At 39.8% G+C, this 144,179-nt stretch overlaps 2 protein-coding genes across 4 annotated transcripts in view; both read left to right on the top strand.

The window, feature by feature from the left end:
• The window catches only part of ctc1 (CTS telomere maintenance complex component 1), an 80,813-nt gene extending 40,276 nt beyond the window's left edge, over positions 1 to 40,537 (top strand). The window contains exons 11-24 of the mRNA XM_072565206.1: positions 1 to 18; positions 1,249 to 1,363; positions 8,685 to 9,363; positions 14,582 to 14,671; positions 14,894 to 15,037; positions 15,995 to 16,089; positions 16,707 to 16,816; positions 17,317 to 17,482; positions 18,656 to 18,733; positions 21,461 to 21,614; positions 22,451 to 22,515; positions 25,776 to 25,941; positions 29,109 to 29,238; positions 40,039 to 40,537. The exon at positions 1 to 18 is cut by the window's left edge and continues 118 nt beyond it. Coding sequence (XP_072421307.1) covers positions 1 to 18; positions 1,249 to 1,363; positions 8,685 to 9,363; positions 14,582 to 14,671; positions 14,894 to 15,037; positions 15,995 to 16,089; positions 16,707 to 16,816; positions 17,317 to 17,482; positions 18,656 to 18,733; positions 21,461 to 21,614; positions 22,451 to 22,515; positions 25,776 to 25,941; positions 29,109 to 29,238; positions 40,039 to 40,184 — 2,156 coding nt within the window. The 3' untranslated portion in view covers positions 40,185 to 40,537. The remainder of the gene's footprint in view (positions 19 to 1,248; positions 1,364 to 8,684; positions 9,364 to 14,581; positions 14,672 to 14,893; positions 15,038 to 15,994; positions 16,090 to 16,706; positions 16,817 to 17,316; positions 17,483 to 18,655; positions 18,734 to 21,460; positions 21,615 to 22,450; positions 22,516 to 25,775; positions 25,942 to 29,108; positions 29,239 to 40,038) is intronic.
• Positions 40,538 to 45,133: 4,596 nt separating this feature from the next.
• On the top strand, positions 45,134 to 138,017 carry chd2 (chromodomain helicase DNA binding protein 2). Of its 3 annotated transcripts, XM_072565203.1 has the most exons (40): positions 45,134 to 45,831; positions 46,071 to 46,336; positions 71,473 to 71,695; positions 74,071 to 74,157; positions 76,358 to 76,416; positions 77,401 to 77,571; positions 80,172 to 80,306; positions 81,342 to 81,475; positions 82,069 to 82,294; positions 84,521 to 84,621; positions 86,811 to 86,855; positions 88,829 to 89,010; positions 92,382 to 92,506; positions 94,976 to 95,192; positions 96,392 to 96,481; positions 96,859 to 97,049; positions 97,731 to 97,919; positions 101,384 to 101,546; positions 102,968 to 103,120; positions 104,459 to 104,530; positions 107,510 to 107,659; positions 109,979 to 110,127; positions 113,038 to 113,134; positions 114,374 to 114,466; positions 114,615 to 114,788; positions 117,369 to 117,547; positions 117,835 to 117,876; positions 118,842 to 118,984; positions 120,278 to 120,416; positions 121,492 to 121,642; positions 122,698 to 122,820; positions 124,296 to 124,427; positions 125,638 to 125,775; positions 126,852 to 126,896; positions 129,139 to 129,270; positions 130,965 to 131,143; positions 131,950 to 132,046; positions 133,368 to 133,578; positions 134,546 to 134,789; positions 136,616 to 138,017. In XM_072565203.1, exons 1-40 carry the CDS (start codon positions 45,823 to 45,825, stop codon positions 136,938 to 136,940), a joined length of 5,781 nt encoding a protein of 1,926 aa, XP_072421304.1. In that variant the 5' UTR covers positions 45,134 to 45,822; the 3' UTR covers positions 136,941 to 138,017. The 3 variants fall into 3 exon arrangements, with proteins under 3 accessions (XP_072421304.1, XP_072421306.1, XP_072421305.1); XM_072565205.1 differs by lacking the exon at positions 74,071 to 74,157 and having other exon boundaries at positions 45,135 to 45,831; XM_072565204.1 differs by lacking the exon at positions 126,852 to 126,896 and having other exon boundaries at positions 45,135 to 45,831.
• The last annotated feature ends 6,162 nt before the right edge of the window (positions 138,018 to 144,179 follow it).

Below are 144,179 nucleotides of genomic sequence, written 5' to 3'. Positions count from 1 at the left end.
GTGACACCTCATATTTGGGTAAGAACTTTGCAATTACAGTCCGGTTTTATTTATTGGAATGCACTGGGGAGTCATTTTTTAAAAAATTGTTACACTGAAATATCTCTAATTTCTTTTATTTTGGAAAAATACTGAATATTCAACCTGCATGCTCCAAGTGTCAAAAGTGGGAAAACGGGAGTTGAGATTTACTGTTTGATCAAATATGATTGTCTTGAGGATATCAGCAGTTTGCAAACAACAAGATATCCCTATTCAGATCATTCCTTCATATGGGACACTGAGAGTCATACAGATGTACAGTTCGGAAACAGACCCTTTGGTCCAACTCATCCGTGCCGACCAGATATCCAAATCTAATCTAGTCCCATTTGCCAGCACTTAGTCTATATTCCTCTAAATCTTTCCTATTCATATACCCTTCCAGGTCCTTTTTAAATGTTGGTATTGTACCAGTCTCCTCCACTTCCTCTGGCAGCTCATACCATGCACGCACCACCTTCGGTGTGAAGAAATTGCCCCTTCGGTCCCTTTTTTTAAAAAATCTTTCCTCTCTCACCCCAAACCTATGCCCTCCATATCTGGACTCTCCCAAACCCAGGGAAGAGCTCTTGTCTATTTACCCTATCCATGCCCCTCATGATTTTCTAAACCAACAATGTCTGTACAGGTTTAGACTACACAGATTCAACTTAATAGACTGAATATTTCTGAAGGAAACACTCAAGCAAAAAAAAAACCTATAGCATGAAGGTAATGGTAAAGTCACAAACTGCTTTCTCATTAGAGAGGTGATTGGTGGTGATTTAACATGAGCATCACCACACCTCAAGTGAGGGAAGAAGTTGATAAGGAGAGTCCTTCTTGGTAACCTCATCCCTTTTAGGAACTGAACTTGCATCACTCTGCATTGCAAACCAACTGTTGAGCCAACTGAGCTGATCAATATCCTATGTTATAATTAATAAGCAAATCAATCCATATGTCTCATATATTCTTACATCTACAATAAAATAACAAGAATCCAACCCTATATAACATAAATTAGAAATATGTACATGAAATAACAGTAGAGACATATGGAAATACAGCAAATCTGTCAATGTTAAGAAAAAGAACAGTTGGAAATTTCATTAGAGTGACGGCTTCTTTCCCATGCTCAAAATTATTTCTGTAATGTTGGTGTTGTCTGTATTATCCGCCTTCACTTTCTGCTCAGCAGGAGAGTTTCTGTTTTTTTCATTTCAGACTGTTTGGTGCAGCTGCAGAAATACCAACTGGTTATAGAACGATTCATTCATAGTGAGTTCCCTTCATCAAAACAACTTGATGATCCAAGGTTTATCAAAGAGAAACACACCAGGTAAGTGTGTTGTGAAGTGCTTTAGAAAAGTTCAGAAAATTAATGTCAATTTTAAAGCTCCTAGTCTATTATAGAGATGATTTTAAATTCCCTGTATTCATGAGTTATACTGCACTGTAACCATCAAGAATAGAAATGGACTGAGTAGGAAAACCTGTCAAGAACTCTATGGTTATGAAGTTTGCAATTTATCAAACATTGGTGGTTGAACAATTATTTATATCTTTATTTTAATCTATATGCATTACCAAGGAGTGAACAAGGGGAGATGTACTACTGGTTCTTACAGACCAATACCTTCCTGAAAGTGTGAAGTCAGGCTGAGGTACAGTCTGGATTGTATCTTCTGAAAATATTTATGCTATTAAAATGAGTTGGAGTTTCTCTTTGATATTGTCCTGCTCTGTATAGAATACATTACCTGGGCAACTGTGGGTAAAATTTTGAATATGTTCAATGTTAGAACAAACTGTCTTGAAAGTATTGAGATTAAAGCTACTGTAAATAAGTAATTAGGCAGTGTGCGTAGTGTCCAGAGATCATTACACCAGGCCCATATCCATTTCCTTTCAGGATTGTGGAGCCAATTCTGAACTTAAAGATCTTAGCATGTGTAGGGAGAGTGCTTAGATCTTGTTGGAATTTGATATGCTCCCTTCACATGCTGAAAGATCTTTAACTCAGAATTGGGCTTCGTGGTCCTGACTTCCAGAAGGAGTGTAAACAAGGGAGCCTACTCCTGATTCTTCCCCAGCAATCCCTAATGATTGATTGATTAATTTTTAAAAAAATCTGTTTGGATGAATCCAGACTCCATCCCACTGCCTTGCCCCTGTCTTTATATCTTTGTATTTTCCTCTACTTCAAATATTTATTTACTTTGCCCTAAAAAGTGAAATAGTATTTGCCTTAGCACATCCTTTGCAAAAGAAATGTTGAACTCCATTTTGCATTGGTAACAATTTGTCACTGATTTCCGATAGAAAATATTTTCCTATCAAACTACAACTTGAATGATGTCTCTATTAATTCATGCCTAGCCTTCATCTGTGCAAGGAGAAATAGACTCAGTCTCTCATCTCCATCTTTGTAACTTGTTTCCCAACTATCGTGTTACCTTGGTGAATCTAAAGTTTACATTCTGTGTTTAATGTCAAGCCTTGAGAAATAACCCATTCATAATATTCAACTGAATGTATTGTTATGGTACTTATAAGACTATCAGTCTTTGAAATAAACGGTGCTAAATGAGTCACAATGAGTAAGTGCCATCTACCAAGTACAGTCTTAACAATTTTGCTATCCAATACATAAGGAATGTGGTAATGAATTAGTTTCTAAAGAGCAATCTGCTCAAATGTGAATATATTGATGTTGTCTCAACACTTTGATACATAACTGCTATTGGGGATCAAGTCAGTAAAAGCCGCTAGTAGTATGCTGCATGCTATTGCAGTGGAAACAAATTGTGAAGAATTTGACTCTGCTATAGTTAATCATTCTACTCTGTTGGAAAAGTCAGTTTTTGATTAAATATGAGAAAAATGTCAATTAATTAGAAAACCTGTTATTGTGAAAACAATTCCATAAAGCTTAAAGATGATGTAAATATTGTCATATGAGATGTTTTACAACTATTGAAGTATCTTGGTGTTTCCAAACACTGGTCTACCTCTTGAGTGTGATGTGCCCAATTTTGCAAAAACCAGCCCCTGCTACTACAAAAATACTGTTAATCCCTTTCTAAATTTCATCTGTATTCATTTCAAATAATTCTTTTTAAATGATATCTGTGACAATGTATGTCTTGATAATTACCATTTAAGGAAGTGTGGATTTGATTTCATGTGTTTGTGTCGCTTTAAATTCTTCATGAAAATCAAAATCATAGATTTAAAAAATAAATTTAGCATTTTGTGATGTGATACAAAACATCTCTTTGCAGCAGTACCCATCCAGGCAAGTGGAGAAGTCCATCAATTTCCTGATGTGATACTTGGAATTTAGTTTATGGCAAGGTGCTGAACCATTCATCAGTATGTTAGTCTGAACAGATCAAGTAGCCATAAAGTTGATTTTGCTTGTTCGGTGCAGTTCATTCCTGGTTAATTGTTTGGGACTTGGCAGTGGAGGTACCGTTGAATTTCAATTGGAAATAACTGAACTTTATCTTATTTCAAAAAACATTTATTTATTATCTGGTTATTGGCTAAATTCTGCTATGGACTGGCATGGACTTCATTGGAAGACTTGTAAATGCTGTAGGATTTTCAGTTGTTTTCCTGGCTTGCTTTAAGGGAGGCAGCTTGGAATAGTTAAGCTGAGATAGAATGGCAAAAAGCTTAATCTCTGTCCTTCATCCACATTGTGTTGAGCATCAGGTTCAGGGACTGCCAAACAAATTAGTACCTGAAATAAAGTAACCATCACTTTGTGTAGGGGCTATGGCAATACATTGCCTGCTTATCCTACACCTCCCTGAAACGTTTTATAAGATTAAACGTAACCAATATTTTGTAGGAAATATCTTCATGTATCTTCATCTGGTGCGGTGTTGGATTGATGTGATGTTGGTATACAATCCTGTTAACCACTTTACCCAGATAAATCATTGTCTTGATTTGTTTTTGTTTCTGGGAGTTAATAGCCTATGTGAACCAAGCTTAATTTCATATCAACATCTTGGGACAAACTAATCACAATCCCCTCCAGGTGAAAATGTCAAAACCATGATAAATACTCTAATTGAGGAGTGAATCAAATCAGATTTTTAATCTGAGTTACTCTGCTGGATAAAATATGATACACTGCATTAAAAAAAAACTAGCCTCCAATTTATCATAAACTACAGCTCTTTTTCCCCCCCCCCCCCCCCGCTATCCCTTGCTGTTCAGTGTTCCATCACCTGATACTTTCCTGTTTCTGTTTTTTTTTCTCCCATGCCACTGATCAGTGGCCTGCAGAGCCTTGCAAAGTTGCCATGTTTTAAGGTCAACACTACCCCACAACTGCCAAAACTGAGAGAATTAGCTTTGATATTGAAACCACTTAATTCAAAACTGCTAGTTGCAGATTGAAATGCTTCAAGTGTAAATTCACTGAGTTGACTAAAGCAGTGAGAAGGCTAATCCATCTGGTCCAAGAAATTTCCAGTTCTGTACCTGTAGTGTTTGCTGTGATCTTGGCTCAGTTTCCAGTTGAGAAGTTAGAATTGTTTAGTACATTTTTGACAATGGGGAAAAAAGAAACAGCCAGTGTTTCAAAATTTAAAAGCCAGAATTATGATGCAGAATGTATTTGGTTATTTTAATGGAGAGTGAAGACTGGATATGATGACCTTGCACTTGGTAACACCATGCATTTATTTAAAGCATGTAGCACTGTAAAACAACCCAAGATGCTTCACAGTAATGTTATCCAACAAAAAAAAACTGAATCAAATCAGTGTTAGGAATAGTGAAAGAGGTAGATTTAAAGGAGCAGAAAGAGAAGTTGAAGTGAATTCCAAAGCTTTATGGCCTCCTAATGTTGAAAATACTACTGCTTTACAGAGAGGTGAAGATACCAGGAGATGTGCATGAGGCCTGAATTAACTGGAAATGTTGGGGCTCAAAGGCAGCAGAGGAAGGAAGGGAAATGCTGTGGAGAGATTTGAATTAAAGGATCAGGATTTTAAAATCTGATGCCTTGGATCAGGAACCTATGTAAGTCAGCATATATAGGAGTTAAATAAGAAGTGTACTTGGTTAGGATGTGGTAAGTGGAGTTTTGAATAATCGTGTATCAATGAAAACTGGAAAACGTTGGATTGGCTAAAGAACTGTGAAATAGTTTGAGTCTGAAGATAACAGAAACAGGGATGGTCAATTCAGCTGCTGATGCATATTGTTATAGAGGTGGTAATTGATAGCTTTTGTGATGATGGAGAGATGATATCCGAAGCTCAGCTCAGTGAACTACAATGCTCAGATTGTAAATAATCTCAGCCTGAGGCCTGGACAGAAAAGCACAAACATTTGGCTACAGAATGAAGGATTGTGTTTTGAATTGAAATTAATGGCTTCAATTTTCTAATTATTTTTTTAAATGTAATAAATTTTAAGCCACATCCAGAACTGAATGTCAGACAAACAGATTGACAATATAAAACAATAGAAGGGCAGCTCAGTGGTTAGCACTGCTGCTTCCCAGCGCTAGGCACCCGGGTTCGATTCCAGCCTCTGTTGACTGTCTGTCTGTCTGTCTGTCTGTCGTGTTTGCACATTCTCCCCATATCTGCGTGGGTTTCCTCCGGGTGCTCCGGTTTTCTCCCACAATTCAAAGATGTGCAGGTTAGGTGAATTGGCCATGCTAAATTGCCTATAGTGTTAGTTGCATTAGTCAAAAGAGTACGTATGGGAATGTGTCTTGGTGGGATACTCTTCAGAGGGGGTCGGTATGGATTGCTGGGCTGAAGGGCCTGTTTCCATACTGTAGGTAATCTAATCTAAAAGGTCAAATGAGGTGATAGTGAGGTAGAGCTAGTTATCATCTATATTCAGAAACATATTTGTATCACAACTTCTACGGCTGTGTTTTCGGAAGATTGCTCTCGGGGAGACCTTGCTCAGTGTGGAAATTTTTGAGGTTTCATGAGTTATGGGTGAGGGATGTGGAGCAAAGCTATTGTATGAGATTCTCTCCGTACGACTGTTTAGGGAAGCGTGTAATTGGGTGACAGCAGTCCCTCTCAACTGGGCAGTAAAGAAAGTTTGAAAGAGGATAGTTAGTGTGTTTTCAGCCTGATATATTTGACTATGTAAGATGAGGAAAATAATACAAAATCATTGTGATTTCAATTAGGGCTGTTAGTACTGTGGCAGGGGAAAAACCTGATTGGAGAGAGACTATTGTGATGCTCCTTGTCAGAGCCAGTGCATGGGGAGATGGCCTTTTGAAGAAAGTAGAAAGGCAGCTTCTTTGGAATTGTGTAGTCTGTGAACAAGTTACTGCAAAGTCGCTCTTTCATTTTGAGGGATTTCTTCATTTGTTTGTGGAAATGTTGCAGGGTTTAGAATTTTGTGAGCACCAGATGAACTAACATCTATGCTTCTTGTCCTCCACTGCTAATCTGATCCTGCTAAACTGTTGTCCATAATGCTTCCCTTTATTAACTAGATGCTGTGGAATGGAGTTGAATGGAAAAATCCTAAATACTGGAAACAAAAAAATGTACATTTCTGTAATCCCAAAGAGTAGTACAGCGAATTAAGTACTTAGAATATGCTGTTGTAATGTAATGCATCAGAATAGATTTGTGCACACGAAGCTCCCACAAATGACACTTACTACCTGTTTTCATGAAAGTGCTGGAAGTATTCACTTGGTCTGTTCTCAGAAAGGAGGCAGGTGGTATTTAGGTGACCCAGTTTTCAAGCTGAACTGACAGAGTTCACTTCTCGTGGGTGGAGAAATTGGCCTCAACATGCATACATAGGTTGAGAATTATAGAAACAGACCATTCAGCCTATTGAGTCCACACTCCCCTTCCAAACAACAACCCATCCAGACTCTATCCCTGTAACCCTGCATTTCCCAAGGCTAGTTCACCTGGCCAACACATCTCTAAACATTATGAGCAATTTAGCTTGACTAATCCATCCAATCTGCACATTTTTGGATTGTGGGATGAGCACACATGCATACATGGGGAGAATGTGCAAACTCCACAGTCACCTGAGAGTGAATTGAACCCAGATCCCTGGCACTGAGAGGCAAAATAAGTTGAGAATTCAATTAAACATGTGCCAAACAAAGTCTACAAAAGGCCAGCTGCCTTAAAAGGTAGCCTTTACTCAGTTTACAAAAATTAATCTCTGCCAAGCATAATTAGAGTTGAGATATGTTTACACCTGAGTCATTAGTTATGTTGTGTGTAAGGTAGTTGCCATTGAGCTCACAATCGGGCAAAGTATTGATTTTCCCTAAGTAGGTAAAGACTGATATCTGCCAAATAATCCATCAACATTCACCACCATGAAGAATTATTGTTTATCAGATGCTTCGTTGGCACCCACATCCTGCAGAATAAAATACAAAGAAAAACTTGCATATATAGTACCTTTTCATAACCTATTGACATCCTGCGCGTTTTATAGTTAATAAATGTTTAAAACGTGCTGTTGTAACGCGACAGCTCCGAGAAACAACAAAGTAATAATAGCAGAATTATCTTTTTGTGGTGTTGAGGGACGCAGGGATAACTTGCCCTACTGCTATTTTTAAACAGTGCATTTTAGGAGAGGAAGCAGGACTCTTTTTTTACTGTTTTAGAAAAACAATTATTAATATTTGCTTGTGTAATTCTCTAATTATGTTGCAAATGCATGCGTGAATACTAGATTACGTGAGTTTAAGACGTGATTTAAAAATCGACTGCAGTCAAGCAGTCGAGGTTTCAAGTGAAGATTAGCAGGATAAAAATTTGAGTTTCATTCATACATACTTTTTCAATACCTAATAATTTATAGAATAACGCATAGGTGTTACATGTCTTGCTGAAAAGCATACTAGTCAAACCGGCTGTTGGCTTAAAACAGATCGTTTGGGTGCGGCTATAACACTTTATGCAAAATTGTAATAAAACAGCATTAAAATGTGGCTTTGCCTGTGCAGATGGAACTGTTCTCTTCACCTCACAAACATGCAAAGTGTACTTGTCCAGGCTTTAGTTTCTCTTCAAAAGGCTCTGCAGTATTTTTCCATTGTCGACGTGGCAGGGGTTGTCTTTTTGTCGGGCATGATGGGAGAGGATTTGGGAAGGGATTGAGCGTCTTGAGCTGAAAACGAATGCGTAATGGTCGTTGGAGGTGAACAGTAAAATTTTGAACTTGAAGCTCGAACTCTAGAGTATTTTTTTCAGTTTAAATCCTTCTTTGAGTGCTTTGTAAACTAACGTAATATACACTCTCGTATAGAGAAATATCTGAGTGCTCTTTCGCTACGTCCGCTTCACAACAAGGACATATTTAGTGGCTATTATCTGCAATGCAACGTCATTTATCAACCCTTGGGGATTTGCTGGGGAATGTGATTGGTCTAAACTGCAAACGTTGGAGGGCGGGGTAGCTCACTGCAGCAGATGTTTTTGTGGTTACAGTAGTGAAACTCTCAGGTTTCGAATACAGCTTCGCTTTTGTTGCTACTCCATTTTAGCCTCAGCCGTGAGCTCTTTTTCAGCACTCAGATTAGAAATTCAAGTCACTTTTTTTTTGAGCGCACTTTTGGGATTTTAAAAAAAATTATATATTTTTTTTAAAAGAAAAATCTGGTGTTTCAACAGGATCTATGTCCAGTTCTGTGCGGCTGACTTGCAAGTGCTCAAGAGACGTGCTGTTTCGACAAGACCAAAACTGCTCATCCCTGCACTGTCGAGCACCTTGTCGACCAGTGCAAGAACTGCAGCTCGCAGCAGCTGCAATGAGGCATGCAAAAACGATGAGCTCAACAGCATCACATCCAATCAGCACCAGGATGGCCCTTCCCTTCCCAAAATGCCTCGGCTGGAGGAAGTTGTGCTGCAAGAAGGCCATGTTGGTGAAAGTAGAAGAACTGTTTGTTCACACCCATTATGGACTGGCGACGAAGCGGTGGGCATCCCGGGCCAGGGAGAGCGGCTGCCGGGCACAGGTACACCCGCTGGGCGTTCGACAGCATGCACCAGCCAAAGGAGAAAGGAAACCCGCAACGTCGGCTGCGTTACCCAGCTCATAGTAGTAACTCACAAAGATGCTTTGATGCTGAGGAACTGTCAATATGGCAGAAACGAAGGCTGTGAGCATACTAATGGCTCTGGAGAGGCTTTCGTGAAGAAAGCTAAGCCGAAGCTGCGCCTGGCTTTCCAGGCGTCTGCAGTCCATATAGGAAGCCCCAGAGAGTGGGAAGATGAATCAAAAATCGAGGGATTGCCAGAGCTGGAAGCAGACCCCTCTCTTTGTTCTGAACACAACAATCGTACACAAGTAAGTACTATTTAATTGAACTCTGTCCTTGAAAACTAGTGCTGCTATGCAGTACAATTCCAGCTCCCTAATTATAGCAGCCATGACTTGAATCTTGTCCTGATATTTGAAATGGGAGTAAATTTGACAAACTTCTGGTCGATTACGAGCCCGATTTAGATAAATACCCCAAATCAAAAATAAACTGCAACATTAACCCTTTAGTTACACTCTTTCCAAATAAGCTGGTTTTTTTTAGTCTGACATGACATATTTATTGTGGCCAAAAATCAAGTCTCTGAAAAGCTAATGATCTTGATCAAACGTCAAATAGCTATGTTATGTTGCACAAGGCTAATAATAAAAGGAATGTTTTTTCCTTTTAAAGCAATGACCTTCAGAACGTAAGTTTACATTATAATTGTGAACGTGTATTGGCCAGGTTGTGATCGATTTTAAGTTGTTTACTGAATGCATGTAAAACCGAAGTGACCCATGACTTATCAAAAAGCTTTCTTTGTTTGGGTGTTGGCTTTGTTAACTCTTTGTGCTGAGGAGGTCATGTGATTAGTTCAATCCTATATGTTTTGCTGTAATAAATTTTCAATCAATATGCAAAATTTTGGGGTGGAGGGCATGTTTTGTAAGCCATCTTGACTACTTTATATAATTTGTACTTCCTTTTATTCCTAAAAAAATTCATGCATGTGAAAATTCAGATTTGCCTTGTAAGATTTTTGTCAAGCTAAAGTTGCTGACTGAAGGTACAGTTAAAAAAAATTCAAAATCATTGACTTCAGAAACTACCCTGAAAAGTTAGAAATTTTATCTACATATTAATTGTTACATTATTTATAAAGAAATTGTGCCTATACAACTCAATTTAACTGAGCAGTAGGTTTACAATTGAATCTCAAGTATATTCAAGCATAATGTTAAAGCGGAAGCCAAATATGTATTGAGGAAAGCAGTTCATTAAAAGTGATGTTTAGCATGTCAGAGTCATTGGTGATTTTTTTTTCAGGTCTGTATTTGTGATTCAGAAATACAAAGTGTTTGTCAATATGCAGTTGATGACCAACGGTGTAAGTGTTGATTGCTTAAGAATTCTCTTCAGAGTTTGAGATATGCTCAGTCAAATCTAAGAGGAATGTGCACTGGACGCAGTCACTTCTGTTGCATTTAGTCGTCTTGTTTTGGAAGAGATGCACAATTTTCACTTGTATTGGTCACTTGTGTTTTCAGGAAAGTTTATGTTCAAAAGATTAACACTCCATTTGCTTGTCGTTTTGGGCTGATTAATTGTCACTGAGTCTGCGAGTTACCTCTCAACTTCACAACTTAGTAAGCAAAGTGTGGGCATTGTTAAATACCAAAAACAGTCATTGTACAACAGTAAAACTGCATTTTTTCCCTCTTGAAACATTGATATTCTGAAACATTGAAATACATTTTCTCGATCTACAGTACAAAAATGTGCACATTTCCATAGATGAATAACTCTACTGCAGCTGTTTAAAACATGTTTTTGATCTGCAGTATTTTGTGAATAGACTAAAATTAAAATTAGTTAAATGCACTAAAGTATTTTGCAATAGCTTGAATTTTATAAATTTAATCGTAGTTCTATGTATCAATAAACTTCAATCATTTTAAATTTTAATTTATGACCATTCTGTTTCAAATTCGAAGCTGTAACAAAGTGCAAGCTAAAATTAAACTTTGGTGCTTATGATCCAGTTTCTTATTTTCTAAAATATAAATTGGGTTTTAGCTATTAATTGTTGAAACACACAGTTTTTCCAGTTTGGAATCTGAATACGTAGATCATGAATATTGTAGCAGGAGTGTTAGGCAAGGCATTTGTTTGATGGCTTTATATCTTTTGAGAGAAATAGTCTCAAATATTTCTTACAATATTTCCCGCCAATTTACGGGTGTCCGGAAGTAGGCACAGTTTAACTTTAGTCTTTATAACGAAGACGACAAGCTTTGAGGGAGCGCCATTTTTCTGCAAATTCATGCCTCCACTTGTATAGGTGTGGGAGGAAAACTACTGTAACATAATGTTGGTTGTTTCACAGAATATTGTAAATATTTATTTTTGCTAGAAATAACATGCATAAAGTTCTGATGTTAATTGTTTTGTCCAATTTGTGTCTTTATTGTTCTTTTTGGGTTCCCTTTGTAAAAGGGTGCAAAATTAACCCTTGCGTTCTCCTGGAAATCGGATGAAAAAACATTCTACTCATAATTTTACACATATGGATGTTGGGGGAAAATTGCATCAAATGAACTTTTTTGTACAAATTGTCCTGGTAAATGATCATTATTAATCACCCAGTACGGTTTTTGAAAGTTAATCTTGAACCAATAGCTTATTTTACTGGAAATACCTGCTGATTTCTTCTTGTTTGAAATGCCCAGCCTGGTGCCATCTTGAGAGATTTGAGGAGAATGGCTGTTGTTAAACTCTGGATATAATGGAGCAATGAGAGTAAGGGGTAACCAATATAAATTTGTTACAGCTTTTGCACATAATCCTGAAAGTATTTTAATACCTGATGATAGGTTTCTAATTTTGGGAACTTGCTCTTGTGTTGGTAATGTCAATATTTAAGAAAACAATGAATTTGGTGCACTGAAAGGCAAGTTTGGTGTTTTTATTTTGATAAATATGGCATCACAACAGACATGCACCATTTCCGAATGAGCTTCCTACTCAACATTTTTTTTTCCATTCTTCAGAAATGCGTCTGAGATTCTCAACTGAAATGAGATCAGAGTTGTTGGCACAAGTACTTTTGCTAACGCGAGTCCCATAACAAATTTTCCTTGAAGTTCAGGTGCTTGTTGTTTCCACTGAGAAGGGAGAAGACTGCTATTTCCACCATGTTAGTGAACATGAACAGTACAATGGCTTTCAACATATTGTCACTTGTTTGTTAGGCTCTGATTTTCTAGTGGCAATGGTGTCTAATTAAGTATAGCTTTTCATATTTAACATACACAGTAATATCACCACATTTTAGAATGATATTCTGTGGGTTAACACTGAGCATTTTAATATTTTAGTAAACGTAACATTTTCAGATAGTTACCTTTATAGCCAATGTGAGTTTTGCAATTGATCTGCAGCATAACAGGTCACAATGTTGTGATGCAAAATTTTGAGCGCCAATGTACTGTTCAAGTAGTCCTTTTCATATGATCTTGGACTATAAATGTCAATTAATTTTAACAAGTTGACACTTAAAAATTAACGAGGACACAATATGAACAAATCTGGTGGTAACATACGTATCTGTTATAGCAAGTGAGTTATTTATGTAGTCAGAGTTCTGACAAGTAGAGAAAAATCCACTGCAGTGTTCTCACTGGCATACATGGTTAATATTTTTGCGTATCAGAATACAGTTCTTGCTCCTGGTACACAATCTAATTGTCGTAACTTTGGCACTTTTAAATGGTGTTCATATGTGAGGGAGTATATTTTTAAGTTTTTTAACTAAGTATGTTGAACAATTTATTTTTTGATTGCCAAAACTAAGTTCCTGCTTAGTGAAAAGGTCAAAACTGTCTCATCTGAATATGTGAGCAGCTAAACAAATATAGGATAGTAGTGAAACCATTATCCAGTGCCAAGTTGTGGCTGTGATGCCTTGGTATCTGTTAATAGTTTTCACCTTGTAAAGATTATCTAGTTTCTTATCAGAAGGTTTCATCTCTCTAGTGCAGAAGTTGCATGTACAATCTACCTTTTAAATGCCTGTATAATTGCCAAATCTGTCTTCAAAGATGTATTGTTTACTTGTGATTTTGTTTTTTAAAAGAAGGTCTTGTCTCATATCTTTAATGGTGGGTTTGCAGGTTCCGTAAGAAAAACCAAAACTGATATTTGGGAAATTGAGAAATTCTTTTATGGAATTGCATAATTTCCAAAATTCTTGACTGGAAAAGATTGAATTTTATGAACTGCACATCCCTCTCCCGATGTTCATTTCTTCTCAAATACAGGAACAGGGTCATCTTTTTACCAATCTTTCTTTCTCAATGGGGTGCTTAATTTCCACGAGCGTTTGTTTTTAAGCCTCATTACTACAGCCACTTGATGTGGTTGTTTCATTTGCAAAAAGTTTGTTTTATGTAAATCTGAGAACAATTAATGCTGCCAATGTAATATTTTAAATCACTTGTGTGATTTTGATTATTTTGGTGATACTCTTGCAGTCTAATAACTATATTTGTAGTGTTGTATTATTCTATCGTCATATAAATGATTTGGCATTTACTCACCACTCCAGTGTTAAAATTCCCTAAAGTCATTGATTTCAGAAGGAGCCAGTCTCAGCAACCATGCTACTGTAGCTGCCGCCACCATCTCTCAAGAAAGTAGTTATTGTCTTTTTGATGTTGCCAAAAGACCTTTCTGTGAAAGGAAATGTTGTTACTATAGAAGTAATAGCAGCTGGCTCATCGTTTCCAGCTTCTGTGGGAAGTGCAATAGTTGTATGAACTGCTGCGTTCTTCATGAGGGATAGATGCAAAACTGAAGTGTAAAAAATAGTGTTACCCATTTCTGTAGATTTGATTCCCACAGCAATCCCAAATAAACTGAATAAATTAAGTTCAAAATAAAAATGGTTCAAGTTGTTTCCACCTAACTTGCATCAGGACCTCTTAGCCTCTTGTCCCGTCCTCAATGACCGTGATTGTCTCCTGTTAAGTAAGGAATGCTCTGATTTTAAAATTCTTGACACTCTTCAAATGCTTCTGTTGGATTACCCAGATACTGCCAGTTTTTTTTCCCTTTTTTCTGTTCTGATTTTCTGGAGCTGCTAACACATGGCTGAACATACAGGTAATAATGGCAGCCAACAATAACGAAGGATCCTAGTTGAACAGCAACAGCACATCTTTGATCCATTGCCAGCAGTTTGAAGAGCTGGCAATATTTCTTAACAAATAAGGCATGAATTGTTCAAATTCATATTTGATCACATTTCAGTGTATTGATCTTTTTGTTTCTTCCTATTATTTGTCTGATATCTGGGAGTCTTTTGCCATTGATAAACTTTTTTGTTTGCATATTGTGTAATATGAAAGAGAAAATTTTCAAATGTTTGTTGCTGAAACCAGACTTCTCGTCTGGATTGATTTGGTTTAATGTTGTAGCTCTTCATTAGTACCCACTCAAGTCTGAATTAGTTATGTGATTATTCTTCCAATGTCACCGCAGGTGCTGTTAAATTTCGTGGGCAAAGCTGTGAAGTGGTACCATCTAATAAACCCAGGGGGAGTGTACAGACTGATTGCATCAAAACAGCTGGTAAGTGAATCTGAAGGTGCTTTCATAAAGAATATTTGAATATGGGAAGCAAAAATTCTAATAATTGGTGATGAGATTATAAAGAAATCACACAAAATATGCAAGAATACATTCATTTATTTCTGAAAAATAGAATCAATGAGGAAATTGATTACGTTTCATTATCATTGAAAACCTTTATTTTAATTTGCAGTATTTACAAGTTTTCCCTTAATTATCTAGGGCACATCTGCTTTTGAACAACGTAACTCTACTACCATTCCAGAAAAGGCTCTGCAAAGTTTGAATTGTCCACTTTTCCTTTCTTTTCAACCTGGCTGGAACTTGCAGTATATTTCTACAGTTTCTTGTTTACACCGGTCCCAGGTAAGACAGCAAATTCAAAACCAAGGAAAATAGTTGGGTTCAATTAATCTTATCATTCAGACATATCAAGGACTTGCAGAATTGATTTCTTGAGCATTAGAAAGTGGGAGCTTTAGGAAGTAGAGGATTTAGTAATTTGTAATGTATAACATTTCTGCATTATAAGAGTGCCGTGGGATCTACCTTGACAGTTGAAGATCACAGTTAACAGAGTCGCACATTCTTACAGCATGGAAACATTTGGTCCAACCCATCCGCACCCAACCAGACATCCCAATCTGACCACGTTCCTTTTGCCAGCACTTGACCCCTATCCCTCTTAAACCCTTCCTATTCATATACCCATCCAGATGACTTTTAAATGTTGTATTTGAACTAGCCTCCACCATTTCCTCTGACAGCTCATTCCAAACATGCACTCACCCAGTGCAGGGAAAAAGTTGTCCCTTTGGTCCCTTTTAAATCTATTCCCTCTCATCTTAAGTCCATACCATCTAGATTTCGACTCTTCCCCAATGTCATCACCACCCTAAGAAAAGACCTTGGTTCTCATCCTATCCACGCCCCCTTGTGATTTTATAAACCTCCAAGGTCACTCCTCAGTCTTGCAATGTCCAGGGAAAGTAGCCTAAGCCTGTTCAGCCTCTTCCTATAGCTCAACCTCTGCAGTCCCAACAACATCCTTTTAAATATTTTTTGCATCCTCTCGAGTTTAACAACATACTTACTTCCTATAGAAGGCAACCTGAATTGTATGCAGTTTTCCAAAAAAATGGACTCCCTTGTAACCAGCTGTTTGAAATAATTAATGTGAAATGAGAGCTGCTGTCCAGTAATGGCATTAAGATTCCATGAGTTGTATTTTGATATCGACTTTCTAGAATAATTGATTCTGTTCTTGTGTCTTTAAAATATAGTTTTAGATCAAATTTTTTTAAACTGATAATTTGATTTCAGCTTTTCAAAAATCTCATCAACCTGTCTGCTTATTTTGAAAACTTGGCTTCAGAAATAACTCATCTTTGCACTATTCAAGAAGTACTTTCTTGCAGGTAAGTACGGAAATATATTTGTATACATTGAGAACTGTCTGTCTCTCTCTTTATCTCAATCAACATCTCCTCCTTTTGAGTATTCTTTTGTCCTCTTCCCTGTGGTGACTGCTTGGTATAGTTCTAAACAAGTTCAAATCCCCAGTATCCAAATAACCTTCCTTTGACGTAAGCCCATTGATGTTTGCAGTCTGAGCTTTTGAACTATGGACCTTTGTAACTCCACCTGTGCCTGGTCTAAACTTTGTATCCTGTTCACTTTGGACAAGGTTACTTGTCAGTAAATGGATTCTAAATCCAAGTCAGTATTTTTTAAAAACAACTTGGTTGATGAGAACAAGCCAGTCCTTTTGGTACTTCTGTTTTAAGATTCATAAACATATTAGAGAGAAGAATTGTATTAGAAACAAATAGGTTTATGCATTGATATGATGGTTTGATGTATTTATGATCTTTTAAATAAATATATGAACTTAATTTTACAGTTTAAACTTTGAAATGTGCAAAAATTCTGTGTAATTCTTTGCCCATTTTAGTTGGGAGAATTCAGCTTTTTTTTTAAAAGCAACCATGTTTTTAACAGCTTAGAATTTTCTAATGCTCTGGTTATTTGCTAGTTTCTCAGCACCACTTGTCTCTTTCACTGGAATCATATTGGAAAGGATCTGCTATAACCCCAATATAAGAGCTAACTTTGCAGCTGTTATAACTGACAAAAATGCACAAGGTAAAGATACAGCAGTATTTCAATTGTATGCTTTGCGTTGTCAAAATTGGGATGTCCAGCAGTTGGTTGAAATGCTGTGATATGCTGGAGGAATGTTGTCTAACAATGATTCAAATCTGTATCCCAGCATGTCTATCTGACTGAAATTCAACATAAGAAATAGAAGCAAGAATAGGCCATTCAACAAAATGATAGCTGATCTACCCAGGCCTCAACTCTTCTGTGCGAAGTCAGCATTAGAATGAGATAAGCGATGAAAGTGCTGAGAATAGGCTTTTATTCCACCTGCAGAAAGGCAGGGTTTACACGAGACTGGGAATTGCTCTCTTGTATATTTTTTTAAAAACTGACAAAGACTGAGGAATAGGTTATTTGTTGAATGAAGAAGCTCTCTTCAATCGTTTCGTGGCATTTTCCCAGAGTTGTTGAATATGACATGTGTTTGCTTATTCCAGCTTCATTTGGATGTGTTTAACTAGTTTGCTCCTTGTTTGTAATAGGTATTTCAGTTCCTGGTGACTGGGGCCTGAAGCTAACTGTTGGTGATGTTCAAAATACTACTATAGTTCTGCACATCTATATAGATTTTATGATGTTATCTTACATCCTTGGAATTCTACCTGGTACTGTGGTGACATTTCATAGTTTGGAGAGAGTAACATCCAGGTTAGTATTCTGTAAGAGTGGGCCATTCTGCTTTCCTCTTATTCAGTTATATAATGATTTGGTCTGCTTGACTCCAATTATTTGCAATAGTCATTTCCCTTGATACCATTATAACAAAAATCTATTCGTTTGTCAGGAATATTCAGTTGTTCTACAGTTTGCAACCTTTTTAATGATTTTTAAAAATTGTTCACAATATGCATCACTGACTAGGCCTGCACTTATTGCCAAACCCTAGTTGCCACTGAGAAAACAGAGTCTGAGATAGGAACACCCACAGTGCAATTAGGAACTGTGTTCCAGGAGTTTTCTTGAGTCACAGATTTTCTTCTATTCTGTGTATGGAAAGTATGCTTCCCGATTGGCCTAGTTTTAATTTTAAGCTTGGCATCCAATCTTGTTAGAAGAATAAATAGTTTATCTGTATCTATCAAATCTTTTTAACACGTAAAACATCTGAATGCCATCACCCCTCAGTCCTTCAAACTCCAAAGAAAACGAGACAAACTTATGCAACTTGTCATAAGTTGTTTTGAGCTCGAGCATTCCATTGGATCTGTTCTGTGCCCAATTGAAAGCCAATAAAGCCCTGCTGAAGTATGATTCCAAAATGCATGTAAAATATCAACTATACAGCTATATTTGCATGCAACTGAGGCGTGTTTTCCTCCCATTTTGTAATCCCCTTCTTTCCCACATTGAAATAATTGCTAATATTCAGTTAGCTTTTTTGATTGCTTTATAATACTCATCGACAAGCTTTTGTGTGTTTGGATTTCAAAATCTATTTGTTCTTTCCAGGCCCTCATTTAGAAAGAACTCAAGTTTATCTTGCTTCAGTCCAAAGTGGATGATGCTATATCTGCTCACATTAAAATTCTGTTTGTCGTAGTTTTGCCACTTATTAATCTGAACTAATTTCATGTAGGACCCTGCAGTTTTATTTCGGGTCTGTCACCCTTCAATTCTCTTTACATGCTGTGTCTGACCTACTAAATGTTCCCAACAGTCAATAATAATAAAGATGGGTTGTGTGATTTTAGTTGTTTTTAAATCTTGGCTAATGTTTAGTTTTTTGTTTGTCCTCCAATCCTATTGCAGTTGTCATTTATAGTTAAGGTAGAGTTCAAGAATTTTAAATATCAATTTATTAATAATAATTTTGCTTTTCAGACATAATAATGTGTACTGCAAATATGTGCCTTCAAGCAGTGTGTCTATGCTTGAGAATCCATCACCAGAGGCTGTCAGGTGTGTATTCTGATTCTCATTTTGCTTCACTTCTCTGAAAACTCAAACTAAAATGGGAGAATCTATATATTCATAGTTGTAATCAACTTTGCATTTCTTTTAGACTTGCTAAGGGAATGATCATACTATACTCTGTTCCTACTTATTGCAAAACCGTATGGTAGTTGATTTTTAAGTTCACAAGATATAGTGATGCGTTGACAAAACGTTAGTTTTTCACAATTTGTTCTGTGACTTGGTATGACATGATGGGTAACAACTCTTCTTTGAACGGATAGAAATATGACCCGTGTTTTCAAAGTTTGGTGACTTGTAAATCCAGCACTGGGATTGTTAAAGATTCAAGTATTTTAAGTTCTTCTAGTTTCTCCTCAAATTATCACAGGTCTATGTTAATGCCTCCCAGCCCAACATGCAAAAGAAAAGTACATTACAATTGAGTGGGCTATACAAGTCATTTGAAAGTCCTGCTGTGCACCATATAAAGCACATGTTGAAAGTGGTGCAACTAATTATCATTGCTGTGTCCAGAGGGACGAAGAAAGATGCCACTTGTGAGGCCAGAGTTACTGTCTGCTTTACAAATGTTAAGCTGTTTAGCTGTGAAATTTTAGCAAATGGGAACTTGGCTCAAGAGACTTTGTGTTTTGCCATTGTGATGGTTGTGAAAAAGGAAGAGAACTGGAAAACAATTTAGGGAAAATTAGAAGATTTGAGAGGAGGAAAATTCAACTTGTGTTTTCTTGAAAAAGAGTCTTGTTTAAAAGTTATTTTAAAATGTAGTTGGCATAACTGACATGAAATGTAAAAATTTACAAACTTATGCATTAACAGTACAAAATTTGTGCAGAGCTTCCTGTGTGACCAGCAGGAACTGCACACTTGGAGGCTGGTACAATTGCATCATTTTAAAAGGCATTTGGATGGGTATATGAATAGGGAGGGATATGGGCCGGGTGCTGGCAGGTGGGACTAGATTGGGTTGGGATATCTGGTCAGCATGGACGGGTTGGACCGAAGGGTCTGTTTCCATGCTGTACATCTCTGACTTGTAGTGAGTTTCTGTTATCCTGTTAAATGAAAATTCAACTGTAATAGTTTGATGCAATGGGGTTTGAAATGGGGGCAAGTAGAATTCTATTTGCATTTTATTTACAAAAAACAAATTTGTATTTGAATCCTGTTTTGATTTTATTCTAAAGTTGATGAAATAAGTAAAGCTTTTGTGAATATGAGAGGTACAGCATCACTAATCTGGGTTACAACAATGAAGTCATGGCACTTGATTAACCAAAACATTGACAAGCTATTGACGTGCTGCTAGTTTGTTTGTTGGGGTGGGGAGGGATGTGAGCGAATGTGGATGTGTATCATAGAATGGAGGCCATTATCCTGTTAAGAGGCAACTTGGAGAGAGTAATGCCTTGCTTCTCTGACCTAGGAATCCGGAAATGAATAAACCTGAGTCTCTTATTTGCTCAGCTATTTGACCTTAAGTGAAACTAAAACGTCTTGGTGGTTTAATGGACAGAGTGAAGCTCTGCTTTTTTTTATATAAAAAACATTTCCCTTCAGCATCTTAAAAATAAAGAGACTGATTTGGATAACAAACCTCATCAATATATATATATATAAAGAAATTGGCCTAGACCTTAACTTTTTCTTATTTTAAATGTAAGTGTAAGGTGTTGCATTCCAGATGCAATTCTATTGGTCAAACTATTAGACTTTAAGCAAAACACAATATACAAAGATGGCTTTATTTAAAAACCTTTAGCCTTGTACTATTAATACACTGCTATACATATACAATCTGTACAATCTATTCACTCTAAGCGCATAGATGCTCAAAAACTCCTATGAATGACGAAGATGAGCAGATCATCAATGTACACCACACAATTGAGTAATCCTGAATTGTTAATATTTGAAATGTGTATTTTTCATATGTTATTTTTACTCTACAGTTAAAATACAAAATAAAAAAAGAATTGGCTTAATTCTAACTTTCGATATAACATCCCATAAACTCGACAACCTTGGCAAAAGCAAATTCCATAAAATAGATTCTCTCACGTGCAATTCTAGCAGCAGGAAGTGAACCCCAGCTTTTATCTGTAATAGAGAGGAACTAGAACTTCCACATCAAGGCACCAGTAACGATGGAAAGCTGAAAGTAAAATTCCTGATTCTGTGGAAGTTTGACCCCAGCCATTGAGGCTGCCTCTATTATTCCAACTTTTTTTAAAAAAAAAACTCAAGCCTCCAGCTGTTTACTTTATTGGCTTTGAGTAGACCTGCTCGGCACCTCTGTCTCACCTTTATTTAGAAAAAAGACAAAATACACCTCTTGAAGTGATAGCATTGTCACACAGCAACTGTAAATACACAAATACAGATTTTGACAATGTGGATGTGTTTTGTTTCATCCTCAGTTCTTGGGAGTTACACATGACATTTCCCTTTTTTGCATTTTGTACTTGTGACATTTTCAGTTTAAGATTATTCAACATCTGCTCTTTTTATTTGACAATGGCAATTTGCCAATTTCCTTAGATTTTATTTTCATGGGATGTGGACATTATTGCTGGACCAGCACTTACTACCCATCTCAAAGTGGCCTTTGAGTAGGAGGTGGTGAGCTACCTTCTTGAACTGCTGCAATCCAATTTCATTGTTCATAAATTTCATAGTTTCAGAAGTGACTGTTTGGCCTTTGTTTTTCAGGTCAGCCAGTGCAGACTTGCCCCTGCTGTATCTTGGAAATTTGATCTCTGTGCAAGGCAATCACCTGCAGGGAATTGTTTGCTGTCATGTGGTTAATATTCACTGGCTGAAACTGCAGTGGGTGTGCAGTCTTTGTTGCAGCATTGTTAAGCAGGTATGTTTTGATTTTAAAATGAGAACTGGTAGGAATGTCAGTTAGACATATATGCATCCACATTGCTACTTGGGTCAGAATATGCTATGGGGGAGAAAATAGGACTGTCTGTATCTTTTTAAGTCAAAAGATATAAATTATCTCATTTATAAAGGATTTCCAGCCAAAATGTTAACTTGTCTTGTACTAGGCAGATCCTATAAACTTTTTAAAAATAATATTCTGTAACATCCACATTGTGGGCTACTATGTGATTCTACATAGATGTCAGTTACAAAATGTCTGAGCTATCTGTTTGGAGATATCTAGATAAAGTGAAAGTATCACTGGGATTTTATTTACAGGGCGTTTTCTGGTATAATGCGACAGTTGCTTTCCTCTGCAACCTCACTGTAGAAAATTGTTATCTCCCCCCCCCCCCCCCCCCCCAAACGGCGTCCACAATTCGTCAATAGAGTTCTAGCCAATTCACATTGAAACGTGTTATACCAGAACAACCTGTACCAGAATGCTCTGGAAATGATCTCATCAGTATAAGAAAATGTGCAATGCTACTTATGGACATATGCAATTACACAAATCACAGATCCAAACTCTTCCACCACAAAGAAAAGAATTAAATAGTTTGGGGCATCAAAATATGAAGTGAAAGTAAAAGCTGTGATTGTGATGGATTTGGATATTTTTATATTTCCTGTGCTTCACTGTGAACCGTAAAGTGTGCAGATGTAACAAATTTGGAAGTAAAAAGAACATTTGCATTTTTCTCAAAAGTGAAGTCTTGTACATAACACTTCCAAAAAATAACTCTAGTAACTTGTGATTTCTGTGCTCAGGGCAAGTGCACAAGAAGTTCTGGGCCATGTCCGTCTGCAGTTGCTATATTTCGTGCTAATGCAAGGTAAGCATCAAGGGTTGGAAATTGGTCATTTCAGGAATCATTTAGCACTTTATTGCAAAGAATTGACAAAGCAAATAAGCAAAGCTGAATGTGTTCTGTCTGGGGCACCGTTATCTGTTCTTATTTTCTGGAAGTCCTAGTACATTTTTCACATTGAAAAATAATCAAAGGCAGAGGAGTAATTCAAAATGTTTCGAATTATACTTATCCTAGTGATCTATGATTTTTAACTAATCAGATATTACTCCAATTGCTATGATGGGATGCGGCAGCTTCCTGGTATTATTGCTCGATTATTAATCCAGAAACTCGGCTAACATTTTAGAGACCTGGGTTCAAATCCTGCCTCGGCAGATAGTGGAATTTGAATTCAGTAGATGTGTTGAATTAAGACCAAAAGTACCCATCTGGTAATGTCTCTTATTTATCTCAATCTTGCCTGGTCTGGCCTCTGTGATTCCAGAGGCAAAACAATGTGTTTGCCTCTCAACTGCCCTCTGAAAATGTATAGCGAGCCACTCATTGTACAAATCAGTATGAAGTCTGCAGCATGCAAACTTGAATGTTTCAAGAAGGAGGCTTGAGGGAACTAATGAAGGCCAATAAATGTTGGCTCAATCAGCAATGTTGAAGCACTGCAAGTGAACTTAAAAAAAATCATTTGAGGTTTGAATAGGTATGCAAATTGTAATGCCTTTTACCACAAAAGATCCAAGCATTCAATTCATTAGCACATTTAGATTTGCTTCTGTGCTTCATACAGTGGACTTGATTTTTTTGAGAGCTATTTCTTAATGGCAGAATTAGTAATATTCACTTCATCCCCTTTCAAACTTGTACTATCCACCTTCTGGATCTTCTTTTTCCACATGGTCTTTCTTTGATTAGGAACTATGTGTCATTTATTTGCACTATGGCATGTGAACAATAATGATACTACTTATCTGAGACAGCTAACTTTTATAGTTTGACATCTTTGATTTGTCAGGAACTAACACAGCTGTAAATACTTAATCTTTAGACTTCTCCTTTGTAATCATGTTGAGTTGTAAAATTTATTATATTACCTTCTGTCCTTTTGCACACCTTGAATTTGTGGAAGACTAGCTGTCTTCCACCAACAATTTTAAAACTCAAACTTGGCATCAGGATTCAATTTTCTCTCATTTACTTTTTTTTAATCCTCCATCTTAATTCGTCGGTGACTTTCACCTATGGCATTGAGCATCACATAGCTTTTCAGAATTTGTGAAGAAACTATCTTTTGATCTAGTTTTGTTCTGCAACTTGTCAATATAAAGCCATTTACGGTAGTTATTTCATTTTAATGCTGACTTTACTAATTAAGTGGGCAAAGAAATGACTGCCCCAAGATAATATTGCAAACACAGTCTCCTCTTTGTCAACTGTTGTCTCCTGTCAGAATCATGCTGTTGAATTGGGTTCCATGCAGCAATAGTGATACTACTTTAATATGTTTCTTCTTAGCAGTGCTAACTTTGACATTTATTGGTGAGTAGCATATTCAATATGTCTGAATGCAAGTATGTACCTGAGGAGGATAAAGCTGCAAATTGGTATAAAATTGTCATTGTTAAAAGTTTGACTGAATTACTGACCAGCTACAGTTTTCAGACTGTTAAAATGAGCTTTTTGCAATGTGAAAATGGCAAAACAAGCCCTTAAACAGCTTTCTGTAATAGGTTTTAATACACTTGCTTGAGCATGTACGTATCTGTTTTGTAGTGACTTAGGAGCCAAGATGTACCAACAAATGGATTGTGCAGGGATCAAATGAAATGAGGATGTTCTTTTGTTTGAATTAAAAGTTCAGATTGTAATTCTGCCTACCTCTGGCCTTGAAGCATCTTAACCTCTCTGCTAGAATACTCATTAACCTTAACTCTCATGGGACCTACCTCCTTATCACTGAGCTACTCTCAATCTGATGTAGTCAGCTGCTGTCGTCTCTCGGCAGCTATGGTTCTTTCTTTTGTTATTTTAAAATTGGTGTGGTCACCCAACTACCTTCAAAACCTATTGCTGACTTTGTCCTCCAACTGTTGCTCAGCTCCAACCTCCTTTCCCTTTCTCTGATTTTGGACTATCCAAACAATTGTAGATCAATGTCTCTATCAACTGAATTTATGCAGCGCCCACAACTGAGTGTGCAATGATCAGTTATCAAGATTAAGGTCTATGTGACAGACCATATGCATGATATCTTTTTGTTTTGGAACTTCGCATTTTGAAATCAGCAGCTATAGTCTTTTCTCTTTTGGCTATTCTTTACTCAAATACTGATATCCTGTAATTTCACTGAGGTAAAAACAAGGACTGCAGATGCTGGAAACCAGAGTCGAGATTAGAATGGTGCTGGAAAAGCACAGCAGGTTCAGGCAGCATCCAAGGAGCAGGTTCACTGATCCATGTCCCAGTGTTGCTGTGGCATTTCCTGAAATGTTCTATATCCACACAGCCAAATCTCACTTAACTCAAGACTTCAGTTTGTGTGGCTGTGTGTAAATGTATTTACGTTCAGGTTTGTGTATGCTGACAAAATACTGCTCCACTAACTAATTTCAATTTGTGACTAAGATGTTCGGTTTACTGTATGACCTACAGTCGTTGATGAGTTAGTTCTTTTATAAACCAGTTGGTAAGATTTAGGCCATCCTAGCAGTTCCCTGTTAAAAACTCTATGCTTGATTCCCCAGTCTTGCCTCAATTAAAATCTTGCTGAAGCTTCACCTGAAAGTGCACAATTCTTGTTGAAGTTTTCCACTGTGAACTGAGTTTCAAACCACACTAATAACTCCTCAGCATAATTCTTTACTCGCCACCTTTGCAATATCACCTCCATTTCCCCCCTTTTTTTTAGCTGGTGTCGTTGGTTTGACAGTTTGCTTTCCCGTGCTGCAACCTTGAAAGTGTATGACTTTAAATTTCTGAAGCAACCAATTAAAATGTGATTTTTGAAAATCCCATTGCAGATCATAAATGAACAAAATCAAGAGAAATTGAAATTGGAATTATGTCGATGTGCAAAACTCTTAACATACCTCTTGAATTTTTTTGCAGGATGTTTCTCCTAAAATAAACTGTTAAGCATTTCCTGTTCTGCCTCCTGCTTTCCTTCTCAAATAAATTATCTTTCTGGGTATAAAGATTTGAATCTGGTAAAGGGCATTTTGGTAACAAAGCAGGCTGTGACTTGAATTTTCGTGACCATCTTATCCTGGAAACTGTTTTTATTGCAGCGCTACTGTCGAGGATGGAACTGCAGTTGCACGAGTGTACTGTAAAGATAAACAGGTTGCAGACCTGCTGGCCCTTGGTCCCATAGATTGGGAAAGACTGCAACATCATATTGGCCCACAGGGGGAGGTGTATTTTCAGTGCCAGGGTCGCACTGGATATGAACTGGTGAGTGAAAGCCTTTTTTTTCCCTTCTAATACTGAATCCTTAATGTGGGACAAGCTTTCAAAGTTTAGTTTTAGAGCAATGTTTGGTTTCTTCAAATTCAGAATTTATGTCCTTTTTCATCGTACATTTTCAAAAATTATACTTAATTATAGTAAACATTTTTATTGCTAAACACCCTTTCTCAAATGGATTCAGTGATGTGATGTAACGTACCATGAAACAAATGCTGATGCTGTTTTGGATAATTCGGTAGCTTGGCCCAAAATAAGATGGATGATTTGCTAATGTTAGTATTTTATGGGAGAGATACCTATCAAGATAAAGGAATTTCCTGTTTTACTTCCAAAACTCTATTCCATAGCAGGCCTCGTAATTAGTGTTGCCACTTTTAGTCCATTTCTCAATGCAAGGTAAACCAGAACAGTTCTAAAATCCTCAGCAAGCTTAATGCATTCGTCACCACCTAAATACATAGCATCTCTTGCTTTCTGAAAATATCTAAATGCAGCATTTCTTTCCAGTTCCTGGTTACATTTTGAAATACTTGTCTAAAAGAATTCCTTTTTCAGTATTCCAGTATGTGTTCTGGTTAAAATGGATTTTTCACAGTCCTGGTGTTTCACCTAATGTTGATCTAATTTATTGCAAAGTAGACAGTTTCTAATAACATGCCATTAATAGGCTTTTTATTAGCCTCAAAAATGTTCATTACTTGTTCTGGGCATCAGTGTGGTGGCTAGAGTTTTAGTTGAGAAGGTTTATCATCGTTAAAGCTGGAACATACATTTTAAAATAATGTGCATTTATTTGCCAAAAGGTGAAGAATTGACCTTGCCTGATACATGCATTGCTGTGGAGTACTCATGTCCACCTTGTACAATTTTCTTACCAGAAACCATCAAGTATTTATTTTGGGAATAAATAGTCCTTAGAAAACTTGTCATCTTGTTCTTCAAAATGGTCCATTATTTTAAGTTAAAATTTTAATGGATGCTATTATTAATTCTTAGAATATAATTACTTTTTTGTATTTCTTGGCCTAATCTGAATGTAGACTTCAGTGTAGTCATTTCATCAACTTTATAATTTTTGTGAACTTTAAACTAGAGCACAGTAGTCAATCTATGTTACAGATTAAAGAAATATATAATTTTAAACCATTTAAACTCTATAAATGCAAAATACTGCAGATGACAGATTTTAAATCAAAACAGACTTGGAGAAATTCAGCCAGTCTGGCAGCATCTGAGAAGAAAAAGTATTAATATATCGAGTACCATTTATTTCTTTCAGGATTAAGTTCTTGCTGTGTTTCACTATTACTTGTTTTTATTTGGGTTAAAATTGCATGCTCTCTTGCCAAAGCTGCAATCACGAATAGTTGATTTTCTGTCAAATATTGGTCTTCTGTGATCGATGGTTCAACTTTGTGATTTTTTTGTTTTAGTCAACCCATAGTTTTATTTCTGTCCATCTTTTTAGTTATTCTTCACATTGCTGACTTGTTCCTCTTCGCATCCCAACCTCTCCATTTCTTTTTTTCTTCACTAATGGTTCCACTTTACAAATAACAGCATAAAACCTCAAGGGTAGCAATCTGCACCGATCACCCAATGCTCAGGTTAAGTGGCTGAGTATTAATCATTTTCATGAACTTGAGTACAGCTATGATATTTTCCTCATCATTTTCTCCAGTGAGGAAGATTTTCTTTATTTCTTACAGCCCTAATCATTTGTTCACCTTTCTTGCCTTCGATTCTATCCTTTTGTCCTTATTCCACTTCATTAACACGCATGGCCTTTCTTCTGGTATTTCAAATGAAATGTATCATTTTCTTTCCTTCACTAAAACTGCTTCAAAGAAAGTATCTTTCTGCTTTTATGCCCGGTGTAGCTTTTCAGTGACCCTGAAATTTGTTGACTTGCCAAAAGAGACTGCAATTCAAAAGCTAATTGGTTTGGCTTTAAAGCACTTTGTTCTGAAGATTTTAAAAGGTATAGAAAGACTATTTTTTTAAGATTTCCAATATCTGAGTTGTCTTCTTTAACAACTCTTTGGTACTTCAAAACTTGATAAAAGAAAATGTTGTCTGATTAACTCTTCAATTTTCATGAATCCTCTGTGACAGACTTCCTTCTTTCTTCCTCTTATCCCATCCATCCTCTATTAATATTAGTTTTGTCGATGCTTTTAAACTTGCCTTTTCCACATTATGGCTTTGCCTTTTTCTTTTAGTAAGATGTGAATCGAGCAAGCCTGTCAGCTCAACAAGCCTCTTTCACAGTTTAATCTGATCATGGCTGATCACTTGAATGTCTTTTATTTACGTTATTCCCATAATCTTTTTATGCCATTGATAATCAGAAATCTATTAATCCTTAAGCATTCTGAAAGATTGAGTAGCATTCACTGCCCACTGGGATACGGAATTCCAAAGATTCTCAAATATTGTAACAATTTCTACTCCTCTCAGTCCTAAATGACACTCCCTACACTTTTAAATTTTGTTCCCTGGTTCTGGACTCCTGGACCAAGGGATAGGTCTGCCTATCTGTTTGTGTTTTCTAGATTTCAATTAGATCACCTATTTCTCTTTTGAAATTCTAGGAAATACAGACCCACTTGGCCCAAACTGTCTTCAAAAGACACTCCTACCATCCTGGAATCAAGTCCATTTTTCCTACATTTTGCTTTCTGTCTGTTCACCAATTGTTAATACTGTTCCTTGTCTTTAATTTTGCTAATGAATCTCTCGTGGTGTTCCTTATCAAAAACTTTCCAAAAATCAGAATGCTACATCCATTGAATTTGCTTTATCGGTTTTTTTAGTAACAATTTAGTCTTGGCCTTGGTGCTCATCCTGTACAATGAGTTTCAAAACTCCTTTTTATTTATTTTCCAACAACAAATAAGTATTTTGCTCTTTTTGGTAATAAGTGACGTGTTCAAGAGGTTTTTTGTGAATCAATGGCTTGAAGTGTGATTAGTCTATAATGATTAAAATTTCAATTTCAGCTGTCTCTTTATCAGCATTAAAGTCATTTGTCCATGAAAGGCATGAACTAATATAAAAATATTTTTGGAAAGTAAAGAATTGCTTGTAATCAGCTATGATATATTCTAGTTCATGAAAGTTTATTTGTTACTTTTTTCTCTAAATTGTAGCATGAAGAGAATACTGAAGATATCCTAATGCAGTACCTTGGAGTTGTATGTACTAGTACCATTGTCTGCAGGTCCATTCAGCTTGCTTTCAGATTTGAATCGAGAAGCAAATCCAAAATAGGACAGAATGGTAAGTTTCCCTGATCTAATTCATCTATTTCTTTGTTGGATACAAAATTGAGGAGATAAAAATACTTGGTGAAACATCTGTTGGTTTGATAAAAGAAACTCATTATGTATCTCAAATACTTGCAGTATTGCTGATGAGTTTTGAGAAGATTTGTAGCTCAGGTTGAGGTTCTGGATGTAGGTTTACTCACTGAGCTGGAAGTTTCATTTTCAGACATTTTGTCACCATGTTACCTGGTATGGTGATGAAATGTCTGAAAGTGAACCTACCAGCTTAGCAAGCAAACCTACATCCAGCATTGCTGATTTTGCATTTTAATTGTTTTCAGTTTACTTGTCCTATTTGGCTGAGTCTAACCTTTCTATTAATTTTGTAAAACTGAAGTTAAAAATGTTAGATTATTTTCTTCTGACTCTGCTGAAGGAGTCTTCCTGTGAAGCTGTTAGCTAACAATGCAAAGATATCTTATGTTAAAATGTATTGTGCAATCAAGTTGCAAAAATGCACCAGGTATTCCCCTTGTTCAAAAATGAGAAATTTAGAGCTTTTCTTTAAATCCACGTCAGTTGATACAATGGGCTATAACTGCCTTAAATGAGCAGAAACATCAGTTGAATATGACTTGCCTGATCATTTTGAGGTGTTAATACAGTTTGCTGACCAACTCAGATTCACACTATGACTCCTGATAAAACATGCTTGGGACATTTAACGAGGGTCCATGTGAATTATTGCACAGCATACCCTGTGTTTTATTTCACAAACCCATCCAGAACTCCATGTAAATGATTTCATTTACATTTTTGTAAATGGATGTAAAGCCCAGAGTTATCAGCCTGTTGCAATTTGTCAATAAATTATATAACAAAAGTTACATTGCAAAGCTTGAAACCTCTTAATCCTAGAATTGGTAATATGTTGAGCATTTCAGATCTTGATTATGCAGTGCACCACTTCAGATTTACTGTTGCTTTCCTTTTTCGTTTATGGATATAATTGAGCTGTAGAAGTTCATTTGCTGTGCAGGTGTTATCTTTCAGCTTCGGAAGAGTCTGTGGCTGTACCAGCTAGGGGGTGTCTCAACTTCTGTGTTCAATCCACAAGAAGTTTTTTTTAAAATCTGATATGTTGCTGTCAAATTCATGTGAATGTGGCAAGGGAGTAGAGAAAAATAAGATTTCTTTCGACGTTTATACGGACTTCTTCAGCAACGCCTTTGATATGGTTCCTCATGATAGATTGGTTAGTAAGGTGAGATCACGAGGACCTGGTGAATGAGCCAATTGGATACAAAATTGACTTGATAGGAGACAGAGATTGGTGGTAGAAGGTTGCTTTTTGGACTGACTGCATTCGACTAGTGGTGTATCATGGATTAGTGCTGTCTGATCAATTGGTTTCTGTCATTTAATATAAATGATTTTGGATGTGAATCTAGGAGGCATGGTTAGTAAGTTTGCAGGTGACACCAATATAGGTGGTGTAGTAGACAGTGAAGGAGATTATCTCTGAGTACAATGGGACCTTGATCAGGTGGGCCAAGGAGTGGCAGTTGGAGATTAATTTAGAAAATTTTGAAATGTTGCAATTTGGTACAACAAACAAGAGCAGGACTTGTACAGTTAATTGGTAGGGTTGTGAGGTGTGTTGCCGAACAAAGGGATGCAGGTGCATAGTTCCTTGAAAGTGGAGTCACAGGTAGACAGGGTGGTGAGGAAGGCATTTGGTGCATTGCCTTCATTGGTCAGAACATTGAGTATAGGTGTTGGGATATCATGTTGCATTCTATAGGTAGGATGTTGTTAAACTTGAGAGGATGGGGAAAAGCTTTACAAGGATATTGTTGGGACTGAAGAGGTTGTGCCGGCTGGGCATTTTCCCTGGAGTGTGGGAGGCTGAGGGGTAACCTTGGATGTTTATAAAATCATGGGGGTGCGTGGATAGGATCAATAGCTAAGGTCTTTTTCTTTGTGGGTTGGGGGGTGGTGGGCATGGGTTTCAGGTGAGAGGGGAAAGATTTAAAAGGGACCACATTTTCCCTACACTAGGTAGGTGCATGTATGGAATGAGCTGTCATTGGAAGTGGTGGAGGCTAGTACAATTAGAGTTTAAAAGGGATCCGGATGGATATATGAATAGGAAATGTTTGGAGGGATATAGCCGAAATACTTGCAAATGGAACATGGTCAGATTGGGATATCTGGTTGGGGATGGGCAGGTCTGTTCCCATGCTGTATGAATGTATGACTGTGTACATCCCTTTATTGATGCCCTCTGAGCCCTGTTACAACATACTTGTTTGTGGACACAGCTTGGCTTTTGATGCTATCTTCATTGAAATGGACAGCTAATATTTAAATTAAGCATGAAGCACGGCTATTTAAGAACAGCGTTAGCAGTGTTTCTTTTAACTTGAAAAAGAAAGATGTCATTGTGGAGATTTTTTAAAAAATCTACCCTTCTGTGGCATGTAAAATCAATTTGGCTTATTATATTGCATCATGCCTTAGGGGAACAACTATGTTTATTTTGGGGGAGATGGCAGTGTTGTGATGTCACGCAATGAGTATTCCAGAACCACAGGCTAATGTTTTGGGGACATGGATTCAAATTTCAGATTTTTTTCAATTTTTGAAAAAAGCTAGCCTAATGGCAACTGTATCATTGTTTAAAAAAAAATCTCATTTACCCATTGCCTTTAGGAAAGTAAATTGGCCATTCCCATATGATTCCAGTCCCACTGCATTGTGGTTGATTCTTAAATGCCCTTTGGGTAATTAGGGATGGACAATACTGTAAATGCTGGCCCAGCCTGTGCTCATGTTCTGTGAACAAATCTCTTCATAGCTTTTTCCCTCCATATATCAGTTCCCAGTCCTATAACATTCTGAAATTGTGTCTTCTTCCAACTCTGACCTCATCTACTTTTTCTCTCCACCATTCTTGAATGTGCCTTGCTTTTATTCCTTCATAAGATGTGAGTATTGCTGGCTAGGCCAACACTTGTCTCCTGTCCCTTGAACTAAGGGGCTTCCTAAAGCATTTCAGAGGGCAGTTTAGAGTCAATAGCAACGCTGTGGGTCCGGAGTTGCACGTAGGTTAGACCAAGATTCCCTAAAGGGAATTAGGAAACAAGACATGTTTTTACTACAACTTGGTGGCCGTTAGGCTAGCTTTTTATTTAAGATTTAATTACATGAGGCAGTTTTCCTTCTCTAAAGAGACATTAGTGAATCAGATGGAGGATTAGAAAAATTGATCATTTCATGATCGCTGTTTCAGCTTCCAGCTGCCATGGTAGGATTTGAACCCATCATGCCTGCAGACCATTAGCCTGGGTCTCCTTACTGGTCTCCTACATAACCATTACGCCATCTTCTTTCCCCAGTGGTCAGTGTCTGAAATGCTGAAATTCCTTCCTTAAATCTCTTCATATCTGCATCCCACTTGTTGAGCTTGCTTTTTAAAATCTACTTCTTTGAGCTTCTCATCCAGTCTCCTTTGGATTTTGCTGTCAAGTTTTGCGAGATCATGGCATGTGATTAGTTTAGGGATGTGTTACTGTGCTAAAGGATCTTGATCAATTGAAATTGGTTTTGTAGATTATATTAAATTAGGTGGATTATGCTACCTGTGAGTCAAGGTTAACACTTTTTGGTTCATGAAGCAGCTTTTGTTGCCATGATAACAAAGCAAGTTTATTCCTGCTGACTAAGTTGTATGAATGGAAATCATATTTTTAGGAATAAGTCCATGTCCACTGACCCAAGAGATAATAATACAATAGAATTACCAGCTGACATGTTAGTATTTGATGTAATATGTAATAGGTTGTACTGTTCAGATTTAGATTTTGGATAGGTTGTAGGAGAATATCACCCAATTAGGTGACTAGGTATTTGTATATCTGGGAAAACTGAGAAAATGGCATTCCATTACTAATCTTGTGTACCATCTTAGCAAGTCAGACGGTGTCCGGAGCAGGTTTCTTTTGATCAACTTATAGGAAGTTTGGCTTGAAAGTCCTCCTTCCGTTCTCTCTTTAAGCTAGTGCTAGAATCTCTGCAGGATTGATCTACTCTTAAGTTATTTTTGTTAATTTCCTAACATTTCAATGCAACATTCTTGTATTTTCTAATTTTTCTTTTCAATGACATTGATTTCAACGGTGTCTCAAACTGTTCTTTTCTTTTATCATATCTAAGTACTTAATGTTCATAGAATAACTCATGAATTTCAGTCACTTTGTAAGCACATGCAATATCTATTTTGTGCATGACCGGCTATAACAAATATTTAAATAACTAATCATCTAAGTGTTGTTTTGAGGTCGTAAACTGGCTCAGATGTGAGGGGATCTCCCTGTTCTTTTTCAGATAGCATTACAGGAATGCTGATGTCTGTTTGAGCCTTGCTTTAATGAGCCATGCATAGGATAAATGCTGCACTCCCTTAAGCCTGCACTCAAGATCCAATTTAAGATTATGCATTCAAATCTTGGAAAGGATCTTGATCTTACAATCTCAGAAACAAGTGTGCTGCAACTGAGCCAAGTTGATATATTGATTTTAATCACTTTCTGTTGGTTCTTGGTCTGGAGAAATAGAACTTTTCTCAATCTCCACTTTTTTTTTCCCTTATAGGACTTATTTTGGATTTTAGCCCCTTGTTGCTGAACTATTAAATATAATATTGTGACATGAGAAATAAGTTCAATCAATTTCTGTTTGATCTTCCACATAGTGATCTTTGTTCAGTTAGTTGACTCTCTCAATTTAATTAATATTGTGCTCACCCTCATGTCATTCTAGTGAATTTATGTATTCCATGGCTACAATATATTTTCCATGATAGAATTATTAAATGCTTTATCTGTAATGTAATATTATTTCCTTTCAATTGTATCTCAAAACCCCAAATTTTATTTTCTAACTGACGCAGTACTTCTACCTGCTGTTCCATTATTTTCAGAACTTGTATCTGGTTTTCTCTGCTATCTTCTCTGTTGATAATCTGCCAATTAAATATATATATTTACACCTTCTCCCTTTCTAAAACATAGTTCAGATTAAACAAATCTGAAGTGCATTTTCCACCTCTCTACCCAGCCTCTTGACTTGTCACTGCACTTGTAATCTCTCCTGTATTCTTCCTGTCAATTCAGTGTGTCAAACCAGTTGTAGATTGGGAGAACAGGGTTCAAGTGGAGATTCCAGGGACTGAAATGGAAAACAAAAAGTCCAACTATTTGTTCATTCTCCTTCACTCTTCCCTTTGCGTCTTAATCATTGTAGTAAATCTCTACTTGAGCATTTATATGCAGTGCATGCACAGCATTTCTGTTAGTTATATTCATGCAGATTCATGTGTGTGTTGTCTCATTTTTATGGAAGGAGAATAAAATACTTCAGAAGGATTTTTATCTGCTTAAATGAACACACTTTGTTCTGGTGGTCTTCTGCATGACCAGATTATAACCCAGCCCTCTTCTGACTACCAGCTTTTTTTGAAAAGTGAATGAAATGAGAACAGACTTACCCTTTGTAGATTCTTTCTTCCTTCTCGTCCTGAAGCAATTGACTTTGTTTTCTATCTGAAGACATTGAGAGCCCTTTGCATGTAGCCATTTTTATAATGAATGGTGGCAGGAAGTTCACCAAATTCTATCCACAAATTATGTATGTGTGCATTTTTCAAAAGAGCCCCCAGAGTATTAACATAGAGAGGGAATGTTGCCAAACTTTATTCCCTACAGTGTGATTGGTGGCATGGCTACTGCTAAAGAGCAGATCAGCACAATAGACTGACAGTCAAAGCCAGAAGGTGTTACCCTATTTCAATTGTGCCACTCTGGGTGTTAACTTTCATTGCTGTGGAGGAGCTGAGTGAAACTTGATAAAATCTTTGTCATTTTGCAACTTGGGTCTGCCATAATGATCAGTTATGACTTCCGTGGGGTTATTTCGCTGTAATAGCTTCTGATTAGTATTCAAGAACTAGGGTTTTTTCCTCTTGCTTTTCTTTTGCGCTTATTGGTGTCTTTTCTATAACCAAAAACAGCAGGGAGAGGATAGAATTTACAACTTCAACTTCCTTTAAGCTGTTCAGCATAATTGTAATAAGAACAGGATGTATAAGACCTCATGTCCAGGCAGTATTCATAGAAGTAAAATCTTACTATAATTAGGTGTGGACATCTGTTTTGCATTGGCTTTTCATATGTTGGTGCTGCTTCAAAATTAGTGATATCTATATTGTGGTTACACTGAGTTGTTTCATCCTCTTTGATGTCAGTTTACCACATACATGTGATATTGCAAATCTTTAGTTCCTGGCGTTCAACATTCTATGTTAAATGTTTTGGGAGTCCAAAACAATGCAAATCCAATTTGTTAACCTAGAGTCTTAATGCAGTGTCTGTATCTGCGGCAAGTATAATAGAAGATTCCTTGCTGACATAAAAGAGAGCGTATGAAGCACTTTCCATTTGAGCATTGTAACTTGTTTATGTCGATTGAGAACAAAGCCAAACACGTAGATTGGATACAATGGATGGACCTCTTTGAAGAGGTCATCTCAAATGCTTGTTGGGCATAGTCAGTTGGCACAGCCTGTATACTTGATGCCATTAGCCTTGATCAACTTCTGTTATGTCATAATGAGTTAGACAGTAAGAAGGGAGAGGACCTTTTTTAAAAAGGTGTGTATGGATTATATGGCATTGGTTGGATATGTTGGTTTTGAGTTAGCATGCTTCATAATGTTGTGCTGTTTTAGAATGGGCTGGTGTGAATAAATGATTTATTTCACCAACTGGTGCAGCCATGCGTGGGATGAAGTGGAGTGATTTATGTTCTCCATGTTATACCACCAAAATAGTGACCACTTCCAAAGTTTTGTGGCCGAGAGTCATGCCAACACATTATCAACTTCAGAAAGGTCTCCGTTTATTTTATGTGAGCATTCCCAGTGAAATGTTTTCTTGGATGTACCTTGACTCTATATTGAACCTTGCCCCTGTAGCATCTTATTAAAAAAATACTCTCAAATTGGGTGAGATCTGCTCCTTTGTTACAAATACCTTGCTACTGAGTGTTCTGATGCTAATATTCCCTTTAATCTCTGCAGTGGTAGTTCATAGAGGTTGAATGTGATCCCTATGGATGGCACTCAAACACAATCAAGTAATTTTAGATCTGGTTCTCACCTTTTTTAGCAAAAAGAAATTGTACTTTTTTTTTCCCCCTATTTTAAATATACTCTGTCTTTCTTTTGTTCATTCTACCTACCTCATTTCGTTTATGCCTGGTTAATTTTAAAAAAAATGTTCTTGAACCCTGTTTTCATTCTTTACTACTTACTCTTTAAATACATTCCATCCTCCAATCACTCGAGATATATACTCTAAATTGCTTCTCTAAAGCATTGGTAAAAGGAACTTGGTAATATTGTAGTATTTTTCAACTTTGCATTGCCATATTTGTTCAAAAAATGAAAGTCCGTTTAAATGAGATATTGATTATTAGTCTGATTTTAGAAGCATAGCACCTCTGAAAAATCTGAGACAGTCTGATTTAATGAGTGGAAATTTCTCTAGCAGTGGTACATTCAGTTCCATTGGTGTAACAATGCTGCATTATAATCCAAAAGCATTCCCTTGTAGGTGTGCACTTTTGAAATGGCTCGGTTAAACCTGTTTTTATTTTAATTAGAATCCATTAGCTATTAGTAATTTATTAAGTTTTTAGAATCACAGCTTAAGTTATTTACTTTGACTCTTTATTACTTGAAAGTGAAGCTTATCTGGTATTTAAGTTTTCTTTTGTTAAACTTTAGAACTCCTATGATGCAGCTAACATATCCACTGTTGAGGGGCAATTGACCATTGTCAAAAATGTAAACCACTACAATGATCCTTTTAACTTGGCGATAATCCACTTATTCCCTTTTTATGAAGTTATTAATTGATGGAAGAGTTAGAGGGGAATAACCAATCTAAAACTCTTTTCACTCTCCAGCTATTTATTCATAACTTTTTACCGTTGCTAATTATTCAATATTTTAAAAAATAAACATTGGTATTTGCCTTTACTACTGCCTGTGATAAAGCATTTCATGTTCTGTAATATTAAGCAGTGCATTCTTACTGTTTTGATTACAAATTAATATTCATTTATTACCACTTTCCAAAAAGATTATTTGAATTCATTATACCAAAACAAAAATCTTAAAAACCTAAACTTAAGCCTCATAATCTTCTCTTCTCCAATGCAACTTGCCCTATTATTTCAAATCTTTCCCTTAATATAGTTTCCTGTCCTTTTCCTATCCTTGTTTCCTGGAAGCTTTTTGGCTTTAATGGCTTTACTTGAGTGGCCAGAACATCTCCGTATTAGCTTTACAACGTAAGTTAATCATTGCTTTAAGTTTCCTTGTCTGTCTTTTTCCTTAAAATAGGAACTTCAGACAAGTGTATGTTTTAGAGCTTTTTTTTAATAAAGAAAGGGAAATTAAACAGGAAATAAAGTAATCTTTTTAGTTGAGGACTTTGTTATGGGAAGGATGAATGAGATGCCAGAGAGCAAAGACCCATCTGAAAGAGCAGCCACCTAGTCTGATTTGCTGTTCTTTTTGCTGTCTCCTTGTGAAGCTAGTGAAAATAACCCATGATTTAAGTAAGAGCATGTTAAAAGATGCACCAGGAAACAGACAGTTAGTTTAAAAGATCATAATTTTAAAATGCCAACAGTAACTGAAGAAACCATAAGAAACGAGCAAGAGTAAATTAATAGTTGACAGCCAGCAACTACTATTCAAAGATGTATTAGTTATGAATTCTGTAAAGGTTGAAGGTGGAAGAGGTTCTTTAAAACATAAATTGGTCGAATTAAGATGAGGAAATGGGTCTAATCAGATGTTTTGCTCAGTATTGATCATATGTCAGATGTAGCTTTTTTTTTAGTCTAATTGACTTACTCTGAATAAGTGCTTGTCTTTGAATCTTGTTGAAATCGCTATAAAGTTGAGATTCAAATAACATCAGTTAGTGAGACAGAATTAAGTACTGTTTCGGGGCAGTCTTTACAATAAGTAGTTATCTTTGATTGTTTTGAATAGATGGGAGTGTAGTCGACAGCTGTGGTTTAAGTACATTTTTGCCCTCTCCAATAGGGAAGCAGCTTTCCAATGATTTCTGATCATCTTTGAAATAAAAATTGTTGGTTCCGTAGGAATTTGTCAAAAGTGCAGTTGACTTGACATTCAGACTGAGAGTTTTCATTTAGTGTTGTTGAGTTTTTAGTTTGATATGATGAAAATGCTGGTCATTTTCTGCATTATGTAGAAGATGGTTTTTCCATTGTAGTCAAGATTTGAAGTAGTTGCAGAGCAAGGTTCTCTACTGAATTATTGATTGTTAAAAGAAAATAAATAGATTAAAGAATCAAAATCATTGAACAAGGGCAGGTGCTGTGAAACCGCAAATACATTTCATGTTCCATCCATATTTTGAGGATCACTTACAGTGTACAGAGCCACTGATTTGGAAGGTGTTGCATTGGAGCATCCAAATGGAGATTGGATTGATGTCTGTGATTTTTCAATTCCTGAGATCCTGATGGTGTTGGGTTGCTAAATGTCTTTGCTTATGGATTATTCCCACATCTATTTAACAATGTTTAGAGAGCAGCATTGTCACAGTCCTCAGAGGTTATTTTCCACATGTATGTGCTTTAATTTGTGGTGGAAAAGCATTCACATGAAGGGAAAATCTTCTGTTATGATTTCTTTCCCTTCATCTAAAGAAACAGCACCACAAAATACATTAGTGAAACGACAGCTGTAATCAGGTTCACCTGTTTTGCAAGTAATAATACTGTGCGAAATGTAACATTGTATGGATTGGTGCTGTCATGTAGCAAAAGGTTTTGTAGGAGTATATAGGACCTATGGTAAATTTTGCATCGTAGTATTCAATAAAAAATTAATTATGTCTAAATTGTGACATTGTTATAGAGCTGTTTAATGTCACTTCAGCAATACTGAATCCAACAAATTTACAGATAATCGAGAATTGATATTTGAAAAGTCCTGGCTTGTTTGGTGAATTTTTGAGCAATTGAGGTCAAAAATGTTAATGTTTTGCAAAAATGTTGCAGTATATGTTTATACTATTTGTATGATGTAGACCTGGTCGAGAGATCCAATGGTTTAGGTTAAAGATGAGTTCAAATTTGATTTGGTTTAGTTTGAATGCTGTTTTCCATTACAGATATATAGTAGATATGTTTGCTTCCGAAATATTTAAGTATGAATAATTGTGGTTTTTTTGTATTTAGAATATTGCAACTTAAGATGTTACATGATTTATTTCACTGTTTTCTGAAATGTGGTTATCTTGAATGGAAATGATTAGTGCACTCATTTGTGTTGCTCTGATATAATTTTGAGTACCATAAAATATGGTAACACTGTGGTAACCGGCAGTTAATGCAAATCCAAAATGGAGATGTAATGTGTTAATTTTACTCTACAAGGTAAGGTGTTCAAAAATATTACAAAACTAAATACTTAACCGACATATCACCCTTTTTGGATAGGCTGATTGCAGACACACAAAAAAAACTTAGGTTCAATCAGAACAGAAAATACCTTTTCGTTTTATACTTCCAAAGAAATGTAGAACTTATCTCTCATGGAGTGCAGGATGAGCTAGACATTGCAGGTAAAGTTTAAGTAAGTGTTGTTCTTCTGCAATGCCAATATCATACCAACACCAAGATTTTCTCTTTCCTAAAAAAGAAACCTTTCAACTGAGGACATTCTCATGTGGAGACCACCAGTATATGACCAAGATGACACCTGCTTTGTCTTTGACTTGTTTGGACATAAAGGAAGTGGATTATCGAAAGCTTTGCCATTTGGCAAATGATAGACTGATCCAATAGTATCGTTATTTAAGTGCATCAACTATGCAACTGTAGAACAAGAAATGATCCCTCAAGTGAATCAAGAGAATTGATGTTGATGTTTACAAAAGCCTTGCAAGCTGTGAAAATAATTGTTGTACTACTGCCTATTGAGAAAAATACCTTTTTATCAAATTGATTTTTAAACTGACTCGTTTAACTATATTCCACTGCAAAGCAATACTTTAAATTATGATTTATATTTTTAAAATAAACTTCATTATATTAAAATAATTAAGAGTAATTCAGCCTGTAAGATACTTGTTTTGGTATAATTATTTGACCTCTTTGTATATAATTCTTTATTTTGAAAATAAATTTATTTTATTTCAGGATAATTGGTTGTGTGCTTTGTTATTGTTGCTTTAAATTACTCTTCCACAAACATTTTCACAAGGGGTACATGAGATTTGTATGGAATAATTTTATAAATGTGCACCTCAACATATCAAGGATAATTGTTGTGATTGGTGGTGAAGGTTTTATCATGTCAGGAAGAGTCATCTTTGACCTAGTATTATTAAAATTGAGTTAATTGTAGCAAAATACTATTTTACTACTTTTTAGTTGTTTTGAATTTTCCCGACATCATCTTTTTTGTTGTCGGTTCCTATTTTAGACTATCTAAAAGCCCCACCCCCACCCCAAAATGTTGATTGTCTCACCACTGTAGAAGGGTACCTTCTCAGGAAATGAAATTTGTCTGAGAGCTATTTGAGAATACTACAGTTTAGAGTTAAGTAAGTCATTAAATGCTGCCATTGAATTGTGTTGGATTAACTTACTATAACAAGCATAATTGTTCCAGACTTCCAGAATTATAATTTTGATTTGCGCTTTGTTTGAATGTGACCTGGATATGTCTGTACTTTTCAAATTTCAATCTTTTGACTAATTCACATTTTTCCCCTCTCCTCAGTAGACAGAATCATAGCGATGTCCAGCACAGAAACAGACCCTTCGGTTCAACTCGTCCATGCCAACCAAATATCCTAAATCTCGTCCCATTTGTCAGCATTTGGCCCATATCCCTCTCTAAACCCTTCCTGTTCCTATCCATCCAGGTGCCTTTTAAATTTTGTAATTGTACCAGCCTCCTCCACCTTGTCTGGCAGCTCATTCCGTACACAGACCACCTCTGCATGAAAAAGTTGCCCCTTAATACCCTTTTAAATCTTTCCCCTCTCATTTTATACCTATGCCTTCTAGTTTTGGACTCTCCCACCCATGGCTATTTATGCTTTCCATGTCCCTCATAATTTTATAAAACTCCTATAAGGTTACCCCTCAGTCTCCAATACTCCTGAGAAATAGCGCCAGCCTATTCAGCCTCTCCCTATACCTCAAACCTTCCAACCCTGGCAGCATCCTTGTAAATCTTTTCTGAACTCTTTCAAGTTTCACAACATCCTTCGTATAGGGAGATCGTAATTGCATGTAGCATTGCAAACTTGGCCTGACCAATGTCCTGTACAGTCGCAGCGTGACTCCCAACTCCTATTCTCTATGCACTGACCAGTAAAGGCAAGCATATCAAATGTTGTCTTCATTATTGTCTTACTGCGATTCCACTTTCAAGGAACTATGAACCTGCACTTCAATGTTTTTGTTCAACAAAACTCTAGGACTCTACATTAAGTGTATAAGTCCTGTCCTGATTTGCCTTTCCAAATGCAGCACCTCATATTTACCGAAACTGAACTCCATCTGCCACTCCTCAGCCCATTTGGCCCATCTGATCAAGATCCCGTTGTCCTCTGAAGTAACCTTCTCTATGACTTCTGACAAATCCTGAAAAGTGCTGAGATCAATGCTAGTAAAAGAAAAACTTGCATTTAAAACAGTCAAGTACCTTTGGCTGTGCTCCTTACTTTGCACTTTCAGGTGTGTACTAATCAGAATAGAAGGGATTTGATTATCCTGTGAATTGTCTTGTTTAGTGGAATACTTGTGAACTTTGGCAGTGTTGTAACCCAAAGTTTCATTGCTCCATAATATGCAGTATGACAACTACTCTCTCCCAAATAGAAGTAGTGTTGGAGAGGCACACTGTCTGTATTTTGGGTGAGACATTGTCATCTTCAGTGGGGGAAAACCATCTGATATTGACCTTGAATTCATGCAAACATCTCAATATTCCATTTTTTTCTTCAGTGTCTTTTAGGATTTTTTGACAGTTTAAGATCTATATCAAGCCACAAATAGTGTATCAGTGAATAAATGGCTTTTTATTGAGATTTGTATATTGTAGCAATGTGACAAAAGTGTAACTAACTGATTTAATGTTTACAACTGAGAAAAGCTGTATAAGTTTTGGACCACCTTAGATCAGATTTGTTTGGGTAAAATATATTGTCATTCATCATGATTGTAGCATATTTGAAATTTTGAGGATTATTGATTTTGAACAAGTTTTCAGCAAATGAGTTCATAGTTTGCAATGTTAATTGTGAAAATATGAAGTAACTATGCAGAAGTGCTGGCTTGCTGCTCAAGTTCTTTCATGTAACAATGAAAAATATTAGCCATGAACGGTTTTTACAGTGATATCAAATAATACTGGCTGGTTGACCACTGAGATATTGCAGAGCAGGATTAGTCAAATTTGTTTTGAAATTCTTCAAAACGTATATAAGCATTATATTACCAGAGACAAAAGAGTGAGGTCCAAACTTTTGTCTATTAATGCCTTAAAAGAGAATCATAGAGATGTACAGCATTGAAATAGACCCTTCGGTTCAATTTGTCCATGCCGACCAAATATCCCAATCCAATTCAGTCCCTTTGTGTGACTACCTTTCACAATATAGGATGTACCAAAGTGTCTTCCAGCCAATTCAGTTCCTTTTCTCAAAGTGGTCTTACTATAGTGGAAAAATGTATAATTGATGCAGAAATTGATAACCTAGCTTGTTGGAGTATTATTCAGTCTTTAAGTTTGGCAATGAGTTGGAAGTTGTCCATGGTAATTGAGGTGCAGGGAAGTTAAATGAATTGGTTGAAGATAGTCAGGTTTTTGTTTTGTAAAACATACAATGTTCAGTACACATATCTTTTTTACTCTAACCAGAGGGAAATTAATTAACTTGCTAGTTCAATTTGATGCAATGTTTACCAACTGGGGTTCTAAATGAATCTGGTGTTGAAGAAAATGTCTTGAGGCTTGTTGTTACCTCCTAAGCAAAGTAATTGTAAATGATACAATGTACATGTTTAGAATCTGTACATGGGAAGAAAATGAAAACATTGTGTCTGCTCAGTCTTGCCTTCTGGATTTCCTTATGTAAATAGCGTTGTTAAAGCATTCAGAAATGGCTTTTGTTCTCACATGGAAATAACTTGTTGCCAGTTGTAGCTTTATACAAAGCTACCTGATCATCCAGAGGAAAATACTTGTCACAGCTAGAACATGTTACTGTTCTCAAACAGTTGAATCTTGGACAATTGTTCACCAACTGCCGCTCTTCATAACCTGGAAGAAGACAGGAAGATGATGATTGATAAAATAGGACACTTGAAAGATAATGAGCATCTGGTGACCCTTTTACCTCTGTGTGAAGAACTGTCCAGAAGATGGAACTTTCATTTGTTTGCAATGTTCAAACTGGGATGAATGGTCCATTGCTATGAAAGTACCATGCCTGTGAACATCAGGAAATGATGCCGTGCAATAGTAATCCTATGTAACTAATAAATGGATAATCAGTCTTTCGACATGTGTTATTACAAGCTGTTTCAATCCAGTTTCATAGTTACAAATGATGGATGAAGAACATTTCTAATCTCTTCACTAGTTGTACTTCAGATGTTGGAAAGACCAAGGATGAGCTGATTAATTTTTACAACCCCTGAACTTAAATTTATTAAGATAGAAGATCCATGTGACATTTGTGATAAGTGATGCAAATGGAAATTTGCAATAGTGGATATCTGTTTTGAGGAATCCACAGTAGTGAGTGGATGGCATTAATTGAATGTTCTGTTCTTGCCTATTTGCTTTTTTAAACTTGGTCTGCATGGGTCACCCAATGGATTTATTCATAAAATGAGTTACCTTGCCCGTAACTAGTTGTGCAGCTTCTTTAAGGGCACATCTTCAGTTGGCATGAAGGAAACTGGATCAGCTGCTTTGTCAATTGCACCTAATGGAATGATGTCAATGTCATTGAGGATGCAACTGCTGCAGATGCATTATTTCTGTTGGCATTTCAATCTGTGGCCATGTTGACTGTTGATTTATTTGTTGCCACACAACGTCTGATCAGTTTGGGTATAATCTTTTGGACCTTTTCCATTTGTAAATCCAAGAGACTACAAGTAATCAGACTTTGTCCCCTGCGTGTTGGAGCATCTATGTTCAAATCATTGGGCTTACAAAATTTCAAGAAAACACTGAAAGATGTGCATTTGGTTTTTTGGGTTGGAGATGCAAGGAACGAATGATGATCTTTTGGAATATATTGCACAAAGAAAAAGAAAATGGAAGCCAACTAAGGCCTAGTGTGAATTATTTCTAGAATATTCTTTGGTAGTGACATGTAGGATATTTAATCATCATTTATGAATAGTTGAAGAAATGACTAAAAATTCAGAAGGAGGAGATTCATGTGATTGACCATCACTAAAAGTGGAGTTCCCATTCTTTCCCCTCCCCCCCCCCCCCCCGTTTTAATTCCATCTCTTACCCCCTCCCCCCAAATATAATGAAGATAATATCCTTGTAAATCCAGTTCCGGCCAGAGAAGGAAGTATTTTTCCATCCATGGAGGCATTTGAATTGTTGAAAGGACGAGGGGAGGGGAAAAAAGGAGACGTGACAAAGAATAGATTTGCTTAGGGAGGGAGGCCAAAGTTGCAAGTGGGCAGGGGAAGTAGACTGTATGTGTTAGATTGGGGAGGGGGGTGGGGTGTTGGGGAGAGCTCCTCTCGGAGCTCAAGGTAGGGGCAACCCTGCTCCATTACCTTTTACGCCCTTGTGTGTTTTTTTTTGTTGTTGTGTGCCAGGGGTGGGTCTTTTCACTTGGTCCATCACCTGAGTCCGGGGAAAATGTTGCAATTATTTCGCAGCGTCGTTGCTGTCAATCAAAGAGAGGGAAGGGAGCCTCAGAGCTGAGAAGAAGCTCTATGGCGGCGGTGGCTGGGTGAGATTCACTGCACTTCCAGTACACCTAATGCAACTTTTCCCCAACTTCACCGCGTTGCTCCAGCCAGACTGCGCCTCGATTCAGTGCAAACTCCCAGCAGAGGTGCCCTTCCAAGCGGGGCTGCGGAGAAACCCCGGCCGCTTTTCCCCTCTTTTTTTTTTGCTCTGTGTGTGTGTGTGTGTTTGTAGAGAGAGAAAAAAAAATCTTTTTTTCCGGCAAGCGGACCGATCCCAGATGTCGTTGTTTTTGAGCTTTGCAGACATGGCGCACCTCCATTTTTGAACGACTTTTTTTGTGTGTTTTTGTTTTTCTCCATCTCCCCAAAACGCGAGAACCACCGATCAAAAGAAACAGGATGAAAAATCGCAGTTTTTAAGACTAATTGTTAGGGTTTTTAAGAGCAGCGGAAGCAGCTTTCGATTTAGCGAAGTTTAGTCGACGGAGCAGTGACTGGAACTCGAACCTCGAGATATATGGAACAGGTATGTTTACAGTCTTTATTGACCTTTTATTTTTATGAAATAAATCTTTTTTAATAGGCAATGTATTTATTTTAAAATTAGGATTGTCTGAGATGACGTAATTAAAATTATGCTGGTGTTCTGAGACGTTTTTTAAGAGGATGGAAACAAAGCTGTGTTGCAAGTCTATTGGGGTTTTTAAAAAAAATATTTAATTGTTCCCCTTTTTTTCTTTTTTTTAAAAATTTGTATTTCTGTAGACCTTGTCGGAGGCCGACAATGGTATTGAGTGTTTGAACAATGTCGATGCTGCGTCAGGGCTTTGCAACTCGACCAGCCAGCAGCTGACTCTGGTGGACTGTCTGCCTTCCACCAACTTTGACAGGGAAAATTTGCACTTAGGAACCCCACATCCACGTGCACCCAAGAACAAAACCGAGCCCCGAACCTTCCTTGATCCCAAAATGATGTCTAACGAGGATAAAAACCCCGAAGACGACGGATCAGACCGCAGCAATGCTTCCAGGTACGAGCTCTCGACTTTCTGTCCCATTTTTTGAGGGGGGCTTTGATCCACATTGTTACTTTAGAATCATTTATTCTCGGCATCTAAAACAATTTTTTACAGTTTTTACCCAATCTTTAATCGATGACCTTGAGATTCCTAAAAAGCCCCACCCTGTTTTTTTCTCTCAGTTTCTCCAACTTATGATATGCCATTTGGGCCTATATTCAGCAATGGAAACACGATGTAAACCTACCGAGACCACTTTTATTGTATATTTTATATTATACCGAATATATTCTTTCCGTTCTTCTTGCTGTAGTAAGATGACCTTGTCATTGCTGTTGCTGCAATGCACCATTTTACTCACAATGCAGACTGGTTTGAGAATTTGAGGATTTGGTGTCCATAGTAAACCCATAGAAGTAAATTGTAGTAAATACACTACAAAAAGTTGTATGAATGAAAAAAAATTCATATTTATAGATAAATTAAGAAGTGCCTGTTGGAAAGTTGCTCCTTGGTCTATATTTTAATCACCACCATGCCATTTCAGTGTATGTCTTAGGATATTTTGTAAATTTTTATCACAATTTGGCAAAAAGTTTACTATGCTTATGTCCCTACCTTCTGTATTGGAATAATATTCTATGTACCATATCCCTGGGTTACTACTTGTATGCTTCTATGTCCTGTATCTCTGAAATGCTTTTGTATTTCTTGAGGATGTTTATTATCTTAAATACACCTTTTAAACTTTATTATAACTGTTTTAATTACTTTGCAATATTCCATTCCCTTCAGATTCTGTATGTGGGTATCTAGATTAATTTCATTGCATTGGATAACATGGTCATGGTGCAAAAATTACAGATATTTCTTGATAGCATTAAACATAGAAACTTTACCTTGGAAGATTCTATAACTTTTAATAATTGTTGAACTTTTAACAGGTCAATGGATGTTGTTGCCTACCAGACAACCTGGCCATAGATGGTCCTTTTAATTGAAAGGTGTTAACCTGGATTTAGAATTTTCTGTTTACTTGTAAATTTGTGGGTGTTATGAAAATTGTCCTTTTAAAAATATGAATTTGCTGGCAGTTAGCTTAGTTAAATTGACAGTATTTGAATTTCATTTGCTTAGACCTATGATTTAAGATTGAAGCATTGTAATATGGTGACATCTTCAAAAGATGTTCCACAGTGGAAATACTTATTGCTTGCTGTTTTTAAAATATGATCATTGACTATTTTCTTTTCTCTGACATCAACATATTTCACTGAAAGTATTTTAAGTTGGATTGCAATAATTTACGTAAGGATGGACTTGGTCAACTGTTTAATAATTTATTTCAAGAACATGTATATAGTACTAGCAATGTTCATTTTTTCCCTTGAAGATGATTTCAGTGAAACTAGTCTCCAACTTTTGGGGTTTGCTCTAGGTACACAGGTGGACCTTTCCATTGACTGGTCACCTGACTTTAAGCTTCAACCTCAGTTATGGTAGGATTGATCTTTGGTATGTTCTAGGGCTGGTTTCACTGGACTAGAACAATTCAGTGATAAACTAAGGCAACTTAGTAGCTTGTTCACAAATGCACCATAGAAACCTAACTACGTTGTGCTGTGGGCTTCTTATGGATGTACTTCTAATGAAGTATGGACAATCTGCCTCAGTCCATTTTAGTTTTTGGGTGTTGGGAATGGCTTTTTTGATGGAAAAAAATTCCTTTGCTATGATTTATCCATCTGTTGTAAAAATATACTAATAATATGGAATTTGGCATGTCACCTGTGGAAGGCTTCAAATTCCATTTGGTATGCTTTGGTGCCTTGAAATATTACCTGACTATATTAATTTCTACTGGCAGTTAATTTGTCTTTGTACTTCTGCTTCACAAAGAAGGAAATATTAAAGTTGTTCCAAATGTTGGTCCATTATGGACAAGACCACCTGTTCATTTCAGTAACAGTCTCTGGTGTCACAGACCTGACCCTTCAAACTCCAATTGTTGCAGTTTTTATCTACTTCTGCCACTCAAACGGCTACCGATGTGAGTTCTTTCTTACAAGGTTTGTTAAAAATGATCTTTTGTAAATAAAGTTACCTACCATACCTTGGGTTCTGGTGTCATTATTACATAGTCTGAGAAAATGATTGATAACACAACACTAGTACATTGTGTCAGGACAAATTGAGATTCACCATCTGTTTGATTAGGGTGAATGATTTGTTGTAGCAAGTTCTGTCATGTTCTAGCAATATTCAAAAACCTATATTTTTGTTACCTGTTTCATGAAAATGATGCTAATACTGCTGTATTTGGTAAGTGTAGAAACGTGCAATCACTTGTGGAATGTTATACTATGTTGCATCACTTATGATTGAAAATCAGCTTGGTCATGACAGTTGAGAGAGACCAATTTGTAAGACTTAAATTTGTGCGTGCATTTTAGAAATTGCTGGTAAGTTTCAATGTTGTTTATCCTTAGATTTTACGATCTTTAATGTTTCTTTAATAAAAAGGAAAGTTCAAATATGCAAAGATCTCATCACTACACAATAGAAAGCAATAGGGTGATTTTTATTTTGCTCAACAATAAAACTCTGGAAACTAAATATCTGTACTAACCTTTGAATATTCATATGCCATTTGAAAAGAATTAGCAGCTTCCAGCTTCTTCACTCCCTGGGGCTTTCATTCTGCACACCAGAGATTTTGTTCACTTGTGAACATGGTTTAATTTTCAGTAGGAAAAAAAGGTGCTTAAAAGTACAAAAAAAACAGCCACCTGTCTTGCAGGTGCACTGCTTGTATGTGCTTTTTGGGTTCCACAATTGAAAGGATAGCCTACCAAAAGCCTAGAGCCATTGACCTAACTTTAGCATTATAGTAATGTGTCACTATATTGGAATAGGGGGTTTCAGTTGTGATCCCTTGAGTAGGTACAGTGGGAAGCATGGCTGTAGTATTGCTCAAGAAACTTGGGTTTGAACCTGGTCTTGCAGAATGCTTTGCAACTAAAGTCATGAAGATTTTCTTTTCAGGATAAAATGTTTTTGCTGAACATGGTGTTCATAAAGTAAGCTGCTTGGTTTTAGAAGCCATTTCAATGCATTCTTCCAAAGTGGATCATGTGTAGGTAAAACTGAGTTGAACTTGTATTACTGGATTGCTAATTTAAATTAAATGCTGAGATTTCATAGTTACATTTTTTAAATTTTTACAATCAGTAGTGTACAAGCATTTTGAGTTGTATGCTGTTGCATGGATGGCACATTCTGAATATGCGGCTATTTATATGGATTTACTGAATGTTAATACTGGAGTTTTGAATGAAGTAGTTAAATGTTAAGTTTGAAATGAATGCTTTGGTTATAAGGACCAGTGCACTGACAATGCCCTGGCTAGCAATGAGCACCTTTGTCCATAAAATATTCGCTGAGGGGCAGATTGAGAATTTGGAAAATAAAATAAATGTTTTTCATGATGATTGCTCTAATATTGTTGTGATTAAAATGATTCTTAGAAAACACATTCTAACTTTGCTCTCAGATTCTGTTTGCAAAAGCAAGTTAAGCTTTTTGTGTTGCACCTGGTATCATCTAAAAATCTCAAGGGAGAATAGAATGTTACATTTTTGTTGTTCAGAATAGTGTTATTTCAGAGAAACTGACTCAAATATAATTGTGTTACACAGTGAGTTACTTTGTCAGCAAGGAAGTGTACTTCACTTGTGTGGTTGATGGTAGATCCTGCATTTGCTCCAAAGAAGTTATGCAGTTGTGTTTCTTGTATTGGAATCTAGTCGGCTATTTGGCAGCCATTTTATGAAGGTAGAAATGACTTGTACAAAGCTTGTTTTCAACATTTCTTTGAAGGATTATTGCTAGTTTTCTATGAGTAAATTAAAGTTGTGGTGCTAACTGAAAGTCTGTATGCATATGTCAGACTATTTTGTGAAAAGTGAAGGCATTTGTATCTTCTTTAGAGAGGAAGGTTAGCTGTTTTTTAAAGCTTTTAGTCAGCTGCAGTCAACTTCAGAGAGACAAAATGGCTCTGCTTTACGCTGCATAACTAGACAGACATACTGCATTGCATAGTGTAGTTAGGAAGTACAGGAAGCTGGTGATGATGTAGCTGAGTTCAGAGGTTGTGCTCTGGAATGTGATTGGTTCTCTGCGTAGTAACAGAGCTGCCTGCAGCAGCGCACTCGACAGCTCTGCCCAAAACTGACGTCACTGATGCCTGTGAAAGCCTCCCTTGTCAGGCAAGCCGCTGTATTTAGCTGTGAGAATTCTTGCTAGGCTTACACATCACAGCAAACAAAAGTGGCTAGGATTAATCAGCTATTTTCCTGTATGACGTGCATTTAAGTATTTTTATAAGTTTTTAAAAATTTAAGTTTAAATTTAGTCCATTCTTGGAGATTCGCATATGCTCAAAATGTGCCAGAATTGATGATCTTGTTTTGCTGTTTATTTTATTGGGATTTTTTTTCAAAAGCGCTTGTGTTTATTTTATCACCTTCCTGGTAAACAAAAATTGCCTTGAAATAAACCCATCCTTCAGTTATGGCCCTTGGCTATTCACTGTTCAGTTCCTATATTGAAATCACTGCCCTTTGTTATTGACTGAAGTGAGCGATCCAGGATTAGTGCAAATTCATCCAGATGTAGTCTTTGATGTAACAGCTCTTTAGGGTAATCAACAGCTGTTTGAGGTCACCGATCTCCTCCTGTGACTATTGTTTGAGTATAGTTTGCTTTAACCCACTCATTGCAAGCAAGATCCAGTTGGTAATCCAGTAAATTAATAATTATTTGAAGGCAGTTTATAAATCTGTTTGCATAAATACTTTTTTTAAAAAAATGATTAGTTGCATTTACCAGTATTCCAAAGTTTGCTTTTGCCTATATTGTGAATCTCTCCTTTTGAAGGTGTTAGTTTTTTTAAGACCTGGTTCCAGTAACTTCAGTCACCTGCTGGCTGATTCAATGTGACTCAACTTAGAGTATTCAACAGTACAGGAAACTGCTGTGCTGACTTATTTACTATTTCTGTACAAACGCTTTCTAGGAGTTGTTGAATTGTGACTCGGGAAGAGGCACTACACGTGACCTAATCATCCAGTGATGCTGAGCAAATTGTATCACCCTTAATGCCACCCTGGGTGAGATGAGCTAATGAATTTAATGTACTTCATAAACAGTCTGTTGAAAACAAAGATATAGAAGAACGGGTCCTTTTGAATAATGTTTCATAGCTGAGTTGGCCAGCTCCATTATCATATGGCACAGATTGGGAATCGAGTCTCTAATTTCTTTTTGGGTCAGTTTCACTGTGTGTGGTATCTTTACCAACTGAGGTCTTGAGGGCACTAGATCTTTCAAACTACTTAATGATGGTGAAACAATATTTCTGGATCCCAAAAGTGAACATATGGAAAAGTTGAAAATTGCAGTAGGTAATCTGTTATTAATTAAAGCATCAGTGTTCTAAGTTTACAATGAAAACCATGTTCAGTCGTTTGCAGTAGAAGTATCCTTTAATTGCAGGAAGTTACTTAAATATATATACATTACTGAGATCCAAACGATTGGAAATAATGAATTAATATATGGAATCTTTGAGTTGTTTGATTTTAGAACTATTTGTGGCTTTGTATGTTGATTATCCAAAACAGTTACATCTCAAAGTGCATTATTTAATCTAATATCTTTTCAGTTTTTCTTGGACAGTGTGAGAACATAGCTTGTCACTGCACTGTGCCATTTCCAGTACTACATCCGGTTCTGAATGGCTAAATAATTAACTAAAGGACAAGGCTCCACAATTACTTCTGGACGGTTCAGTGGTTAGCACTGCTACCTCAGTGCCAGAGACCCAGGTTCGATTCCAGCCTTGGGCGATTGTGTGTGGAGTTTGCACATTCTCCCTATGTCTGTATGGGTTTCCTCTGGGTTCTTTGGTTTTCTCCCACAGTCCAGCGATGTGCAAGCTAGGTGGATTGGCCATGCTAAATTGGCATATAGTGTTCAAAGATGTTTTGGCTTGGTGGGTTAGCTGTGAGAAATGCAGGATTACAGGGATGGGGTAAGGGAGTGGATGGGGTCGGTGTGGACTCGATGGGCTGAATGGCCTGCTTCCACACTGTAGGGATTCTATATAAATATCCTAATCCTCAGTGATAAGAGCCGAGTACCTTGGTGCATAAGATCAGACTGAAGTGTTTGTGAGCATCTTCAGCCGAGAAGTGCTGAGTGGATGATCCATTTCATCTTGTTTAGTGGTCCTCAGCTTCTCACTTACCAGTCTTCAGCTAATTCAGTTCACTGTGTGATATCAAGAACTCTTTGGATGCACCAAATATTATGGACCCTGGCAGCATTTGTGCTGTAACACTGAAGAAGTGCTCTAAAATGTGACTGCTGGATTTTCTTGATGTCCCAGGCTTAACCATCTTCAGCTGTTTCTTTCACGAGTGGGGCAAGGGAAATTGTTCACTGAGAGTGTTCAGTATCATTCATGAACCCGTAGATAATGAAGTATTCCATTTCCATATACAGCAAGTACTGGAACAAAATCTAAGCTTGGATTGGTATGTGTTAACTGTCTTGGTACACAAGTACCAGGAAAAGAGAATCTCTTCAAATAGAGAACTAACTGCATCAAGATGATTGATGATTAATGCCATTACCATCGGTGAGTACACCTCCGTCCGGATCAGTCACATACTCTATATGCATACTCGGGCTTTGAGAGCTGGAGAGAAGATATGAATTCTGTCAGGTAACTTGCATCTTGACTCCTTAGAGTGTCTCTAAAAGCACAATAATAGAGACTGATGGATTTCTCTCCATTTGATTAGAGGAAAGTGGCTCCAACTGAATTTGATACTTCACACAATCAAGGATCTCAAAACCTGCTTGATTGGCACCCATCTATAAGCTGACATTCTCACTCTTTGTCACTGGCAAACCAGCAGCAACGTATGCTAGAAGATACAGCTACTTGCCAGCCTCTTTGGACACCATCTCCTAAATTTGTGACCTCTGTGAAGGGCAAGGGTAGCAGATGCATGAGAGCACTAACAACTGCAGGTTGACCCCAAAGCATATTATATCCTGACTTGCAGCTTTAAGTCACATTTCTGGAACTCCCTCTCCACCGGCGCTGAATATACCTATTTAACATGAACTGAGATGTTAGGAAATTCACCTGCCACGACATTGTCAATTAGCAATTGGCTATCAGTTCTCGCATCCTATTTCTGTGACAAGCTTATACCAAGTCTGGTCCTAGTTGCAACATCACGTCTGCTTGAAAATTATTGTCCTCTATTCCAAATTCAAATTCTTCTGCCCCTCTAACAACTTTCAGCCCTTGCTTGAGGACAGGGCTCTCAAATTCTGGCATGTTGTGAATTTTTTGACACTAGTCATTACACCATGGGTATCTGCAGCTGCCTGAGCCCAAAGGACAACCTCTAAGCCTCTCCACCTTTCCCTTTTTGTCATCTGCAATCATGATGGCAGACACTTAGCTTCTCCAGTCAACCACCTACAACTAAAATTGCATCAAAATTAATGGAATGTTATTTATGTTGTCTAATTTGCATAACCAAAATTGGTAAAAGTTGGGTGGCTTATTGGGGTCCAGTAATGGCCCGAATAATGGCGATGCCATTATAACCTCTGCCACAATGTTTTGGAAAGTAACTGGGAAATTGTTGACAAAGGAACAATACATATATGTTACCTCATCTCTCTACTTAGTCTCAAGCGATGCTAGCGTTTTATTTACTGTCCTTTTTTGTGCAGAGGAGATGATGATAGACCTCAGTAAAGCATTGGCTGGTGCTCAGTACAACTGAGAGGCTTGTTGTTGTTAAGTGGTAACTCAGGATGATGATATTGGTGTAATATAGGAGTCGCTGGTGAGACCAAGAAAGGATGGCAAGTTTCTTTATCTACATGACACTAACGAATGAGCTGGATTTTTACAGATAACTGTGTTTTGTTCCTAAGTTTTCTTTAAAGTGAATTTAAATTCTGCGGTGGCAGTTTCAGAATTTAATGCATATTCTGTTGATTATTAGTTTAGAGCTCATTGTTATGTATATGGTAGCAGGGTTACTAAGCTGGTATGAGTTTAATCAGCACACTAAGGTTGGATCATTCAACGATTGCAAGAAAAGTTTGGTCAATTAGACGTTGGGTTGACTGGTGCCCTTAGTTAAATTGGCTTCGGCTGAATAAACTATATATATTATGTGTTGGTAAAAGGTTTCGAGTAATTTGCAAAATCACAAATTAAGTGGTTTTGTACTCTGGTTACTTAAACAAACACATTCCTTTTAGTCTGCAGGAATGAATCCTTTCAACATATCCTTGTGAGGAGACTTAATTATACTCTTTAATTGTGGACTCAAATGGGAAAGAAAAGGACAGTAATACTTGAGCCTTTATTAAACCGTTTTAACAGCAAATAACTTGACATGCATTGCCTGCACTGCTTACAAATCTGCTTGTTGAAGCAGTAGTAAGAGTTTTTTCTTTTGAAGATGAAACGTAGCCAAAAGCATGTGGAAGTTCAGCTCGCATGAAGTAAATGGTTTGTGGACTAGTGACCAGTTACTGCTGACAGAGCCCTCCTAAGAATTATATAATGGGTTTGTGTGTAACTGAACAGCTTAGGGCTCTGAACAAAATAGTGTAAAAACCTTACGATCTTCATCAGGTCAGAACCTCTCTGTTCTCTGCAGTAAGCCTGAAGAAAACCAATTCATCTTTCCTTTTAACAGATGCTGTAATCTGTAACTTGTGATTCATGAAGTGTGAACCCTGTGCCTCCTCTCCTGCTTCAAGCCAGTGAAAGCTTCCAGAGAAGAGGGACCAATAAGTAGCATTCTTACCAGCACAGGAACCGTCTGAGCAGATCCTGTGAAGAGACGACTGAACTGCTTTCCTAATTGTCCCTCTGCCTTAACACCCATTGTTTATCTGCAGCTAGAGTCTATTTGCATGTAATAAATAGTAAACCTTCAAGTACAGAAACCTGGTCTGTATTTTCTCTCAACCTGGAACTTAAAATCGGGTATGTTTTTAAAAAAAAAACTGGTGGGGAGGCAGCTGCGGAAAAACTTGATGACCCCAGGAATTTTGGGAAAGCAAATCTTAGCAGGACTTATACACTTAATGGAAAGGTCCTAGGGAGTGTTGCTGAACAAAGAGACCTTGGAATGCAGGTTCATAGCTCCTTGAAAGTGGAGTTGCAGGTAGATAGGATAGTGAAGGCGGCGTTTGGTATGCTTTCTTTTATTGGTCAGAGTATTGAGTACAGGAGTTGGGAGGTCATGTTGCGGCTGTACAGGACATTGGTCAGGCCACTGTTGGAATATTGCGTGCAGTTCTGGTCTCTTTCCTATCGGAAAGATGTGAAACTTGAAAGGGTTCAGAAAAGATTTACAAGGATGTTGCCAGGATTGTAGGATCTGAGCTACAGGGAGGGGCTGAGCAGGCTGGGGCTGTTTTCCCTGGAGCATCGGAGACTAAGGGGTGGCCTTATAGAGGTTTACAAAATTGAGGGGCATGGATAGGATAAATAGACAAAGTCTTTTCCCTGGGGTTGGGGAGTCCAGAACTAGAGGGCATAGGTTTAGTGTGAGAGGGGAAAGATATAAAAGAGACCTAAGGGGCAACGTTTTCAAACAGAGGGTGGTACATGTATGGAATGAGCTGCCAGAAGATATGGTGGAGGCTGGTACAATTGCAACATTTAAGAGGCATTTGGATGGTTACATGAATAGGAAGGGTTTGGAGGGATATGGGCCGGGTGCTGACAGGTGGGACTAGATTAGGTTGGGATATCTGGTTGGCCTGGACAGGTTAGACCGAAGGGTCTGTTTCCATGCTGTACATCTCTATGACTCTAATAGTGGGGATTGATGGTACCCCATGTGGCATTGCATTTGACAATGCTAACCTATTTAAAATTACTTGATTACTTGCAATTAACAGGGCCACATTCTTTAAAGACTGAAAGCAGCTGCATGCAATGTGCCTGTCTCCACTAACAAAACAGGTGACTAATATTAGTTTGTCCTGAAAATCTGAGTCAAAAAGATTTCAAAATCAATCGATGAAAGCAAAGCCTAACAGTTAGGTCAGTTGTCATTAACTGGTGTATTTCCATGACCATGCTTTACCAACCAGAGTCCACTCGACAGCCAGTCAGTACTCCACTCTCCTTTAGTAAAAACGTTAGTATTCTAGTGAAATATCTAGATGACTGCAAGACAAAAAGCTTTGACAAAATTTGTTTTTTTTTCCCAGGAATGTTCAAGATATGTATGATTGAAGAGCTAATAAGTAGGGGAAACAAACTATCCAGTAAAAGCTTTTGCTGCCTTTGGGGCAATCCAGTTTTCCCTTGCCTTGGAAAAATTGTTCTGCCTTTAGTAATAATTTACCCCATGGCTGCATACAGTTACCTTATTAGTTACATATTGTTTTGATCTTTAGATTTTGAAAGAATTGCCTTTCCCATCGAACCTTTCTTGACTATAGAATGTCCCAAAGCGCACTCAACCAGCAAAGAACTTTAGGAGGTTAGTCATGGTTATAGTGGTGAAACAAGATATCCAATTTGTCCACAGCCAGAAACATGATACTCTGTTTTTGTGATGTTGATGGATAAACATTGATCATGATACTGGGGAATAAAATAATGCTTGATCTTTTATCACCACTTGGGAATAAAAAGATCTCAATTGGCATTTCATCCTAAATTCATTCATGTTGCACTGGAATGTTGGGGTCGATCTTGTGCTGATGTCCGAGAGTGAGATTTGAATGGGCAACTTTGTGGCTCACTGCAAAAGTACTACCACTGAGCCGCAGCTTGTATTCTTTCAACGTTTTTCATACAATTACTTTGATATGTAATGACTGTACAGGCCACCTTGTAACAAATTTTTTCACAATCACAGGATATCCCAAACCCCTTTTAGCTAATTAACTATTTCTGAAATGTAGTTGGTAGAGCAGATCCCACAAATGGCAAAAGTTTATTAAATTATTTTTCGGGCTATATTCTGTTTTGGTTTAATCTGTGTTAAGACGGTGTTGGAAAGTGGGGACAATAAATGCAAGTGACAGTGAATAAATAAATCGAATATGAATTGAATTAGTTGATGGTATTTCTGCCTCCTTTGGTCAATCAATAATCCCTCAACACTTCAGATACTGTTATGGAGATTTGTGCCTTCACCAGAACAAGGGATGTTTTGGTTGAACACTTCAGCTGAAAGGTGACTGTTCTAACAATGCAACATTTTTCAGTGCCACTTGAAATATCATTGAACATGCTTCAAGCTAATTTTCTCCCTCTTTGCTTCATGGGACTTGTCATTATACCTTAATTGGCATTATTCATGTGGTCATATAGATTAAATTATAGTTCATGTATGGTACGTTCACATAGTCTCTTCCAGTTGAGTACACCCCTAAGTTATTAAAGAGTCTAAAATATGTTTCTCAGACCGAGAAAATGATGGCCACAAGATATTCCTTAGCTATCTAAGGAAAGTCAAAAACAGGTAAAGATTTTGGTTGAAAATCCTGGATCAGAATTTGAGCTTCAACTAAAATACTATCTTGTTTTTCAAAAGCATGTATCTCATCATTCACCGCTCAGCCACACATTTCAAAATATTTGTTATTTTTCCCTCAGGTAGCTGAGTAAAATGTCCAAAGGCACTATTTTATCCCCGGTATCCTGGTCAGTATTTATCCCTCCATTAATATCATAGAACATTTTACCCAGTTGTTTGCAGAGGGTAAACTGGCTGCCATATTGTGGACTTATTGGAATGTAGCAAGCACAAGGAGTTACTGAAATGGAGCAACATGTTGCAGGATTAAATAAGTGAGTAAAGATGTATTGTGTCAAGTTGGAGAAAAAGGTGAAATGGGAATTAAGTAGAGAACTCTTGATTTGGAGCTTCACCAGCATAAGCACATGGCCTGCCCCTCACTGAAGTACGTCACCTCTCTGTCATACTCCATGAAAGACAGTTGTGAAGATTAATCTCCTAAGGTCTGAGAGGGACTGGAATTGTACACTGAGATTCTTTGCCCAGATTTGTTATGAGTTTTAATAAAATGTTCTTGTTGCGCGATCCATCATGTTGCAGTGACGGTATTAGTCTGCAACTTGGTTTAGTCACAACAGAAATTTTGTCCTCTAGAAAAGTATAAAGTCACCATTGTCTTACTAGACCAAAAAACTGCACACTCTGAGAGAAAGGCAAGTGGTGGTGACTTAACCTGATGGCTACCATACCTCTGGTGAGGTGGGGCATTGAGAAGGAGAGTCCTTTATGCTAATCTCAGCTGGTTGTGAGATTGAACCAAGGATTGGTGTCACTCTGAATCACAAACTAGCTATCTAGCCAACTGAACTAACTGGCCCCACTAGACCTTTTTTTTAAAAAGTGATAGCTGCAAGATGTTAATCAGCCATCTGAAAGACAAAGCAAAAAGCAAAGAGTGAACATCGTGGATCAGAACTAATGAGTAACAAAGCATTGCCTTCCTGCCCTTTTGAGAGGATACTTTTTATGGAATCCACCCAAGGAGAGAGATTAATTGACATTTGCTTACCCCAGTCAGTACACTCCTGACCACCTTATTTTGTAACTTTCAGAAATGGATAATGCACTCAATGGGTGAGTGACCATCCTATATTTTAGTTATTGCCATAGTCATGGAGTCAAAACAGCACAAAAAAATTGACATTGCTAACTACTATCTATTCAAGACATAAGCATATAATTTGTAGCTTTGTTCATGATGTTACTAGATGTTAACAGAACAATAAGTGTTCTTTTCACAGACCCATTTTTTTTCAGCTCCTCTTTGCTCTCAAAACGGGTAACTTTCTATTTATTTTGTGGTTGATGTTGACATTGGACATTTCCTTTGTTCTCACCAGTGGTGAATCTCTTCTGGGTTTAAAAGAACAACTCTTCCTACCCCACTGATATTTTTCCAGGTTCAACACCATCCATCCTGTGTCTTTCCATGAGTGCTGCTTATAGATAATTTGTTCTGTTCTGCCACTTCTAACAGGTTTGAATTTAGTCTATGCCAACTCATTTCATTTGTTTAGTTGCGTTACCATAATTGGCCGCTGCTAGTTGTCTGGAGTGAGTGCGGGTGAAACACATTATTGTGTTTCTACTGGAACAAGCGGCGAACTCTGCAGTAGTTCCCATCAGCAAACAGGAAACTTATATTGCATCAGTTTTTAGGTTAGATTTGGGCCTAAATCTCCTGCTGTTTTTACATGACTCTTTTTCCAACCAGAGTAGTTATTCCAGTGTAGATGCTATTGATTAAGCCTGTCTGCTATTGATAATGTCTCTGTATTTAAGTAATTGTATGACCTGTTGTTGAAAATCAGCCTTAGACTTAAATGTTATCAGAATGTGTTTGGTGTTCAAAACTTAGGTTGTGTGAGATTGTATAAGTGGAAAAGTGAATTTATAAGTTATCAGTGTATATTCATTGTGAATTATCTCATTGATTCACTAAGGCCAAGAACATGGATAGGTAAATGTAAGCACTTATGGGAGGGGAACAGGGAATAGAGCATGGACAAGGCATGTCAATACTACTTTCCATGCATAATCTGACTTTGAACTTCATTTACCATGATTAATGTTTCACGTTATATTTCTGTCCAAATTCTCGGATTATCTTGGATGTCTGTTTTCCTTTATACTATTTCATTCTCTTTTCTATCCAGATGCAAAAATATGTAGAACCTTTTTTGTTTTGAAGAGTTGCTTTCACATTTTTATTAATTAAATGAACCGTTTTCTTTAACAGCGAAGTTGGTGTGAGAGTCACAGTACAAATACAGCAGATTATTACAAAGCAACATGCGATTTAATATGGAAGCCAATACAGGAAACCTTGTGGGTTACTTATAGTCTTGATTTATAATGAAGACTTAAGTAATAGAGGATTTGCATCAGGCACCAATCAGGAAAGCATGTACAGTAACTAAAGGGAGCCTTTCATGCGATTAACCAGCCTGCCTTTGTTTACCTTTTATGAACAATTGTGCAGTCGATTTTTTAGTGAAGCGTAAAATGTTTTTAAATGTTTTTGTGTATGCAAATTGGGAAACCTGAGTTAGATGGAAAGATTTCTGCGGATTACGTCAATCATCATGTGTTGTTTAAGAGGGGTCTGAAGAGAGGTCCACAAGAACACACTAATTACTTGAATGCAGCCTTGCAATAATTTTTTTTTTAAACAGTACAGAAAGAGGCCTTTCAGTTCATCATGGTCAGGCCAGCCATCAAGCGTCTTTAGTCTGTTTTCTAGTAGTTGGCCTGTAGCCTTGTATGCGATGGCACTTCACATGATCACTAATGTTTTGCATGTTGCGGTGGTTCCTGCTTTAACCACCCATTGAGGAAGCATTTCAAATACTCAGCACTGTCTGAGTGCAAAAGGTCTTTCCTTGCTTGCCCTCTAAACCTGCTGCCCTTTATCTTAATCTGTTCCCCCGATTATTGATCTCTCTAATGAGAGAGCATGTTTCTTTCCATCTACCCTATCTATGGCCCCTATAATTTTGTACATCTCTGTTAGATATCTCACCCCTCATCTCTCTTGTGCTTTCTCTGCTCTAAGTAATCCCAGCCAAGGTAGTCTCTTCATAAATAAATGCTTCAGCCCAGGCAAGACCCAGGTGAATCTCCTATACATCCCTTCCAATGCAGTCAGATCTTTCCTATAATGTGACTATTTGCAAGGTTGCACTGATGAGTTTTTCTTCTAGATCTAAAGCAATGATCATGTCTCTGTAAAATTTGAGCTTAGAAAGTTTGAAATGCAAACCTTTTGTAAATCACAATGGCCAGCTTTCACACCCAAACATCATATTTGCTTTGGTCCTCAGTTGTCACCTGAGTCTCATACCCTGCCTTGGTACGTTACATCACCCTTTAGCTGATAATTTTGTGTCCTCTTAGAATTTTAATCTTTTTATCCCTCCACTGTTCAGCACCTTGAACTCAATAATAGACTGTTATAATCACTGCCGTCTAACTGTTTTGTTTGATAAAGTTTGTAGGATGAGTTCTGTAAGACTGTCTGTCTTTTTGAATACCTGTCAACGTTGGCTTAATTTTAAGTGACCAGATTTTGTTGCACTTCATTATCTAATGCAATTCGATACCAGTTCTGCCTCTATAAAATGAGGGGAAAAAAATCCGTCTTTACAGCCAAGCAGTCTCATACCAACTTGTGGTAATGTAGAATTTGAAAGCATTTCCTTCATTGTTGACTCAAATTTCATTTGCAGCATAATTCTCATTAGGAATTTTACTCCCCCCTATTTGAGTTAGGACATTGTTTATAGCCCTTTGGCCCCAGTCATAACATAGGCAACTCTTGAGTTGGAAATCCTGAAAACACCTTTTTCTGCATTTATTTAGGCATCAATCCTGGGTTCTGCCTGACTTACAGTAGAGACTGTTGGAGGAGGAATCATTCATTGTATTTTTACATCAAAATACTTGCGCATACTATTCTATGTTTGGATGACCTTTATGTTGCTGCTTCTAGTTTGCATAAGTTACTCTTTACGCATGACAGGGTTGTTTACAAGCTGCTTTGGGTCACCTATTGGTTGAACGTAGTGCTACATGTGTAGATATTTGGTGTTTTATGCTGTGTTGCGTTTCTCTCAAACTTATTTGAACTTGATCCTCCATAATGAATAGAATTTGAATATTTTCTCCTCCATGCTTCAGGAGGCACTGATTTACCCAGTAACCAGACTTAAGCCACAAGTTAGGCTCACATTATGATGTTCACACATTGGCTTCACAACCGAATCCACGTCTAGCAGTGTTTGCTGAACAGTGGTGAGAAATGGGAACCTTTGGATTTCTGTTTTGTAGTCTTTATATCCCTCTGAATTGTGATGCCTGTACCATCAACAGAACGTGGTAGTTTGAACCTGGAATCTCTGATATGTGCAGCTCACTTTAGTATTGGCAATGCCTGATGCGTTGCTTTAGTTTAAATCTTGATACTTCGGCAGTGTATTTTTGTGTTACTGTGATTCCAGCATCGAGTTGGCTCACCTTTCACTGCTGAGGAAGAGCTGCTACTTTGGGCAAATCTGAAGCAAATTGAGAATGGAAAGGGAAGAATGGTGATGGATTTCACATTGTTTGAATATGTCCAAATTATAAATAACTTTGTTGTCTTCTGTCAAGAATGTACTCACTGAAGAATCAGATGTGTGATGGACTTGGGCATCACAACAATGGCATTTTTTTGTTGTCATAATCAATGCTTCAGAGGTTTCCAGGGCATGCTAGATAATGTATGTTTTGTGTGAACAGTAATGGAAATAGGCTGAACCAAATTTCAGCTACAGTTTTATCCCAAAAGAGGTGGTCTGCAGTGCAGCAACTTGTCTTTTAGGGTTTCCTTTTATCATTTTTAGTGATGAGCTTGATGTTTGCTGCAGCACAGCTTCCCATAAGAAAATCTATTTGGGAATTGTGTGATCATCCATTTGGGAATGTGACTTCCCATTTAATCTGAAATTTCTGTAGAGTGGCCACCATGTTGTTGAACCCACTGCCATGATATTATTGAATTCTCATAATGGAGCTCATATGTTTTTTGGTGGAAGCAGCCTATAGCAGATCAAGGATGGGCCACAGGCTGGCAAGGCCAGTTGCTTAGTAGGGTTTGATTTTTGTTTTCCAAGTCGTGCCACCAATTGTTAGGAATGGTGCTCCAAATGGGTGCATGACACTGGCGCTAACCTAACCTCAGATGCGGAAACATTGATTCGGAGACCAACTATTTTGGCACTCAAGAGTCTACTTGCCATCGTCTTGGATGTTTTGGGCAGTTAGACACTATCAACTGACTGAGAGACGTTGGAGACACACAGCTTGGAGCAATTGAGTAGCTTTTCTGAGAAGAAAAATATTTATACTTGCAGCCGTGTCACTGGTGACAGATTGCAGAATTCATGAGCAACGATGTATCTTTGCTTTATGCCACTAATTACTGGAAATATATCAAGCACCTTGCCACTGGCCCAGACTTATCCAATTCTACCATTGTGTTGGTGCAGGATCAAAGATCTCTGTCCTCTTAGCTAATGGACTCTTATCCAGGATTCAAGATGAGTTGTCTCACAACCTCTGAACCCCAGAGAATGGAACAAAAGAATGAAATCACAGTAGCCCCAGAGGACCATCGAGCTGCGTTCTCATTAGCGAGAGATGACTAATGGTGAGTTTAACCTAAGGATCACCAGACCTCAGGCATGGTGCAAGGTTGAGAAGGTATGACCTTTTATGATCTCAGCTAATGCGAGAATTGAACCCCAGCTGTTCAAATTGCACTGTATCATCTACCAGCTGTCTAGCCAACTGAGCTAACCAACGCCTCGCTGAGAGGAAAAAACGCTGGGAATTAATCTTAGTGTTAATCTTTGTAAGAAAAAGCATCACCAAGTGCACTTGTCCTTCCCCAAAATTAGTGCTCGGTCTGATAAAGTTAAGCTCTTGCTGTGTTAACGAAGTAAACAGCATAATTTACAAAACTATATGAGAAAAAGGGCTGGACATTAGGATTCATCGATGCATTGTTGGGCCAAAGGACTGGGAGTTGGAATTATTGAGTTTTTTCAACATCCTATGCATAGTTTGAAACTGGAAATATTAACTCTTTTGATTGGGTACTGAAGTTGTTCTGAAATGGTGGAAGTAGAATGCTATAAAATGGCGATTGGAGTTGGCAAAATACCAAGCTCTATGGAACTTTCTGGAACTGTGTTTGAGTTCCAGTGCTGCCATCTTGTAGTGAAGGAAAGAAACTACTAGAACCACAGCATCCGGCTTATCATTGGATTACATTTATGAAGAAATGAAACCTGATTCTGAACGTTTTCAGTTATCTTAATATAAAAGATTTATTCAGGCAATAAATTATTGTATAATGTTTATATCAATTTCTTTTTGAGAACTTGTAGTTTAATCAATTTTGATGGCTTTTTCTTGGGATAGCGATTAAAATCTGTGTTTCTGAAAGCATCTCGACAGATTGAGTACTTCAAGAGTATTTTTAAATCTTTTTCTTAAAAGCTTTGATCCTTTTTTAAAGCTGGGTTAAGTATTTGCTGCCCCATGCAATGTTGTGCTGTGCTGTGCGTACTCTCATCACCAGTGTTGGCTGAGAGCTGTTATATTTTCTGTTGCGCCTTGCACTGTGAGGACTAAAATCAGGATGTTACTTAAATTTAATGAGATTAATTTCAAATTTATGTTGAAATTCTTAAAGGAATTTTAATATTTCTAAATATTTCCTTTTAGATTGTGAACATTTCTGATATGATTTGTATGTAACGATCCAAAACTCCCCTACAGCAAATGATGCTTTGTGGAAATATCATTTACATTGTGTACATGACTTCATATTTAACCATTTCAGCGATACTGGTGCATCTGTTCAGCTCATTTGGTTTTGAACTTATGGGTCAAAATTGTTCAGATTTGTACTTTTACATTAAGTTAATGGAATCTCTGTCTGATTCTTAAAAAGCACAAAGAAAAATGTCTATTTTAAGTGGCTGTTAACTAATTTTTAATTCATTAGACCGAACTGCTGCTACCTCCCTATACAGTAAAAACTCCTAAGAAGCGGAAACAGAAAAGCTGACTGTCCATCCTGTGGCAGGGCCCAGGGTATTTTAACTAATTGTTCCTAATTTTCATTCATGATTTAGCATTAAGTTGTTTCAAAAAAATCTATTTTGCACTCCTCTATGACTACTTAATTTGCAGGGGATAAAACCTCAAGATTTGGACTTCTGTTCTTCAGATTTATTGATTTTTATTTTTAAAGCTTTTAATTGCATTGATTTGTAGCAAATAATTTATATTTGCGACAATTGTAATGTAATCTCACTGATATTATATTAATGAATAAAATATGATCTGGAGTTATAATTTAGTTTGTCTGATATGTACACACATTATGGGGCCCATCTGGTATAATATTGCAGTTCTCTCCCTGCTACTGTAATTCTGTTTTTTAAAAAATTAACTTGAATATTTTTAATTGGTTTTGGTTCTGATCCTCAAGTATGATGGAAATGAAAGTCACGAGCAAATGGATAAATCCAGATATTAGTAGTGGCCCAAGTTAGTGAAACTGTTTAAAAGAAGTGATCTTTGAACAAATACATACATAATACAAGTGCTCCCAATTATTTCTTGATCTTAAAAGGAGTTAATCACACGAGGGTATAACCCCCTCTGTTCACACTTTGAGATGGGGGTAAAACTGATTTCATTGACCAAACAGGAAAGTTGTCTTTCTTTTAGAAGATGTACATTTTGCCAAGTCAGAAGTAAAGGCCACATGTTGATACATCACCAACACTTGGACAATTAATTTGGCATCACAACTTTGTCTTGTGTAACATGATTATGTAAGTATTTGACATAGATACTTCCACTCTAGTCTGTGCTTCAACATGACAGACACCACATCAGTGTTGTTCAATTAGCATCAATTACCTTTTCCCTTGAGAGGGTTTTTAATCAGTAAATTGACTTGCTGCATCTGAATAGGAGGATTTAGATCCTGTTACTACAATATCCTCTGTGACTTGGAAAAGCAATTTCTGATCACTTCTCATTAAGTTGCATGTCATATGTTTCAGATTTGCTTTATTCACAATGCATCATGCTTTATTTGTCATCCCAAGTGTGTGTGTGTTCCCACTGAAGCTCGCGTCCCTAAACAAGTGACTCAAACCCAAGTCAGTTAATTAAATGGATCTCAACGTCCAGAATTTCACCAGATAATGTAGCATTTTTAAGAGTGCATTTATAAAAACTACCAGTCTCTGCTTCCAATAAGTAATTCTAATCTTAAGCAATAGCTTGCTTCTGCTCCCCAGCTTCAGTTGGAGTTGGCAATTTGCAAGAGAAATTCTTACATGTGGAGTGGTTTATCTGTGCTGAATATATTTTACATAGTTTGGAAGCATAGGTAACGGCATCTTCAGGGCACTGAGCGCTCTGAACTGGCACTTTGAGGGGCCAAACTAGTTTCCCTTGATAGCATGAAAGCACAGTGCTAAAGATGTTGAAACTGAAATAAAAACAGAAATACTGGAAGTCCCTAGTGGACTTGAGAGACCGAAACATTTTCCCTGCCTCCCTTGTCAGTTCTTTTCAACTGTTATGTCAGCAATAGGATCCCACATACAGAAATGATTCACCTTTATTTTGTGGAAGCAATCAAAGAAGGAATGTCGATCACCATACTGAAGGAAGTGCCCGCATTTACTTAATGTGATGCCATGGAACACTCCAATCCATCTAAACTATTGGGTCATATGAGTGAAGTTTGTTTGAAACATTGTTGTTGTTGTTGAGGGCTTAAATTGTCTGTGTGCATATATGTAGTCACTATAGAATTCCTATAGTGTGGAAAGCAGGCCATTTGGCCCATTGAATCTACACCAATCCTCTCGAGCATCTCTCTCTCTGACACTCTCTCTCTCTCTCTCTGACACTCTCTCTCTCTCTCTCTCTCTCTCTCTCTCTCTCTCTCTCTCTCTCTCTCTCTCTCTCTCTCTCTCTTTGACTCTCTCTTTCTCTCCTCTCTCTTTCTCTCTCTCTTACTCTTTCTCTGACTCTCTCTCTTTCTCTCTCTCACTCTCATATATACACACACACACACACACACACACACACACACACACACCCCTGTAACCTTATATTTGCTATGACTAATTCACATAGTCTGCACATCCCTGGACACTATGGACAATGTAGCATGGCCACTCCACTTAACCTGCATATCTTTGGACTGTGGGAGGAAAGCGGAGCACCTGGAGGAAACCCATGTAGACACTGAAAATGTGTGAACTCCACACTGACAGTTGCCGAGGGTGGAATCAAACCCAGATCTCCGGTGCTGTGAGGTAGCAATGCTAACTACTGAGCCACCATGCGCATCTACAATGCACATTGGTGACATCCATAAGTATGGCTGAGGGCGTATGAGTGAACAGGGCAAAGTTCACATCCACACCATGTCTGATGCTACCGAGCCATGCTGACTGCCATGGATGGTGCATGTTTTCATAAATTGTGTGCAGCAAGATCCATGTCATAATTACAAATTGCAACTGTGAAATTGGATTTTCAACACTTCAGGATGAAACTAAAGAGAAATCAACTGAGTGCAGAGCCTGACATCATAATGTATTCGCTTGGAACCACAAACCATTGTCATTTTTCCCATTACCTGTGTGTTTTTGTCTGGTGGGATGACTAGGATCAGTAGGTAGCCCATGGGGTCTTTAGCCCTGCCTAAGTGGTCAACAGATGGAAATATCTAAGCACTATTGGTTTCTGAAGTGGTATGATTTCCCTTCCACAAATGCATCATTACTTTAAAGTTTCATGATAATATAAACCAAGATTATGTGGATTGAGCTCTGACTTATGACCCAAAACCACTATGACCAGCGTCCGTGATAAAGCGATAAAAATAATTGTGCGACTTCACAGTCAGGTTGGTGGCAAGGCACTGATGAGATGTGAAACGGCATGTGCTAACATCCCATTACTGTGTTGGTGACTATAGTATCAAAATTAGTTTCAAACATGCAAAGGATATCGCCTCAGCAACCGAGATAAATCTATACTTTGTGGTTTACGGGTAGATGAAATATCACCAACAAAATGTTTAGGATAATGTGTCCATCGTGGTGTTTTATACTCTGCACGATCCATTTGTCTTCATCTATGTGGAACAGTAAGCACAGGAACTGACCCTTTTGACCTGTTGTGCCTGTACCGACCATGATGCCATTCCAAACTAATCTCATCCACCTGCACATGATCAGTATCCCCCTAATGTCTACCTCTGAAATATTGCTATCATATCAGCTTTTATTACTTTCCCTGGCAGTGAATTCCAGACACCTACCATCCTCTGTCTAAAAGAACTTTCCTCGCACGTCTCATTAAGACTTTAGTCCTCTCACCTTAAAGCTGTGTCCCTTAGTGTTTGACATTATGGTCTTGGTGGGCAGTGGGGTGAGAGAAAGACTCTGACTATCCACCCTATCATACCTCTCATGATATATTTCTATCAGGTCACCCCTCGGCCTCTGATGCTGTAGCGAAAATAATCCAACTTTGTCCCACCTTTCCTTTTATAGGGAATCCACTCCAATCAAGGCGACATGTTGGTAAACCTTTTTTGACATCTTCAAAGCTGCCACATTCTTCCTGTAGCGTGGTGACTGGAATTGCACACAATTTCCAAATGTGGCCTAAGTAAAATCTCCTATACAGCTGCAACATGATTTACCAACATTTTTACTCCATCTGGTAACCGTACTCCACATGCCATGTCTGTTCTTCTGTTCGATCCCACTAGGCATGAATGCTAGAAATTTGCTGCTGCTTGATAGAACATAGAAAAATACAGCGCAGTACAGGCCCTTCGGCCCTCGATGTTGCGCCGACCGAAACCTACCTAACCTACACTAACCCAATAACCTCCATATGCTTATCCAATGCCCGCTTGAATGACCATAAAGAGGGAGAGTCCACCACTGATACTGGCAGGGCATTCCATGAACTCCCAACCCGCTGAGTAAAGAATCTACCCCTAACGTCTGTCCTATACCAACCTCCCCCTTATTGATAGCCTTATTATGCCATTGAGTGATCTGTGCATCTGTTTTCACATTGACCTTTCTGTCTTCTGTCTCCTATGCTATCCTCTGAAATGGGTTAGAACACTATTCAGTTCAGGGGCAGTTAGGGATGAGTAATAAATGCTGGGATTGCAGTGAAGTCCACGTCGCATAAAAGTTTAAATCTTTGCTTTCCTATTTTTCCTACTGCCCCCAACTGGTAATGTTTCACTTGCTTCCTGTTCTTTTCTGCAGGAGGAAGCTATTGACAAAAACAATGCTTTCCAGGGTTCATACATTTTAAAACCAGGTTCTACGTGCTTTTCCATTACCTGGGTGGAAAACGAAAGTAAAGGTCCTCCACTTAACTGTGCATGTGTATATCCCAATCTATCCTTCTATTGGCCTTATTTTTTCAGGCTATTATTTCCATGGTTTTCTTTGTCTCCTAACCCTTATCTCTTTCCCTGTGTCCTTTTCAGCTGCCTCTTGCATGCGTTTTCCATGTGTGTCTCATTACTGAACAAAGAGACCTTGGAGTGCAGTTTCATAGCTCCTTAAAAGTGGAGTTGCAGGTAGACAAGATAGTGAAGAAGGCATTTGGCATGCTTTCCTTTATTGGTCAGAGTATTGAGTACAGGAGTTGGGAGGTCACGTTGCGGCTGTACAGGACGTTGGTCAGGCCACTGTTGGAATATTGTGTGTAATTCTGGTCTCCTCCTTATCGGAAAGATGTGAAACTTGAAAGGGTTCAGAAAAGATTTACAAGGATGTTGCCAGGGTTGGAGGGTTTGAGCTATAGGGAGAGGCTGAACAAGCTTGGGGCTGTTTTCCCTGGAGCGTCGGAGGCTGAGGGGACCTTCTAGAGGTTTACAAAATTATGAGGGGCATGGATAGGTTAAATAGACAAAGTCTTTTCTCTGGGGTGAGGGAGTCCAGAACTAGAGGGCATAGGTTTAGTGTCAGAGGGGAAAGATATAAAAGAGACCCAAGGGGCAACATTTCCACGCAGAGGTTGGCACGTGTATGGAATGAGCTGCCAGAGGATTTGGTGGAGGCTGGTACAATAGCAACATTTGAGAGGTATTTGGATGGGTATATGAATAGGAAGGGTTTGGAGGGATATGGGCCGGATGCTGGCAGGTGGGAGTAGATTGGGTTGGGATATCTGGTCGGCATTGACAGGTTGGACTGAAGGGTCTGTTTCCATGCTGTACATCTCTATGACTCTAAGTTCTTCGCCAGATTCTTTTTATTATTCATTCATGGGATGTGGCTTTGACACCTGTGAGAAAACAATCCTTTCCCTTTCTTAGAAATCTTTTGGCAGTGTGAGAGCTTGGCTTTTCCTGGAAAGTTAACCTCTCAACTCAGTAAAATAAATTATACTTGAAATTAGAGAATAGATGCTCCATTCGCATCAGAGATTTGCCTGGACTTTGAATGATAAAGTTGCAACAAAGGTCGTGTTATCTGGGTAAAATCTGATATTAAATCTTGAAAATTATCTGGAGTGGAAGTATGCATATTTTCGTATAACCCCAGTCAAAAAGGAAATGAAGCTGTAAAGCACTTAAGTACTAGTTAACATGTTGGCGTGATGATATCTGGCACCGTTGGCACCTGATCCATACTATGGATGAACATTTACTCAAGTTGTCACTCTTGGCCTGATTTAAAAAGGTTATGTAGTTTTTGTCGAAGGCCAGTTTGGATTTGGCTGTACCTTCTTTCTTAACGGTGAATGGTTACTTGGCAAAGATTCCTGAGGACCTTAAGCACCTGTGGAATGCTAGATCAGTAATTTCAGAAGCAGAAGAGTCTGAGGTAAAAATAATAGGATGTCCAACAATCTTTGTAGTTGCTATAATTTCGCTGACTAAACATTTGTATCTTTTGATAGAAGACCCCACTTTGCACCACATACTTAGCTTATTCTTTTTCCAGAATTTTTCAACTTGACATCATGATTTATATCACCAATCCTGTAACTTACTTATTAAATTTTGGCTGCAGGAACTGTAGCTGCTTCTTTGCTTATTCCAAATTTGTGTCCCCTGATGTATGATCCTCTCACGATAGGAAGTTGTCTGCCGCCTCAAAAACTGTATATTCTTCAAGACTGCCATAGAATCATCTGAGGATATCTACTGAGCCCAACTTGTTAACCTTCCCTTGAAACAGATTGCAAATGCATTAAGTAGTTATGGTGATTCGATTAAGTTTGGGTTTGACTCTCCATTATTAATGGGTATTTGCCAGGCTTGGGGGAGTTGGTGTAGGGTAGAAGCCAAGACATTTTGTAAATCACGGTATGTGTGGAGTGGCCAGGCTGTGCTCATGTTCTCTTTTTGTTTCTCAGCAACTCTGCTTCAGAAGAATCCAACCACTCTGCCTCAGGATCAGAATCTGGCAGCCAGTCGGAAAGTGAGCAGGGAAGCGAAACCAATAATAGCAGTTCGGAATCCTCGGAATCACAGTCTGAATCAGAAAGTGAATTGGCTGTGTCCAAGTTGCAACAAGCTGCCACAGAGAACAAGGACAAACCACTGAGTAAGAAAGAGAGGATAGCGGATGTTAAAAAGGTACCTTTTTAGACAATAAATGGGAGGCTGTCTCCTTCGTTATCATTCTAGTATAAGAGCTCATAGCATGGTCAGCTCTTCTTCAGAAAGGAAGGATAGAGTGTCTTTGTGTATTATTCATGGAATTTTCTGTGTTGAAAATATCCTAATAAAATTAGGATGTAATGATAAGGTCCTGATAAATTTGTTGAAAATCCCATTTTTTTTCACAGAAATAAAAAGACTGACTTCAGTTTGAAAAATTGTGCTGTCATACATTGCAGAAAGCTTTGGGCAGCCTGCACATAAAACTATAGAAACTTTAATTATAAGGAGCTCTGGGGATATGGAAGAATCTCAGTATTCACTGCCTATTTCGCGTCAAGGTTAGAGTGGTACTGGAAAAGCACAGCAGGTCAGGAGCAGGGAAATCAACGTTTCAGGCAAAAGCCCTTCATCAGGAATGTCTATTTGAGTCAACCACATTACTGTGGTTCTGGACACACATGTTAGGCCAGACCAGGTAAGAAGATTAGTTTCCTTTCCTAAAGCACATTAGTGACCAGGTGGGTTATTCTGCCAATTGACAGTGGATTCATGGCCATGATTAGAATCTTTAATTCCAGATTTTTTTAAAAACTGAATCTGCTATGGTGGGATTTGAACCTGGGCCTTCAGAACATTACCTATGTCTCTGGATTAATAGTCCAACAATAATATCACTCAGCCGTCTGCACTCCCAGTATCTGTGAGCTTTGTCTGTCCAAGTGTTCTTTTCTGCTCGAAGCTGACAGGATATGAACGTGCCAGTTGCTGCAGGCATGATACTTTCAAAGTGCGACCATTTGCGTTGCTGTTACCTTTGGTGTTGTGAATGCTGACCACATTAGCAATTTCTCAAGATGAGCGATATTCAAACTGGAAAGTGGATATACCTGAAATTTGGGAGAGGGCAAGATTGAGTTCCTCCCTGCTCCACAACCAGGAATCCCTGATACAGTTGCCATGGTGAGGCTCTTTAGAAAAGTAACCACGTACTGAACAATTTCAAAATTATCACGTTAAGAGGCAGTGAGCTTTCTGAAGAATGGTTCACTTCCTAAGCAATCTCTGACTTCTCTGAAAGAAAATCCACATCTTTAATACCTCTCTTCCAAAGTTGTCATGGCTTTTCATTGGACTGCAATTACTAAGTGCGTGTTGCACCTCACTTATAGTAAAAACTAGTGAAGATTATATAATTATAAAAATTAATGAAATATACTTAGTGAAAATTTAATGGGATCAGTGTGGGTTAATTCTCTTCATTCTGCAGTGGAAATGGCTTCCTCCATTTGCTAATGTTGAAACAAAGTTTGTGTGACCCAAACCCTGATCATCATCTACTCTGTTCATTTTTGGCATTACTTGCATTTTGATTTTTGGGATCTCGATCGTGCAATAAAAACCTCTGCTACTGAAAGTTGGTCTGAGCAGTCACATGGTGTTTAGATGGGGCTTCGATAGCTGTGAGATGTGCGAATTTTCAAATCGTTTGGCTGTATGACCCAGTACAGATTTCTTTTCACTTGCATTGTGAAGAGAAGCTTCTGCTATTGACCTACACTGCCCTTTTAACACCGTGAGATCAGATTAGTTTGAGGTTTGTTCCAGTCAGAAGGAAGGGTTTGCTAAATACCGTTCAATATTGAATTGTGCCTGAATGATCTCAATGAAGATGGCATATTTTTAGAGCAGGAAACTAATCTGGAAAATACTTTGAGGGGATACTCTTGTTAAATTTCAAGCTGTTGTTTCTCAATTAGTGCTGTGTTAAAGTACCACCACTCGGATTTCAGAGAAATAATAATCGACCTGTGAAATTTATATGCAGTGGTTTTTCCTCCCTCATTTCAGGCTAAATCGTGGTAGTTCTTTCCTGTAATTGTATGCGACACAGTTGCAGATTTTGATCATTCAAGTTTGGGTTCTGTGTAGAGAGGGCAAGTTGTCTGGTATCACAACTTGAATGTAGTGCTGGAGGTGATAATGATTCTCTGAGACATGACCATGGCATTACAACTTATTGGCATGATGGCAATTTTCATATAACTTACTAGTGTTGATATGTTGTTGTGTAAATATTTGACCAATTTCTTAAAGTTATTTGGATCCCAGAAGTACTTCAGTTTGCACAACAGTTGTTGTCTTTTTTTGTTTTCATGGTAGAACTGTTTTACTTGAAAATATAAATAGTTCTAAATAGGGCATCCTCAAACAGTTTTAAAAATCCTATTTTTAAACCGTGATTTTCTTAATATTCTAACTAAGACATGTTTTTAATTTTTCTATTAAACTGTAGTATAATTAAAGTGGTGGGAGGGTACAGGCCTTATGGTGGTCTGTTTATATTGCAGATGTGGGAAGAATATCCAGATGTTTATGGGGTTAGGAGGTCAAACCGCAGCAGACAGGAACCGGCTCGACTTAACGCTGGACCTGAGGTGAGTAATGGAGAAAATTGAGTATTTAAAATTGAGCATTCAGTGACCACCTTCATAATGGCAACATTTAGACATTTCAGAACATTTCTATGAAGGTTTGATACCAGCAGTAGTGGTTGGAATTTTTCGAATCTGTTGTAACAGTTGAAGAGATTGCGTTACATTATTAGTGGAGAATGCAGTCATAAAAGTTTTTCATGTTAAGCCAGCATCTACCACAGTAATGTGCCCTTAAATCAGTGCCCGCATCCTTTATTTTACATCCATTCTTCACAAGGCAGCTAATTGGATTTCTTTCTTCCCTTAGCTGTACTCATTTCCCCGCTATTCCTGTCCTCTCCAGAACACTTGATATAGTTTTCTCCTGTAGCTGGAACTTGATTCGCAGGTGTTGCGTTCTCTCATTTATCTCCCATGTAACCAAGTTCTTTGTGGAACTAGACAAAATGGTCTGACTCCCAGAATCTACAATTTCATTGCCCATCTGCCCCCCTTTCACTCCCCCTGCCCCCCCCCCCCCCCCCCCCCCCCCCCCCCCCCCCCCCCCACCCCAACCACCATTCCTTAGCAGAAGGGAGGGTGGAAGCCCATTGCATCACTTCCTCTGCTATCCTGGTTACAATCCACCTCAAGCACAGGCAGAGATGAAATGTTACACCTCTGGTCTGTGTGATACATTTGGTGTCATGCAATGCTGCTCTTTTAAATGTTACAGTGAGCTCTAATTGGCGTATTGAGATGTACAGGAACCGAAATTGGTTCTTAACCTATCTTGATCGTTCCTCAATCTGGCAGTTCGACATAGTCTCACTGTGGTTTCTCATCTGGAGATCAACTTTGCACCACCAAGTTCACAAGCCTCCTTTTCCTTCCCTTCAGTAGGTGAGACAAGTCATGCTTTGGGTGACCAGTTGTTTGAGAGTCATCAGTGAAACACAAATGGGAAGGGAGTGTAAACCTTTAATGGATAAGGACAGACATTCTATGTTTAGTAATACAGTTCTACTCTGAAGCTGCTGCTTGCTGTGAGATTTATGGGACACTAATAACTTTAATACACTTTGGTAAGTGTCGAATTGCCTTATTGATACAAAGATCTCTGGATCTTATTTGCACAATGCTTGCCTCTTTGTAGTATTCATGTAGCACCTCAGGACATGCCAGAGAGCTTCCAGTCAACCTTTTTTTAAGTGCAGTCTCTCTTATGTAGTTTACTCTTCTGCACAGATCTGCTTCTTTTACAGTCTGCCTTCAACGAAGTAGTTGGCTGAATTCTTAAGTAATTTTCTGAGGGCTGGTCCCATATCAAGTTCACCTGATCTGCCTGAATCCGTGTCTGAAGAGTTTGTTTCCACCAGTTGTGGGGAGATTTGCTTGTTGGTAAAGTTTTATTTTGAAAAGAAAATCTTATCAACTTATGAATGAGAAAGGAACAGACTGCCATAGAACTGAGTTTGGTTCTAAAACATTTTATTTTAGACAGGCTAGAAGGAAAGATAGGTTTGCAGTTAAAATATAGTAGTTTTGCAGATTTATTTAACAGAATTTTGTCAAATTTTAAAGTTGCAACATATGTGGTCTTTGTGCAGTGATTGGTCAAAGGGGGCATGATTGTTGAGGAGCCAGGTTCCTTCTAAGAGACTTTCCCAGTGGGAGGTGAACCGTAGAAGTTCATACATTTATCTTCACTCATAGTTTGGTTTTTTGCTGTTTAATCTCCTCAATCTTCACCTTTGGTACAGTGTCTGACCAGTCATCAGTGGAAGAATGAAAAATGACATTAATCAGGGAATTGCAGAGCGGCTGCCATGACTGTTGTGTCAACAGAGTAGCTTGGACTACGCAGAAACCTGAAATTGGTGGGAAGGTGGGGTGTTGGAATCTGGTTTCAGAGGTGCAGATGAGAGGTGAAAGAGAATGGGAACAGAGTTGAGCAAGAACCAGTAACTTGCAAGAGGTGTGCTACATAGATGGGTAATTTTGACAATGTACTGAGCTTTCAGGAAGTATCCAGTGTATTGTAATTGCTGCCTCCCCTACAAGAATGTCCATTGGAGTAAAGCGTTCACCTGTTTGCTCTGTATCTATGGAGTTTGAGTCTTCAGCTGTGATGTTCAGGGTAAGGGTTGGGAGATTGTACAAAGGAATAGGAGAGGAAGCAGGCTGTAACACTAATGAACAACCATTCCTTTTCATACAGAGCAGTGAAAACTCTGAGAATGAGACTCCAAGGCGACGAGGGAGAAGGAAAGCTGCCAAGTGAGTCTTTCAGATTTCTGCACGCTAATGAGTTTGGGTTGAGTGTGTGATTTAATTGATTGCAGGGATCAAGTATGCTCTCTTATGTTCTCTGTCAGTTCTGTGTTGATTCTGGCAAATGGGGCGCATTTAATTTCAGGTGTTCAGCTGCCTTCAGGCCAAACACAGAATGGGTTTGATGAACATTCGCTAAATGTTATCCCATCACCTAGGCCTGAGGTTGGGATTAGCTGAGATTAAATGTAGCGTAAGGCTCTTTTTCTTTGTATTTGCAATGTCCTAGAAATTAGGTGATGTGATCCCAGCGCAAACATTTGGGATTAGGGATATGCATTTGAGCAAGAGCTGGGATTGTTGTCATCCTGTCCACACAAGATTAAGAATCTTTTTGACTTATCTGAAAGTGTGCAGCGTGTTGCTGTCAGTATTGTAGCATGTAAAGCAGGTAAAGGTAAGTCACTGTTGATTGAGATCTCCTAGGAATCGCAAATCCGTTGTAATATCTTCCAATTTCATGGGGTACCTTGCAAAATCTGATTGTGGTTTCTCATTCACGAGGGCAGTTTTAAAGGGATTCTCTAGGTTGGTGATAATTTGGAACATAAAACTTTACAGAAGTGCACATGACAAAATCATCAAAATCTGGAAAGAGCAAAAATAAAACTGAAATGTTCTCTTTCTAGTATTGAGTATTTGCAGCATTTTCTTTGTTGTCCCTGTTCTTGTTAAAGTCTTTCCTGTTGTGATATTGGCAGTGAAACAAAAAAAAATTGTTGTAAATGTGCATATTAAACCAACCAAAATGCACCACATTAACTGTGTGCAGGTTCCCCCTTCTCCCTGCTGAACTCTATCTCATTGCTTCCATGCTAACTTGGCACAATAGAGTCATTCCTGTTTCTTCATTTTGACTGATGCTGTGTCTTCTTTGCCTTGTGTCTATTCTTACATGTAACTAAATGATTGATTCTGTGTGTGTGTCAGCTGGAAAAGCAGAGTGTCTGAGAATGAGGAAGAGGAGGAGGAGGAGGAGGAGGATGATGATGATGATGAGGGGGAGGAGGAGGAGGAGGAGGAGGAGGAGGAGGAAGCAGCTAGCAGCGCTGAAAGTGAGCCTGAAAGAAAGGTCAGAGCCCGTCGACCAGTTACCAGAAGGTGAGCTGGGTGCAGTGTCTTCTGTATATAAAAAAAACCAAAAGAACTGCAGATGCTGGAAATCAGGAATTGCTGGAAAAGCTCTGCAGGTCTGGCAGCATCTGTGGAGAGAAATCATGATTAATGTTTCTGATCGAGTGACCCTTCCTCAGAACAGATTTTTCTCTGAGTTCTTTCCATAGAAGCTGCCAGACCTGCTGAGATTTTCCAGCAATTTCTGTTTTTGTTGTTGCAGTGTCTTTTGTGCTTGTTGCTGTGAATTCTGCTACAATAACTGTACGTCATTGGACTATTTATATAACCATTGCTTACCAATTTCTGTTGTCTTTGAAAATAACTATTGGAGGCCTTCCTCATATTCCAGATTGTATTTTGCTGACAGTTGACTTGGAAACCTTTTGTACACTGTTAGATGTAAAACCAGTCGTTTTAAAGACATTAAAGTTAATTACCCTCTTCTCATCAGATCCTGGATTTGTATTTCAAACTGAAATCATCATAACTTTAGCGGTCTGTACGTTTACTTTGCTCTTCAAATGGTTATGATTTATCATATTGTGTACTTTCCCTGATACGCTCTCATTTGTTTCCTTATACCCTCTTACTAAGAAACAAAGCTTGATTCAGCTCAGAATTAAGTTGCTCGGTGAAATGTCTAAACACGTTAAATTAGATTGAATGCGGAGAAGTGCCTTTGTTTTCAATTTGTTCTTGGAAAGTGGGCATCACTGTCAAGGTCAATATCTGTAATTATAACTCATAGAATTATAGAATCTCTACAGTGTGGAAGCAGCCCGTTAGGTCTGTATCGAAGAACATCCCATGCAGACCCATTCCCCCACCTCAACTTTATTCCCTGTAACTCTGCATTTCCTGTAACTAATCCACTAAACCTACAGGGTAATGTGGCATGGTTAATCCACCAAACCTGCAACTTCTTGCTCTGGGAGGAAGCCAGAGCACCTGGAGGAAACACACAGACGCGGGAGGAATGTGCAAGCTCCACACAGACAGTTGCTCGTGGGTAGAATTGAATCCGAATCCCTGGCACTGAGTGGTGCTAACCTCTAAGCCACAAAGTAAACATACGTACTGTAATTGGCCTGTGCCAGCTCTTTCGAAGAGCATTCCATTTCATGATAAATCCGCTGTCCTTCCTGCGTGGCCTCACAAATTCTCTTGCAGTTATCAATCCAGTTCCCTTTTATTTTGGGCCAGTCACCTTAAAGCTTCAGTCTTCTGTTCCTCCAACCCTCAGTCACTGGACTAGTATTTCTTTCCTTACTTTGTCAAAATCACAAGATTTTGCATAGCAGTATTAAATTGCCGCGTAAGTTTGTGTTTGAAGAAGATAAGCCCCAATTTTGCTAGTTTACCCATGTAACTGAAGTCCTGCATTTTTTTGACACCATGGTAATAAATCTCCTCCACATTCTGTCTGAAAACCTGATGTCCTTTTTGAAATGTGCCCTCAAAGCAACTATGGCCCATCGAGTTTTCTCAGTGGAAATTTGGTGCAATTTCTTTGCTTTTGCACTCCTGCACTTTTCCAGCAAACTGGCTTTTTACTGGCACCTTATCAACTCAGTTAATGCACTAGCAAAAAATATATACCTCAAGTGCTGCGATGTTTGAGTATTTATCTTATAAATTAAGTATAATCGTGACATGTATACCCCCTGCCTTATGTTTCTGTGAGATACTGTGTTTTTTTAACATTGGTTTTCGGGGGTATTTTGATGTTTTTATGTCGGCTTTTTAAAGGGATGTTGATATCTCGAAGCTTTGCCTGCTCAGGGTTTACTGTGGTTAAGTATACTACTTGATTATCCGGAATATTTGATCAGCCTACACACTCCTGGTCCCATAGATGCCAGTGAATAAAACATTTGCTGTATTTATAAAACTCAGGATTCTGACGTCTTTTTAATAATCTTTTCAACCTGTCCTGCCATTTTCAGTGACTTGGGAATGTACATCCCAGCTTTCTCTAATTATGTAGTATCTTTATTATTATAGTGTGTGCTGGACAATGCTTAAAAAACACTTTCACCAGTAAGTTCTCGTCGAAAGCACATGCCATTTTGATGTGGATTTACAGTGCTGTTCCTCTGCTGTTGCTGGGTCCATGTTGTAGAACTTCTTCCTGAGGACCACTGTAAATGTTGTCATGTTCAAGAAGGTGTTATACCATCACCTTCTGAAGGAAAATTAGAGATGTTAACCTTGCCAGCGATGACCACTTCTCAGGAACAACTTTAAAAGAAAGATGGTCTTTTGCATTAAATTTCTTATGCCATTTGTTTGGCCATTTCAGCACTCTCTGAGACTTCTGAGGTGTGCTACTATCCTTCTTACTGTTTGCTGCACTTGTGAACTTTACCACCTGCAGCTTTTGGAGTTATATCCTGAATACCACACTCCATATTATTAATGTACATCAAAAAGGCATTGGTCCCAAATTGACGAATTGGAAACGCCACTGTGAGATTGCAAACTAAAGAAGAGCAAATTGACCAAGGATTGCATTTACCAGTAGACTGTCAGTATCATTCATTACTTAGGAACCTCTTACCTATTGATGACTGTAAATTTCTTAGACCACCAGCCAGGAACCAAGGTAAAAGGCAGAAGACTCGGAGGGGAAAGAAAAGGAGAAGAGATTCTTCGGATGATGATGACGACGACGACACCCCCAAACGCCAAACCCGCAAATGTGTGACTAAAAATGTGAGGTTAGTGGACTCTGATTTAGTCTAAAAGTCCTTCCAATCACCTTTGAAAATTTCACTATTGACTGACTAAGTCATTGTCAGGTGTCAGTGAGGTAAATAAAAGTTTGCTGGAGATGCTGTTAGTCACTGAGCTTAAAATGAGAAATGTCAATGGCAAGAAAACCCTAATGACATAATCCTTATCATGTTCTAAGTGTCTCCGTGAACCATGCTTACACACTTATATCTGTGGCATTGATATGGTTCTGTAGATTAGTTGCATTTGTGGGTGACATTCATTCCTCTATTATATTATCTGACATAATTCTGACAAATTGCTGTCAGGAGGTTGCTTTTGTAAATTTTCTCATACATATATAGCTCCTTATTCATATCTAATGTTTTGGATATACCTTACCTGGCCATTTCATGTCTGTTGTTTTATTTTTTGGTTGGAATTGGTCACTCATTCCATGTCTATAGTAGATGAGTAACCGGAAATTGTCCAGATGGTCACAGCTAACTAAATGGCAACCACACCTGCTGGAACAGCATCCATCATCCCTTGAGAGAGAAAATTTAGAAAGAAAATAAATGGGAAGTTTTTTTTTAAGTTTACAAAGCTCATGCATAATGAGGAATTTGTTTAAATGATTTCAGCACTATATTCATTTTACTCTTGAGTGGATGCCAGATCTGAACCTCAAAAGGTCTTTGTCACTTTTGGGACACTTCGGGCTTTGCCTTGAATGCACCTTGGTGACGTATCTCATCTTGCTGCTTCTTGAGATTTGTGCCTGGGCAGTTGTTTGCCCCCTCATTTTAGATTTGTTCAGTTCCTAAGCATTCTATTCACCACGCTAGTTTGAGAATAACAATGATTATTCGACTGCCCTCTGCGTTTCACCCCTTCCCCACTTCCTGAAATGAGTGATGAGGGACGATAATCGTGGGAACTGTGCAGCAGCTCTTTTCTGGGCTTAGGAAAGATTGAATTGCAGTCCCAAGGGCTGTGGATGTTGGCTTTTTATAATCTGGCTATCATTGTGTTTTCAGTTATAAAGAAGATGATGATTTTGAGACTGATTCAGATGATCTCATCGAAGTTACAGGCGAACCAGCACGAGAGGAAAATGATGACAGTGAAACCATTGAGAAAGTTATTGACTCCCGGATTTGGAAAAAAGGAGGTGAGATGAATGCAGAATCTGCATTTAATGTAGAGAATGGTGCATCTTTACCTGTTCATTATGCCAACTGGAGTAGACAAGCTCCAGTTTTGAATCACAAGTATCCTTGAATAATAGGTTTCTCATCTTGTGATTTCAGAACTGGTGATTATAGGAACTTTGGACTAAAACTGAAATTTGCTAAGATCTCCACAATATAAAAGTAGGATTTATGTTGTCACTTCAGAAAGTGACAAGATCTCTGCTGGAAATTTGCATATTATGGAAATAAATAACCGGCTATAGAAAGACAGACTACCAGTTTGCATGAGAAATCAATAACAGTTAAGAGTTATGTTCAAATCATTGACTTACTATCAATTCTACAGTATTTATAATACTTAGTATTATAATGCTAAGTATCACTTAGGCCAAAGATAGGCAGGCAATTCGGTTTGTGCAGTTCTATCTTGCTCAGCCCCTCCTATATTCTGTAACTCCACACCACTAGTGCAGGGGTCTGCATCATGACCCGTTTAGTCATTGCGCAATTTGGGGTAGATGGTTATTTTTGAATCATTTTACAACATTCATTTTCCTCCCCCACTTTGCAGTCGTCGGAGCCCCAACTACAGTCTACGCAGTAGAGGCTGATGGAAACCCAGGGGCAGACTTTGATCCAGAGAAGGATGAGAAGGAGGTGCAATACCTCATCAAGTGGAAAGGCTGGTCGTACATCCACAACACCTGGGAGAGTGAAGAGTCATTGAGACAGCAGAAAGTGAAAGGAATGAAGAAATTGGAGAACTTTATCAAAAAGGAGGAAGAAGTAAACCAATGGTAATTGTATGGCTCTCATTAAACCCTACCTGAAGTAGAACTGGTTTCAGTGGAACCACATCCGAGCAGATTAGCTTCCATCTGAGGATGCACAAACTCCAGCAAACAACTTTAACATGCGATTGGAGGCAAATGTTTTTGAATTGCTGCACTGGCTGAACATGTTTTGCTCTTTGGGTCCCAGTTTAAGTTGTATCACCATTGATCAGATGAGAAGTGTCATGGCTCAGAGTCTAGCTTAACTATGAGGTGCTAGATCATAGAATTCCTACAGTGTGGAAGCAGGCTATTCAGCCCATTGAGTTCACAGAGTATCCCACACAGACCCAACTCTCCACTTGATCCTTGTAACCTTGCACTTCCCATGGCTAATCCACCTAACCTACACATCTTCGGACTGTGGGAGGAAACTCACGCAGACACCGGGAGAATGTGTGAATCCCACGCAGACAGTTGCCTGAGGGTGGAATCAAACCTGGGCCACTGTGCTCCGAAGCAGCAGTGCTAACCGCTGAGCCATCGTTCCATGAAAGGCATTCCAAAGATGCAGCCAAAGGTTTGGAAGGACACTATCTGTAACTGTGTAGCTTTCCTTTCAGAATGGGGTGGGCATTGTGTGAAATTTCACAGGCTTGTTTCACTGACATCAGAATGCAGCAGTAACGCTGAGATCTTGTAAATGCATGCTTCAATGGCAGTCAGTTTCTGTTTGGTTAAAGACCAACAGCTAAGATCCAGCCTGTAGGTGGTTGTTTAATTATTAAAGGAGAAACTAACATTCATGGTATAGTTCATGACCATTTATCTGTTTACATGTTCTTGGCAATTAATAGACTTTCAGCTGAGAGGAGCACATAGAAATTGCTGGAGTTGCAGCATCTGTAGCGTTTTGAAGAAAAGTCAAATCAGAATCAAAACATTAACTCTGTTTCTCTGTCTGCACATGCAGCCACATTGCTGAGTTCCTCCAGCATATGTTCTGAATTTGTTTCAGATTTCCAGCATCCACATTATTTTGCTATTAATACGATTGAAAGGTTTGAATACAACATGTTATGACTCAGGTTTGAAGATGGCTTTGTTTCCCCCACTCTCCCCCTCCCCCCTAATCCCTTCTCCCCCCGTTTCTTTCTCCCCCCCCTCCCCTGGTCTCTTTCTCCCCCCTCTCCCCCCCCCCCCCCCCCCCCCCCCCCCCACCCACTTTCCCTGCTCCACTTGTGACAACATCAATTTAAATGTTTAAATACAGACAATTATGCACTTATCCATATTCGGTTTAGATTAAAAAGATCCTTCAATTGGGTTTCTTTAATAAAGGCAAAGATACTGATTATTTTAACAAAGATGTCAAATTGATTAATTCCTCATGCAGTTTATAATATGAACATGTAACCATTTGCCTCCCTTAATAACCTGACTCTCATGCATGTGTATAGTAGTAAAGGAAAACAAGAATTTTGGATAGAAATTGACTTTGGGGAAACGAAATTCCAATACTTAGTTATTGAAGGTGAAAGAGATCGTGTGGAATGTTCAGATGGTGTTGATCTGGCATTTCCCCTCTGAGAGGACATATCACTAGACGCAGTAGTCTCTGGGGACTTTGCAGGTATTATTCAGGAATTATTGGGATGAGCTGCCTCGCTTCTCAAGAGCGCACTGAATCAGTGTTCTTTTATTTCAGAAGCAGGACAGCTGAGCTCGAAAGTTCCTTTCCTTTCGGTTGTCATGAGCTCTATGACAGTCATTAAACCCAGGCTGGTTTCCTCCAAACGAATCAACCAATTAGTTGAAATCATGTGGTCCCAGGAAATGTGTTTACCATCTTTTAAAGAAAAAAGTTCCAGTGTTCAAAGTAACTTCTTTTAAAAAGAAAGAAATAGTCATAGGTATCCACAGAACTTAAAATTTTTCTGCAACATTTCAAAGCTGAAATCCTAAAAAAAAATGACTAAATACAGAGCCTTCATGACTGGCACTTTGTCTAAGGGTAAATAAAGTGTTGATTATTTACCCTTACAGGAGCTGTTTTGCATTGAAAAATTAACTCAATGTCTGTGTACAGTGTCTGTTCTCAAGGTTGGATCAGATTCCACTGACCAGTGAATGAAACAAGAGACAAACAAGGTTACAGCAAAAAGGTTTAGCATTAAAGCAGTGGACTTTCACTAGTGATCCTATTACACCTGGAGGTTGGCTCTCAATTTATTCTGTTCTCAATTTCAGGCTGACCAAAGCATCCCCAGAAGATATAGAGTACTACAACTGTCAGCAAGAAATGGCTTTCGACCTCAATAAGCAATACCAGATCGTAGAGAGGGTAATTGGTAAGGAATGAGCTGGGAATATCAAAGAATAATTAGACACGTCAGTTTGGTTTTTTTTTCCTTTCAATAATCTACAAGGAAATAAGCTTAAAGAAAAAATACACTAATGCACAGTTTGTGCATGGCATCTCAAATTTTCATTAAACATCTGAAAACAAAGTGGTGTTAAAATAATCTGGGTTTTTAATCTTTTAACATAAAAGGAGTCTAGGCTTGGAATTTAGGTTTTAAATTCACCAAGCAAGCTATTCTCTGGAGATGCAATCTGGGCCTGGATTTCACAGTTTATTAATCTGTCAAACTGCAATATAAATTTTCTTGCTGACAAGGTGGAGCCAATGAATAGAGACTGGTGTTAAGTTTCTTGGTGACTTATTAAGTGGAGCAACAGCGCAGAATCCATTCCTGTCTTTTGGAAGTTTGCTGGGGTAGTAGTAGAAGTCTGTCCATTGGCATCAGTGTCTTGGGCAGTAAATGATTAAAGAAGCAGTCATGTTTGCCCCTTGCTTTCACCATCCATTCACTTTTATCAAGGAGAGGATGGGGTTGAATTTAATTGGAACGACTCTGCAGTCACATTGCCTGCTGATGTTCTTCCAAGCTAGTGTGAGGAATGGCCCTCGTGAGGAATTTAGTTTGTGTACTGGAGGGAATAAATGCTCAAGGATCTGAGCCCAACAGGAATTAATCACTTTTAGGAGAAAAGTGGGGGCAAGCAAGGATTCCAGCTCCAAGTTAGTCTTCAGGATGTAAGAGTTGCCAATTGTTCGTATATTGGTGTTAGGTATGTTATATTTAATTCCAGAAAACTGGTTTCTGACATAACTTGTTTCCATTATTGTTTCCAAAGTCAAACTTGAAATTGTTTCATTAAGTTTCTCCTTTCAAATTTTGGTGAAGCTGATTACACAGAGCAATGGGGATATAACTGTTTAAACTGTTTTAATATTAATTTTCTCTTGAGGCTGCTCCACTTAGACTTGGGGAATCATCCTCTCCTGCTGCCTCCCTCTCTCAGCAAAAATGAATCCACAGCTACAGTTGCCAAACCAGTTAGGTCAAAACCCCTATTTTCTGCCAGTTTAGACTGTGCCACACTGCACGTTTCCAAGCCACAATGTGTGGTGGTATTTCTTCAACCTCTTGCTCCCAGTTGTCAGGCAAGACTTAAATGAGATTCCACGCAAAATAGCAATGTACTTTGGCATTGCAGCCAACAGTATACTGCTAGTTTGTGCCATTTATAAAACATTTGTGAAAATATGTACAGCTCTTTGTAAATGGATGTTTGGTAGCACAGAACTTGATTAAAATGAGACTAGAAATTGAAGCTTTCGAACTTCCACTCATGAGCTCTCTGACACAAGAAATAGCCTTGGGGTGCACTTGTTATGTTATATAAAATGGTGTCTGTTTTTCAAGCCTGTTTCCTAGTTCCGAAGAGTGCAAGATTGAAAACTTCAACTTCCAGTTTCCTTTTAACAATGTATCTGTAAATGAGTTGATTTGATTTATTTTAAGTTTTATGCACAATGTTATGTGCAACAATTCTCTGATGATTGTAAGCAGGAAGTACAGATGCATTTGCTATTTTAAACCTCACTCTTAACTGCATACTGTCAGTCATAGAGCAAGGCCATTTAGTCCATTGTTTGTTTTCTGAATAGCCAACTTCCTTGCTGGCTTTTTACAAGAGCTCTCCAGTAACTTCCATTCCTTCTCTTCTCTCTCCATGGACGTGTAAATTTTCCTCTGGCTCAGAGGTAAGGACATTACCACTGGGCCACTCAGCCTGGTAGAGAGCTGGTTTTTGGAGAACTTGAAGCTCTTGGTCACAAGATCCAAAAACAGTTGGGTCATGACTGTTGTCAAACAAGGCAACCTCTTAGCTTTTATATCATTGTTTGTTTGTTTTCTGACTAGTCAACTTCCTTGCAGTCAATATATTCCTCCATGTAGGAATAATTTATGACAGGAACAAATCGTTATTTTGCCATTCCATATCATTTCTTACCCAAAACTACTGCATGAGTTTGAAAAATATTTTAATGTAACAGTTCTAAAAATAACATAGACCCATGATATTACAATTGTCTTCAATTTTTCTGCATTAGTTTGAGTGCCTGTTGAATGAAACTTTTAAGTATATTGAGTCACCCTGTGCTGAACAAAGATTTATTTCTCTCCAGCTATGAAGACCAGTAAGTCATCTTCAAGTCACTCTGAATTTCCATGTAAGTTTTTTTTTAAAACTCCTTGGGTTTAAACTATAACCCACTGGTGTTTCTCTGTCTCAGTTCCCACATTCTTCTCTAATCCTGTGCTTGGTGTGTGGCAAATACCCAGTCTCCGTTCTTTGTGTCTGGTTTATATTGACTTCTGGATTGTTCATTGTACAAAATGATTGGGAAATCCACGACCAATTTTAAAGCAATGACAAGGTATGCTGACAATATAACAAAAGAATTGTAGGTGCTAAAGATCTGAAATAAAAACAGGAATTGCTGACAAAACTCCACAGGTCCACAGAATCTGAAGGGAGAAAGCTAGTTAACATTTTGAGTCTGGTGTCTCCTCTTCAGAACTGTTCCAAAGGAAGATCACTGGACTCAGGAGAATTAACCCTGCTTTTGCCCCAACGAGGCTCCCAGATCAGTTGAGTTCCACCAGTAATTTCTGTTTTTGTTACACTGACAATATGAACAGCTTTAAACTACATGTAGAGTGCGGAGGCCTCTGATAACAGGCAGCAATCTAAATTATTTTATAAGTCAGAACAAATGACGATTCTCAAACAGTGTATGCCTTGTATTACTGGATAATCTGTATTTGGAAACCTCACCAACATTTGGTGGCTTATTTTTGCTTTAGTTATGTACTGACCAAAGTGTGCCAATGCATGTGTCCTTTGCAACAAAGAACAGGTCATTTCATCCATCTAGCTATTCCCTTCTCATTAGTCTGTGTATTGAACTTCACCTTAAAGGCAGCAAAGTAAACTTGTCTCAAATCTCAGGTTAAAGAAGTGTGCAGATTGTGCCAGACAATGCAGTGTCAAACCTTTATGGTGTATTAATATCGAAGCTGAAACGTCATTTTGGTATCTGCCAGGAATGTGATAATTTTAATATTAAAATCAATGTGTTCTTTGCTACTGTTAATGCCCTGGGATCAGTTTGTGGGTGGAATCCAAAGGAGACCACCCAAGACATTGCTGCTTTGCATTATGACATTAACCATGATTCTGTTTCAAGATTCCCTCACCCCTGTGCCCAAATGGTCACAATGCATGTCTGGGCTAGGACCTTGAATGTCAGCAAGCAATATGATTGAGGAAGAAGCAACAGAACTGAAGTTGATTCTATTTTAGTCCACCATCTGTATGGTGGGTGACAAAGATGGCGATTGGCATTGAAATCCTGGCTTATCAGCCTTCGCTCCATACAGTTTGTATTCCATAAAGCCATTGCTGAAGGGTACAACTAAGGCCAGTCTTTACATGCTTCTGCAAACATCTATTTATAAGTTAATAGGTTATAAGCAAGCATGTTTTAATCCCACAACCACAGCTTCAACGTGTGTTTAATTATAAAAGCACAAGTGAATTCCCAGTTCATCCCCACCATCTGTCTAAGAACAATTAATATGGAATTATCACTCGTTAATTTTGCAGACTGGTGTTAAATTTCAGAGTTCCAGGATGGACAGTGAAGTACAAGACTGAACAGCAAATTAAGCTGTTTAACATTTGACCGAAATGAATGCAGTACTTCATATTATAGCAGTTACGTTCCAGGACTTTAGTCCTTAGATCTGTACTGATGCTACAGATGTGAGCTTAGATCCCACTGTGCCAGTTAAAGAATTTGAATTTAGTTTGTAACTTATACAATTAAGTGATCACAAAACTGGCTCAAAGTGTTAAACGACACAAACTCTTTGCTGTTGCCCTTTGGGCACAATAACTTGTTTTCCTTTCCTGACCTTTGTGTGACTCCCATACATACTCGTACAGTTGTCTTTTAGCTTTCCTCCGCCAACAGCTTCACATTGCTCTCAGTTGTTTCCATCCACCTAAGGATGGGCAATAAATGCTGGCCTTACCAGCTACATCCACAACCAGATATTGCTTTTTTGTAAACTTGGTAGACGTTTACAGTAAACTGTATGGTAGCACTGAGGTAATGACTCATATTTGTCCCTATAGCACATTCCAGTCATAAACCATCATCCTCTGGCCAGCCAGACTACCTGTGTAAGTGGATGGGTTTGCCATATGTTGACTGCAGCTGGGAGGATGGAGCTCTTATTTCCAGAAAGTTCCAGGCGTGCATTGATGCTTTCCACAGCCGTCATAATTCCAAAACCATTCCCTCGAAAGACTGCAAGGTGATTGTCATACGCGAAGGTACCACGTTTGTGTTAAATGTGTTTTTTTTAATACATTACACCTAAAAAAAAAAATTTGGTTGGTTTGCAATTGCATGTTACATGTTTACTGTTCAAAACAAGGCGGAAAAGCAAGTGAAATTTGTAATTGATGGAATGTAAGACACGATATTAACCACTATGTTTTAAATTTCTGTTCCAACACCATCTCGAGACATTAATTTTTAAATATGGGTGTCAGAGCCACTGACATTTACCAGTCCTTGAACCAAATGGCACGGTTTTTCACATGAACCCGGAGATGGTGTGTCAGTCTCTTTGACTTGGAATGCAAAAGCTTGCCTTTCCAGCCTTCCTCTTGTTCTCGAACAGCACCTTTTGATTCTTATGATTGTGAAAACAACTTGTCGCAACTCTTGTCCTGTCTCAGTTGAGGTCAGCCCATTAAGTATAAAACAGATGAGCCAGGGACTACTTGCTTTCCATGGTTCCTTTACACAGTAGATGCTCAGCATTGGAAAGAAAGAAAACAAGACCCAGATGAACTTTACCCAGTTTAACATTGCCACTTCATGACATGTATTGTAATGGTCACAAGGAAAGGGTTTGCTGGGGAGGTGAAATAAATGTAAAGCAGGTTAAATTAAAGAGACTTGATATTGCAAATTATCTTGCTCAATTCTGGGATGTTTGTCCATTAATGAATTAATTCATTACCCTATTCTGCTCATAGAAGTGCTTTTTAGGAGCTAATTTGTACATAGCAAGTCTCCAAAGGAGTAATAGATGCATATTTAATGTTAATCAGTGTAGCTGGGGATCTCAGATGCAAAAGCAGAATATTGCAGTTGCTGGGAATACTGTGCATGTTTGACTAAAGGTCACTGACCTTCAAAGCTGACTCTGTTTCTCATTCTACTGATGTTGCCTGGCTTGCTCGGTGTTACCAGCATTGTCCAATCTACTTTTATTCCATATTAGCTGGAGATCTCCATTGGTCTGTTTTCAAAAAGTGTCGTGGGGCCTTTTAACTGATGCCTCTGCTTCACATTCTTGTTGAAATAACAAAGCCTGGCACCTTTGATAGCGCAGCACCCTCTCAGTACTCCATTAGTGTGCCAATGCACATTCATTAAAGTTCCCAGTTAACCCATAACCTTTGTGCCTGAAGGCTGTGAGTGTTACAGACAGTGCTGTCTCTATTATTACAATTTGATAATAATGTACTTGCACGCGATCCATTTGTTGTGCAAAATTGCACTTGTTTTGAGTTAGTATTTCTACACAGTAGTTTATTGTGTCAAGCTTAATATGAATCTGAATGCAACCAGTTTATTTCCACAACTTGTGCTGCTGTAGCAGAATGAAATTGCATGTTGATGGTAAATGGAGGCGGGTATGCATGAAGATGAATCCGCTTTGGGTCTAAATGATTTGAAGGTTCTTCAGTTCCAAAAATTAAAGTGTGACTTGCACTGTTCCTGGTTGTGTTACCATTTGAAAAGCTTACTTCCTTTGTTTCCTGAAGTTCCTGACTTGTTGTACAGGTACCTCAGTTAAGTGCATGCACACTAGAGTCTGCCTTTCAGTAGGTGCAAAATTAATGTATGGTCACTTTGTGCCTACTGAGCCCTATCCTCAATATTCACAGACACTTTTTGTGGTGGGGATTATTGATTAGCTATCGAGCATTGGCTGTATTTAGTTCTGCTTAGTTGAGAAACATTGATAATAAACACCAGCTAAAATCTACTAGTCTAGACTGAGATTCTCTTGGCCACTAGTACTTTCTGGTGCACCACGGCATTTTGTGAATTATTGCTTTATCACCAATAAATTATTTGCTATGTTCTCACAGTAGGTTGTCATCAAAGAAGCAGCCGTTTAAAGGAGGGGCCTTTGCCCATTGTATCTGTGCCTAACCCTTTTAGAGCAATCAAAAACTATTCCCAATATCCTGTTTTATTTGAATAGCTCTCTTTGTCTGGAATCAAATATTTTACTTTTCCTTCAAAGGATTTAATGTTTACTGTTTCATCAGCTGACTGAAGCAAAGTGCTCCATGTAATAATAATTGTAAGAAGCAATTTCTGTTAAGCATATCTTCCACATCTGACAATCTCTAATTGACAGTTCGTCACGAAACACAAAATTTCTCCATTTTCTTTATTAAAGCTACTCATGGTTTTAAAATAAGATAAAGAAATAGGGACAGAATTAGGTTATTTGACCCATTGCGTCTGCTCTGCCATTCAGTCATGGCTGATATATTTCTCAGCCCCATTCTCCTGCCTACTTCCTGTATCCCTTGATCCCTTTACCAATCAAGAACCTATCTGTCTCTGTTTTAAATACGCTCAATGACTTGTTGCCACAGCGGGCTGTGGAGGTCAAGTCCCACAGATTAACTATCTCTAATTGAAGAAATTCTACCTCATGTCAGTTCTAAAGGGACATCCCTTCTGTCTGAGGCTGTTCCTTCCAATCCTCATCTCCTATTAGTGGAAACATCTTCTAAACATCCACTCTGTCCAGGCCTATTAATATTCTGTAAGTTTCAGTGAGATGCTCCCTCATCTTTCAAAACTCCACAGAGTACAGACCCACAGTCCACAACTGACCTTCACTGACCACAGTATCTTTTATTATTTAACAATTTTCTGTGAGGTACTTTGTCAAAGACCTTCTGGAAATCCAAATCAGTCATGTCCCCACTGGTTCTCCTTCATCTGACTTGCTCAATACCTCCTCAAAGAATATCTTCCCTTAGCTTTGAGTATCTACCCAGAGCTTGCTTCTCTCCTGTGCAAATAATTAAGAATGTCAGCGAAAGGTCAAGTTTCATCCACTCCCCTTCTGCCAAACCTACCAGTTGTTTGATAAAGCAGAAGTGTTGACTAATCATACTGACAAATTTCTATCACTTAGTTTACAATAAACCTAAGTAACTCCACTTTTGGACCGCAGATCCAAGTTTCCCTATCCTTAAGGATGCCATGCTTACCATGTGTCATGTCTTAAATCATTTCTTTGCAGTCCCCATATCTTAGTCTGCTTTCCATCCACTCCCTTAGGAGCTGGATGTGCCAATGGCTCACTGAAATAATAGATGCAAGTATTTGCTTCTCCTTTTCTTTATGACACTGTTTTTGTGTGCCTGCCAAAAATAGTTACAAAAGCGTGATTGATGCTGTATGTATTTTTGTGTTGACAAGGTATATGCCTCAAGGCGAGTGAGATATCTCATGGGTTCATGTCTTGTTTGCTGTACAACTCTATCAAATGATCCTTTTGCTGACTGTTTCAGTCTGATCACAAGGGACTTGTTTGTCTATTAAGAAATAAATGGAAATTCAATTCTTGCTTTTCAGGTCTTGAAACAGAGGCCTAGGTTTGTTACCATGAAGAAGCAGCCTTCCTATATCGGCAGTGAGGGCTTGGAATTGAGGGATTACCAACTTGAGGGTCTGAACTGGCTCGTTCACTCCTGGTGCAAGTACGGATTTGGATATGATCGAAGAGCTTGTAATGAATTTGATTGAATTTTTGTTAGGTGATAGTTCAGGGTTTACAACTGGTTGGGCAGGGTATGGTATGGTATGCAGGCTCACAGTTCTGTGACCTTGGCTGACAGATGTATGAGTGCTGATCATAGGCTCAGCATCAGTTGTGGTATCTCCTGTGGTCAGATTGCTCACTGAAACTCATTGCCTCTGCTCACAAGTGGAAAATGCCCACCTAGATGAGCTGCAGGAGATCACTGGTTGCCTGTGGATCCCACTACAGGTCACCTGCTTCAGAAAATGAAAAATGGTGTTTTGAATCTAACAAATCCTTCACACACTTGCATCCCCTGTGAGCAGGACTCAGTAGAGTTCAAACCCAGTGGGGGCAGGGATTAGATATATTACTATTTTTCGCAGTCAACCTTATTTTAAAAACAGATGACGTTAGATGGTGAAACTGATTTGCACATGAATTAGATTGAAGTGAGGGAAAATTGCTTACATGAACAAATGATGCCGGGGTAGGCTATTTGTCCCCTTAAGCTTGTTAAGTAAAATCAGGGCTGATCTGATTACCTCACATTTCCTTTACCTGTCTATCCTGGTATTGCTTTACCCCCTTGTTCATCAAGAATCCATCTACCTATGTCTTTCAAACATCTAGTACATCTAGTGACTGCTTCCACCAAGGAGAGAGTTCCCAAATTTAATCAAGTCACCTCTTAAGTTTCTGATCTCCAGCAGACACAAGCCTCGTTTGTCAAATACTCTCTTAAAAGGCCAATATGCCCATTCCATATATATTAGTCTAATAAGCCGCCTTTGGACAGCTTCCACTGCATTCACATACTTGCTTAAATAACGAGGTCACTATTGTATACTGTACTCCAGATGTGGTTCCATGAATGCCCTCTGTAACTGAGAAATAACTCCTCACTTTTGTATTCAAGTTTCCCTTGCGTTCTTAGTTACTTTTTGTATCCGCATACTAACCCTAAGCGATTCCTGCCGTAGGACACCCAGATTCATTAGTGCTTCAGATCTCTGAAATTTCTCAGTACTTGGATAATACATTCACATTTTTATTCTTTCTGCCAAAATTGACAGTTCCACATTTTTCCACAATTTGCCCCATTCTCCAAATCTTAGCTTGCTCACAACCTGTCTGCATTTCTTTGTCAACTCCTCATGTCCTCCTCACAACTTATTTTCCAACTTGTGGTGTTAGCAAATTTAGCAACTAAACTTTTGGTCCCTTTAAGTCTTTAACATAAATGATAAAACGTTAAGTTCTTGATCTCTGGGACTCACCACTTATTGCATCGTGTCAACCAGAAACCGATCCATGTATGCTTACTCGGTTCCCCACTAGCTAATCTTCTGTTCACTAGCTAACCCTCTCCACCTGTTTATTTTCCACTACAGCTTTTGGCACCTTCTAGAAGTTTTTAATTATGGTAATTCCAGCAGTTCCCCTTTACCCAGAGCATGTTATTTCCTCAAAGAATTCCCAATAAATTGGTTAAATGTGCTTTCTCTTTCACAACACCAGATGCAGTGAGAGATTGGAACATCAACAATGTTCCAATCAAATGTCTTAACCCCCACTACAAGCCTATTCTCTTACAAGCAACCTTCATCCCTCTACAAAGCAACTTGCCTGAGGCTGAAACACTGTTGTAACACAGTTCTGTTTGACTCAGAGTGAACATTCAGCTGTGTCTTCATGCTGTGACTAAGACCATGTATCTCCACTCATACAACAGTCTGACTTTTCTCAAGTTCAGTTCATGCTGAAATCCTCCGCTGTGGTTTTTTTTTAAACTTCCAGGCATGATTATTCCATTGCACTACTGTCTTGCCCCTCATATTCTGCCCTCCATAATGCTGAGGTCATCCAAAGTTTTGGTGCCCATTACCTATTTCACATCAAATCTCATTTACCTGTAATCCTTATGCTTGCTGACCTATATTGGCTTCTAGCAAAGTAACTCTGCTTTAAATGTCTCATTCTTGTTTTTGGAGCCCATTATGGCATTGCCATCTTTCTATCTCCATAAAATTCTCCGGGGCCAAAACCCTCTGAAATATGTGTTCCTCCAGGTTTGGCCTTTTGACAACCCCTGATTTGAATCACTTCCATCACTTGGGCTCATGTCTCTCCAAGAACCCCTCTGCCCCTTGACCTTCCTTTAAGACATTCTTAAAAACATTAACTCCTTGGACAAGATTTTGAACTGAAGGGCTATTTTACTGTGCTTTAAATGACTCTGACGCATAGTCATGTGCCCATGTATCTCCTCATGTGGTTGGGTGTTGTGTTTTGCTTTGTATTACCCCTGCGAAACATCTTGGGATGCTTTACAATGTCAAAGTTATGTTCGTGCAGTTGGTGTTAGTTACTTTTGGTGTTTCAGTTTGTTCACTGTTTATATTTTCTGACTTGATAACCCCCGCAGGTCTAACAGTGTGATCCTGGCTGATGAAATGGGTTTGGGTAAGACAATCCAGACTATCTCCTTTCTCTCAAACCTATTCAATCAGCATCAGCTCTATGGTCCTTTCCTCTTGGTTGTCCCACTGTCCACGCTTACTTCCTGGCAGCGAGAATTTGAAATCTGGGAGCCCAACATGAATGTGGTTGTTTACATCGGTGATGTCATGAGCCGAAATACGGTGAGTACAAGACCTTGCTTCAAACACCCGGACATTCATGAAATTTGAAATTATGTTAAATATGAAAACGTGTGTGAGGTTAATCAACATGGGAGAAACAGGTTAATGCCCGTCATCTCTAAGCTCTTAGTGTGAACATGATTTGTTTTCCTTCACGAGGTCTGTATGGTCTGTGTCAGATCTCCAGGATAGTTACACTGCCATACACACCCTCTGAATATTTCTTCATTACCAGGCTGAGATGTATTTCTGTGGGCTTAGTGCCCAAAATAGGAATGAGTAATAAGTGCTGGCCAGCTAGTGACATCCATGTCTCATGAAAGAATTAAAAACAAACCTGGGATTGTTTCCTAAATGGCGTTTCATTTCTAAGCGCCTCGTCAAAATTGAAGACAGCACAGTCAAACATGATTTTATTTTGAATCAAAAGACTGAAGAACTGCGGATGTTGGAAATTAGAAACTGGGTTCTGAAAAAGGGTCACTGGATCTGTAGCGTTAACTCTGCTTTCTCTCTACAGATGCTGCCACACCTGCTGAGTTTTTCCAGCAATTTCTGATTTTATCCTCTCCTACTGTTCCCCTCACAAGCTCAATTGGACGGCTGGTTTGCACTGCAGAGTGATGCCAATAGTATGGGCTCAGTTCCTCTAAGGCTAAGGTTACCATGAGGGACTCTCCTCGGTCTCTGTCCTCACCTGAGGTGTGATGACTCAGGTTAACCCACCACCAGTCATCTCTCTCAATGAGAGATCAGCTCTATAGCCTGGTAAGACTATGATGGCTTTTTGCACCCCCTCAAATTTCTCTCCTATTGGATAATGATCAAGATTTGAGAGCGGGAACCAGTTTCTCTCCCTCACCTCTTAAACTCTCACCCTGTAAGAGAAGCATGTAGAATCGTTGTAATATTGCTTTCTATATTACAACTTAATTGGGATCACATAAAGGACTGAGACCTGGGATTTTTCAGTTATCTGCTACTCCCTGTCTTAATCAGTCGTTCCAGGGGCTAATATTGGGCTTATTCTGTAAGAAAGTGAAACCTGGGTTTGTGAAACCTACTACTCGCCAAGGGTGGTGTCATTTAGCACACATATTTGTACAAAAGCCAGAACTCTGGACCTAGTTATAGGTATCATTGTAACATTAATAATTACTGACCTCCAACACATAGCAAATTAAAACTTTCTATTACAGATCCGAGAATACGACTGGTTACATCCTGAGACAAAGAGACTGAAGTTTAACGTATTGATAACGACGTATGAAATTTTGCTGAAGGATAAGGTAATAACCCCTCAGGCAGTGATGTGAAATTTGAAGCCTGTCAGAAACAACTGGCTTGGTCAGCAAGAAGGGACTAATTCACCATGGGCACATGGAAATCATATTTTAACCTAAAAATTGGGATGTTGTGAACTGCTTTACCACAGATGGCTGGAGAAGCCAAGTTGGTCATAATATTTCAGAAAAACTTGGATAAATGTTGAAACAAGTGAAACATCCAAAGATATGGGCAGTGGGAGAAAACCAGAATTCTGAGGTTAGAACAGAAGCTCTGGTATGGAGATGGTAGAGGCATGGGCAGCTGGAGCTTCATAGCTTCCATTGGTGCTGAAATCTCACTCCTCAATTGTTATTGAAGCCTTTTTCTTTCCTGTCAGAATGTTTTGGGGAGTATAAACTGGGCATTTCTGGGAGTGGACGAAGCTCATCGGTTGAAGAATGATGACTCCCTCTTGTATCGGACTCTAATCGACTTCAGATCCAATCATCGACTGCTGATAACTGGGACACCGCTGCAGAACTCCTTGAAAGAGCTCTGGTCACTCCTGCACTTCATCATGCCTGAAAAGTAAGCCACCTCTTAGCCAACCCAGCAATTAATAAAGGTTTATAAAGTGTAGGTAACCACATGCCCCTACCCATCAGTGGCTTACCACAGTCACACTGAGACCAGCTCCACAGGTACAAACTATCTTTGTCACTTTGTGCAACCAGACTCCCTCCAGCAAGCTCTCTCCTGGAGAACAGTAGCAAACTTTTTAATAACTAAATTGAGTTGTCATCTCAACGTGTACTTCCGAGCTGATGAACGTTCATAGCAGTCGGGAGAGTAAGGTTGGGCTGTTATTTTACCTGTTTATTCAGCTGTAATTGGATGTGAATAAATAACCTGCTTAATGTATGGACTAATAATTATATATCATGAACATCCCTCTGATAGAAGTAAAGTCCCAGAGCTCTTTGTTGTGCGTCCTCTGGGACAATTGTGCAGGCTTATGGAGAAAGAGCATGGGAAATGAGCTTAATTTCATAGCTCAGCCACAGAGCTGATACTGGCATAACCGATCAAATGGCATCATTCTGGATTCTATGATTAATTAAGCCTCAGGACGTCCATCACAGCATGCGGCTGACTCTCAATTGCAATACCGAGAGTGTGTTGCATGGCTGGAGGTGCTATATCTATCATATTGCAGCTACTTGAACATTCAGGCATGCACTTGACATATGAGTTTTTTTTTCACTCTAGGTTTGATTCCTGGGAGGACTTTGAAGAGGAACACGGGAAAGGAAGGGAAAATGGATTCCAGAGTCTCCACAGGGTCCTGGAGCCCTTCCTGCTGCGCAGAGTAAAGAAAGATGTTGAAAAATCGCTTCCTGCCAAAGTTGAACAGATTCTGAGGGTGGAAATGTCAGCCTCACAGAAGCAGTATTATAAGTAAGGGCTCAACTGGTGTCACAGGAATAGCTCAGTAGGAGACCAAGAATAAGGGGGTGCCCAATGCAGATGCTGGTTTTGTAAATTTACTTATTCCTTTTCTTCATCCCTTTCCTCTTCCCTGCTTAATGTATTTTTTGTAATTTGCAGCATTTTCCCCCATGTAGGGTATTGTAAACTGGACAGATCTTACTTCATCTTAAATATGTATCCTAGAATTGAACAGTTTTTTTCTTTCTCTCTGACTAGTCATTTGTAGCATGGAGGCCAGTTAAATTAGTCACGATTAACTCCGCAACTTTCTGGTGTCATGTAGTGCAGCATCACAGGAACCACATTTTGACATCCTTTTTCTCTAACCGCAATGTTAATCATTCATCCAAAATAAAATGGATTACAGAAGAGGCCACCAGGATTCTCTCATCACTAATTAAGGAGCACGGGATTCAGGATATGAATAGGCTGCTCTCTCCTTAAATTCAGTCTTAGCTGCATTATAACAAAATACATCTTTGCAGCCTCAACTGTGGAGCAGGAATTTAAGTAGCTTTAGATTTAGCAAGTTTTTAGGCCAGTTACCTTTGTATTTGTAATACCGTGGCTGTGTATTGGGTCCTCATACCTGATGATTCAGGTACTTCACCAGTGTTCTGCAGCAGTTAACCCCAAGCACAGAGACAGAGATTAGCACAGATCTAAATTGTACTCATCACAGTTCTAATCCCCTCTAAATTGTTGAACCTGATTCAAGTAGGTCACTACCTTGAGTGTATGGGGAGCAACTTTGTGATCTTCATAAATCCGTCTTTGACAGAAACTTGCTGAAGTGCAATTGTGTCTCCCTGCATGAGAATAAATGAGCATCTTTGTTCGAAGGTGCTTAGTGAAGACTGACCCCAGTAATTGCAGACCCTGAGGGAGTGGGGAGGCATAGAAGGCAGAGAGGTTGGGATGACGGGTGCTTGAATGTAAACAGAGGGTGGCTTGCTTGAGTCTGTTTACTGGGAGAGTGGAAAGCATTTTTAGTAAAATGCCTCTAGGTTCTTGAGTACAGTTGGTAGAAATGTTACACTGCAGCAATGGCCCATTGAGTAATTCATACCTGTGCCAGCTAAATGAACTAGCCCTCCCCAAAATAATCCTGCATTCCAGCACGTGGTCCATGGCCTTGCAGGTTACAGCACTTCAGGTGTAGATTCACATTCCTTTTAGGTTGAAGATTTCCACCTCAGTCACCAAACTGGGCAGTGAACCCTAGCCACCTTTCGCCTTTTGGGTGGAAAAGTTCTTCCTTCCGCTCCCTTCCCCCAAAACTACTCAATCGAAGTGCCAGTCTTGTTAAATCTTTGCTCCTTGGTAATTGACATCTGTACTAAGGGTGTTAAGTATTCCCCATTCACTCAACGCAAGCTCATTATTTTCTATGCTTCAGATAAGTCACCTGTCAGCCTCCTTTGTTCTAAGGAAAACAAGTCTGGCTTATTCAATCTTTCCTTATACTTGAAATTTTCAGGCCCTAGCAATGTACTTGTAAATTCCCATACTCTCTCCCTTTCAAGCAGTTATGTACTTTCTGTGATGGACCAGAACTGTACATTAAACTGTACATTAGCTAGGACCTAATCATGTCTTAGATTATTCCAGCACTGTACCACTGCTCATGTATTCATCACCTTGTCCAATGAAGGAAAGTATCCTACATGTGGTCTTTACCACCTTATCTACCTTTAGGGACCTGTGGACATGTACTCCCAAAGATATTTTACTTTCTCTACCTCTCCCAGTAATGTCAGATTTATAGTGGATTCTGTTGGACATTTGCCTTCCCCAAATTCATAACCTCACACTTCTCCAGTTTAAATTCTGTTTGCACTCTTCTGCCCACTTGGCCAAGTTGTTGATATCTTTCTGAAGTTGACAGCCTTCACCTTTGCGATCAACTACCTAATTTTTACATTGTGTGCGATTTTCCCCACAGTGTTTCCCACCTTTAAGTCCAAATCATTAATGTATGCCGTAAACAGCAAGGGACCCAAAACTGAGCTCTTGTGAAACATCACTGGAAGGACCATTTCATTCACAAAAACATCACTTGACCATCACCTTTATTTCCTATCACCGATCTGGATGCAATTTTGGGTCCAACATTCCGCCTTCCACTGTATCCCAAGGGCTTTAATTTTTATTCGCAGTCTGACATGTGGAACCTTACCAAATAAAATCTATGTTGACAAAATCCATTGCACAACTTTCATCAATCCTCTTCGTTACTTCCTCCGAAACTTCACTTAAGTCAGTAAGACTGACCTTAATAAAACTATACTGGCCATTCCTCTCCAAGTAACAGTTAATCCTATCTCTCAATATTGATTCTAGTCATTTGCCCACCACGGAGGTGGCGTTATCAAGAAAATTAAACACCAAGCCACATGCGAGGTTACGCCAGATGACCAAAAGCTTGGTCAAAGAGGTAGGTGTGCCAATGATGGTCAGAGAGTACTGGGGAAATGAGTGAGCTGCAAGAGACTAGAGTTAGCAAGCTGAAGGATAGACCTATGGAAGCCAGCACTAAAGAGTTGGAATGGTCAAGTCTAGAAGCAACATGGATTTATTGAGAGTTTCAGTGGTTAATGGCCCTCAGTAGGGATAGATTGAGCAGTGTCACACAGGTAGAAGCAAGGTGCCTTTGTGGTAATGCGGATATGTGTTCCGGAACTCACTCGTTAAAGCTAGCAGCCAAGTTGTGAACAGTCTTGTTCACATTTGGGCATGGTCAGAGAGGGCAATGGAGTTGGAATCAGGAGAAACAAGTTTAAGACAACTGTAGTGGCTTCTGTTTGCCCAGTAATTATATGAAGGAAATTTCTGTTCATCCTTTACTAGATATTGAGCAAGTGATCTGATGGTGTGGAGATAATGAGGGCCAAAGAGAAGTGGAAGTGAAGTAGTTTATATAGTCAACATGCATATGGAAACTGATGCTATGCTTTCAGATAACGCTGCAAGTGTGGAGCATGTAGTGAGATAGAGGACAGTGTCAGTGCAGGATCCTGAGGAGATACTGGACCTAACATTGCAGCAGTAAGAAGGGACATGATTAGGACAGAAGTCTAAGATTCACAGCATTGAGACAACACTAACGTCCCAGGTAGACAATGTCAGGGATGTACTTTACAAGAAGTTAAGAGTTGAATCTATTTCTGTTCGAGGTAGATTGAGGGTAACAGAATTGCTTGATTTTTTTCTTTTCCCTGACGAGTTAGGGGAAGGTATCCAGGTGCCGAGGAAGAGCCCATGACAGAATAATACATGATCTCTGGATGGAGTGGACTTGGTGCATCGGTTAGTCCTTTCTTTCCTGGTAATGTTGGTTATGGTGAGGTTATGGTGTGTGGTAATGAGGAACTTGTGCTGCTGTTCAGTCGGTTCCTAATGCTGAGCACTCCTCATCTCTCTCGACGCAGGTGGATATTAACCCGAAATTACAAAGCGCTCACCAAGGGAACCAGGGGGTCTTCATCGAGCTTCCTCAACATCATGATGGAGCTGAAGAAATGCTGCAATCACTGTTATTTGGTTAAGCAGTGTGAGGAGAATGAGAACCTGTCCAGCCAAGAAGTGTTGCAGGTGAGTGAAACTGTGATGATAAATGTTGTTCCCTCTGCACTGAATCACTCATCACACCTTCGAAATGTGAGTGTCTCAGAAACCTGAACTGGAGTCACAGGCAATGATGAGTTTAAACTATCTTTATTGTCACCTTTACTGCTTCCAGTTGTCATTTAAACGGAAGAATGGCCACCCACTATGTATGCCATCTTTAATTTAGCTTGCTTTCCGTTGTTTTTATTCTTCCATGAGTTGTGGGTATGGCTATCAAGTTGACCATTTCTTGCCAATCTTCAATTGCCATTGAGCTGAGGGACTTCCTAGGCTGTTTCAGAGAGCATTTAAGAATCAGCTGCTTTGCTTTGGGTCAGGATTTGTATGTAGGCCAGACCAGGTAAGGATGCCAAATCCTCTTCTCTAAAGGACATTAGTGAATTAGATGGGCATTTACAATAATCCATGGTAGTTGTCGTAGTTACCATTCCTGAAATCAGTTTTCATTTCCAGAGCTATTAACACAATTACACTCCCCTAGCTGCTGTGGTGGGATTTGAACCTGTTACTCCAGACTGTAAACCTGGGTCTCTGGCATATTACTCCAATGTCATTCTTTATCCTTCTTTGTTTTCTGATAGATCCAAATACTTTTCAACTAACACATATTTTCTCTGCCTCATTACTGTTACCGAGCTAATGCTTCCCACCAAAATAACAGATCTGAACTAATTCTCTATGCATGCTGTGGTAAAATGCCTGCCATTGTTCATTTGAAAGCATTCACCTGAATAGTTTATTGAAGTCTTTGGAGTGGGACCACACCTATTAGAGATGACATATTTCAGTTAAGCTATTAAATCAATGCTCCCTGGTCTCTTCAGATGAAGGAAAATGATCTTACAGTATTGTTTTGAGGAAACTAGCTAAGAGTTATTCCCAGAATCTTGATGTTTATTCCTCAAAGAGCATCCCAGAATTGTTAGGTGGAATTAAAGGTATAACTGAAGAAGAGAGCATGCTCATAGGGCAAGGTAAAGCCACCGTAGTCCAGCTGGACCGTAGCCCTGCGCTCTTATAGAGGTCACCAGTAGTGGTTTAACCTGAGGGTCACCACCCTTCAGGGGAGAGGTTGATATGAAGAGTCCTTCATGGTAACTTCAACTGGTGTGGGACCTTGAACCCATGGTGTTGGCAGCATTCTATGTCAGAAATTGGCCATCCAGCCACCTGAGCTAACTGACCACCTCATAGGGATGAATAACCTGCTACTGTTTCTGCACAGTTGGGGATGAAAATGTTTTCCATACCCTCGAATGTATTTGATTCATAACTGTATCTGTTTAAATATAATATTTTCATAGAATAGCATTGCAGCTGGGTTGTTCTCAGCACCTGTGCTTTCTCAGACCTGCCAATGTGTTTCCTGCTTCCTTTTTTTGCAGAACCTGATCAAGAGCAGTGGCAAGCTGATTCTATTGGATAAGCTGATGACCCGGCTTCGAGAGAGAGGAAACAGAGTGCTCATCTTCTCTCAGATGGTCCGAATGTTGGACATCCTCGCTGAATACTTGACCATAAAGCACTATCCATTCCAGGTGAGTGTGAGAAAGAATTCCAGGGTGTTGATTAGCCTGAGAGATACTGAGCAATTCAGAATCTGACACACAATTCAGGATGGTGTCATTTTTGAACGAGTTTTTTTACCCCACGTTCAGTTCCCTTGCCTTTCTACTTTCTCTTGTCAAAATGAAGGGTGGAAAGAGCTTGTTGCCACTATTTGGAACCATTTCTTGGACATTCTTCGTGTCAGAATCACGCATACCAGGTAGTTATCTGGAGTCAGGAACTCCTTCGACTCTTCCATATCTCTTTCTTGCATGTCAAGATCAGAAGATCTTCATCACACTTGAGCTATTTTTCAATTTGCCATATCAACTATCCTATAATTCCAGCATAGAATGAAATAGGAAGATGGAATCAGCATTTAAACCTCTGGATGTCTCCAGCACTGAAGATTTTTTTTGAAGTGTAGTGTCTATTGTAATACAGGGCATTCAACAGTAAGTTAGAATACAGGAACCCCTGCTCAAAAGTAAAACACGTAAACACTAAACTTCTTCTGTATGCTGCAGAATTCCTTCATAGGCATTAACATTCTGTGATACTCTCACATCTACAGTGACACCTTTTCAGTTGCAGATTCCTCTCTCTCTCTGTGTGCACAAAGTGTCATTAATGTTCTCTGATACAAATTTGATTTTCATCCTTGCTTGCTCTGGGAAAAGCAGCAGGAGAGCAATTGATGGTGCCTTCAAGTGACCCTAGTGATGTCTGTTAATTCAGCTCCAAAACAAACATTAGTTAGGTGCCATTTCCTAATGCTGACCTGTTTTTTTTTGTTCTCCTTGAGCTAACCTCACCAGTTAACAAGGGGCTGTCCAGTCTCTAAATGATGCTGTAGATAACACTATGGGGCTCTGTGTACTGGGGGGTTTGTTGAAGCTGCTAAGGCTAGCTTCTCCAACCAAACACTTCCAGAAAAGCCTAACCAGTCTCAATTGAGTAAAGAAATGGCTGTCAAAGGCAAACGTTCAAAGATGAGCCCATCCCTCCAACCCACCCAGTTCATTTTTCTCCATTATTATTTTAAAGATGTTTATAACTGCAGGTTTATGAGAATGCACCTGGTGGCAAATCTCTGGATAGCAGGGTCAAATTTGGTTGCAGTCTGTGACTGTTTTGCTAACTTGCCTTTGTGAAGTTGCTCAATGACGCAAGCCCCTCCCGTAGTTGTCGACTAAGCACTCTCCTTTAAGCCAGGATTATTTTTGGACCAAGTATCTGAATAAAAATAGATGAGCAATCTGCACTTCAGAGTTTCTGGATAACCTTTCAGCACACAGTTGTAATGGTCTTGTTTTATCATGTTGCAGCGTTTAGATGGATCTATAAAAGGCGAGTTAAGGAAACAGGCTTTGGATCACTTTAACGCAGAAGGATCAGAGGTAAGAAAGTGTTGATTCACATCTTTCCCAGTACTAGCTTGACAACTCTTACACCACCACTTTCTAAAAAAATTTATATTGTGAATGGTTGGTTGTCCTGGAAATGAATGAACTCTCGCTCACTCTGGTGGTGTTGCATTTTGCTCAGTCATCCCTCATTTTCTGAGGCTGTTTACTAAAATTTTGCTTGCTCCATCCCAGGTTTTTGAGACTGAATCCTTGCCCAAATCATTCATTCTTGGCTGAACCATTTTAATTTCCTTCTACTTTATCTATCAGTGACAATGTGCATGCACAAGACCAGATATTAGGACTTTTTAACAAATGTCACTCTGTACGTACCTAATATTTTATCACTTCAGAGTTATCCTCTCCTTTTAACATTATCTATCCTTGATTAATAAATGTTTGTCAGCAGAGACTTCATTGCATTGCCTGGACAGGTTACCAGCAGTGCTTTTCAGTCAGTGTACTGTACTTTGTCCTGTCAGGGTATTGTTGACAGGGAAGCGAGCACATGCAGTTCTTGCTTTGAATAAAGAATTCATTTAGGAAATTTGAGTCAGAAGGTTGGTTTAGTATCAGTTGGCCTGGCATAGCATCACATTGCAATACGTGGCACTTGCACTGCACAGTTGGCGTCTTGCCACATGTACTCCTGCTTTGATTTGCTAAATTGTTTATCTTTCTGAAATGCGCTTAAAATAACTCTAGATTTGTTCAGATTATTTTTATTTAAACTCAACTTTGTCTCTGTTTTAACTGTTAAAGATTCTAAGCCGGTCAGTGAGTTAGAAATAAAGAAATATACATTTTTAGTGTGGACTTTATTAGCTTGGTCTTCTGAACCAACTGCCCCAAAATGCAGCTCTTCCTTATTGATATGTGCTCTGAAACAATTAAAATAATCACCCTTGTTTCCCTTAACCTTAGCAATGACATTAACAAATATTAACAGTGGGATTAACTGAGTAGTAGTCCTGACTGTTACTCCTCTCCAATTTCCCCTTGTTGCTTTTATGATCAAATATTCCATATGAATTTCCTGTTCACTGCACCCTTACTGAAGCGGTACAGACCAGGGGGTCACCTCTTCAATGTTGTGATTCTGTTCGCCGAGCTGGGAATTTGTATTGCAGACGTTTCATCTCCTGTCTAGGTGACATCCTCAGTGCTTGGGAGCCTCCTGTGATGCGCTTCTGTGATGTTTCCTCCAGCATTTATAGTGATTTTTATCTGCCGCTTCTGGTTGTCAGTTCCAGCTGTCCATGGCAGTGGTCGGTACATTGGGTCCAGGTCGACTTGCTTATTGATTGAATCTGTGGATGAGTGCCATGCCTCTAGGAATTCCCTGGCTGTTCTCTGTTTGGCTTGTCCTATAATAGTAGTGTTGTCCCAGTCGAATTCATGTTGCTTGTCATCCGCGTGTGTGGCTACTGAGGATAGCTGGTTGTGTCGTTTCATGGCTAGTTGGTGTTCATGGCTAAGGGAAAGACAACAGAACGAGGACATGCCGCAACCCAAAGGACTAGCTACACTACCATACATCAAGAGCATTTCTGAACTGACAGCCAGACTACTGCGACCACTAGGACTCATAACAGCACACAAACCAACAGCCACTCTCAGACGACAACTCACCAGAACGAAGGACCTGATACCCAGCATGAGCAAAACCAATGTAGTGTACAAAATCCCATGCAAGGACTGCACAAAACACTACGTAGGACAAACCGAAAGTACAGCTAATGATCTGCATCCATGAACACCAACTAGCCATGAAACGACACGACCAGCTATCCTTAGTAGCCACACACGCAGATGACAAGCAACATGAATTCGACTGGGACAACACTTACTATTATCGGACAAGCCAAACAGAGAACAGCCAGGGAATTCCTAGAGGCATGGCACTCATCCACAGATTCAATCAACAAACACATCGACCTGGACCCAATATACCGACCACTGCAACGGACAGCTGAAACTGACAACTGGAAGCAGTAGATTTAAACCACTACAAATGCCGGAGGAAAATCACAGAAGCGCTTCACAGGAGGCTCCCAAGCACTGAGGATGTCAACTAGACAGGGGACGAAACGTCTGCAACACAAATTCCCAGCTCGGCGAACAGAACCACAACAACGAGCACCCGAGCTACAAATCTTCTCACAAACTTTGATCACCTCTTCAACCTCTGATCTGAGGGATACCTCCCCAAATATCTCTTCACCCTCAGTTTTGGCCAGTTACAATTTGCAAGGTTTATTGACTACAAGCTGCTGATTCAAACATTATTCAATTTGGCCTCATTCCTCTTGTTAACCTGGAGGATTGTTCAATGCTACAGGCCTTACTCTGTCACCCTGGTTTTCAGTAGAAAATAGACCAAGCCTTATAGAATCCTGGAATGGTGCAGCACCAATAGAATCCATTTACTTTTGCACCTGCGCTAGCATTTTGGAAATTATTCAATTAATTCCACTCACCTGCCTGATGGACCTCTTGTACCATAAAATCATATAATCGCAAGGGCGTGGATGCAGCCACAGTGTCCACACCGACCCTACAAAGAGCATCCCATCCAAACCTGTCCCCTACCTATCCTTGTAACCCTGCATTTCCCATAGCCAGTCCACCTAGTTAGCACATCCCTGGACACTGTGGGCACTTTAGTATAGCCATTTCACCTAACCCACACATCTTTGGACTTGGAAAGGATACCTGTGCAGATGGAGAGCGAACGTACAAACTCCACACAGACAATCGTCCGAAGGTGGAATTGAACTCTGGTGCTGTGAGGCAGCATGCTTGCCACTGTGCCACCCCCATCGTCTCAGTAGTTCTCCACTTTTATGTTGAAAATTGCTATTGAATCTACTTCCTCCGCTCTTCTGGACTTTGTATTTCAGATCGTAGCTCGAAAGAAATTTCTCTGCATGTGCTAGTTCTTTATTTGTTTTCCATCTCCATCCTCAGGACTTCTGTTTCCTCCTCTCTACGAGAGCAGGGGGCCTTGGGATTAACCTTGCCTCTGCGGACACTGTGATCATCTTTGACTCTGACTGGAATCCTCAGAACGACTTGCAGGCGCAGGCTCGAGCTCATAGGATAGGCCAGAAGAAGCAGGTCAGTTTGCACTCAGTTGGAAGGATGATTGGGGTGATGCCTGTGTTAGTTCTGCATGTTGAAGACAGACAGATCCACTTTTCATGAATTGTTTGGCTTATGAGCTTCTTGCCCTAACTATTTTCATCAGTTTCAAGTAGTCAAGGACAGTAAAAGTTTTACTGTTGACTTGCTTTCTCACACTCAATCACCACAGCTCCTGGTGAAATACTGCAACAGGAAGTAGGTGCTGTTGATAATGTCTCCCCTCCCTGGTGTTGCTTCCCCCTCCCACCCCATGCAGCTATCGTCATCCTTTCCCCAGTGTCTGTTGTCAACCCTGCATGTATTTTCACAGTCCCCCCACCCCCAACCCCACGGCTGTTGTCACAAACCCCTGTCCCCCAAACACCTGTTGTCATGCACCCTCCATCCACTGCACATCTGTTGTCATATCCCCACATGGCTGTCACCTTCTGAATGCCTGATTTATCACGCCTTCCATCCTGCACCTGTTATAAGTCCCCATGGCTCAATGTCGATTTTCCTGCTCCTCGGATGCTGCCTGAACTGCAGTGCTTTTCCAGCAACACATTCTTGACTCTAGTCCCCCATGGCTGTTGTGGCCACCTGCCCCTGCCCTTGTTGTCATGTGCCCCCCCCCCCCCGCCAGCACATGCTCCTGTTGTCATCCACTGCTCTTGCCTCTTCACTCAGTGAAGAGGCACTGAGGTGGCTTTTTGAGGCTGAGAGAGAGAGGACCTTCCTGCTTCTCTGACTCAGTGGGATTGCACACACCTTTTAAAAATGGGAAATTTGAAAAAATTAAGTTAAGCACCTTTATTAGACTTTGCAGAGTGCTGAATGTTATGGGAAGAGTGATCCTCTGGTATATTGGGTTGACGTAAGGAAAGTTTTCAAATGCTGGCAGTGATCTTGCAAGGCTGTATTGGCAGTGAGTGCATCTACTGCATTTACATTGGCTGCAGTGAGCACAGCTATTTTAAAAAATGAACATTTCAGATTAAAACTCCCATCTGTGTTCATTAGGCCTTTGGGTCCTTGAGCCTGTTGCTGTCGGTTATACGTTTTGACCTGCTTTTAATAACTATTCTGGACCTAGCAAGCCTGCTAAAGGAACATTGATCCTTTCAGCATATTTACACAGTGTTTCATCTAAGTGGAATGTATTAACGTCCTAATATTTAAGGCTGCTATCCTTCTGTCTTCCCTGTTCCTGATTCCAATTTAGTGAGTTATTATAAAAGGAAGAGTAGGAGTATGATTGGGGTTTATTGGAATATTCTGGATATGTGAAAAAGTTGGTCAAGGAAAAGGCCCTCAAACCCAATCAGTATGCAAACAATCTCTTGGAGTTGGAGTGGGGATATTAATATCCAGATGAGGAACAGCAGCCTTCAGTCTGTATTACATCGGAATATTTTGTACTTCAGCTTAAGTTTTGTGTCTTAGTCATAAAGAAAAATTAACTTGAAAACGAATTCATCAAAATGTGTTGAAAAAATATTAACCAGTATGTTATTGGAGTCTTTCCAATCAGTTGAGTGTCCATTCAGTGCATGGTGTGTTGAAATAGTTGATTTTTTTTTCATTTGAGTACCTGCATTGAGTTCCCTTTGCCTGGATAATGTAGGAAGGTGATCAGGTAGGGTCTCTGTCCCAATCACTTAACCGTGGCCATTAGTACTTCGCAATTATCTGCATATTAGGTTTGTGCTTGTGTTTGTACGCAGGATCGTTGTGTCCAAATAGGGTAGATCAGTCTGGCCAACTGACACTCATCAAAATAAAATACTGCAGTGATGGAAATCTAAAATGTGTTCAGAAGATGCTGGGAATGTTCAGTGGGTTAGGCACGGAATGAGAAACATTCTGGGTTGAGGGCATGTCTTCAAACCTCAAAAATGTTAACACTGTCTATGTCTCCACAGGTACTTCCACATGTACTGAGTATTTCCAGCATTATCTCACCTTTATTGTTGACTGTTGCTGTCTAGACTTGCATACAAAAAGTAATCATTTGGCTAAAGCATTGGAGACCATGTATCTACAAACTTAGTTGAAGTAAAGGTTAGGCCTTTCTGGAAAGGAGCCTTATCAAAAAGTGAAAAGATAAGGGAATAATTTAGCTCTCAACTTTTAGTGCTAACCTGTATTTGTTTATAAAGGGACAGCGAACACTCAAACACACGTGCACCTGCTCACTTCTCCTACATTGCATCATAATCAGGAACTAGGTTTGTGCCAATTTTATTTTCCCCATGTCCATTAGAGATTGTAACTTTGACTAATTTCCACTGTTTTGTTTTGATATTTCAGGTTAATATTTATCGCCTGGTTACAAAAGGGACTGTGGAAGAGGACATAATTGAACGTGCCAAGAAAAAAATGGTGCTAGATCACCTCGTGATCCAGAGAATGGATACCACAGGGCGGACAGTGTTGGATAACTCTGCTCGTCCCTCACAGTAAGCAACATTGGTGTTCTTCCGTTCTTCTGTGCACCACTATCAGGGCTCTGCTGCTCATCTTGGTTAATGCATGGCTGTGGATTCCCAGATCTCGAGAGCACTCAGCAATCGAGCAGTTTATGTTAGCATGGTCAAGAGAAGGTGGCAGCGTCCCAGGTTGATTCCTTGGTTCATGCTGTGTTTTCCTGTCTCAGTGGAGATCACAGTGATGACTTGACAATTGACCTCCACTAATTAGTGTTGTGGAAGGGCTCAGGGCTCATCTAACAACCAGTTGTACACTGACCCTCAAGCTGGAGATTGAAGGCATGGGTATCAGAATAGCGAGAGAGTGGCATAAGAGCAAAATGCTGTGGATGTATAAACATGCGGAAAGAACAGTGTACTGGAGAAACTTGCATGTCAGGCTGTATCTGTGGAGAAAGAAGCAGAGTTAATATTTTGAGTCAAGTATGACTTATTTTCGGATTGAAGAAGAATATACTGGACTTGAGATGTTAACTGTTTCTCTCTCCACAAATGCTGCCAGAACTGCTGAATTGCTCTGTTTTGGTTTCTATTACAGAATGAATGAGATCCGAATTAGTGTTGTCTCCTGCACATGGATAACTGTCCTGTCTTATGTTCATATAATAGTCGTTTGGCAATCCAATATACTGTTTTAACTGGCATCTTAGAAAGTGGCACTCACGATAAGCCTGCCAAAAATTATGTGTCTCAAATATTGTGAATTTTATTGTATTATTCTGTCCAATTATTGTGTTTTTATTTATTTATTTACCTCCGTGTAAATATGTGTTCAATCAAATGGCCACACAAAATATCAGAAGTTGATTCAGTTTTGAGTCAAACACTGCAGTCAACCTTAACATCTTCAATAATCAGCTGAGGGTGCAAGTGAGAAGGCACACTGCTGCTAAGTTTTATTTAAGGCAAAGTTGCATTATTACTTAAGTAATTTAAGCTGTAAATAAAATATAAATGTGACATGTAAACCCCCTAATTAGGTTTCTGTTACTTAGTGTGTTTTTTTTTCGTTGATTATCTGGAATATTTGATAAACTGACATGCTCCCAGTCCCATCAGTGTCAATTAATAAAAAGTTTGCTGTACGTAAACTGAGTATTGCTTAAAAAAAATTTTTTTTTGACTTGTACTCACCAGATCAATTTACAATAAATTCTAATATGAAAGTACAACCCTTTTATACTGTGGAAGAGTAGAGCACTGATTGGTTGCCAGGTGAATTCTGGTAGAAGTGTTGCTCCCAACAATGTGCCAGTTAGATGGTAACTGATTGTTAACTAATAAGCTTTGTTTAAATTTAAGCCAGGCAAGTTGACTATGATTGGTTGCGACATTGTTCTGAGAAATGAACCAGAGAATGGCTGTTATCTTTTTAAGTTAAAAGGAGCACAAGATGTTCACATTTTTAGTCTGTCTGCAGTATATAGGACCTTGCATGTTAATGTATCTAGTACGTAGAAATGCTGCGCACTCTGAGTCTGACTGACAACTTCAGTGGCTTGTTGGTATAATTTGTCAGCACACTGGGTTATTCAGCAAGTAATATCCAGTTGTACAATTTCAACTCTAGTTGGTTGAGTACAGTCAGTATCTTTCTTGTTCCAAACAGCCAAGGAGATGTGCTGCTGGATATGACCTGCCAATGTTTGGGATGTGGAGCTTAAACAGCTAGCATTTTGTTGGCACTGAGATTCATCCACTCCAATACTAATTTGTGTGATAGGCAGAATGCTGTTGTTTGGCTGATGGCAGCATCCTGTTAGTGGTGAGCCCCTTGTATTGCTACTGCACAGTGGCAGCGTGAAATAGCTCTGCGTTTGCTCAAAGCTTTGAGGTACCTTGACGTTCAGGGTAATTAGAGGCAGTGTTCAGGACCAAACGTGATGTCTTTAGGCACATCCAAGGTTTTGCGCAGTGTAGAAACATACGAGCAGGAATAAGCCATTCAACTTATTATGTGGGCCATTCAGTACGATCATGATTGATAAGATCAATAGCAGGAGGACATGGACAAAAGTTAACTTACAAAAGAAACAAATGTGATATGAAAATCTTCACCCACACAGTGGTTAGGTTTTGGAGTAAGCTTTCTGAAAGTGTGGTGGAGATCTGCAGCTCCTCCTACTCCCACCTCCAGTTCTGAAAATGGGTTATACCTGAAACATTGACTTCTCCACTACCTGATGTTGCCTGGCTGGCTGTGTTCTTTCCGCCTACTGCTTGTATGTCTACTACAGATTCAATTGAGGCAATCAGCAGGGTGTATAATAATTTAGACAGGAACAATATTCAGGCTTAAGGGAAAAAGGCAAGAGAGTGGTACTGAGTCCTGACAGAGAGCCAGTACAGCATACGATGGGCTGAACAGCCTCTTCTGCACTGCATTATTTCTGTGATCATTGATATTGTTGCCTTTTTCCCCTGTTTATATTTGGAAAGTGCCTCATGAGATTAGCCATTATCCCACAGGTTGGCTTTGATGCTCCCTATTTCAGCATCATGCTTGCAGAATAAACAAGTGGCTTAGGCCCTTTGAGGGTGACTTTATAATAGATGGAATTATTGGAATGCAATTTATGGACCAGTAAAGGTAGGCATGCGCTGGACTGTAGTACAGAACCCTTGGCACATTTGCAACTTGCGCTGGTGAAAGTAGGATGAGAAGCTTGAGTAAACTGTTCCTTCGCTGAATACTACTTGTGTCCATAACACTCCAAGAACATGATGGAAGCCCAGCTTCTTGGCCATTCCCAGTATGAGGCCAATGCTATCTAGAAAAATGCATGTACTTTAGGTGGGCATTTCAGACTTCTCACCATGAGCACATTGCATAGACTGGACATGACACAGATTACTGAAATGGCTAATGTGTCTTTTCAGCTCAACACCATTCAACAAGGAAGAACTGACTGCAATCTTAAAGTTTGGTGCTGAGGAACTGTTCAAAGAGCCAGAGGGAGAGGAGTCTGAGCCACAGGTACTGCTGACTTGCAGACTTTGCCAGTATTGAAAAGCTAGAACTTCAAAGTTTATTTTTAGTGTTATATTTATGGAAAGTGCTGCAATGTAACTGAAATTGATGTTCATTTTCACATGTAAAAGTAAATAGTTATGCATACGGGGTAGAGATGCTGAACGTTGCAGAGACGTTTTGAGATTAGAGATTAGATTGCCTACAGTGTGGAAACAGGCCCTTTGGCCCAACAAGTCCACACCGACCCTCTGAAGAGCAACCCACCCTGACTAATGCACCTAACACAATGGGCAATTTAGCATGGCCAATTCACCTCTCCTGCATAACTTTGGACAGAGGGAGGAAACTCACGCAGACACAGGGAGAATGTGCAAACTCCACACAGACAGTTGCCCAACGCAGGAATTGAACCCGGGTCCCTGGCACTGTGCGGCAGCGGTGCTAACCACTGGCCAACCATGCCGCCCATTTTGGTAGAGTAAATGTTTTTTTTTGCTGTGAGGCAAATTAGAAGCCAGAGGTTGCAGATTTAAGAGCAATATGAAAAGACTGGAGGAGAAATGAGAATTTTCTTTTCAAGTTTTGATCTGGAATGTCACTACCTGAAAAGGTGGTGGAAGCAGATTCAATACTAACTTTCAGAAAGAAGTTGACTTTCCACTATTTACATTTTGCAGGGCAGTGGGGAATGGGCAGGAAAATGGGATAAAGTCAGTGAATAGCTCCTTAAAGGTACAGCTATCATTGGCTGCATAGCTGCCTTGCATCAGTGTTGCTGGGCAATCTCATAGAAAAATGTAGGTTTAATTGGAGTTTCTTCCACATTTTAGTTGACAACATAAATTGCCTGGAGCAGTACAAACAAGGAAGACTCCAGGTTTGACCTGAGGTGGTGCTAATTTGGGATATCATCTCAGGATGTGGTAAATGTACTACACTTGGTCCTTGCCTTCCTGGACTGGGGTTGGGAGATAGAGCATGTCAGAATCCCTGCTACATATTGCTATCTACTAACTCAAGAAATTGCATGTGACTATACCCAAGGGAAAAACAGGGCTGAGTTTAATTATGTTCCATCTCCTGAAACTCACTGTCAGAGTGCACAGACAAAATCATCTATGACCAAATATCTTAACGTCTGCACGTGCCTTCAGGGTGAAGGGGGAAATTATTTTCATCAATTCTGTTGAGTTTCATTCAGTTAAATGAGATCGCTAGTAAAATTGCCAACTCCACTTTCAGGAAATGGACATCGAAGAGATCCTACGTCTCGCTGAAACAAGAGAGAATGAGCAGTCTGTGAGTCCAACAGATGAACTGCTATCCCAGTTCAAGGTAAGTTTGGTGATTGGTCATCAGCTTGTTGCATTGATGCCTCGACCTATCGTAGTGTGCTCTCAAACATGGCACTGCCATTGGGGTGGGGATTGTTGCCTTGAGCAGGTTGAGATGTATGACTTGCTGTTCCTCATCACCCGTCCAGGTGGCGAACTTTAGCACAATGGAGGAGAATGAGCCTGAAGTGGATGACAAGCAGGTTAAGGAATGGGATGACATCATCCCAGAGGAGCAGTGGAAGAAGATTGAAGAGGAGGCACGGCAGAAAGAGCTGGAAGAAATTTACATGCTTCCAAGGAGTAGAAGTTCAACTAAAAAGGTATAGAATCTGTCACGGGCAAGTGGCTGTCTGTGCCGTGCCACTCATTCTCTAGGATAAAATGGCTGAATCCTGTTCACACTCTTATGTTGAGTTTTTGTTTCCTCCTTTGGTCCTTCTCATTGTATATCTGAGGTGTAGTTTTGCCTATTTGCACGCCTGGATGCCCAGGTACAAATCTCACCGGTTCAATGGATGTGTAATAATGTTTGCAGAACATGTTGATTGGAAAATATCTGCATGTGGAATGTCAAGATACCAAGTCAATGCTGTTCCAAGAGTGAGGCAAGCTGGGAAAGCAGGGAAGAGAGCTGCATCCTCCCTCTCCTTTTTTTTCTCTCTCTTTGCTTGCTCTCGTGCTTTCCCTCTTCCGCTGCGCTCTCTTTGCCTCGCACTCAGTTTAATTGTAGGTTTTTACTGGATTTTTACTTTAGCTGCTATCAAGGTGGTGTGTAACAGGCTGGGAATGTTTATCTTTTAAATCAGTGCAGTACTAAGTAAAATTTGGCTCCTGTGCAGGTACATAATCCTTTAACCGGAAACCTGAAAAGCTCCGAAATTGTTTTCGTAGCGTGTGGGGCATCATTTTGGCGTGCGAACTGGTGACCCATCTCCACACCCACTCAAACGATGTCACTCAGATGTGACATGGTGGTGTGGCCCAGCACTGACTGGTGTCAATTGTGCCTCAGCGCTTGTACTATTCACATGTGCGTCTGCTGTTAGGTAATTTTTTTTTTACTTCACTGTGAAAATGTCATTTATTCCAAAAGACAACTGGCGCCAAGGATTTCGGGTAAAGGATTGTGTATCTGTACTATGCTTCAGCAGTTCTGTTTCTGGAATAGTACATGGCAGTGGAGATTGGTTGCCAAAAGGTGAAGAGTCGCTGCTCGTGTTTACAGCACTGAAAGAGGCCCTTTGTCCTGTCAGCAGTATACAGGTCATTGCGAATCTATCCACTCTAGTCTCATTTGCCAGCTCTTGATACGCTATGGTGTTTATAGTGTTAATCTAAATAATTAACTGTTTTTGATAGCTTCCACCTCCATAACCATTACAGGCAGTGAGTTCCATTTACCTACCATCCTCTGGCTGTGAAAAAAGAAAATTCCCTCTCCAACTCCTGGCCCTTAGCTTAAATCTTTGCCTCCTAATTATCGGCCTTGTACTAATGGGAAAATGTTCCTTCGTAAAAGATACCTAGTCAGCATGGATGAGTTGGACTGAAGGGTCTGTGACTGACCAAGGACATCCCCAGCCTCCAAGGAAAAGAATGGCATGGGAATTAGTTTTCACTCTGCAGTGTGTTTATGTAGAGTGAACAAGCACATGCCTCCCTTATTCTTTGAGGAGATGCTTCATTGGAGCAGCACATTTAATAACAAGGACTTGCCTGCAGGACTGGGAACATCAGACTGAACTACCAATCCATCATTGGTCTGGCTGCAGTGAAACATTTAGCATCATTTGTATGTGGATTTAACTTGCTCTTTAAAACGTTAGTTTTCTGTTTTAACAAGAAAGTGGTAAATACCTGCTGGGGTGTTGTGCAGACAAATGGAACCTCGGGTCATCTTTTCTTCTTTGATGCTGTAAAATGGCCTTAAAACCTATATCAGCAGGTAGTGCAGGATGCACTGGGATTATGCATTGTTCTTGCAGCCATAGAGCCCAGATCAGATCAGCCCATATTGCTTGAAAGTGATTTATATGGGGTTACGTTGCACACAACTTTGGCAATCCTGCTCTAAGAGAGCAATGAATGAGTGGTGTAAGAAATGACAAATGGTATGATGATACATTAGAGACGCACTAAATGTTTGGGAGCAAGGCCCATTGGTCGATCAGGTTCCAGAGAGTTTTTACTCAACACTCTATCTTGAATATTTGATGTTTGATTTTGGACGCCACAGATATCATCTCAGGGGCCATGTCTGATTTAGCTAGCACTACCCAAAAATCTGTCATCGAGAATGTGATACCAACAAAGCCAAATCAAAAGCATGAAATGAAAGATTATTTTCTCTTGAACTAATACTCTTCACCTTCGCAAAATAGTGATATGTTTCAGTGCTGAACTTTGCATTAAGTAAAGTTTAGACTTCAAACAAGCCCAACTCTTGATTGTGAGAGGACCTGTTGATCTGGCTGTCTCTCTTTTGATTGTTTGAAAATGGAGCTGGATTTTCAGATCACCACAGTGGTGAATTTTCTCCTACAGACCATTTGGACTTGACTTTCAATCCACAGCCTGTGCTGAGCTTGCTGGTGGCCAGCTGTGTTGGAGCTGATGTGGTTGCAGCTCTGCTTGGTTCTGGAAGGGTAAATTTGACTGTGTTCCTATTTCTGATCAGTATCTGGGATTCATTTTGCAACTTTACATGAGTGCATGCTGTGTGAAAATAGCGAGTCTTCCTCCTGATCGAAGCGTGCTGACTCGCTGTCTTATCAGAAAACTGAAAGTGTTTTTGTTTTTGTGTGAGGGACTGAAGGAACAGAAAACTCAAAAGGAACGGGATGGACTTGGAAAGGGAAAATGCCACCTGGCATCTAACATAATGTTGCTGGTGGTTTTAGGCTCAGGCGAATGGCAGCGATTCGGATGCCGGATCACGGCGAAGGCGACAGAGGTCATCCGGGTCAGAGAGTGAAACCGAGGAAAGTGAAGATGAGGATAAGCGACCCAAGCGGAGAGGCCGTCCCCGGACAGTCCGGAGGGACATGGTCGATGGTTTCACGGATGCTGAAATCAGGAGGTAAGTGATGGGGTCATCTTGCATGTGTCCCAATCAGGTTTATGAAGTCCAGCAAGCTTAAACCTCACTTTGTTCTGTTGACTTTAATGGATCTGATGATTTGGAAAGCATTTAAATTAGTATTAAATTCTAATAGAACATTGCAGAGCGGAAGAGTAGTTTGCTTTGTTTGTCCTTTTTAGTGTACCCTTCTAAAAGGAGATAAATATATTATTAAACTGCAGGAAAAATAGAGGTCTGAAGGGGAAGTTAATTCTTATGATACATTTGTGATCGTTCTCTTGCAGGTTTATCAAGAGTTATAAGAAGTTTGGCGCTCCTCTTGAAAGGTAAATTTCTTTCCTGTGAAGTTTTGTCTCATACTTTTTTTTCCATCCCTCCACCAGGCCACCTGCCCCAAAACTGCAAAGCTTTTCTTTAAGCCTGTGCAATGTTTGCCGCATTAGTTTTCCATTTCTCTCCTATATCTCCTGAATATGTTAGCTCCTTGCTGTGGGTGAGAATCCCATGAGGAACAGCAACCCTGTAACACCCCATCCCAATAGCCAGAACCCAGATCTAAGTGTGTTGACAGCATTTGACTGAGAGGGAGGAGCGAGTGTCTGCAATCTAGCAGTGGTTGGAGAGTAGCAATTTGGAACCTGGCTCTGATGGTTTATTCACTACTGCCAGGTCACTGAAGCTAATAGAGGCCGCATGGTGGCTCAGTGGTTGGCACTGCTGCCTCACAGCAGCAGGGACCCAGGTTCGATTCCAGCCTCTGGCAACTGTGTGGAATTTGCACATTCTTTCTCCTCCACGTTTCCCTTCCCCCCCCCCCCCCCCCCCCCACACCAAAAAACCATCAGTGTGCAGGTTAGGTGGATTGACCAAGCTAAATTGTTCATAGTATCCAGCAACTTGTTGATTAGTTAGATTAACTGCAGCGAATGCAGGATAACGATGGGGTAGGGGATAGGTTTGGGCAGGGTGCTGTTTGGAGGGTCAGTGTGGCCTCTATGGGCTGAATGTCTTGCTTCGAGACCATAGGGATTCTTTGATTCTTAGTATCCTAACCTGTTTTGACCATAATTTCTAGACCTTTGCCTAACCCATGTGACTTTGAATGTTTAGGGGGTATGGAGCTGGGTGCTCAGCTCTGTGATCTTCTGTCTGTCTTTTGAGATATTGCTGGAGTGAGCATTGTACTTCTAATGCCTGCAATAAATTTTAACTTGTATTAATATATTGTATTTTGATGTAGTTTTGTAATATGAAAAAATTTGAAATTTAGTTTTTTTCTATTGTATTGAAGACTCGAGGGTATTGCTCGTGATGCAGAGCTGGTCGACAAATCCATTGCAGATCTCCAGCGACTGGGCGAGCTCATACATAATGGCTGTGTGATGGCCCTCAAGGAATTTGAAGAACAGCTAAAAGAAAATCCTGGTCTGGAGGGTAAGCACTGGGCCCTGAACTCCAGTTGCCTGCTTTTTGCTCTAGAGATTTGGTTTCTTTGATTTGCAGCAGCGCTGAAAAGACTTGTTGGGAGTCCTCTGAAAATCAGATCACAACAAAGATTCAAGGAATGGGGTAAGGGCAGAGTGGAATTATTTGAAGATGTTCCACCTCCCTCAGCGTTCCTTCTGAATTGTCCCATGCACCCCTCAGTGGAGGAGGGCTGTGTAAATATAAGTTTGACCAGTGGACAATGATTATAAAATTAATAATTTGGCAATTCTTGATATTTAGCACCACACAAAAACTTGAAGCAAACCATGCATCTATCTATTTATAAACCCCACCAGGAGCATGCAAGTAAGCCCAGTTATGGCAATGTGCAGCATTGGATCTTGTGGTGGAAATCATCAATATTTTTATAGCATTGGTGCAGACGCATTGCTGAACTTAGTTATAACTCTATCTTGATCTGTCTTGATTGCACTTTCTTTGCAGCTGTAATATCAGTAGTTCTTCTATAATGTAATGGTTGTGTTCTTGTGCAACCCCACATTAAAAGTATTGGTGATTCAACCACGTTACAGCCAACACACACTTTAAAAGTTCACAATTCATAAATCGTGTTACAGAGACTTCAGATTAATGAAGCGCATGTTTATAGCAGAACGATCTGTATTCTGCATTCTGTTCTGCTATCCTGATTCACTTTGTATGGTATGCAAAACAGCACTTTTCACTGTATCTAGGTACATGCAACAACAATAAATCAGTCAATCTTAGCTGCTGTTTGTATTTCTCTTATTCTAACCTGGTCTGTTCTGGGTCGTTGCAGCTTCCTTGTTGGAAAGACACTTTAGCTTGTTAACTCAGCAGATTTCTTGCATTTTTAAGTCAGGTTGTCTCTGTGATGAGCCAAGCTTCACACATTCACCATGTTACATTCTGATTCCAAGCTGTCCAAACTTCATGTTCAGCATAGGTCCAGCTGTGATGAGCATATTTCTTTTCTGGGTGAGCGATGCGCTTAATGCACTGATGCTTTTGAGACGTACTTTGGAACTGGTGGTCCATTTGTAGCATTGCTCATTGTCTTGGATTCTCTGATTTACAATCGATGTTTTAGAAATTAGAAAAAATGCGAAATAGAAATACGTTCCTGGTAAATGAAGAAATGTGATCTCCAAAACAAAATTGTTCAGCGATCTAGTTAATTAATTTGGAAGGAGAGCTGCACGGCTGTGCGCTTTTCTCTGCTGCTTATACATTATAATTCTGACCATTCTCTTACAGGAAAGGGCCCTGGGAAAAAGAGGGGACCAACTATCAAGGTTTCTGGTGTCCAGGTCAATGTTAAATCGATTCTCATCCATGAAGATGAGTTTGAGGCTTTGCATAAAGCCATTCCTGTGGATCCTGAGGAAAGAAAAAAGTGAGTTCAGGAGTTTGTGCTTCGGAATGTACTTGAGGCATTTATATTTTTGTCATTGTAACTTTGCACTTGCATCAAGTGTGAGGTAGTGAAGGTAGAAGTACTGTGTAATGTGATGTTGAACTCATTCTTCTGCTGCTGAGGTGATATTCTAACAATAGTGTCAAACCCTTCTTAAGAAAGCACTGGGTGTGCTTATACAGACTTTAATTGCATATCTTTTTAAAATAATGATCAGTGAGGCTGGTTTGGTCTTGGCTAGTTTTTGATCCTGGCCAGTTTCTTTGCAGAATCCAAGTGACTGCTTTTCTATTTGTTTTAAAAGTGTCTCACATTTTGAGGGTGATGTTTCAAGTAGGACAAATAAATGGGAAACCTGGTTGGCATGGCTGAGTCAGACCGAAGGGTCTGTTTCCATACTGTAGGACTGTAATGAAAATCTGTCACTGTTTTCTGTTGTGTTAAACAGATTGAAGGAGCCTAATGAGCTCAGTGCTAATTTGGCGACTGCTGTGTTTTGATATCTAGTCTGTGATGACGTTGCTGACCTCAAGGCAATATTTATTGTTAGTGATATTGCTTTCTGTATTCCTATGTTAGAGAAAGTGGGAATAATCCAGCATATCTATTGCTGTCCGCTATGTAGTGAGCCTTTTTCCCACTTCAGGGTTAAAAGAAAATGCATGGACACTAGAGCTCAGATGTTGGGATCAGCTGTGATGTTAACTTGTGGCCACAACAGCCTGTGGGACTCTTTAATAGTTGAGGCTTCTCCGGGGATGGTTGAGGTACCAGAAGGGAGCTGGTGCCTGTGGAACCACAGCTAAACAAAGAACGCATCTTCTCAAATGGGATGAGGAAGGAGAATGGTCAACTGTTGCCCTTACATTTCTATTCCTGGGCATTTTTAACTTTGAGTATTTGTCACTTGCATGCAGTAAATGTTCTTGCAGAGATGAAGTCCCTCATAGCCTGAAGCATTCTGCTTGCTTCTGATACCTTTCAACAGGACATTGTGTGCTCACTGAGGTCAATCTCTGTGCTATATCTGAAAGATATTGTCCCTGCTGTGTAGGTACCGTTTACCCTGTCATGCAAAGGCAGTGCATTTCGACACCGATTGGGGTGTGGAGGAGGATTCCAACTTGCTGATAGGGATCTATGAGTGCGGTTATAGCAACTGGGAGCAGATAAAAATGGACCCCGATCTACAGCTTACCAATAAGGTAGGCCATTCCATGTTCCATTTGATAAATCTGCAACTTGCTTTGCATCCAGACGGAATTGGGAAATGAGCCAATTAAATATCTGTTTCTAGACGGCACCTCACTCTTTAAGGTAGTTTTATTGGGAAGACGATGATACGATGGGTTCAGTGCTAGACTTTTAGCTCTGGGATATGGTTCATAACTGTCCAGACTGATGTTGAGGGAGGTGTGTGTGTGTAGTCTCCTGTTTGCTGCAAGGCTCCTGTGTGATAAATGTCTGAGGAAACTTGGTGTGAGCCAACAACTCAAAACTCTAACTGGTGCCCAAAAGGGCAGCAAGATGGTCGGTATATGGGACCATGCCATATTGGGGAAGTGAACGGCCATCTGTGGTTGGGTGAAATTTGCTCAACATTTCACCAGAGCTGTACCTAACATGGGGGATACTTCACTGTTGATAATTGGCTGATTAATATGTGCAAGCGTTTGGCTCCCTGTTATGAATGTGCCTGCCTGATCACCGCAAAGCATGAAGAAGAGCAATAGAGTGTGAGCTGTTTACTGACCTCTCTGCTACTGAGCTTACTCTCACCATTGGGAGGTACACAAATGCTTCATATTGTCCAGCCCTCCCATTTCACAATTGGTCTTCCCACAGGCACATAGTTACATATAGAACTTGGCATGTTTGTAACTGAGTCATGGGGCAAAGCCCACAACCCCTTCCCGATGAGACCGCTATAATGATACATTTAACCTTTTTAAAAAGTCTGCTAGTGTCTTAGTTTTCAAGAATGTCTGAAAGACATGAAACACTTGAAAATTAATGAAACTTACTACTATTTCTGATATTTTGGTCGATTTGCCAGGGAGCTATACCCGGAGTTGAAGAGTAATGGACATAGGAGCTGAATAATATATAAGCTGCAGTTAAAATGCCCATAGTTACAGAGCATGGAGTACATGGTATTCCTTAAGGGAATCATGCGCATTTTTTTTTATATATCGTATATTTCTCTGCTGCAGTTTGAACTGTAACTGATTGCATACGTCGGGTGTTTCTTTTCTTTCAGATTCTTCCAGATGATCCCAACCGCAAACCACAAGCCAAGCATCTCCAGTCTCGAGCTGATTACCTGATCAAGCTTCTGAAGAAAGACATGATCAAGAAGGATGCTTTGAAACAGGAAGAGGAGGTTAGTTAAATAGGTGTGAAGTGGCACTTGGGTTAGAAAGCTTAAGTTCCCTGGATAGACAGACTCAGCCAAATGGTACAGATAAGATTTATTGACAATAAAATGTCGGAAATTCAGTCCCTCAAGCCGGCTCCACTATTTAATATGATCATGGCTGATTTCATCTCTGCCTCAACTCCACTTTCCTGTCCAATCTCAATAACTCTCCAACCCATTGCAAATTAAAAATCTATCTATTTCCTCCCTAAGTTTATTCAATGCCCCAGCATCCACCACACTCTCTAGGGTAGTGAATTCATGACTCATTGAGAAAACTAATTTCTCCTCATCTCTGTATTAAATCTGCTACTCTTTATCCTTGTTCTCGAGTAGCTGGGTGAGGACCTGAGGAAAAAAAGGATAGGAAGGATATGCTGGTAATGTGGGTAGAGGTTTGTATGGTGTATACACACTAACATAGACCAGTTAGAGGACACATGGTCTGTTTCTGCAATATAGAATACCCTTACTTCATACCATTGCAAACAAAAATAAGATTTTCATTTACGTGGCATTTCATCATGATTTCAGGTGTCTCAAAGGTCTTGAGATGAACGGGCTGTAATTAGATTCCCTACAATGTGGAAACAAGCTCTTCAGCCCAACAAGTCCACATCGACCCTCCGAAGAGTAACCCACCCAGACCTATTTCCTTACCCTATATTTACCCCTGATTAGTGCACCTAACACTAGGGGCAATTTAGCATGGCCAATTCACCTGACCTGCACATCTTTGGACTGGGGGAGGAAACCGGAGCACCCGGAGGAAACCCACGGAGACACGGGGAGAATGTGCAAATTCCACACACAGTTGCCCAAGGCAGGAATCAAACCCAGGTCCCTGGTGCTGTGAGGCAGCAGTGCTAACCACTGAGACACTTTGCTGCCCTGATGGTTTCAAATATACATGATCCCACAGAAAACAGAGCTTAGTCACATTGTCTGCTTTTTTGGAGGGGGGGGGGTGCAGGTTTGGTGGTTGTCATTGAGGGCATTGGACTCATTCCACAGTTTTTCAAAAAGCGGTGTGGAATTAACAGTGTGCATTAGAAACTCTGGAGGGGGGCCATGATGGCTTTGATTTCACATCTTGTCCAAAGCCTGACACTTTGAATAATTTAACACCACTGAGCTCTGCATTGAAATGTAAACCTGATTTTTTTTTTTGCTTCTACTATGGGATGGAGCTTAAACCTACAATCTCTTGGTCCAAACTTGACTCCGCTACCGATTAAACCAAACTGACGTGCAGGTGGGAAGTGATTCAAAGAGGTTCTTTGGTTTTCAGATTTTCTTAGCTCTGAAGGCAGGAAAGGATGTGGTAATGTTGGGTATTAATGCTGCATATTGATCAGATAGACAGTGAGAACTCTTGATGGGGAAACTCACTTATTTTGGCTGCAGAATGTTTTAAGAAGTTGCTTTTTGTCACATAGACGAAACCAAAGAAGCGGAAACCTCGAGTAAAGAAAGAGAACAAGGCACCAAGGCTGAAGGACGAAAGTGGCAATGACATCACATCTCCTCGGCTTTCTGACAATCCATCCGAGGAGGATGGAGAGCTGAAGGTAAGCTGTGGGGATTCAGTTCTTAAATAGGTGCTTTTTCTTGAAGTTAACTGGTGAGAAAGCGATAGCTGGAAACTGTTAATGAGATTTATCAAGCCATGTTTCTCCATGACTGGTGAACAATTTTGCCTTGCTGTTTTGTGAAGCAAATGCACAGGGGTGATCGAGTGAGTGTAGGCTATTTAGCCATTCCTTTCAAAGTGCATGTTACATTGACCTAATATAATTGTCTTTTGCCTGCTGATCCCCTCTTTGAGTCTTCCCTACACTAAAAATATGACCTCGTATGTCATTTGACTTGCTGCCTCTTCAGCTTCTCCTGTTCTAACACTAAACCAAGCCCATCAGCACCCTAACTCTATGCATATCATTCTCATCAGTATTTCCAGTGCAAAGAGAATTTTTAAAGAAGTCTTTACTCACTGGATTTGGGCACTGCTGATGACATCCGCATTTATTACCCTCAAGAAGATGCTGCTGCGTTGACAGAGTCTGATTGGTGAAGATGTTTCTGCAGTGATCTTAGCTGTGGAGCTCGAGGGTATTGATCCAGTGATTTTTTTTTTAATAACCCGTGCTTCAGGAGTGATAAATCAAGAACTTTCTTCACGGTCTCCCTTCAGTCCACTTCATTGTTATCTTCTGTCAAGTAGCTGAGATACGAATGGTCATAGTAGTTACTTTGAGTCCAGTATCGTAGAATTGTACAACTAGAAGGCAGCATTTGCTCATCATGCCTCTGCTGTATATTTCCAAGAACAGTCTAATTAGGTGTGTTGATTTGCTTTTTTCCCCGAGGCTGTGAATTTCTTCCTGTAAAAGTCTTTACACATTCCCCTCTTAAACATTATTTTTGAATTTGCTCCTCTATTTGTTCTGCCACCACGTTCCAAATAGTGTTTACTTGCTGAATAAAGGAAACTTGTGATCTATTGCCTTTAAGGCTGGTAGTAGATGAAATGATTAATAATCTTCAAAGCAAAATGGGATGTAATTTGAGGGAAATAAGCCTGCAAGACCTCTGGGGGAATAGGACTAAATGGATTACTGTATAGAGAACCAGTATGGATTTGATGGGCCAAATGTCTTGTCTTCCAAGCCCTTATGATGTTGCACATAAGCTATGATGAAGTTGACTATCACACATCAGGGTAGTGTTCTTAAATGTGTTTTTAAAAGTTTGATTTAAAGTGGTTTGATGTTCTTGCAGGATGGTGGCTTGGACCGCGCTCCTGTAAAGAAAAAGCTGAAGAAAAAAGACAACAAGGAGAACAAGGAGAAAGGTGATCTCAAGAAGGAGAAAGACGGGCAGAAAGGGAAAAAGAAGACCAAGACTAAGAAGGACAAGGTAGTGAGAGATGTCAACTTGTATTATTAAATCAAAAGGCAGAAACTTCCATGTAGTATCTTTCACAAGCTCGAAACATCCTGATGTGAGTTCCATAGAAACATTGAAAATAGGAGCAGAAGTAAGCCATTCGGCCCTTTGAGCCTGCTCCACTGTTCAAGATGATCATGACTAATGTATCAACAGGGTACTTCCTGTTCTTGCTTTCTCCCCATACCCTTCCATTGCTCTCATCCTAAGAACTGTATCAAACTTTTTCTTGAAAACATCCAATGCTTTGGCCTCAACTGCTTTCTGTGGCAGAGAATACCACAGACTCACCATTCTGTAGGTGATGAATTTTTTCATTGCAGCCCTAAGTGGGCCTATCCCCCTTCCTCAAGCTGTGACCCCAGTTCTGGGTTCCTCAGTCATCTGGAACATCATTCCTGCTTTTACCCTGTTTAGTCCTTTTAGAATTTACTAGTTCCTGTATGACCACCCCTCATTCTTCTGAACTCCATTGAGTAGTAGCCCGAACCAATCCAGCATCTCTTTGTACATCAATCCTGCCATTCCAGGAATCAGTCTGGTAAACCTTTTATTGCATTCCTTCCATGGCCAAACATCATTCCTCAGAAAAGGAGACAAAAACTGCAAACAGTACTTTTAGTTACTGCTGGATAGGTACTTGTAAAGTTTAGTCAAACGTTATGACTAAAATGAATCATTGAGGTATCTTCCTGCTTTAATTCTAACCTCTTAGCCGAGCCTGATTTTAAATGTTCCACCACTGGTGGCCAGGCCTTCGGTTGCCTTTTTTAAAAATGTATTACTTGGTGGGATGCGGGCATCACTGGCTGGGCCAGCACTTAGTTTCCATTCATTCTTCCCCTGAGAATTGGTGCTGGGCTGACTTCTTGAACCACTAATAGTCTGTGTGGTTTAGGTACATAGTACTGTGAACAAGGGAGTTCCAGGATTTTGACCTAGCCACAGTTAAGGACAGCAATATAGTTCCAAGTCAGGATGGTGTGTGACTTAATGGGCAACTTGCTGGTGATGTTCCCATGCATCAGCTGCTCTTGTCCTTCCAGGTGGTAGAGATCGTGGATTTGGAAGATGCTGTCAGCGGAGATTTGGTGAGTTGTTGCAATGCATCTTGCAGTTGGTACCTACTACTGTGGTTGTGTTGGTGACAGAGAGAACACTCCTAGTATGTTATTAGTGTGGGATTTGGGCATGGCAATGCCATTGAACCTCAAGGGGAGATGGATAGATGCAGATGATAATTACATGATGCTAATTTGCTGTACATTGATACACACTGATCCACTATCTGAGGAGTTGTAAATGGTCTGAATGCCCACACCTGACCTTATAATGGCAAGAAACTCATTAATAAAGCAGCTGAAGATTATTGGGCCGAGGACACTATCGCGAGGATCGTGGAAGGGTAGTGTCCCTACCTCTGAGGCCTGGCTGCTTCAGAGATAAGTCAGAGCATCTCTGAACAGATGGTTTAGGGAATATCTACCTTGAATACCCGTGGTGATGTCCTGGGGCTGAGATGGCTGACCTCCCAATAACCATAGCCACTTTATCCTAATTAAGGCTCCAACCAGCAGAGGATTCCAATTTTGATGTTGATCACACATAGCCTTGATATCAAAGAGCAATGACTCACTTCCCATCTTGATTTGTGCTCTTTTTTCCATTCTTGGATCAAGGCTTGAATGAGTTAAGAGCTGATTAACCCTAGCAGAACCCAAAATGAGTATCCGTGAACTCTCGTAACTGAGTATGTGCTGTTTGGTAGCACTGTTGAAAAAACCTTCATCACTTTTTCTGATGGAGAGTAATCTGATGAGGTAATAATTGGCCTGTTCCTGATTTTTGTATCCAGGACATAGCTGGGTCATTTCCCACATTGCTGCTGAGATCCTAGTTTTGCAGCAGTACAGGACCAACTCTACAAGGGGCGCACAGTAAGTTCTGGAGCATAAGTCTTCAGTATCATTGCTAGAATATGATCAGGGCCCACAGCCTTTGCAGTGTGCAAAGCCTTTGGCTGTGTCTTAATATTAAAGTGAATGGAGTCCAGTTGCCTGAAGGCTGACTCCTGTGATGTACAGGAATTCAAAACAAGGCCAAGATGGATCATTCACTCGGCACTTCTGGCTGAAGACTGTTGCAAATCTTAGTAACAAATCCCCCCAGTGCAGAGAGAGGACATTCAACCTATCGACGCTCCCTCCCTCAACCATACCCCTCATGGGGTCTTTACCATGGCTAACCCACCCAGCTTGCAAATCCCTGTGGGATAATTTAGCATGGCCACTCCATCTAGTTTTATATCTTTGGGCTGTGGCAGGAAACCCATGCAGATACGGAGAGAACATGCCTCCGTCTTTCCTTTTTGCCTGTAACTGAAACTCTGAAATATACTTGTTAAACCTCTTTCTACCTTGCTTACCTCCTCTAAGACACTCTTAAAACTTACTTATTTGACCAAAACCTCGGTCATCTGATCCAGTATCCCTTTTGGTGGCTCCGTGTCATAATGTTTTGCAAGGCTGCTGTGAAGCCCTTGGGATGTTTGGTGACATTAAAACTGCTATGTAAATGGGCATCATTGTGCAAATATCTCAGATGCTGTGGCTGTGGAATGTGCCCATCAGCAAAGTGCAAACTCAGCCTAGTAACTTCAGAGTTCCCTGACCTCAAGCATTCTGCAAGATCCTTGTGAACAAAACTACATTGACACCCGAGTTTGAGCTAACTGCCCCAGTGTCAGAAGAATTATTGGTCCCTGTTGCTATTGTTATTCGTGGTGTGGTGGCGTTGTGAGGTGGCAGATGGCGAAGTAGGTCAAACAGTTGAGCTTGAAGCTGTGAAAGCTTCACCATCACACCATCTCCATAGAGCCGCCATCTCAGCTTTTTTTATATATGAGCACCTTCAAGAGGATTGACTACATCTGCTTTTCTTAGAAATTGATGTTTGAGTTCTCTGACTGCTTGGATAAAGGTTTCTGAACTAATATCTCAGACCATTCTGGAGAAGGGTAAACTCTTAGCTCATGAAACATCTGATTAAAATTCATATTCTGAGATCGCTGCCTGTCCCTATTTTCCTGTATAGTTCATTCAAATCAAAACAAAATGCTCCAAATAGATACAAGATCCTGCAGCATCTGTGGAGAGTTAAATCAGTGTTATTTCTTCAGGCCAGTGATCTTCTGCCTGAATTAAAATGCCAACTCCGTTTCCTTTAGCATTGATGTTGCCTGAACACATTTTCTGTTTCTGTTGCAGAGTTCCAACATCTACAAGATTTTGCTTTGTGTTCGTTTAGGTTATTTTCTTTTTGTCTTCCAAACAGATGAAGTCTGATGCTAGGGACAAGATTCGGAAGTCTGTGTCCAAAGGTCCGGTTCACATTACAGCAGGGAATGACCCAGTACCGATTGGAGAGGAGGGTGAGGATGAGTTGGACCAGGAAACGTTCAGCATTGTGAGTACCTATTATCAGAATTCAGAGAGAAAGTGTATATGAGAGATTCTTGGCTAAGTTTTTAAAGTTCTTACCCTATGAAGAAGGGATGCAAAAATAAACAATGTTATGCAAAATTAATATGGAAACCAGTGAGTCTTTTGAGTGTTCAGTTGATTTAATGATTGAGGAATGCTGTGGTGGTGAATGGAATATTTCTAGGTAGTCAGCGACGTGCACTGTCGTTGTGTTTGATTATTTGTTCATTGGGGTTTTCATCCCAGAAGGTAGACTGTCATACATCTGCTCCTCTTTATATCCCCGGCTGCCCTCGCATGCACATAGAATCAACTGCATCGATTCCATAATATTCATTATCCAGTTCAAATAGTATAAAATATTACATTTCATAACATCTACAGTAACTGCCCCTGTTTACAGTAATGAGATTGAAGATTGCACCTCCCTCTCTCTGCTATTGTATGTTAATTTGCTCTTTTCCCCAGTCACTTGCGGATTAGTCTTTACAACTTGTCAGTAGTCTCTTGTTGCAAGGTGTAGAACATAGATGACAAAATATAGCTCCTCAGCATTCGATTCCTGAGGTTCAGGTTCAGTTTTTTTGATTCCCGAAGAAGGGCTTATGCCCGAAACGTCGATTCTCCTGCTCCTCAGATGCTGCCTGGCCTGCTGTGTTTTTCCAGCACCACATTTTTCAACTCTGGTACTCCAGCATCTGCAGTCCTCACTTTCTCTCAGTTTTTTTGATGTTGACATGTCCTTTGTTCTAACAAAGCCCAGATCAGCCTTTGGTCACACTTTGTCTACACTGTCAGCTCAGGGTAGCTGCAGAGAACAAGACCCCTGCACTATCCCATCAGACCCCTGCACTATCCCATCAGACCCCTGCACTATCCCATCAGACCCCTGCACTATCCCATCAGACCCCTGCACTATCCCATCAGACCCCTGCACTATCCCATCAGATGCTTGGCTAGTCAGTTTTCAGGCCCTGAACAAATGAGGGAAGAAACTTATCCAGCATTCCTGCTCCTGATGTCTTTCCCCTGTTGATGTTTGTATTATTATTAAGATACACAGGTGATGGATATTGCTGAGAACCCTGGTGTGGCACACCCTACCCCTAAACAAGGAGGCTTGGGTTCAAGTCCCACCTCCAGAGGTCTGTAATAACATCTCTGAACAACAGGTTGATTGTAAAACGAGGTTCAATTAAAAAAAACACTTGTAAAGGGAGGCTACTCTTGTTAGTATGTGTTTAATCGACTGTCTCCTGTTTAATCAGTCTCAGCACAATATTATAAAGAGTCACTGCACCATTTAAGAAGCTGTCACCTTGTTTATTTAGCTTAATTGAATTTTCAAAACTAGTTGAAAGAGGGGCTGATAGAAGTTTGTAGAAGGCAGACATTTGCGATACTGCATTCTTTAAATAAACCAATCATCAAGCAATGATGTGCAAGGACGTGAAGATTTCTGAATGCTTGGTGAGGACAGGATAGTGCTCAGCTCCAGAAGATCGACCTTGCATTTAGTTACATCTGAGGCTGAGTAGATGAACATATTCAGTGAGGAACCAGAACCTTGAAGAGAACAGGGGTATAGGTGATAGTTAAAACCGATGTGATTAGGTTCTGACATTGTGGCTGATTGAGCACCTATGAAGGAATACTCTTTGTCCATTACCCTGATAGTGCAAGGAGCGAATGCGGCCGGTTAAGAAAGCTCTCAAGCAACTGGATAAGCCGGAAGATGGGCTCTCTGAGAAGGAGCAGCTCCAACACACCCGCAGCTGCCTGCTGAAGATTGGTGACCGAATTAGTGAGTGCCTTAAAGCATACACAGACTCTGAGCAGGTCAAGATCTGGAGAAGGTACAGTGTAATGGCTTTTTTTTTAAATTCCAAATCCATTCCATGGCCGTGTTGCTCAGCTTTTTTTTGTGATTTAGACAAAAATGTGAATGCTACTGTCAACTAGACCTCAGTTCTGTATTCAAATGGGTTGGTGGGTTATTGTTTTCTGATTGTGAATCAGTGTAATATTGAGTGTAGAACTTCTAGTCTTATGTCAGTGCAGCTACTGTAAGTGATCTACTGCACAAGTAGGAGAGAGAGGTTATTTAGAAACATCAAAATGGCTATCACAAGTTCAAGTCCAACACATCCTCGACGACTTCAATACACCACTACTGAGTGAGTGCAACATTATCAAAGGTACTGTCATTCAGATGGACTCTTCCAACCATGGAAAATGAAGGCAGAGAAGGAGGCCACTCAGCCCATCACATCTGTGCTGGCTAAAAAGGAGCCATACAGGCTGAGTCTACTTTCTCAGTTGGTAACACTTAAAGTCCATATTCAGATATTCTGGAAATGCAGTGAGGGCTTCTGCCCCTATCAATCAATGAGCTCCAGTCCTACTTGGTGAAAAAAATTATCTTAATTTCCCTGTTATTCCTCTTCCAACTACTTCGGAAATATAAAATGGAGGATTGACTTGTTTGTTCAGGATAAGAGCAAAATTAGCTGATTTTCAAAACAAACGTGATCTTGAGTCTAATCTTTGCTCCTACTCTGAGCCATTAGCCTCAGTATCTCAATTTAGATTGCAAGGCCATTTTAACCCAGGAGGTGGGACAGCTGTTTTACGAAAGCATTTTCTTGTCTCATCCTCACAGAAATCTCTGGATTTTTGTCTCCAAGTTCACTGAATTTGATGCCAGAAAGCTGCACAAACTGTACAAGTTAGCACAGAAGAGGCGGTCCCAGGAAGAGGTAATGATAACCTGGTCACTCTCTCATTCACAGGGGTCCTATGCATTTCCTGAGTGTGATCCTGAATGAGACTGAGGAGTATAGTATTGTCCTTCCTCCCTCCCTCCCTCCCATCAGGGGGAGATGAGCAGAGATGGGGCCATGCATTTTAGGAAATCTAGGATCTCTGATATTTAGATTAGGATCATGGGAATTCTTCTCCTCTTCTTGCTGACACCAGAGACTGAACTGGGTTAGCATTGAGCAAACATGAAATCTGTTAGATCCTGAGGGGACTTGATCGGGGGGATTTCAAGAACCTAGAACCAGGATTCAGTTTAAAAATAAGTGCAGAACCATTTAAAGCAGAGATGAGGAAAAATAAATTCTGTCAGAGGGCGAGAGTTTAGAATTTCCTTCATAAATGACAATTCAACTTTTTAAGGCAAAGGTCGATAGTTTCTTGATGACCGAGGGAATGAAAGATTATCAGGGATGTGCAAGCAGGTAGAGTTGAGGTTAAAATCAGGTCAGCCATGATCTTGGTAGAACAGGCTTTAAGAACTGAACATCCTTGTTTTGTGTGTGGACCCCAACAGCAAGTGCATTTCTCAAGATGTGTAGATGAGTGCAAGAAATAGGAGCAGGGAGAGACCATTCAGCCCCTCAGGGCTACTGCCACCATTCTGTTCGATATGCCTGATCTCCTCTTACATGCCAGCTCCCCCATAGCCCTCAACCCTCCTTGACATTTCACAGATCTGTTCACATCTTCTCTAAATCATTTCAGTGATCTAGCCTCCGCTTCTGTCTGGCGTAGAGAATTGACATGAACTACTTTCTGGGAAACGAAATTCCTCTGCCTCTCAATTCTGAGTGAGTATCTTCTTCTTCTATAACTGTGTCCCCAAGTTTGAGATTCTCTCACTAGTGGAAGCGGACTAAAGGGGCATCCAACTGACCCAAAAGGAATATCTTTTCCCAGAGAGTAATGAATGTCTGGAATTCTCTACCCAGCAAGTTGTGGTGGTTAGATCACTGAAAATATTTAAAAGGAGGTTAGTATGTCTTTGAATGTCAGTGAGTTGAGGGCTGAGCTGAGCTGATACATAAGGGGGGAGGCAGGTCCTAGAGCAAGTCAGCCATGGTCTTGTTGAATGGAAGGCTTGAGGGGGTATAATTGTTGGTAGAAGATCAATGTGGGACTTGAGATTCTCATGGGTGCACATTGGAAAAATTAAGAAACATGTCTCCTTGAGCAATACTCAGATTGTTTCTCCCTCACTGAGCCTCTGTGACTCTGATTTAATTATGCCCATTTTCAAACTGCCACTTTATCTAGGAGGAACAGAAGAAGAAAGAGAATAATTCCGAGAGTAAACGTCAGTTCAAACTGGAGCCTTCAGGATCAAGTCGTGATTCCATGAATTCTCAGTTGCACGCGCAACATGGTCCTCCTGTTCCTCACCTGCTGCCACCCCATCATCAGCAAATGCATAGTCATCACCGGGAGCCCTACAACCAACTCAACAAGCGGCCTTTCAACAATTCAGGTAAGTAACAATGACACACTTCCTCCATCCACACACCCTTAGCCACCACTGGGAAGATGTGGTGCGGTGTTGGATACATCTCAGCAGCTCGTTTGTTGCTGATGGGCCCTGAACCCACTGTGCCAGGCATCTCCTTGCATAGAATCCCTACAGTGTGGAAGCAGGCCATTCGGCCCATCAAGTCCGCACAGACCATCCCACTGTCTGATCCCTGTAACCCTGTGTTTCCTTTCCCATGGCCAATCCACGTAGCCTGCACATCTTTGGTCTGTGGGAGGAAACTGGATCATCCCGAGGAAGCCCACACAGACACTGGAAGAATGTGCAAATGCCTCACAGATCGTGGCCTGATGTGGGAGTCGCGTCCAGGTCCCTGGCGCTGTGAGACAGCAGTGCTCACCACTGAGCCACCATGCGACTCTATTTTGAGTCATGCTGTAACTGCTAAGTGGAAGCCAAACACCTTCCTCCGAAGTAGTGATGTTTCTCAAAACGTTTTGAGTCTTTTTCAGCTGCTGTGTGAAAACTGTTTAACTGTCCCTCCTGATATCTAATCCTTGTGTCTGACTGGAAAGCACAAGAAAGTAAAGATGGAACACTGAACCCTAGCTTTGTGAACACACTGCCCCCAGGCTGCTGGATGTGCAGCAAGCAGCTGGTACTCCCTTTAAGATGTGCACAGACACTGACGTTTCAAGATCTTGTGCACAGCAATTAACTTCGGCACACTGATTGCGGCATTGCCTTCCAATTCTGGAACTAGTTGTTCTGCACAGACCTTGGAGGTTGACACAACCGGAAAGAAGCTAGCAGGAATGCTGGAAGTAGCCAAGTCTGGCAAAAGCAAGGGGGTGTTGGCGCTGTGCCAAAATGGCCCCTCAGCAGTGGGAGCCTCGCGGGGTTAGTCAGGTCTGCCGAACGGTTCCCACCGAGGTGATCATTCTCTGGCTTGTTCTGCTGTTTGTAGATCGGGGAGACCGACCGAGGGATCGGATGTACAACTACAACAATAACCAGCAGTGGGGATCTGATCGGCATCATCCATATGACCAACACAGATACAAGGACCATCATTTTGGGGACCGAAGGCCGCGCGGAGATCCCCACAGAAACTCTGGCAATTATCGGCCAAACAACATTCACCGCAAGAGACCATACAACCAGTATGGCAATGAGCGAGACCACCGAGGTCACCGGGATTACTATGACAGGTGCCTTTCATTGACCTACCCAGTAGTGGTTTGTGACGATTGCAGGTCTCCAACTGTTTTAGCATAACGTACCAGCTTAGCAAATTTTTTTTTTGGCTTTTAATATTTTCTCCTACCAGCCAGCAGCCTAGTGAATTTGTGAATCTCTAAAACATCGTTATGCTTCCAGCAGTGTGCCACCTAGTCATCCATAAAGCATTGTAACTAGCCTCTATGTTTGATACATACTCAACATAATTCGTTCATGTTATTTGAGATTTGCTGGCTAGGTCGTCATTCATTGCCCATCTCTAACTACCCCATTGGGATCAACGTAAAGTCCATTTAACATTCTTTGAATCTGTATTTCCGCCTATCCCTCTGTTGTTCGAAAATATCAAGAACGTAGAACAATACAGTGCAGAACAGGCCCTTTGGTCCTCGATGATGTGCCAACCTGTGAACTAATCTAAGCTCATCCCCCTACACTATCCCACCATCATCCATGTGCTTATCCAAGGATTGTTTAAATCTCCCTAATGTGGCTGAGTTAACTACATTGGTAGGTAGGGCATTCCACGCCCTTACCACTGAGTAAAGAACTTGCCTCTGGAATCTGTCTTAAATCTATCACCCCTCGATTTGTAGTTAGGCCACCTCATTACAAGCTGATGTCATCATCCTAGGAAAAAGACTCGCACTGTCTACCCTATCTAATCCTCTGATCATCTTATGTGTTTTCCCCTGTTCACAGTATAATTAATATTCCTGCTCACTGCTATAGATAATAAATTAACTGACCTTTAAATGCTTGAATTGCTTCTTTCGCCTTTTTTGAATAATATTTTACCATGTTGCCATTCTGGTTTGCTCTTGCATTTTCACTTTGTTGATGTTTCCTTTCCCTCATATGTTACATAGAATGGACTGGAAGCAATTGATGCTGTCTCATAGAATCCCTACATTGTGGAAATAGGCCCGTCGGCCCAATAAGTCCACACTGACCCATGGAAGAGTAACCTACCCAGACCCGTTCCCCTATTCTATTATCCTATATTTACCCCTTATTAATGCACCTAATCTACACATCTCTGAACACTAGGCAATTTAGAGCTGAAAATGTGTTGCTGGAAAAGCGCAGCAGGTCAGGCAGCATCCAAGGAGCAGGAGAATCGAGGTTTCGGGCATGAGCCCTTCTTCAGGCTGATGCCCGAAACGTCGATTCTCCTGCTCCTTGGATGCTGCCTGACCTGCTGCGCTTTTCCAGCAACACATTTTCAGCTCTGATCTCCAGCATCTGCAGTCTTCACTTTCTCCACTGGGTAATTTAGCATGGCCAAATCACCTGACCTGCACACTTTTGGATTCTGGGAGGAAACTGGAGTACCTGGAGGAAACCCACGCAGATGCTGGGAGAATGTGCAAACTCCACACAGATAGTCACCCAAGCCTGGAATCGAACCAAGGTCCCTGGCGCTGTGAGGAGGCAGTGCTAACCTCTGAGCCACCATGCCACCTCCAACTGCCTATCATCCATTTTCCCCTCTTGCCCCCCCCCCCCCCTCACAGTTTCTGTCAATTTTATCCTCCAGTAAGTGAATGTTTCTCCCTAATAATGTGGCTAAAATACCGTATCTTCTCTTTCACTGCTGTAATGCAGTGTTGTCCTCCCCTCTCCAACCATTTTCCAGTACTGCAATTTCAGCCTTGATGTCTGCACATCCGCTACAAGTCAGCCACAGCATCCCCCCTCCCCTCTCCAATGACGGTCGAGAATCTGATTTTGTGGCTGTACTTGGAACAATTCTTTGACATGTTAATTTAGATCATTTCCATTTTCCTTTCAGGCGGCACCAGGATCTGAAACGACGCAGATCAGATGAATTCCGACCTCAGGACCACCATAACTTAGGGCACCAACCAGATTTCCGGAGATTGCCTGATCACAGACAGCCTGGGGCCTACCACAGCCAAGGACCTTCTGAACACTATAGACCCTTTCACCTTGAAAAACCGATGGAGCACAAGGCACCCACGGGAGACCACCGTTCACCCCTCTCTCAGAAATCGCCACATGATTCAAAATCCCCTCTTGAGCACAGGTCCCCTCTAGACCGCTCACTGGAACACAAGAATACTCCTGACTATAACTGGAATGTGAGAAAAACGTAGAGTCTGTTCTGGGGGAAATGGGAAGCTGCTCCACAGTTCTCCAGTTTATGAATTTAAAGCAACAACGTACTTTCCCTAGTCTCACCACACACAAACAAATTGAGCGTACTGCTGTGATATCAATTACACAAAGAATGTGAAACAATTACAGAGAATGAGGAGAGATTTCTGCTGCTTGGACAAGAACACTCGCAATTTGGTCCTTTCCAGAAAGGATGGCATTGGCACGGATATCAGATCTGTGCACTTATGCTCAGTCAGGAAACTGTTTTTGGTCAGGAAGGAAATAGGTTTGGGCTTCTGGGGAAATGATGGCTGCTGCATTATAGGCAATGATGTTAACAACCGGTTCAAGGAGGATGTCAGCAGAGAGTGCAATTCACAAAAGATGTCATATCTCCTGTCAGCTTTGTCTGTTCATGGTCTCTGCCAAAATATTTCTATGTTTTATCCTAAATGTACGTGATGAATACTCTCTCTGTGCTGAGTAGTGTTGGGCAGGTCAGTACTTTTTCTAAGTAGTGTTCCAAATTCAGCAGTGGAGCCAACTTGTGTTTCCACTCGCTAGCTAATCTATAGAGAGCAGTACCAGTGTTGAGGCAGAGATAGGGGTAGCTGTATGTGTTACCCTGTCTTCCAGCACTACCGGAACATGCCCAAGAAATACCAAAAAAAGTGGGAAACGGGATGGTTTGAAATACTTCCGTAGACGCAAGTTTAGTGTCTCGCTAGAAAGGAAGGAAGGGCAAAGTAGAGCAGGTGGGGGAATTAGCACTTTGTGTTAAGTACAAAAATGCCTTGTTTCGATTTCTGGAATCTGTCTTTAGAATGTAGTGTTGTCATTTTACAGCAGAAGTATTAGAACTTTACAAACTGAAGAATCACTAAAAATATCAGTATCTTGATTCTAATGGCCAGTCTTCACAATCCATAATTTAGAAGCTTTGTGTTGTACTCGGTCACAATGTAAGCACTTTGTTCTGTTTGCTTCCCCTCACCCTGCCTGCCCGGTCATTCCTTCTGCCTTGATTATTGTGGACTGGTCAATCCTCACAAGTAAAATAACCTATTTTTTTATGACTTTGTTCCAACCTGTGTTTGATGGGGTGGGGATATAATTGTATCTTTTTTTAAAAAAAAAGTGGAGAAAGGAAGAGGAGTAGTTGAGCAGTGATATGATTGAATTTTTAATTGGTAATTGGACAAGTCTCCACATGATTGACTGTGCCATTGGATGGCAAGATGGCTAATTGTCAGTGTTTTGGTTTCCATGTCCGTTGTGGTTGTTGAATGCAGCTATGACTGCAGGATAATCCCGAGTGATGTCCTTTTCAGTGTTTCAAGTCATGGAGAATGTGGCACCTTGTCTCTTTGCACAACTTACACACGCCCGCACCCCCAGCCCACCCTGCTCAAACCAACCAATTAGCAACCAACACACACTCCCATTATCTTGGCTGAGGCATTTCCAATTTAACAGACAAATCCAACCAAATGTTTTCATATTTAACGAATAAAATCCCTTTTGATGGTTCCTCAGGTCCTTGCTTTTTCAAAAATTATTTTAGCTAATAAAATGATTTTGAATAGGTGTTTATTAAGTCAACTCATGCATTGATTCAGTGAACGAACTCAGGAATAGTCCTTCCATACACACGTTTCAGCTGCATGTGGAAATGCTCAGTGTGGCCAATGTTCCTTAGTCTTTCTTCCACTGCAGCAGCGTTTAAGAAACCAAATAGCAGGAACAAGTTACACCTCAATCATCAAAGATTAAATAAAAATGTGCGGATACTGTTAAAATCCCCAAATCACACTGTACACACAAAATGCCTCCACACGTATAACTTGAATTAAATTATAATTAAAAATTCCCATGGAATTTAATTTTTTTAAATTTAATTGGACAGATTTAATGGCTAGTGTATGCCAAAATTCCAGTTGGCCCTTAAGTAGGTTCTTGGCCCTGAGAATTAACTGGTGCGTTGAACACTGTGACATGTCACGGTTGCTGCTTGCTCTCAACGGGAAAGAACTGGTTTGGCAGAGTAGGAGCACTGCATCAGCCTCCTTGGTGTGTCAGCACATCCAGGGTTCATATGATCCATTCATGTGAATTGCCCTGGAAGGGGCAGCCCATTCGGCCAATGTGACAGGAGCTGAGCAACAGCTGGTCAAGTTTGCAGAACCCCTAGAGGGCTGAATGGCCTGTTTCCACACTATGAGTCTGCACCGACCTTCCAAACAGCATCTCCCCCCCCCCCCCCCCCCCGCCCCCAGACACTCACCCCTCCCCTATCACTGTATCCCTACATTTCCCATAACTAATCCACTTAGCCTGCAGCTCCCTGGACTCTAAGGGCAATTTAGCATGGTCACTCCACCTAAGCTGCGTATCTTTGGACTGGGGGAGGAAACTGGAGTATCCAGAGGAAGCCTCTGCAGACACTGAGAATGTGTAAACTCAACCAGAGTCCCTGGCGCTGTGAAACAGCAGTGCTAACCACTGAGCCACCATCTTCTCAAATATGGTTTGGGCTGGGCAATTCTCATCAGCATCATCCACATCCTATGGACAAATTTAAAACAAAATCACTTCTTTTGTGGTATAGTCCTCTCTGTGTCTACTACATGGAATCAGAAACACATTGATTTCATAGGCCTATTGAAAGACTTGTCTCCTGCTTGGTTTAATTATTTATTGGGCACTTTGCAAAATTAAGTGAAATGCCTATTTTGGGAGGCAGCAAGGCTGAAAGAATTTTCACCCCTTCTGGATGGTGTGCTCAAAGAAACCTCATCTGTTCCTGGGCCTCCTATACCACCTGTCACTTCAACTCCAAGTTTTGTCTTTCTGTTCTCAGCAGTTTAGCTTGGACAACAATGCTCTCACCGAGACCTCCACCTGCCCAACTCGATATGTTTGTGTCAACTACAGATTGGTAGATGATCTAACACCATGTCCATTCACCATTTCAGTGAGGACATGTAACTGATATAATTACGGTTCTGCCACGTAGCACACATTTTAGCATTTAATATGGTGCACAGGGCCACAGTCACTTACCAGTTTACTTCTGAATGTATGTGGCCCCAGAAATATTTTATTTGAGGACCATTCTCTGCTCTGAAGCATGAGTGTGACAGGGCATGGGGTCTGCGTTCCCAACCATCTCACCTTGAGCTCCAGATTTTCCATGTGCCACTCTGGAGTCTTTTTCACAGGAACAGAAGGCTTAAAATGAGAAACTAATGGTTGAGAGTGGGGGATGTTGGCAGTCACTAGTTCATTGAACTCCACACTTCTTGGAGAACAAAATGACAGAACATCTGGCGATTCTTCTCCACCAAGTGGGTAGTCCAGAGACATGGGAATAACAGTCTCTCTGAGCACTTACACGTGCTGCTGCTTTCAGGCCAATATTAGCTCAAAATGTAGAAGCTTTGAGAGGGCCAAGGTTCTGAATCTTGGTAGATTTTCTTGATTGAAGGATGAGTGTTGGGAAGTGTGTTACGTGTTGGCTTGGTTTATATTTACCTGAAATTGTGTTGATTTCTCCCCTTTATTTTTCAAAGCAAGAATTATAATCAAGTTGAGAGTGAAGAGATTGAGGAGCCGGTAGGACGTGAAGTTTTACATTTAAAGTTGTATGGAGATCTATGGCTACAGTAACCGTGCAACAAAACTGTAGCTAGTAGCCATGAGCAAGCAGGCAGAGGTGAATGTGCCCTCAGCAATCTGGTGCACAAAGAAATGTATGGGTCCCACCATCATCAGTTAAGGCAGCGCAAAGATCCCCTTACTATATGATTTGTTGTTAATCTTTTCTATCACGGGATTTGTAGCAGTGAACCAGTGGGGGTACACTCTGACTAGTTTAGATGAACGGTTACCAGGAGCTATTTCTGGACACAACCCATCAGTGATGAGGAAAACTTGACGGCACACCTCAGCTGAACCTTGTTTTCTTTCTCATGGTGCTATTCCCGTGGAGTTGATGAAAACTGTACAGCGTTTTGGTACAACATACACACGTGCCCACAGAAGTGCAATAACTTATAATAATTTTTATTGCTCAGAAGTTCCACGTCGTTCTGTAGGGCAGACTTTTGTCGTGTGTCTAACCTTCCACCCTGGAGATCTTCCACATGCTGTCACCCTTCCAATATTTTCTCCGTGCATCAGATACAACATGAAGCTAGAGCAAGAACATGTTTCCCAGTTTTAATTTTTTAAAAATCTTTTAATATATCTCCTGCCTCAAATTCTAAAGACTGTAAGAATGAAGGAGATGTTAAAGTGATGGAAGAAGATAAAAGAAACTAGCTGCCAAAATAGTCCCACTAATTTTTTGTTTTGCTAAAAGGGTTGGTACAGAGTTTCTGTAAAACTTATGTGGACTTTTTAAAATGACTTTAAGAAAAAGTAAATATTAATTTATATTTGTGAAAAGGCCACTGTTAGTGCATTTTGGTGTAAATACTTTGTTTATAGTACGTATTAAATTTTCCTACACCTTAACTCTTTGCTGTTCAGTGATTACTATTTTATTTGTTTTAACATGGAGTATATGTGGAATGGAAGAACTTCATTTATGGATTGTTGGCGATATCATCACAAAACTCGGATGGTGCCTTTGGACAATCCAAGGCACTTCACAGCAACATTACCAAGTAAAACTTGACACTGAGCCATGTGATAATTATGGAATTCAATTATAGGTTGATCCCTCAGGTGCAGCTCAAAGATGTAGAGAGATTTAGGGTGGGAATTCCAAGGTGGGTATTGGGATTCCAAATTCGTTTTTCAGCTTGTGGGTTGTTATCCCTATCCCCACCCCCACCTTGATAGATCCATTACTGCTCCCTCACTGTTGGGACAAGACTATTTAGCAAGCCTTGAATTGAGGTCATAGAGGAGGTGAAAGTTTATGGAGCACTAGTTAATGGCCTAGATATCTGAATGGAGAAAGTGAGGACTGCAGATGCTGGAGATCAGAACTAAAAGGGCTCATGGCCGAAATGTCGATTCTCCTGCTCCTTGGATGCTGCCTGACCTGCTGCACTTTTCCAGCAACACATTTTCAGCTAGATATCTGAATGCACAATCACTAAAGGCAGAATGATTAATTGTGAGGCGATAGAAGAGGTCAGAATTGAAGGGATGCAATGACCTCAAGAGGGTTGCTGGACTGAAGGAGATTAGAGAAACGGTGAGGTGTGGCCATGGAGAGATTTGAAAACAAATTTGCTGTTGAATTGGTATCCAATTTTGGGTGTGCTTGTGTCTATTGAAGTTGAATTCCTAGTTGATATGGGCAGGTGATGAACTACCTTCACTATAGTGATTGCTCCACCATGATTAACATGACATGGAAAGCATCTAACAAGCCAGCAAATTAGTTTGCAAGTTGTGATCCCAAATGAGATTAACTTTAAGAAAGGAAGTAACTGGGTTTAGAGAGGGAATGCTAAATAAGAGCATTGCGGAGGTAAGGAATAGGAGTATAAAAAGTTGGATCTAAAAGGGATGCTGAGAATAAGAGGGACCAAAGCATCAGGGATAAGTTCTTGATGAAGTAAGGCTCACAAATTGGGAAGAGAACAATGATGGTGCTGCTGATTGGATAAGAGGTAGGTACAACCCTCCAATGAACTGGAGAGTAGGAGGGGGATTGATGGACAATGGTGAGCTTAATGCATTAAATGCAATGGTAATGTTGAGGACATCGGTGATCAATTTTGTCAATTATCAATTCTGTCCCCAAAGTGGTAAATGAGCTTTCGATGGACTGACTTTGACTTATTATTGCCATGTTGTGAGATATGGTGAAAAGTGGTGTTTTTGTGTGCTAGCTGGATAAATCATAACCTTGCGTAAATTCATCCGGGTATTAAAATAGAATTTAGAATGTAGTGTTGCAGCTGCAGAGAATAATCAATTCTAATATGAGTGGTCCCTTCATAAATCTGGTAACAGCAGGGAAGAAGCTGTGCTTAATGTGTTGGTGTATGTTTTCAAACTTGTGTATCTTCTGTATGATGGAAGAGAGTGAGAGGGGTTTTGATTATGTTGGTTGCTTTCCCAAGGCAACAGGAAGTAGAGATGGAGACAATGGAAGCAAGTGGCAGAGTAGTTTAGAACTCTCTAATTTCTTGCTGTCTTGGGCAGAGCAGTTACCTTCCCCAAACTCTGATGTATCTGGATAGGATCCATTCTGTGCTCCATCTATAAAAATTGATACGAGTCATTGTGAACAAGCAGAATTTCATTAACCTTTTGAGCAAGTAGAGACATTGGTGTGCTTTCTTGACATTGTTGAATGGTTGTACTTTCAGACTGTTCTGTGCCTTCATCTTAGAATGGTCGTGGTGGGACAAAGACAGAAATTGCTGAAGAAACTCAGCAGCTTTAGCAGCATCCAATGAAAGAGTTACTGTTTCCAGTTGAATGATCCACCTTCAGGCAGATATTAGCTGGGAAAAGTAGGTTTATAGGCTGAAGATGGGGTGGGGGAATGAGCAGATATGTGAACAAGGAGCCCAGAGTCAGCAACAAACAGACAAAGGGATGGGCAATAGTATGCCAGGGAAAATGAAAAGCTGATAATGGGGACCATAAGTGGGTTTTCCAGCATCCACAGTTGTTTTAATTACTGGGATTTGGGGAACTGTTAGTCTGAGCTAAAATTGCAGAATCCGTTTTTGTGGCATGATCACAGACCAACCACTCTTACGGGAATGTTGTGTGGTTGCTGAGCACGGGGAGACAATGTGGGAAATTAGGAGTTAATATCACATTCCATCCTGTTGGGTGATAGCGTTGTTGTCAGAAGTTCTGTGTGCTGAACAGCAGAGGGCAGGATTGCTTCAGGCTACGTGGCAGCCCAACCACATTAGTCACAGCCAACACAACACTGGGTGTACAGAGTTATAAATACAGTAAAATAGCCAGTGTATCATCGTCACAGGAAGCTCACATTTCTGACTTTTGGAGACAGATTTGTGATAGACAGAGGTTTTTTATTCTCTTGGCTTAGAGTCATGAGTTGACAGCTGCAAATCTCGTGTGGATTGCAATGATTCCTGCATCATTTCCAGTGGCTGGAACATGCAGAGGAGCAAGTTGCCAGTTTGATTGCCAGTCTGATCTAAGGTAACTGGTCTGAGTCAAGAGCTGGATTAGTGGTGCTGGAAGAGCACAGCAGTTCAGGCAGCATCGGAGGAGCAGTAAAATCG

The sequence above is a fragment of the Chiloscyllium punctatum genome, chromosome 48 (assembly GCF_047496795.1).
Source record: "Chiloscyllium punctatum isolate Juve2018m chromosome 48, sChiPun1.3, whole genome shotgun sequence".
Taxonomy (NCBI): Eukaryota; Metazoa; Chordata; class Chondrichthyes; order Orectolobiformes; family Hemiscylliidae; genus Chiloscyllium; species Chiloscyllium punctatum.
This window is presented reverse-complemented; position numbering and strand designations above follow the sequence as displayed.

Bases quoted from the DNA above. Each gene is read 5' to 3' on its own strand.
- chd2 (XM_072565203.1), top strand. The intron at 120,417-121,491 runs GTGAGTTCAGGA...CCTGCTGTGTAG, and splicing joins GATCCTGAGGAAAGAAAAAA to GTACCGTTTACCCTGTCATG. The intron at 124,428-125,637 runs GTAAGCTGTGGG...ATGTTCTTGCAG, and splicing joins AGGAGGATGGAGAGCTGAAG to GATGGTGGCTTGGACCGCGC.